A 144179-nucleotide genomic window follows, 5' to 3' on the forward strand; every position below is an offset into this window, starting at 1 on the left:
AGACTTGCAGAAAGCACACACTTTTCTTTTGTCTCAGGGGCACCAGTTGCGGGGACCTGCCCACAGGTTTTGATTTTCCGTTTCTCTAATATCCAGCACCCCGTGCTCCTTGTGTCTGTGCTCCGGGTGCGGATTTCTAGAGCTGGTTGTTTAGTAGTCCTGGGCTTCACTCCCTCCCCATTCTGACTCCTTTCTTCCCACCGGGTTCTAGGGTGGGGGAGCATTCAGGTCCTGCCTGGCAGCGGCTTGTATCTTACCCCCTTCATGTGATATTGAGTTCTCGCAGATGTAGATTTATCCTGGCTGTTGTACTGCATCCACCGCCATCTCTTTTAGGAATAGTTGTATTTATTGTATTTTCATAAATATATATGTTTTGAGGAGGAGATTTCCTCTGAACTACTCACGCTGCCATCTTCCTGTGATCCCTTCATTTTGCCCATTCTTAATCAGACTATTTTTGTTTTGTTTCATTTGCTATTAAGTCATGAGTTCCTTATATACTTTGGACTTTAAAAACCAGTCAGATATATAGTGCTCATATATTTTCTCCCATTCTGTAGGTTGCCTTTTCATATTGACAGCTGTTTCTTTTACTGTGCAGAAGAAAACTTGTATGATATCGTCTCACTTGTTTATTTTGCTTTTATTGCTTGTGCTTTGGTATCATGTCCAGAAAATCATTGACAAGTCCAACATCAATAAGCTGTTTTCTTTGTATTATTCTAGGAGTTTTATGGTTTCACATCTGCCATTTAAGTCATGAATTCATTTCAAATTAATTTTGGAGTTGTGTAAGATAGGGGTCTTATTTCATTCTTTTGCATGAAAATATCTAGTTTTCCCTACCTTTTATTGAAGATACTATCCTTTTCCCATTGCATATTCTTGGCTCCTTTTTCAAATATTGGTTGACCATAAATGCATAGGTTTATCTGTAGAAGTGACAAGTTTTAAAACAAGGTAAAGATAAAATATATATTTATTATAAATCTCTATATCACAGTTGTAAAGGGATTACTGGATGCCTATCTGACTGGAATACTGTCAGGATGCACATAGTTGTCATACTCTGGGGAAGTGTTCCTGAATCAGAGATGATTTTGTCCCTGAGTATATTTAGCCATATTTTAAGGGATGCTGCCTAAGATACAATCACATGCAGCACTCAATGCAAATATTTATTCAGACCACATACCAACAGTGAGCAGGCACATAACATTATTCTAGATCACAAATTATCCAATTTCATTGTGCATACAAATCAACAAAGTCTGTAGTTGAAATGGAAATTCTGATTCATTGGTTCTGCAGTGGGCCCAGAGCCCTACATTCCTAACAACATCCCAGGCAGTGTGGAAGCTGCAGAATTTGGTCTGTGGATCACACTTTAAGTAACAAGACTGTGTTCTTGTGTTAAAATCAGGTGTGGGTAATTTTAAGTCTTCACCAAGAAATGTCCATGTATATAATTTGAAAACTGCAGTAAAAAAACTCCTCACACATGGATAGGCCCCTGTCATACTTCAGTGTGTATATGTAGAGCATGGAAAAAATATTTTACTTAGAAATACGAAGTATAATTTAAATCTTTACTTCATTGTATCTGAGCTATTCCCTTGACTCAGAGACATGTTAAGACAATATATTTATTCACATTTGTGTTCCTTTGTTCACATACAGACATATATTTGTTAATCATTTTACTAGTCACTATGGCAGGCACTATGGACACAGATAAATAAGATAACATGATTGAGAAGAGTTACACCTGACACCACAGAAATTTGAAAGCCTATTAGAGAATTCTATGAAACATTATGTGCCAATAAATTGGACAACATAGAGTAAGTGGAAAAATTCCTAGAAAAGTATATACAGGACAGACATAGGAAAATACAGAAAATCAAAACAGACTGGTTACCCATAATGAAATTGAATTGGTAATCAAAAACTCCCAACAAACAGAAGTTCAGAACCAGATAGCTTCACAGTTGAATTATACAACTTAAATAACAGCTAATACCCATCCTTCTTAAAGTATTCCAAAAAGAATAAAAGGAGGGATTACTTCCAAACTCATTCAATGAGGCCAGCATCACTCTAATACAAAACCAGATAAAGATAATACAAAAACAATACAGACCAATATCCCTGCTAAACATAGATGCAAAAAATTATCAAGACAAATTCCGAAATACATCAAAGGGATCATCCATTATGAACAAGTAGGATACATTCAAGGATGGTACAATATTCATAAATAAATCAATGTGATGCACCACATTAACAAAAGGAAGGAAAAATATATGATTACCTCAATAGACACTAAATAAAATTCAACATCCATTCTTAATAAAGACTCTCAATAAAATGGATGTATAAGGAACATACCTGTAACAAAGATCATATATGACAAATACACAGATAACATCATATTCAATGGCAAAAGCTGAAAGCTTTTGCTCTAAGATCAGGACCAAAACAAAGATGCCCACTCTCAGAACTTTTATTCAACACAGTACTGTAGGTCCTAGCCATGACAGTCACATAAGATGAAGAGATAAATGCATCCAAATTGTTAAGGAAGACATAAAGCTGTCACTATTTCCAGATGCCATGAATCTATATATAAAACCCTAAAGACCTCACCAAAACTATTAGAACTAATAATGCATTCAGCAAAGCTACAGAATACAAAATCAATATACACAAATACATTGAATTCTTACATACAAGCAATGAGTTAGTTAGCAGAGATACCAAGAAAACATTCTATTTACAATTACTTCAAAAATAATAAAACACCTAAGAACAAACCTAAACAGGAGGTGAAATAACTGTACTCTGAAAACTGTAAGACACTGAGATTAAAGAAGACGGTATGAGAGGTGAGACAGAGGCTTCCACCTAAAACCACATATAGTACAAAAATATAATTAATACAACTAATCCTGAAAGAACAACAGGAAAGAGGACTGCACCAGACTGCATTCATCTGGAGAAAAGAGAAGACCTCATGGAACAGGGTAACATACCAAAACTGTGGACCAGCGAGACACATTCCATTTTCCCCCACACCCCAGCTCAATGGCCAGAGGAAGAGAAATGAAGCAGGGAGGGAGTGGAGTCCATGGACTGCTGAATACCTAACTCCAGAGATCTGCTCTGGGAGCACAAACATACATTTCATGGTGCTTGCATGGTACTCTCATGATTAGCAGATTGAAAAGCTAAGACAGGCAGAATTCCTGAAGAGACTGAGATTCCAGCTGCTTGTGGAATGCAGGGATCCATATCCAGCTGCTCTGGGACAAAAGAAAGGTGGGTAGTCTGAGAGACTTCCTAACAAGGAAGCACTTAGCAAGAGGGCTGCTAAAGTGGCAAGGATTGCACAGAGCTTACTGCTCAGGAGAAAGGACAGGTAGACAAAATTGTCTGGGAGTACCCTACCAAGCAGGTTGGGAGCTTTCACGATCTTCAGGTGCTCCAGCTCCCTGGCTGGCTACACAGCTCCAAGGAACCCCTCCATGATATGCAGCCTACTGTGACTTTCTTCCAGCCAGCCCCACCTGGCTTGCAAATCAACAAACCCTACCCTGGCATAGGGTGAGCCAGAGGGAAGGTGTGCCTACAGAAATTACAAACACAATGCATAGAGGCTTATACCTTTGTGATCAGCCCACAGGTTCATGCAGTGGAGACAGGCATAGCAGCTGGGAACCGGGAAACAGCTCTTTCTTCTCCCCCAGGCACCAATTCCACTCCCCTGCAACCCCCAACATTGTTTCAGGGGCTGAGAAGTTCAAGAAAATAGAGCTTCTGGGCACAAGGGGGCGCCATATACAAATATGAAATGCCAAAGGAACCTGATTCAAAGTAAAATTATCACTGCAACTCCTGAGAAAGATTTAAATGACAACAACCTCATAAATCTTCCTGAAAGGGAGTTCAAAATAAAAATCATAAAGATGCTCATGGAGGTACAGAAAGATATTCAAGTATTCAGGAATGAATTCCAGTCAGAGATCCAATTATTGAAGAGCACAATGGAGAGTATTAAAAGCAGAATAGATAGGGTAGAGGAGACGATAAATGAAATAGAAACAAGAGAAGAAGAACACAAAGAAATTGAGGCTCAGAGAGAAAAAAGGATCACTAAGAATGAAATAATATTGAGAGAACTGTTTGACCAATCCAAATGGAACAATATTCGCATTATAAGGGTACCAGAAGAAGAAGAGAGAGAAAAAAAGGTTTAAAGTGTCTTTGAGGAGTTAATTGCTGAAAACTTCCCCCATCTGGGGAAGGAGATAGTCTCTTAGGCCATGGAGGAACACAGATTTCCCAACACAAGAGACCCAAGAGAGACAACACCAAGACATATAGTTATTAAAATGGCAAAGAACAAGGATAAGGACAGACTATTAAAAGCAGCCAGAGAGAGAAATAAGATCACATACAAAGGAAAGCCCATCAGGCTAACATCAGACTTCTCAGCAGAAACCTCACAGGCCAGAAGGGAGTGGCATGACGTATTTAATGCAATGAAGCAGAAGGGCCTGGAACCAAGATTACTTTATCTGGCAAGATTATTATTTTAATTTGAAGGAGGGATTAAACTATTTCCAGATAAGCAAAAGCTGAGAGAATTTACCTCCTCCAAACCATCTCTACAGTGTATTTGGAGGGAACTGATATAGATGGAAGTGTTCCTAAGGTTTAATAGTTGTCACCACAGGCAATAAAACCACAATAAAGAAAGCAGAACAACTAATTAGTAAGCAAATGAAAAATTAAGTTAACAATCCCCAAAGTCAATCAAGGTATAGACAAAGAGTAGAGAATATGATAGATAATATATAAAGAATGGAGGAAGAAGAAAAAGGAGGAGAAAATAGAACCTTTAGATTGTGTTTGTAATTGCATATTAAGTGACTTAAGTTAGACTCTTAGATAGTAAGGAAGTTACCTTGAACCTTTGGTAACCATGAATCTAAAGCCTGCAATGCCAATCAGTGTATGTCTAATGAAAATCACCCTAAATGGACATGGACTGAATGCACCAATCACAAGACACAGAGTCACAGAATGGATAAAAAAAACAAGACCTATCTATATGCTGCCTACAAGAAACACTCTAAATCCCACACATACACACACTAAAAATGAAGGGAAGGAAAAAGATATTTCTTGAAAATAATAGGGAGAAAAAACCAGGAGTTGCAGCACTTCTATCAGACAAAATAGACTTCAAAACAAAGAAAGGCACAAGAGACAAAGAAGGATATTACATAAGGATAAATGAGTCAATCCAACAAGAAGATATAACCGTTATAAACATATATGCACCAACACAGGAGCACCCACATATGGGAAACAAATACTAACAGAATTAAAATGGGAAATAGAATGCAATGCATTCATTCTAGAAGACTTCAGCACTCCACTAGCCCTGAAGGACAGATCAACCAGACAGAAAATAAGTAAGGAAACAGAGTCACTGAACAACACATTGGAACAGATGGACCTAACAGACATCTACAGAACTCTACAACCAAAAGCAGCAAAATACACATTCTTCTAAAGTGCACATGGAATATTTTCAAGAATAGATCACATACTAGGGCACAAAAAGAGCCTTGGTAAATTCAAAAGATTGAAATCGTACCAACCAGTATCTGAGACCACAATGACGTGAAGCTAGAAATAAATTATGCAAAGAAAATGTAAAATCCTGCAAACACATGGAGGTTCACAACATGCTCCTAAATAACCAATGGATCAATGACCAAATAAAAACAGAGATCAAACAATATATGGACACAAATGACAACAATAATTCAACACTGAAAAATCTGTGAGACACAACCAAGGTTGTGCTAAGAAGAAAGTATATTGCAATACAGGCCTACCTCAAGAAAGAAGAACAATCCCATATAAGCAGCCTAAACTCACAATTAATTAAATTAGAAAAAGAACAACAAATGAGGCCCAAACTCAGTAGAAGGAGGGACATAATAAAGATTAGAGCAGAAATGAATAAAATTGAGAAGAATAAAACAATCAAAAGAATCAATGAAAGCAAAAGCTGGTTCTTTGAGAAAATAAACAAAATAGATAAACCCCTAGCCAGACTTATCAAGAAAAAAAGAGAGTCTACACACATAAACAGAATCAGAAATGAGAAAGGAAAAATCACTATGAACATCACTGAAATACAAAGAATTATTAGAGAATACTATGAAAAATTATATGCTAACAAACAGGATTACCTAGAAGAAATGGACAACTATCTAGAAAAATACAACCTTCCAAGGCTGACCAAGGAAGAAACAGAAAATCTGAACAGACCAATTATCAGCAATGAAATTGGACTGGTAATCAAAAACCTACCTAAGAACAAAACTCCTGGACCAGATGGCTTAATCACTGAATTTTATCAAACATTTAGTGAAGAAATAATACCCATTATCTTTAAAGTTTTCCAAAAAATAGAAGAGGAGGGAATACTTCTGAACTCATTCTATGAGGCAAGCATCACTCAAAAACCAAAACCAGGCAAAGGCATCACAAAAAAAGAAAATTACAGACCAATATCCCTGATGAACATAGATGAAAAAATACTCAACAAAATATTAGCAAACTGAATTAAAAAATACATCAAAAAGATCATCTATCATGATCAAGTTGGATTTATGCCAGGGACGCAAGGATGGTACAACATTCGAAAATCCATCAACATCATCCACCACATCAACAAAAAGAAGGACAAAAACCACATGATCATCTCTGTAAATGCTGAGAAAGCATTTGACAAAATTCAACATCCATCAATGATAAAAACTCTCAACAAAATGGGCATAGAGAGCAAGTACCTCAACATAATAAAGGCCATATAGGACAAACCCACATCCAACATTATGCTTAACAGTGAGAAGATGAAAGCTTTTCCTTTAAGATCAGAACAAGTCAAGGATGCCCAGTCTCCCCACTTCTATTCAGCATAGTACTGGAGCTCCAAGCCATGGCAATCAGACAACACAAAGAAATAAAAAGCATCCAGATAGTTAAGGAAGAAGATAAACTGCCCCAGTTTTCAGATAACATTATATTGTACATAAAAAACCATAAAGAATCCACTCCAAAACTACTAGATCTAATATCTGAATTCAGCAAAGTTGCAGGATACAAAATTAATACACAGAAATCTGTGGCATTCCTATACACTAACAATGAACTAGCAGAGAGAGAAATCAGGAAAACAATTCCATTCACAATTGCATCAAAAAGAATAAAATATCCAGGAATAAACCTAATGAAGGAAGTGAAAGACCTATACTCTGAAAACTACAGGACACTCATGAGAGAAATTAAAGGAGATACCAATAAACGGAAACACATCCTGTGCTCATGGATTGGAAGATTTAATACTGTTAAATGGCCCTCCTGCCTAAGGCAATCTATAGATTCAACACAATTCCTATCAAAATACCATGAGCATTATTCAATGAAGTAGGGTAAATCGTCCTAAAATTCATATGTAACCACAAAAGACCTCGAATAACCAAAGCAGTCCTGAGAAGGAAGAATAAAGCAGCGGGAATTACACTCCCCAACTTCAAGCTCTACTACAAAGCCACAGTAATCAAGACAATTTGGTACTGCCACAAGATCAGACCCATAGGCAAATGGAACAGATGAAAGAGCCCTGATATAAACCCAAGCATATATGGTCAATTAATATATGATAAAGGAGCCATGTATATACAATGGGGAAATGACATCCTCTTCAACAGTTGGTATTAGCAAAACTGGACAGCTATATGCAAGAGAATGAAACTGGATTATTATCTAACCCCATACACAAAAGTAAACTCAAAATGGATCAAAGACCTGAATGGAAGTCATGAAACCATAAAACTCTTAGAAGAAAACATAGACAAAAATCTCTTGAACATAAACATGAGCAACTTTCTCCTGAATGCATCTCCTCAGGCAAGGGAAACAAACTAAAAAATGAACAAATAGGACTACATTATGCTAAAAAGCTGCTGTACAGCAAAGGACACCATCATCAAAACAAAATGGCATCCTACAGTATGGGAGAATATATTTGTAAATGACATATTCAAGGGGTTAACATCCAAAATATATAAAGAACTTACACACCTCAACGCACAAAAAGCAAATAACCTGATTAACAAATGGGCAGAGGATATGAAGAGACAGTTCTCCAAAGAAGAAATTGAGATGGCCAACAGACACATGAAAAGATGCTCCACATCACTAATCATCAGGGAAATGCAAATTAAAACCACAATGAGATATCACCTCACACCAGTAAGGATGGCCAGCATCACAAAGACTAAGAACAACAAATGCCAGCGAGGATGTGGAGAAAGGGGAACCCTCCTACACTGCTGGTGGGAATGTAAGCTAGTTCAACCATTGTGGAAAGCAATATGGAGGTTCCTCAAAAAACTAAAAACAGAAATACCATTTGACCTCGGAATCCCACTTCTTGGAATATACCCAAAGAATACAACTTCTCAGGTTTAAAAAGACATATGCACCTCTATGTTCATCGCAGCACTTTTGACAATAGCCAAGATATGTAAGCAACCTAAGTGTCCATCAGTAGATGAATGGATAAAGAAGAGGTGGTACATATATACAATGAAATACTATTCTGCCATAAGAAAGAAAGAAATCCTACCATTTGCAACAACATGGATGGAGCTGGAGGACATTATGCTCAGTGAAATAAGCCAGGCGGAGAAAGACAAATCCCAAATGATTTCTCTCATTCGTGGAGTATAACAGTGAAGCAAAACTGAAGGAACAAATGGCATCAGACTCAGAGACTCCAAGAATGAACTAGTCATTACCAAAGGGGAGGAGTGTGGGAGGGCAGTGGGGAGGGAGGTAGAAGGGGACTGAGGGGTATTATGTTTTGTACACATGGTGTGGGGTATCACGGGGAGAACAGTGTATCACAGAAAAGGGACATAGATCGCCGGCAACTTGCTGCACTGATGGGCAGTGACTGCATTGGGATATGGGTGGGGACTTGATAATGTGGCTGAATGTAGTTACTACATAGTTTTTTCATGTGAAACCTTCATAAGAGTGTATATCAATCATACCTTAATAATAAAAAAAAAAGAAATTAGTCACAGTGATGGAAGTACAGCACAGGGTATATGTCAACAATATTGTAATTTCTTTATGCATTGATGGATGGTAACTACATTAACTGTGGTGAGCATTTTGGATGTACATAATTGCCCAATCACTAGGTTTTATATCTGGAGCCAATATAATATAGTATATCAACTATAACTTAATGAAAGTTATTTTAAGAGAAAGGAAATGGCTAACCCACAAAATATATGGCCTCAGACATGATGAAATAATCATAAACTAATTCTCATTGGCATATGCTTTTTAACCTATTCAATGTATTTTTTTCCTGTAAACACTCAGAATGGAGAAGAAACTGTGAAGTCTATGTATTGCTCACTGCTGTTGCAGGGATGTATTTGAAAGCACTCATTGCTTTTGATCTTTCTCATCAATATGGAAATAATAAAAAAATGCCCTATCTTAAAAATAAAAAGCAATGGCCAATCTTCACTGTGCATCTCCTCACAGCTAACAATCTACCTGACATCCTGAATTACAGGGACACTTGGATTTAAGTTCTGCTAGCAATTAACTGTCATAATGATATCTGATTTGCTGAATTCTAAGTTCATAATTATTTTCAGCTTACTAAATAATTACATCACTTTGTTAAACAAGCAAGCAAACAAACATAATCCTCTCTAGGCTGAGGACCAGGCTACACTGGCTCTCAGGTGACCACCAATAGTATTTGTTCTTGAATTTGCTTCTCTCTGACTCTTACCTGCCAGGTCAGCTGGGCTCTCAGACTCACCTGAAAGAGGTCCCTGAGAGCAAGGTCTCCCTGTGGAAGTCAGAATTCCTCCATGGATGGCTGATGATGGAGAATGAAGCTTTGTCCCCAGATAAGACAGCATGAAGGCCACAAGCTTTGGTGCCTCATTCAGTTATAGGATTCCAGAAGCACAACCAGGTCCTGTGTAGCCCACGGTGGTGCATGCTGAGGGACTGCAGCACATGAGGTATTTACAACTCCCTGTGCCTGTTCATTAGTCACTGCTTCAATTGTTAGTCCTGCCTCTGAGCACATCATGCCCTGTGGCACACAGGTCTGGACACAACAGGAAATTTCCTGTTGATTTTTCTATTCCCAAGACCACGTTAGAAGTCAGGCGAATCCTATTTTGACTTTCCCCACCATCAAGATGTCTAACGTTCCAGCACCTGAACACAACCACGAGTTAAAGTTTCTCCAAGGTCTAGACTGAGGAACCACATGAATTAGGTCTTTTGGTCTCAAAGCATTCATATGCCATGGACCCACATACCTTTATATCTACCAAAATTTTCCATTTCCCTCTTCAGTGATGTGGCAATCTCTATTACATTGATGTAAAACTTTGGCTCTACACTCATTGACTTCAGGACATACTTGCCAAAGCAATGAGGGTTTGCCTACACATGTTGGAAATTTGTAACTGCCAGTTAGTCCCACATTATGAAATGTTGTTAATTGTAAAAAATTGATATATGTTTTGTATTCTATACAGTAGAGTTTTTCAAAGGAGGATGTTCGTTTTTGTGGATAAATACACAGAATTGGAAATGATGAGCCATAGGACAATTGAATTTTTAATTAGTTGAGGAACATCCATACAGTTTTCCATAGTGGCTGCACCAATTTATGTTCCTGCCAAAAGTGCACAGGGGTTCCTTTTAATCCTCATGCCAATTCTTGTTATTTACTTATTTATATTAAGGTATCATTGATATACACTCTTATGAAGGTTTCACAAGAAAGATAATGTGGTTATTACATTCACCCTTATTATTAATTTCCCCTCATACCTCATTGCAGTCACTCTCCATCAGTGTAGTAACAAACTAGAGTCCCTATTTGCATTCTCTGAACTACACTGTCTTCCCCATGACCCCGCACACACCATGTGTATCAATCATGATACACCACAACCCCCTTCTCCCTCACTCCCCACCTGCCTTCTCCCACCCCTCCCCTTTGGTAACCACTAGTCCTTTCATGGAGTTGTGAGTCTGCTGCTATTTTGTTCTTCAGTTTTGCTTCGTTGTTATACTGCACAAATGAGGGAAAGCATTTGGTATTTGTCTTCCTCTGTTCAGCTTATTTCACTGACCATAATACTCTCTAGCTCCATCCAAGTTGTTGCAAATGGTAGGATTTGTTTCTTATCACTGAATAATATTCCATTGTGTATATGTACCACATCTTCTTTACACATTCATCTAATGAGGTATACTTAGGTTGCTTCCATATCTTGGCTATTGTAAATAGTGCTGAGATAAACATACGGTTACATATGTCTTTTTGAATCTGAGAAGTTGTTTTCTTTGGGTAAATTCCTAGGAGTGGAATTCCCGGGTCAAATGGTATTTGTATTTTCTGTTTTTTGAGGAACCTCCATATTCCTTTCCACAAATGGTTGAACTAGTTCGAATTCCCACCAGCAGTGTAGGAGGGTTCTCCTTTCTTTGCATCCTCACCAGCATTTATTGTTCCTAGTCTTTTCTATATTGGCCATCCTAAATGGTGTGAGGTGATATATCATTGTGGTTTTAGTTTGCATTTCCCTGATAATTAGTGATGTGGAGAATCTTTTCATGTGCCTGTTGGCCATCTGAATTTCTTCTTTGGACAAGTGTCTGTTCATATCCTCTGCCCATTTTTAAATAGGGTTACTTTCTTGTTGGGTGTTGCATGTGAGTTCTTTATATATTTTGGATGTTAACCCCTTGTTGGATATGTCATTAACAAATACATTCTTCCATAACGTAGGAGGCCTTTTTGTTCTGCCTATGGTGTCCTTCACTGTACAGAATTTTTTTAGCTTGTTGTAGTCCCATTTTTCATTTTCGCTTTTGTTTCCCTTGCCCAAGGAGATGCGTTCAGGAAAAGGTTGCCCATGTTTATATTTAAGATATTTTTGCCTAAGTTTTATTCTAAGAGTTTTATGGTTTCATGTATTACATTCAGGTCTTTGATGCATTTTGAGTTTACTTTTGCGGATGGCGTTAGACAATAATCTGGTTTCATCTCTCTATGCACCCTTATGTTTATTACAGCACTACAGCAACCACACAGAGGCTTCTGCATTCATGCAGCTAACTGGCACAGAGAGTGGGCATGGGCACAGAGTCTTGGAGGCACAAAGGAGCTCTGTTCTCATGGCAGAACTTGCTTTGCTCACCTGTGTCCACCACCAGAACTCAAGGCCAGCCCAAGGGCCGCTAAGCCCACAGCAGCTTAAGGGAATAATCCAGAGGCTACTCCCTGCTTGCAGTTTACTGGCACAGACAGAGGAGATGGGCATGGGGACCAGGAGACATGAAGGGGCCTTGTACCTACAGGAGGCACATGTGCTACTGGCCTGTGAACACCGCCAGTGCCCTAGGCCATCCCGAGGGCTGCACCACCCACAGAATAGGGGATTAACCCAGAGGCTCCTCCCTGTGTGCAGTTTACTGGTACAGGCAGTGGAGACAGGCAATGCAACGGCAAGCAGGAAAGGACTTTGTTCTCCCAGCTGACAATCATGCCACTCACCGGTGACCATTCCCATTGCTGTGAAAAGGGAAAAGAACTTTGCTCAATCCAAAATCCCTCAAACACCAGAAAGAGGGCTTGGTGAGAGAAAAATCACCAATCTTCCTGAAAAACAATTCAAAATAAAAGTCACAAGCAGAGTGATGGAGCTACAGAGAAATATTCAGGAGCTAAGTGATGAATTCAGGAGGGAGAAAACAGGAGTGAAACAAACAATGGAAGAATTTAAGAGCAGACTGGATGAAGTGGAAGAGAATGTTAATGGAATAAAAATCAGAGAACAGGAATACAGAGAAGCTGAGGCAGAGAGATATAAAAGGATCTCTAGGAATGAAAGAAATTAAGAGAACTGTGTGACCAATCAAAATGGAAGAATATTCATTTATAGGGGTCCTAGAAAAAGAAGGGAGAGAAAAAGGGATAGAAAATGTCTGAAGAAATAATTTCTGAAAACTTACCCAATCCGGGGAAGGAAATCATCTCTCATGCCATGGAAGTCCATAGATCTCCCAACACAAGAGATCCAATGAGGACAACACCAGGACATATAATTAAAATGGCAAGAGAAAAGACAAGGATGGAGAAAAGCAGCCAGAAAGAGAAAAAAGATCACCTACATCAGACATCTCAGCAGAAACCTTACAGGCTAGAAGGCAATGGCATGATATATTCAATACAATTACATAGAGGGGCTTGGACCAAGAATAGTCTATCCAGTAAGATTACCATTCATATTTGAGGGAGGAATTAAACAATACCCAGATAAGCAAAAGTTAGGGAATTTACCTCCCACAAACCATCTCTAGAGACTATTTTAAAGGGACTGCTCTAGTTGGAAGTATGCCTGAGGCTAAATAGCTGTCACAAGAGAAAATAAAACCAAAGCAAAGAAAGTAGACTAACTAAATACTAACTAATTGCAAAATAAAATCGACTATATACAAAGTGAGTCAAGAGAAACACAAAGAGTACAGAATAAAACACTTAACACATAAAGATTGGAGGAGGAAGAAATAGAAGGGAGAGAAATAAAGAATCATCAGACTGCGTTTATAATAGTGAAATAAGTGAGTTAGTTTAGACAGTTAGATAGTAAAGCAGCTGCCCTTGAACCTTTGGTAACCATGAATCCAAAGCCTGCAATGGCAGTGAGTACATATCTATTGATAGTCACCCTAAATGTAAATGGACTGAATGCACCAATCAAAAGACACAGTTACAGAATGGATAAAAAAACAAGACAATCTATACGCTGGCTACAAGAGACTCACTTCAAAACCAAAGACATGCACAGACTATAAGTGAAGGGATGGAAAATGTTATTTCATGCAAACAATAGGTCAGGTGTTGCAGAAAAAAAAGGTGTTGCAGTACTTCTATCAGAAAAAATAGACTTCAAAATAAAGAAAGTAACAAGAGACAAAGAAGGACATTACATTATGATAAAGGGGTCAGTCCAACAAGAGGACATAATTATTATAAATATCTATGAACCCAACACAGGAACACCTACATATATGAAACAAATACTAACAGACATAAAGGAGGAAGTAGAATACAATGCATTCATTTTAGGAGACCTCAACCTACCACTCATTCCAAAGGACAGATCAACCAGATAGAAAATAAGTAAGGACACAGAGACACTGAAAAACACATTATAACAGATGGATGTAATAGACATCTATACAACATTCCACCCAAAAGCAGCAGGATACACATTCCTCTCTAGTGCACATGGAACACTTTCCAGAATAGATCACATGCTAGGACACAAAAAGAGCCTCAGTAAATTCAAAAAGATTAAAATTGTGCCACCAACTTCTCTGATCACAAAGATATAAAACTAGAAATGAATTGTACAAAGAAAACAAAATGGCCCATAAACACATGGAAGGTTAACAACATGCTCCTAAATAATCAATGGATCAATGACCAAATTGAAACAGAGATCAATCAATATACAGAGACAACAGCACAATGCACCAACTTCTGTGGGACACAGTTCAAAGAGGAAAGTACATAGTAACACAGGCCTGTTTAAAGAAGGAAGAACAATCCCAAATGAATAGTCTATGTCCACAATTACTGAAACTGGAAAAAGAAGAACAAATGAGGCCCAAAGTCAGTAGAAGAGACTTAATACAGATCATAGAAGAAATAAATAAAATTTAGAAGAAAAAAACAATAGAGAAAATTAATGAAACCAAGAGCTGGTTCTTCGAGTAAATAAACAAAATAGATATACCCCTAGCCAGACTTATCAAGAAAAAAAGAGAATCTACACACATAAACAGAATCAGAAATGAGGAAGGGGAAATCACTACAGGCACCACAGAAATACAAAGAATTATTAAATAATAGTATAAAAAACTACATGCTAACAAACTGGATAACCTAGAAGAAATGGTCAACTTTCTAGAAAAATACAACCTTCAAAGACTGACCCAGGAAGAAACAGAAATTCTAAACAGACCAATTAAAATCAACCAAATTGAATCAGTAATCAAAAACTATCCAAAAACCCCTGTACCAGATGGATTCACTGATGAATTTTATCAGACATTTAGAGAAGACAGAGTACCAGTTCTCCTTAAAGTTTTCCAAAAAATAAGTAAGGACACAGAGGCACTGAAAATAGAAAAGGAGGGAATTCTTCCACACTCATTCTATGAAGCCAGCATCACTCTAATACATGAACCAGGCAAAGACACCACAAAAAAAGAAAACTACAGCTCAATATCCCTGATGAACATAGATACAAAAATACTCAAAAAAATATTAGCAAACCTAATTGAAAAATACATCAAGAGGATCATACATTATGATCAAGTGGGATTCATCCCAGGGATACAAGGATGGTGCAAAATTTGAAAATCCATCAACATTATCCACCACATCAAAAAAAGGACAAAAACCACATGACCATATCCATAGATGCAGAAAAATCAATTGACAAAATTTAAAATCATTCATGATAAAAACTCTCAACAAAATGGGTATAGAATACAAGTACCTCAACATAATAAAGGCCATATATGACAAACCCATGGCCAGTATCATACTTAAAAGCGAGAAGCTGAAAGCTTTTCCTCTAATATCAGGAAGAAGACAAGGATGCCCACTCTGCCCACTTTTATTCCACAAAGTTCTGGAGGTCATAGCCACAGCAATGAAACAACACAAGAAATAAAAGGCAACCAGATCGGCAAGGAAGAAGTCAAACTGTCAATGTTTGCAGATGAAATGATATTGTACACAAAAAAGCCATAAGACTCCACTCCAAAACTACTAGGATACCTGAATTCAGCAAAGTTGCAGGATACAAAAGTAATACACAGAAATCTGTTCCATTCCTATACACTAATGATGAACTAGCAGAAAGAGAAATCAGGAAAACAATTACATTCACTATTGCATCAAAAACAATAAACCAAAACAAAGAAGTGAAAGATCTATACCCTGAAAACTAAAGACACTCTTAAGAGAAATTAAAGAGGATGCTAAAAAATGGGAACTCATCACATGATCTTGGTTAGGAAGAAATAATGTTGTCAAAATGACAATCCTGCCTAAAGCAATCTACAGATTCAATGCAATCCCTATCAAAATACTGAAAGCATTCTTCAACAAACTGGAACAAATAGTTTTAAAATTCATATGGAACCACAAAAGACCCTGAATAACCAAAGAAACCCTGAAAAGGAAGAATAAAACATGGAGGATCTCTCTTCCCAACTTTAAACTCTACTACAAAACTATAGTAATCAAGACAATTTGGTACTGGCACAAGAACAGACCTAGAGACCAGTGTAACAGAACAGAGATCCCAGATATTAAACCAAATCAATTAATATATGATAAAGGAGCCATGGATATAAAATGGGGAAATGACAGCCTCTTCAACAGCTTGTGCTGGAAAAACTGGAAAGCTGCATGTCAGAGAATAAAACTGGATTACTGTCTAACTCCATACACAAAAGTAAACTCGAAGTGGATCAAAGACCTGTATGTAAGTCATTAAACAATAAAACTCTTAGAAGAATACATATGCAAAACTCTCTTGAATATAAACATGAGCAACTTTTCATGAATCATTCTTTACTTTATAAATCTGATTGCAATAGATTCCTATAAGTTGAAATAGATCCCATCAACACCGTTTATTATTTTTCTTCTGGCCTCTGTATTTTAAAGGTCACCTTGTAATATATGAGTCCATGCACCCTGCTCTGAGGACTGCTTTCACTCCACAAGGTGCACACATGTGCACACACACACACACACACACACACATACACACTCCATGGTGGCAACCTGGGCTGTGCTCTTACCATGCCTTTCTCACCTCCAGTCCCAGTGATTAAGCCAAGATTGGCTATAACTCAAGCTCTGTAGATCAGTAATCATTCCCATAAAGGATGTAGAAATGGAACCTGAAATTTCAATTAGTAGGCTTCTCAAGGACTAATAAAAGTAACCAGATTGGTATGCTTATTTTGTGCCCTGGATTTGAAGAAATATAACAAAACTCTTCAACAAACATAAGGAGAAAGAGAGAAGGGAAATTAAGGAGGGAGATAGAAACAGAGAAACATGAAATGGGCTGAGTTGGAAAAAAAGTCTGATAGTTCAGGGGTCCCAGAGAGACTGCAAGGAATAAAAAGCATCCTTGGTTCTGACAACATTCAACTCTTATTTTATCTCCTAACTGTTCAGCAAAATAATAATGGAACAAAAATAAATTTGGATAGAAGACAAAGTATTGCTACATTTAGGGTGTCAATCACCCACAGAATGAATTTGTCAAAAGAAAAAAATGCTGAGACAATAAACCAACACTTCACCAAAGGAAATATACACAGTTCAACAAAAGTTGGACACATTATTTATGAAGCAGTGGAAGTCATGTCATTTGTGCCTCTTCCATGTTTATTTGACCAACTGGATTTTACTTTTTATTGAGGTATAGTTGATATACAATACTATATTGGTTTTACATGATCTTATAGGGGGTAAGGAAGCTCCTTTCTCACTTTTCTTACAAGGTATCTTTTCTCAGTTTTTCCTGGATGTTGTGTTTTGATCTCTTTTTGAACACATGCAAAAAGAACACTCTAAGTCACAGTTCTGGTTTTTGCACAACATGCAAAATCCTCTCAGTGACATACTCTATAAAATTTTGCCCACACCCAGACACCCCATCTGCTAACCCAGAAGAAGTTTCTTAAGCTTTATGACTGAGGATATTGCATCATACACACATTTATGTCACTGAGCCATGACTTCTCCGTTATGATGCAACACCAAAGGAGTGAGGCTTTCATGGGCAATGTTCACAGCGCTTTTTCAAAATGGCATATGAATATAAGTGCACTTAAAAGGAAACGAATTTGGAGGAGGCGGAGCCAACATGGCGGCGTGAGTAGGACAGTGGGAATCTCCTCCCAAAAACATATATACTTTTGAAAATACAACAAACACAACTAGCCCTAAAAGAGAGACCAGAAGACGCAGGACAGTGGCCAGACTGCAGCTACACCAGCGAGAACCCAGTGACTGGTGAAAGGGGTAAGATACAAGCCCCGGCCCGGCGGGACCCGAGCGCCCCTCCCCCCAGCTCCCGGCGGGAGAACAATAGGCAGAGCGGGAGGGAGACGGAGCCCAGGACTGCCGAACACCCAGCCCCAGCCATCCGGGCCAGAGCGCAGACACAGTATATGCCCAGGGGGCCCTGGATACTGGGAGAACAGGGAGTAAGACCTCTGAGCGGGTGCTGAAGCTGATGCCCCTGTGACAAAGAAAAGCGGGGGCTTTTTGAAAGTCTTAAAGGGACAGGGACTTAACAGCTTGACGGAAAAAACCCAGGTCACAGTACAGCAGCTGGAAATTACAGGGAAAACCGGGTGCACTAACCCCCTGGGCAACAGCTCTGAGACCCCTCACGGAGGCAAACAGTCAAGCAGCCCCCCCATCCATCACCCCACCGGGCGCTGCGAAAGCAGAGAAGCAGCCTGAGACAAATTCCGCCCACAGAAAGGGAAATTTCTCCCTCCCGGCCAGGCAAGACACAAAGACCCAGTCTACACGCAATTACCCAACACAAGCCACTAGGGGTCGCAGTTGCCCCAGTAAAGAAAGGCCAGTAGTAAGTGAAAATTTTGGCCCTCCCAGCTGACAGTCAACAGCACCTTTCAACATGAAAAGGCAAAAAAATATGATCCAGACAAGACTAACCCAGACAGCTTCGGCATCTGCTACATCTTCCCCTGAGAAGGAATCTGGGGAGATAGATTTAGCCAGTCTACCTGAAAAAGAATTCAAAACAAAAGTCATAACCATGCTGATGGACTTGCAGAGAAATATGCAAGAACTAAGGAAGGAGAATTCAGAAATAAAACAAGCTCTGGAAGGACTTCAAAACAGAATGGACGAGATGCAAGAGACCATTAATGGACTAGAAAACAGAGAACAGGAACGCAGAGAAGCTGATGCAGAGAGAGATAAAAGGATCTCCAGGAATGAAAGAATTTTAAGAGAGCTGAGTGATCAATATAAAAGAAATAATATAAGAATCATAGGCATTCCAGAAGAAGTAGAGAGAGAAAAGGGGATAGAAAATGTCTTTGAAGAAATAATTGCAGAAAATTTCCCCAAACTAGGGGAAGAAATGGCCTCTCAGACCACAGAGGTACACAGAACTCCCATGACAAGGGATCCAAGGAGGGCAACACCAAGACACATAATAATTAAAATGGCAAAGATCAAAGACAAGGACAAAGTATTACAAGCAGCCAGAGAGAAAAAAAAGGTTACCTACAAAGGAAAACCCATCAGGCTATCATCAGACTTCTCAACAGAAACCCTACAGGCCAGAAGAGAATGGCATGATATACTTAATGCAATGAAACAGAAGGGCCTCGAACCAAGACTACTGTATCCAGCACGAATATCATTTAAATATGAAGGAGGGATTAAACAATTCCCAGACAAGCAAAAGTTGAGGCAATTTGCCTCCCACAAACCACCTCTACAGGGCATCCTACAGGGACTGCTCTAGATGGGAGCACTCCTAAAAAGAGCACACAACAAAACACCCAACATATGAAGAAGGGAGGAGGAGGAATAAGAAGGGAGAGAAATAAAGAATCATCAGATTGTGTTTATAATAGCTCAACAAGCGAGTTAAGTTAGACAGTAAGACAGTAAAGAAGCTAACCCTAAACCTTTGGTAACCACAAACTTAAAGCCTGCAATGGCAATAAATTCATACCTTTCAATAATCACCCTAAATGTAAATGGACTGAATGCACCAATCAAAAGACACAGAGTAATAGAATGGATAAAAAAGCAAGATCCATCCATATGCTGCTTACAAGAGACTCACCTCAAACCCAAAGACGCGCACAGACTTAAAGTCAAGGGATGGAAAAAGATATTTCAAGCAAACAACACAGAGAAGAAAGCAGGTGTTGCAATTCTGGTATCAGACAAAACAGACTTCAAAATAAAGAGAGTAACAAAAGACAAAGAAGGACATTACATAATGATAAAGGGCTCAGTCCATCAAGAGGATATAACCATTATAAATATATATGCACCCAATACAGGAGCACCAACATACCTGAAACAAATATTAACAGAACTAAAGGAGGAAATAGAATGCAATGCATTAATTCTAGGAGACTTCAACACACCACTCACTCCAAAGGACAGATCCACCAGACAGAAAATAAGTAAGGACACAGAGGCACTGAACAACACACTAGAACAGATGGACCTAATAGACATCTACAGAACTCTACATCCAAAAGCAACAGGATACACGTTCTTCTCAAGTGCACATGGAACATTCTCCAGAATAGACCACATACTAGGACACAAAAAGAGCCTCAGTAAATTCCAAAAGATTGAAATCCTACCAACCAACTTTTCAGACCACAAAGGCATTAAACTAGAAATAAACTGTTCAAAGAAAGCAAAAAGGCTCACAAACACATGGAGGCTAAACAACACGCTCCTAAATAATCAATGGATCAATGACCAAATCAAAATGGAGATCCAGCAATATATGGAAACAAATGACAACAACAACACTAAGCCCCAACTTCTGTGGGACGCAGCAAAAGCAGTCTTAAGAGGAAAGTATATAGCACTCCAAGCATATTTAAAAAAGGAAGAGCAATCCCAAATGAATGGTCTAATGTCACAACTATCAAAATTGGAAAAAGAAGAACAAATAAGGCCTAAGGTCAGCAGAAGGAGGGACATAATAAAGATCAGAGAAGAAATAAATAAAATTGAGAAGAATAAAACAATAGCAAAAATCAATGAAACCAAGAGCTGGTTCTTCGAGAAAATAAACAAAATAGATAAGCCTCTAGCCAGACTTATTAAGAGGAAAAGAGAGTCAACACAAATCAACAGTATCAGAAATGAGAAAGGAAAAATCACAACAGATCCCGCAGAAATACAAAGAATTATTAGAGACTACTATGAAAACCTATATGCTAACAAGCTGGGAAACCTAGGAGAAATGGACAACTTCCTAGAAAAATACAACCTTCCAAGACTGACCCAAAAAGAAACAGAAAATCTAAACAGACCAATTACCAGCAACGAAATTGAAGCGGTAATCAAAAAACTACCAAAGAACAAAACCCCCGGGCCAGATGGATTTACCTCGGAATTTTATCAGACATACAGGGAAGACATAATACCCATTCTCCTTAAAGTTTTCCAAAAAATAGAGGAGGAGGGGATACTCCCAAACTCATTCTATGAAGCTAACATCACCCTAATACCAAAACCAGGCAAAGACACCACCAAAAAAGAAAACTATAGACCAATATCCCTGATGAACGTAGACGCAAAAATACTCAACAAAATTTTAGCAAACCGAATTCAAAAATACATCAAAACCATCGTACACCATGACCAAGTGGGATTCATCCCAGGGATGCAAGGATGGCACAACATTCGAAAGTCCATCAATATCATCCACCACATCAACAAAAAGAAAGACAAAAACCACATGATCATCTCCATAGATGCTGAAAAAGCATTTGACAAAGTTCAACATCCATTCATGATAAAAACTCTCAGCAAAATGGGAATAGAGGGCAAGTACCTCAACATAATAAAGGCCATCTATGAAAAACCCACAGCCAACATTATATTGAATAGCGAGAAGCTGAAAGCATTTCCGCTGAGATCGGGAACTAGACAGGGATGCCCACTCTCCCCACTGTTATTTAACATTGTACTAGAGGTCCTAGCCACGGCAATCAGACAAAACAAAAAAATACAAGGAATCCAGATTGGCAAAGAAGAAGTCAAACTGTCACTATTTGCAGATGACATGATACTGTACATAAAAAACCCTAAAGACTCCACCCCAGAACTACTAGAACTGATATCGGAATACAGCAAAGTTGCAGGATACAAAATCAACACACAGAAATCTGTGGCTTTCCTATATACCAACAATGAACCAACAGAAAGAGAAATCAGGAAAACAACTCCATTCACAATTGCATCAAAAAAAATAAAATACCTAGGAATAAACCTAACCAAAGAAGTGAAAGACTTATATTCTGAAAACTACAAGTCACTCTTAAAAGAAATTAAAGGGGACACTAACAGATGGAAACGCATCCCATGCTCATGGCTAGGAAGAATTAATATCGTCAAAATGGCCATCCTGCCCAAAGCAATATACAGATTTGATGCAATCCCTATGAAACTACCAGCAACATTCTTCAATGAACTGGATCAAATAATTCAAAAATTCATATGGAACCACCAAAGACCCCGAATAGCCAAAGCAATCCTGAGAAAGAAGAATAAAGTAGGGGGGATCTCACTCCCCAACTTCAAGCTCTATTATAAAGCCATAGTAATCAAGACAATTTGGTACTGGCACAAGAACAGAGCCACAGACCAATGGAACAGACTAGAGAATCCAGACATTAACTCAGACATATATGGTCAATTAATATTTGATAAAGGAGCCATGGACATACAATGGCGAAATGACAGTCTCTTCAACAGATGGTGCTGGCAAAACTGGACAGCTACATGTAGGAGAATGAAACTGGACCATCGTCTAACCCCATATACAAAAGTAAACTCAAAATGGATCAAAGACCTGAATGTAAGTCATGAAACCATTAAACTCTTGGAAGAAAACATAGGCACAAACCTCTTAGACATAAACATGAGTGACCTCTTCTTGAACATATCTCCCCGGGCAAGGAAAACAACAGCAAAAATGAACAAGTGGGACTATATTAAGCTGAAAAGCTTCTGTACAGCAAAAGACACCATCAATAGAACAAAAAGAAACCCTACAGTATGGGAGAATATCTTTGAAAATGACACATCCGATAAAGGCTTGACGTCCAGAATATATAAAGAGCTCACACGCCTCAACAAACAAAAAACAAATAACCCAATTAAAAAATGGGCAAAGGAACTGAACAGACGGTTCTCCAAAAAAGAAATACAGATGGCCAACAGACACATGAAAAGATGCTCCACATCGCTAATTATCAGAGAAATGCAAATTAAAACTACAATGAGGTATCACCTCACACCAGTAAGGATGGCTGCCATCCAAAAGACAAACAACAACAAATGTTGGCGAGGCTGTGGAGAAAGGGGAACCCTCCTACACTGCTGGTGGGAATGTAAACTTGTTCAACCATTGTGGAAAGCAGTATGGAGGTACATCAAAATGCTCAAAACAGACTTACCATTTGACCCAGGAATTGCACTCCTAGGAATTTACCCTAAGAATGCAGCAATCAAGTATGAGAAAGATCAGTGCACCCCTATGTTTATCGCAGCACTATTTACAATAGCCAAGAATTGGAAGCAACCTAAATGTCCATCGATAAATGAATGGATAAAGAAGATGTGGTACATATACACAATGGAATACTACTCAGCCATAAGAAAAGGGCAAATCCAACCATTTGCAGCAACATGGATGGAGCTGGAGGGTATTTTGCTCAGTGAAACAAGCCAAGCAGAGAAAGAGAAATACCAAATGATTTCACTCATCTGTGGAATATAAGAACAAAGGAAAAACTGAAGGAACAAAACAGCAGCAGAATCACAGAACTCAAGAATGGACTAACAGGTACCAAAGGGAAAGGGACTGGGGAGGATGGGTGGGTAGGGAGGGAAAAGGGGGGGAGAAGTAGGGGGGTATTAAGATTAGCATCCATAGCGGGGTGGGAGAAAGGGGAGGGCTGTCAACACAGAGAAGACAAGTAGTGATTCTACAACAGGTTGCTACGCTGATGGACAGTGACTGTAAAGGAGTATATAGGGGGGACCTGGTATAGGGGAGAGCCTAGTAAACAAAGTATTCGTCATGTAAGTGTAGATTAATGATTAAAAAAAAATGCAGTTCCTATGTGGTGACCTCTAATGAGTTCTACACAATGATATAAAGACATATAAAAGTGTAGGCAAAGGGTCTGTTTGTGTTTATACAGAGGATCAAAGCCTAATTTGGCTACCCCGAAAATGAACTAAGAAACGATATGAAAGAGAACTTCCAACATCAGCACTCTCGGGAAGACTCATGCCAGAAGATGATCATCAAAAAACCCCAACAAAGATCCACGCACTGCTACAGCTGTAGATGCACTCATCCCACCAGCTCCTGGACTTGCCATGGGAATGAAGGAGATATCTAAGCTGGCCTGTGCATACAGTAAAACAACAAATTTGACTGGATCTATACTGTTGGAACTCAACCAAGAATTAGGAGAAGTGCAAATTGTAGCGCTCCAAAATCTTACAACTACAGACTATTTACTGTTAAAAGAACATATGGGATGTGAACAGTGCCCAGGAATGGGTTGTTTTAATTTGTCTGATTTTTCTCAAACTACTCAAATTCAGTTAGATAATAACCATCATATCATTGATAAGTTTTCACAAATGCCTAGGGTGCCTAACTGGTTTTCTTGGTTTCACTGGAGATGGCTGGTAATTACAGGTATGCTTTGGTTATGTAACTATACTCCTATTATGTTAATGTGTGTGCGCAATTTAAGTAGTAGCTTAAAATCTATACATGCTGAAGTTACTCTACAAGAAGATATGTCAAAGAAATAATCAATCTTCCCATGTTTTCTCCCGCCTGCTACTTCTATAGCTTTTCTTCTTTCTTCCTAATTACAACGAATTCTTAAATAGAATTCGTGCCTCATATCAAATTTACCGAGTATCATAACTCCTCCAAGTGGTAAAGATACCTCAAGACAAATGCTGGGCATAGAAGCCACAGGGCATAAATATGCAAAGAAATAAAAAGCTAACCATTTCAAACAATAAGGCTTCTCTCTCACTTACCAACTTCACATTTCCCTGTATGGCCCCGGAAGATGACTGGTTAGCCAGAGACAGGTAAGATTCCTCAAGGGAGGAACAACCTAAGACAGGCACAGTCGCAGGGGGGTCATCAGGTGAGAAATCGGGGATCAACAGAGGTGAGGCTTAGAACCTCATCCCCCCTGTTCTGAGAGAAATCTTCTGCATATGTGGATGTTTTATTGCCCTTGTCTAGCTTGGATTAACACATAGTCTACAGGCACACACCTGATCATCTACATTTGCTCTCTTACAACACTAAACTATGTTTTCTACCTTTATGTTGTATCTACCTACCACTTCAGCATCTTATTAAAAATAATAAAGAGAGAAATGTGGTATCCACATATAAATCAAGTATAAAAATCAAATGTGTATTCATATTTGAACTGACTGTTTATAGTTCATAATGCATGAGCAAAACCAAAAGTTTCTGTGATGACTGCCCTTGTACTGTTCACCAAGTAACTTATTCACTATGTAAGAATTTGTTCTCCATGTAAGAACTTGTTCGTTATGCTTCAGAAGATTGGAGACTGATGAAAATTAGGCTTGGGGTGGATTAATGATTGTGCATTGAGCATTGACTCCCCTATACAGAATTTTATTGTGGTTAACAACCATTTGATCAATAAATATGAGAGATGCCCTAACAACAACAACCAAGAAAAAGTACACACTTCCAATTGTAAAATAAATAAGCAACCGGGATGTAATGTATAGCATAAGGAATATAGTCAAAATATTGTAACAACTTGGTATGGTGATAGCTGGTACTTAGAATTATCATGTATATAAATGTTGAATCACTGTGTTGTACACCTGAAACTAATGTAATGTAATACTGTGTGTCAACTACCCTTCAATAAAAAATAATTATCTAAAAAAAAAAAAAAAAAAAAAAAAGGAAACGAATTTAAGGAAATGAGTAGTTATTACATCAAATAATGGTAGAGATATGAAACCACATAAATAGAGCGATTTCATATGACTGTATTAAACAAAAATTATTAAATTAAAATAATAATAATTTGATAACAATCAACATGGATCAATAATTCCAGGTTAAGTTTCCCAAGGCTTGGAAATAAAGGAACATGACAGAAGGATCTTTAAATTTCAAAGGAAGCAGTATCTACATTTTAATTTCACCTTATACAGAGATACATGGATTCAAATATGTTCATAGATGGGAAAGGTGATTTTCCTTCAAATGTAAATAAAAATGCCTTTTAGAATATAGGTCAAAATGATGCAATTTTAGAAATACATCTAATCATAAAATTCCACAAGTCACAATCAGGAAGACCAAAGTTGTGAAACTAAGTTAGAAACATGTACAAAGGGTGATTTATTAGTACTAAGAAGACCAAATAACATTGGTTTTCCCTTTCATTTATAGGAAGGGTTTATGAGTGAAAAATATTTAAATGGTAACTGAATGTTTCAGTAAGAAAAATAAGGAATGGAGAGAACACATATGACTGAGTGATAGATGTAACACCACACAACCAAAACACACTCACAATTCCCCAAATATGCAACTGCTGATACCTAATAGAAGTCAGTGGTCAATTCAAAGTTGATGACAAAATTCCACTTGTTTCAAAGAATGCATTCAAGGCAGGAATAAAAGCACTCTGAGGGCTCTATACATGGGTAAAGACCTTGTACAATTTATGATACAGAAACAAATGAACATGCCCACAAGTACATTCTTGTTCACAGCTCACAATATATTTGCAAAGTAAATCTATTTAATATATATATTTTTTAATTAAGGTATAATTGATACATCATCTTATGAAAGTCCCAAATGAGCAACATTGTGGTTTCAACATTCACCCATATTATCAAGTTCCACCCACATACACCACTGTAGTCACTGTCCATCAGTATAGTAAGATGCTACAGAGTCAACTTGCCTTCTCCATGCTGTACTGCCTTCCCCATGGCCTACCTGTATTAAGAGTGCTACTTACAATGCGCCTTAATCCCCTTCTCCTTCCCTCCCACCAGCCCTCCCCAACCCCTTCCCTTTGGTAACCACTAGTCCCTTTTTGGAGTCTGTGAGTCTGTGCCATTTTGTTCTTTTAGTTTTAACATATGACATTTTTATACAGATGAAATAAAACTTTGTTCAGTGAACATACAGAGTGAAAGAAATGATGTCAAATGAATCTCATGAACTGATGTTGCAAGGTGATATTTGCAAGCATTACACTGGTATGGATCTAACATCAATATAGGGACATCTTCAAATATGCCCCACCTCAAAAATAAAAAAGAAATGCCCTCACATCACTGGACATCCCTCCACACCTAATCCTTTATTTTCCTACTCTTTTTACCTGAAAAACTCCTTGGATTTGTTCTACTTTAACTGAGAGCATTTTCTTCCTCCCCTTTCTTCCTCTAACTGGGATTCTATCACATAATAGTCAACAATGATTCATGAGTTGAGTTCAATATTCATTTCTCTTTTTAGCATTTTAATAATTTGTTCGGTTAACCAAGCACACAAACAACTGTAACAATCTCTCTGTTTGGCCTAGGATGGTGGCTCTCACTGTCCTCAGGAATACATGCTTGGTTTTGATTCCCTCTGACCCTTTCTTGAATCACCTACTGGGCTCTTGGACTCACCTGGTTGGGAATCCTCAGAGGAAGATCCCTGGGTCGGAATTTGAGTCCCTCCAGGATGGCCAATGATGGAGACTGAAGCTCTTTCTCAACAAGACAGTGAGAGGGCATGAAAAATCAGTCCCAAAACCAAATTTAAAATTCTAAAGCAATAGATTATGTCCAGCCCAATATGGCACATGATGAGGGGCTACAGCAGAGAAGATATTTATAGGTCCCTGTCTGCTCATTAGGCACATTTCCCTCTTGTAACTCCAGCTTATTAAATACATTATTCCCCTATGGGACAGAAAGCAAAGTTTTCCTGGAGATTCTTGTTTCCCAAAAGACCAGGTAAAGATAAAGAATTTTTATTAATGTTTCTTCATAAACTCTGTTGGATTCAAGAATTCTAAGTTGCAGGCAACATAAACTACCCATTTTTTCCCAAACTTTGGGACAGAGCAACCTGCCTTGATTTGATAACTTTAATCTTCAAAATATTTACTTGTGGTGAAGACACAGTCCCTAATACCTACACAAAAGTGCTCTTTTTCCATTTCAACAAGGGGGATGAACTGTGTTTCTTTGGTTTAAAATTTGGCTTCATAACCCAATTGCCAAAAAATGATGGATTTCATATCTACGTCAGAAGTTATGAACTGTCGTTTAGTCCCTCATTATGAACTATTCCATGAGGAGTACATTTAGATTGTTTTGCACTACAATCTATGCTTGAAATAGGAAATAAAATAGGTTCTTCCCTGTAGTCTGCAGAAGGAACCCCAGCCTTCAAACATCTTGATTTTTACCCAACGAGACCCATTACAGGCTTCCAGCCTTCAGAACTTTAAGAGCATGTGTGTTTATTTAAAGTACTAGTGTGGTGATTTTACATTAGCACAGGAATTGAATACACACATTTATCCATTAAAATTTTGTCCAGGAAGCTGAGATCATGCTTCTCAATTATGATATTCATTTAGTATACCCTGGGTAAAGGCATTTTGCATTGTAGTCACACCTTAAGAAGAAGAAGGACTATGAAATCATCTTGGAGATATTCAGCCTCTTTGGCTGGTAGAGAATTTTCACATTGCACGAATGTAAGTGACTTTAGATTATGATGCCTCTGATGAATTAAGATAGGAAAATAATTTCAACTTTTCATTTTATGTCTACTGTTTAATTCAAATCCTTGTCCTTATATTTCTGTATTCTTTTAATTTCACATTAATTCATTCATTCTTTGCATATCTATCCTTTTCAACTTTCCAGTTTCTTTCAACATAAAATATGAAATTGTAAGTGAGTCATATTTGTGTACCCGTGTGCATATAAGTTTATTTGAAATAAAACTGTACAAATAAACATACATGTATATACCAGCAGCTTTACCTGGGAATGTTTTCTCAGACAACAAAATATGTCCACACATTTCACTTATTTATTACAACATTTGTCAGAGGTTATGTTTAATGTCTCCATTTACCTTCAGAAAAACAGAAGTTGAGGCTCAAGTTGATTAAAGTTTCAACAATTAACAAAAAAGGCAACTAAAGTTCCTTGTGCATTTTCTTGAATGATACAGAAGTGGAAACATGCAGCATGTTTTGTAATTTTGTGTTGCTTTTATTGCCCAAATTGTATGGGTTAAATAAATGCAGTTTTATAGTATGTAATTATATTGTAGTATATAGTACATTAGTTAGAAGGAAAAGAATTTATGATGCATTGACCAGGGTAAGATGTAGAGCACAGGAAGCTGATTCACACTGAGCAGTGTAGGATAAATGTAGTCTAACTGGGAAGAAAATTGAGTATCATATATGGATGTAGTAACAAAGAGGTAAATTGAAGCAATTCACAGTTGATACTTGTGGAGTAAATGGCAGAATTTCCAGAATCTCCTGCCTGGCCTTAGCCCATTTACATATTAACCAATGTGTGCTTATCACTGCAGAGCCTCCCATTGATCTGGGGAAAGGCGTGGAGAGAAAATGTCCATTCTCTCCTCCTCTCCATTCCCAGTATGGAATTGATCTGGCATTTGCCAGACACCAAGGACCCAGCCACAGAGTTCCCATCAGAAAGGGTGGTTAGGGAAGGCAGAGTGTGAGCTGTGGCCAGAGGAGTTGGATGGAGCCAGACATGGGTAGTGACTTTAAGGAATAAAAGCCTTTCTCTTAACCTACCCTTTGTTTCACTTGTTTCATAGGGGGACTCACCCTGGGCCAGGAACACCATTCCCCCAGAGCTATAATACTCCTGTTTTCTGTAAAAAAGAAGAAAAAAATCCATATAGAAATAGAGTTAACTGATCTGAGCTGATAGGATAATAGCACAGGCTTCCAAATACTGTGATCATGTACATGGAGAGGAAAAGCACAAATAGGAGTGGCTTCAGTTCTGGTCCCTCTGAAAGTCCCAGAAGAAGAAACTCTGAAATATGTGTATAATTACCTGGTTCTATGTAGTGGAGATGACTACCACACAAGAGGAAAATAACAGGACTAATTTCACACAGATTTGAATCACTCACTTATTTGAAATGCTACAAATCTGTTTTCTAGTCAGGAAATATAAAAATATTTTGTGTATACACCTGATCCCCTCTATGGGATTCCCAAACCTGCCACTACTGATAATGAATTATTTTCATTCAGCTTTTTCCTAAGGGGTCATGTATACTCCAGTTTTAATGAAAAAATCTTCATTGTTTCAGGAATATAAATTGATTGCTGTTATATTAAGCACTAAGCACACAGCATTAAGAAGTAAAGTCCCGTAGGCAAAGGGTCTGTTTGTGTTTATACAGAGGATCAAAGCCTAATTGGGCTACCCCGAAAATGAACTAAGATACGATATGAAAAAGAACTTCCAACATCTGCACCCTCTGGAAGACTCATGCCAGAAGATGATCATCAAAAAACCCCAACAAAGATCCACGCACTGCTACAGCTGTAGATGCACTCATCCCACCAGTTCCTGGACCTGCCATGGGAATGAGGAAGGAGATATCTAAGCTGGCCTGTGCATACAGTAAAACAACAAAATTGGACTGGATCTATACTGTTGGAACTCAACCAAGAATTTGGAGAAGTGCAAATTGTAGCGCTCCAAAGTCTTACAACTACAAACTATTTATTGTTAAAAGAACATATGGCATGTGAACAGTCCCCAGGAATGGGTTGTTTTAATTTGTCTGATTTCTCTCAGACTGTTCAAGTTCATTTGGACAATATCCACCATATCATAGATAAGTTTTCACAAATGCCTAAGGTGCCTAACTGGTTTTCTTGGTTTCACTGGAGATGGCTGGTAATTACAGATATGCTTTGGTTATGTAACTATACTCCTATTATGTTAATGTGTGTGTGCAATTTAAGTAGTAGCTTAAAACCTATCCATGCTGAAGTTACTCTACAAGAAGATATATCAAAGAAATAATCAATCTTCCCATGTTTTCTTCCGCCTGCTACTTCTATAGCTTTTCTTCTTCCTTCCTAATTACAACCCTTAAATAGAATTCGTGCCTCATATCAAATTTACCGAGTATCATAATTCTTCCAAGTGGTAAAGATACCTCAAGACAAATGCTGGGCATAGAAGCCACAGGGCATAAATATGCAAAGAAGTAAAAAGCTAACTTTTTCAAACAATAAGGCTTCTCTCTCACTTACCAACTTCACATTTCCCTGTATGGCCCCGGAAGATGACTGGTTAGCCAGAGACGGGTAAGATTCCTCAAGGGAGGAACAACCTAAGACAGGCACAGTCGCAGGGGGGCCATCAGGTGAGAAATTGGGGATCAACAGAGGTGAGGCTAAGAACCTCACCCCCCCGTTCTGAGAGAAATCTTCTGCATACGTGGATGTTTTATTGCCCTGGTCTAGCTTGGATTAACACATAGTCTACAGGCACACACCTGATCATCTACATGTGCTCTCTTACAACACTAAACTATGTTTTCTACCTTTATCTTGTATCTACCTACCACTTCAGCATTTTATTAAAAATAATAATAATAAAGAGAGAAATGTGGTATCCACATATAAATCAAGTATAAAAACCAAATGAGTATTCATATTTGAACTGACTGTTTAGAGTTCATAATGCATGAGCAAAACCGAAGGTTTCTGTGATGACTGCCCTTGTACTGTTCACTATGTAACTTATTCATTATGTAAGAATTTGTTCTACATGTAAAAACTTGTTTGTTATGCCTCAGAAGATTGGAGACTGACAAAAATTAGGCTTGGGGTGGAATAATGATTGTGCATTGAGCATTGACTCCCCTATACAGAATTTTATTGTCGTTAACAACCATTTGATCAATAAATATGAGATGCCCTCACAAAAAAAAAAAAAAAAAAAAAAAAAAAAGGACAGACTTCCAATTGTAAAAGAAATTAGTAACCGGGATGTAAGGTATAGCATAAGGAATATAGTCAAGATATTGTAACAGCCTGGTAGGGTGATAGCTGGAACCTAGAATTATGTATATAAATGTTCTACCACTGTGTTGTACACTTGAAACTCATGTAATGTAATACTGTGTGTCAACTACCCTTCAATAAAAAATAATTATTAAAAAAAAAAAAAAAAAAGAAGTAAAGTCCCCATAATCCAATAATAATAAGGGAATATTTAAGCAAATAATAAAATCACATAACACTTCAGAAGGTTACAGTTGTTACTGAGAAGGAACAGGGAAATGGGACAAGGATCATGTCATTGTAAAATCAACTAAGCCTGTAAAAAAAGGACCAGCTTATTCTTCAATTTAATCTACTGGCTGTTCTTTCACTTCTAGCTCCTTAACCAGCTAAGTAACTTTGTAACTAGGATGAGAGACCTTTAAAGTGTAAATGAACCTCTGTGATAAATAATGGTGAGATCTGGATCAACACAGTCACCTAAATAACCCCATTCTAAGACAACACTACAGAAAAATTATGAATCATCTGTATACATCAGGCCTTATGCCAACCCCTACCCAAAAGGCCCTGAAAGACTCCAAACCCTTAACCCTTAGTGTACCTCCCCTCTTGGTTACTCGCACTCCTATCTGAGTGTGTACTGTCTTTTCAAATCAACTTCCTTGCTGCATAAGCTTATTTCACTTGGACTCTGAAATCTTTTCCATGGCAAAGAGAGAAACTCACCAACCTCTCCTTCTAGTTGTAAATGTGTTTCTCACTTTGCTATTTCATCCAGCTTTCTAGTCTTAACAAAATGCTTCTTTCTCTCCCTGTTTTATTTCAGACCAGTAGGGAAGTGTTAGTTCTCAGAACATAATCTCACTCTATCCAGTGCTTTGGGGCTCCCCCCAAATTCTGGGGTGATAGGAATATAGTTCCCATACCATACAGATCAAGCAGACACTGGAAGTCAGGTGACACTGGCTTTAGGAGTTGGCGAGGGATTTTCCCCATGTGAAGCAGAAGTTCAATTAACTTCCCTATCTCCTGCTGATCGTTCTCGCTCTCTACTACCTGCATGGATGCTGGCATTTGTTTCTACTCTTGTTTTAATGAATGCCTTTCATTCTGGCACTTGCCAGACCTGGTCAATCAAGAATTCTCTCCCAATCAGAGTCAAGGTGCCGCCCCAAACTGGGTTAAGATTTCATTTGCTGTGCAGGGAGAGGTCTCCCAGATGCAGCTTCCAGAAACATTATGAAGGAGAGAAATGCAGGGATGAAGGTGAGAGTAGGTTATTCTATTTTTAGTTGATATTTAGGTAGGATCTAAAACAAGGTCACAAAGAACAGAAATCTCAAGAGAAAGAGGGAGATGAAAGGTATTATTGTACCTCATTTTACATAGGATAGGTTTTAATGCAACAATAGATAACTGGTAAATATCAAATTACACACAACTAAGGGGCAATTATAATAACCTGTTGTTTTTATTTTTGGTGTATTATCTTCTATTTAAGAAAACCAACCACAATCATGCTGATAATCAAATTTCAAGTAAATTTATTAACAAGTGACTATATTGAGTTTCCCTTCTAGGTACATAGGTGGGCTTGAAATGGCATACATATTTGTGCAGAAAAATTGGTTACTCTGAATTACAGGACTGGGCAGATCTCAAGCTCCCTTGTGAACTATGCTCTGATCATAAACTTGGAAGAGATTCCTGAGCATGAAGGAGATTTGAAATAGGTGATGTTAACATTATTCATTCACCATTTCTTTGGCATTTATGATAGATATTAGAGAGGCAATTTATTTCATAGAACAATATAAAGAGTCAAATTAGAATATTTTCAGAAGAAACATGAAGGAAATTCAGTAATTTTAAAAAAGCAACAACATTAAATAAACTGACCAATCCTTAATTTCAATGAATAAACCTCCCTCATGGACACCAATTTTCCATGATTCAATATATATCGGTACAGCATGAAAAAGAGACATTTTGCATACAAACATAATGGATGATTTGAAATTTTGCTTTCTCATACTTATGTTCATCTCTAACACTAATACCATGTTAGGTCAATTCATTTATTTGCATTTGTCTTTCTATATAGACTTCACTAGGGATACCATTTGGTAACCAAATTTGCCTGAGGATATGGTGGGCAATCAGGACAAGCTGAATAAAATGAAGAAGCATTTATATAGCACAGTATCATCTTTGTAGAGTAAGTGCCTGATTTTAAGGTTTTTATTGCATTTTAAGTGGTGACAGTGAGTTTTGATATCTGAGATATCCATTTCAAAGATGGCCCTGTTGAGTAAACCTTGCCAGTTGACAAGCAGGCTGGCCTCTCCTCATCACAGTTCCCTCTTACCTAGGCTGTGATTTCCTCTGCTCTATTAGTGAACATTCTTACATCTGCTTTCAGAAATTTTTAAAAGTCATTTAACTGATGTCCCCCAACTCCTGTTTTCTTGGAGTTTGTGGATTATATCCTCTCTTATCCCCTTACTATTATCTTGATATAATCTTGGGTGGAAAAAGAAAGGAACTCGTGTACTCATTTGTCCATCCTGAGCCACAATCTAAAGTATTATTGGCAGTATTAGGAAATGAGACCATATAAACATCCATCAATAGGAAATGCTTACATAAATTATGTTACATCTTTTGAATGGAATATTCCAAACTTTAAAAATAAATTACCTATATATGTGTTGATATGTAAAGATATGATATAATTTGAAAATAAATAAGGAAATAGAGCAAGCTCTACTTCTGCAATGTGATCAAAGCATAGTACTTTCTGTTTCTGAGGCTTTGACCCATGACGTCATGAGAAATTATTCATCTCCAGGACAACTGGTCTTATATAACAAGCATACCAATGAATCTTCTCAGAGCCATTTTTATATCTTTATTCCTGAGACTGTAGATGAAGGGGTTCAGCATGGGTGTGACCACAGTGTACATCACTGAAGCTATTGCACTTGAGTGTGAGCTCTGGGTAGCAGCAGAGCTAAGGTACACCCCAAGCATTGTACAATAAAATAGGGAGACAACAGAGAGATGAGATGCACATGTGGAAAATGCTTTATACTTGCCCTCAGATGATGATATTCTACATATGGAGGAAACTATCTTAGAGTAAGAATAAAGTATCCCTGCAAAGGGACCACCACCCAGCAGGACAGCTGCAAAATACATCACCAGGTTATTAAGAAAGGTGTCTGAGCAGGCAAGTTGGATCATCTCATTGAGCTCACAAAAGAAGTGTGGGATTTCCAAGTTTGTACAAAAGGAAAGACGTAACATCATTAAGCTTTGTAACAAGGAATTCAGGGTACACATGATCCAGGACACTAGAACCAGCAGTCCACAGAGCTGGGGGTTCATGATGACTGTGTAATGCAGGGGGTGACAGATGGCCACATAACGGTCATAGGCCATCACAGTGAGAAGAAAGACATCCAACACTGCAAAGAGTATAAGAAAATAAATCTGGGTGATACAGCCTTCATAGCTTATAGCTTTGCTCTCTGTCTGGATGTTCCACAGCATCTTGGGGATGGTGGTGGTGGTGAAACATATGTCTACAAAGGACAGGCTGGAGAGGAAGAAGTACATGGGTGTGTGCAGGTGGGAGTCTTTACCGATGGCCAAGATGATGAGCAGGTTCCCAAACACTGTGATCAGGTACATGGAGAGGAAAAGTCCAAATAGGAGGAGCTGCAGGGCTGGTTCCTCTGAAAATCCAAGAAGAAGAAATCCAGAAATTTGGGTATCATTTCCTAGTTCCATATGGTAGAGATGACTTCCAGGAAAGATGAGAAAAATGAGTAATTTTTACTCTAACTTGCATTGTTCATATAGTTAAAATGCTACAATTGGTATTTCAGTGAAGAAATTAATTTTAATATTTTCCACATGGTCCTATTTAAGGTGTCCCTTGAGCCACTTTTTATATGGAATTTTTGGCCCAATCATCTTTTTCCCTTGAGGGGCCATGCATTCTACAGTTTTAATGGGAAATTCTTCAGTATCCCATGAATAAAAACGAGTGCTGACTCTGTTGTAGGCACTGTGGAGGCAGTGAACATAGGCCCTAGAAGGAAAAGTCTCTACAGTTAAATGAGGGAGAAGGAGTAAATTAGCAAATAATAAAATAACATAATGCTGCAGGTGGTAACAGTTGGTGTGAAGAAAAGGAAAACAGGTATAAATAGAGAGTGATAGGGTGTTCTATTTTCCATTGCTATTTAGGCAAGGTCTGCAAATAAGAGGACTATTGAACAGAAACCTCAAGTAAGAGAAGAACAGAGATGAAAAATTAGATGGGGAAGTGTGTGCTCGACAGAGGAAATTGCCAATGCAAAGACCTTGAGGAAGGTGCTTGTTTCAAATGTTCAACTCAGAAAAGGTGAAGTCAGAATTGCAACATGATGGGCATGAGGGAGTTTGAAGAGTGGTAGTGTCAGACATGGTCAGGAGATTAGTGATCCTGAAACCTCAAGGCACATGGACTTCCTCATCCACAATACCTCTTACAGTCCTGCTGCAAATGCATTAATGAATTAAAACAAATTCTCTGTGCAGTACCTTCTCTTGATTGAGAACCGACCCCCATATTGTAAGACTCACCTTGGAATGTATGACCCTAAGTACCCCTTTCCTGAGGATGTTCACACACACACACACACTCACACACAGGCGTCTGGCACACCATGATGTCCTTAGTGTGTTATCTCCATGTGTTTCTAAGCTCTAGCCTTACTGACTAGTCTAGGAATGGACAGAAACCAAGTGGCCCAGATCAATGATCTTTGTCCTCTGGGATACAGAAGCGGTGCCCAGGATTTCCAATTCTAAGGCCTCCCATGGGCAAATACACTTGGTCTCCATATTTGGAATGTCATTTCCTGTCATGTATTTAATGAAACATAAAAATTGTGCTCAAAAATGGAGAAAGACAGAGACACAGAGAGTCAGAAGCCTGAAATGGATGAGGAAGAACACTGATCTTAGAAGCTCAGGTGGTCCCTAAGAGACTGTGTGAGGGAATTATCTTAATTAGTTCTGGCAGCCATTGAACATTGATTATGTTCCCTAGATGCCCAGAGAATATATTGAGAAAAAAATTAACTTTTCCAAAAGATAACACTAATGATGCCTTTTGGAGTCAAACAGCCTACCTCATTTATATACAAGAGTAAATGAGCAAAGGGACAAATCACCTCCTCACAAAGGAAAATACATGCTATAAGCAAAGACAGACACTTTTAATATCAAGTGCTAGGATACTTGTTTGTCCTATGCCAAGCCCAGAGTTATTTGAAACTTCATTTTTATAGGGTCTCATAGGGGATGAAGTCAGCACCCTTCTCCATTTTCTTAGGTGGCATCTTTTCTTTCTCTTTCATATTGGGTTGAACTCATTTTTGACAAATCCACTGGGCACAGTCTAGTCCTGCTTCTGGACTTTGCAATGGGCAAAGGCCTCCACAGACCTTCTATATCTTTTCCACACCATGGAAATTCTTTTTTATTCCAAAATACTTTCTTCATGTGATTGTACCAGAAGGCATTATGTTATAGAGACATCTATGACATTGTAGTCTGTCCTTGCTGTTCTAACGCATGATCCCAAACAGCAAGACTTCACCTGATTTGTTCATCTCTGTACTTGTTACAAAGGTATGTGATACATGTATACTTACATATAAACAAATCCAAGAATCTGATAAGTTAAAAATGGAAAGAATGAAGGGATAAAACACAGGTCTAAATGAGTAGTTTCAAACAACTGTCATAAGCAAATTGAATGAGGAATTAGTTACTGAAACAAGGTAAAAAATAGCAGTAAATTGGGGCAAAAAGAAGGCATTGGGAGAAGTGAGGCAAAACCTCCTCCCAAAACCACATATAAATGAAAATATAGCAAATACAACTATTCCTGGAAGAATGACACAAAGACCACAACAGACTGCCTATATCTGAGGAAAAATGTAAAGTAGCAAAGCCACAATTCAGCAGAACACAAGCTCTACCCCCACACCAACTCACAGGCCAGAGGAAGAAACAGCACAGAGGGAGTAGAAGCCCAGGACTGCTAAACACCCACACCCTGGGGATCTTTACCAGGAGCACAAATCCACAGTACATGGTTCTCTGGAGATTAGAGGAGTTAGAAAGCAAAGACAGGCACAATACTTAGAGATTGTGATTCCAGCTGCTTGTGGAGAACAGGAACACACATCTGGCCATTCTGGGATAAAATAAAAGGAAACAATTTGAAAGCCTTCCCAACAGTCAGAAGGGTGATAAGGGGCAAGTATTATGCAAAGTTTGTTTCTCAGGAGAAAAGGCAGGTGGACAAAATCATCCTGTCACACTAAGCCCAGCAGGTTGTAAACTTCCAGCATCTTCAGATGCTTCATTATGCTGGCTGGAAACACAGTGTTTAGAGCCTCAACACCTATATTCAGCCTGCCATTCCTTCCTACTGGCAGTAACCAATCCAAACATCTGCTGCCCCTTCCATCACAACAAGCCAGCCAAAGTGCAGCCCCAACTATAACAGCTATATGGGAATAAGTCAGAGGCTCCTCCCTGTTTGCTTGTCCCACTGGCCCTGGCAGTGGAGGCAGTGATGCAGTCAGGAAGTAGGAAAGATTTCCTCCTGGTAGGCACTGGCAGTGTATTTTAAAGTGACTGCTACAGATGGAAGTGTGCCTAAGTCAATATAGCTGTCACAAGAGAAAGTAAAGCCTCAGTAAAGGATGTAGACCAATTAATTACTAACCAAATGCAAAATTAAATCAGCTACCCACAAAGTCAGTCAAGGGCTACAGAGTACAGAAGATGATACCTAACATATAAAGAGTGGAGGAAGAAGAAAAAGAAGGAAGAGAAAAAAATAATCTTAAGATTGTATTTATAATAGCATAATAAACAAGTTAAGTTAGACTGTTAGGTAGAAAAGAAGCTGCATTTGAACCATTCATAACTACGAAGCCAAAACCTACAATGTCAGTAAGTACATATCTACTGATAATCACCCTAAATGTAAATGGACTGAATGCAACAATGAAAAAGACATAGAGATAGAGTATGGACAAAAAATCAAGACTAATCAATATGCTGCCTACAAGATACTCACTTCAAACCCAAAAGATATACACAGACTAGAAGTGAAGGGATGGAAAAGGATATTTCATGCAACTAATAGGGAGAAAAAAGCAGGAGTTGCAATACTTGTATCAGATAAAATTGACTTCAAAACAAAGAAAGTAACAAAAGACAAAGAAGGATATTTTATAATGAAGAAAGGGGGTCCTTCCAACAAGAGGATATAATCATTATAAATATCCATGCACTCAATATAGGAGCAACACATACGTGAAACAAATACTAACAGAATTAAGGGTAGAAATAGAATGCAATGCATTCATTTTAGGAGACTTCAACACAGCATTCACTCCAAAGGACAGGTCAACCAGACAGAAAATAAGTAAGAAGACAGAGCACTGAACAATACATTAGAACAGATGGGCCTAACAGGAATCTATAGAACACTCCACCCAAAAGCAGTAAGATGCACATGGAACATTTTCAAGATGAAATCATATTCCAGACCACAAACAGAGCCTCAGTAAATCCAAAAAAATTGAAATTGTATGAACCAGCTTCTCAGACCACAAAGGTACGAAACTAGAAATAAATTATGCAATAAAACAAAAAATCCCACAAAACATGGAGGCTGAAAAACATGCTCCTAAATAATCAATGGATCAACAATTGAATAAAAACAGATAAAGCAATATATGGAGACAATGACAGCAATAACTCAACGCTGAAAAATCTGTGGGACGTAGTGAAGGCCATGCAAAGAGGAATGTATACTGCAATACAGGTGTTCCTCAGGAAATATGAACAATCCAATATGAACAGTCTAAACTCAAAATTAATGAAACTAGAAAAAGAGGAACAAATAAGGCTCAAAGTCAGTAGAAGGAGGAACATAATAAAAATCAGAGCATAAAATAAATAAAATCGAGAAGAATAAAACAATATAATGAATCAATGAAATTAGGAGCTGGTTCTTTGAGAGAATAATCAGAGTAGATAAACCCAATGCCTGACTTATCAAGAAAAAAAGAGAGTCTAAACATATTAACAGAATCAGAGATGAGAAAGGAAAAATCACTACAAACACCACAGAAATACAAAGAATTATTGGAGAATACTATGAAAAATTACATGCTAACAAACTGGATAACCTAGAAGAAATGGACAACTTCCTAGAAAAATACAACCTTCTAAGGCTGACCCAGGAAGAAACAGAAAATCTTAACAGACCAATTGCCAGCAATGAAATTGAACTGGTAATCATAAAACTACCCAAGAACAAAACCCATGGACCAGATGGCTTCACTGCTGAATTTTATCAAACATTTAGTGAAGACCTAATACCCATTCTCCTTAAAGTTTTCCAAAAAGTAGAAGAGGAGGGAATACTTCCAACCTCATTCTATGAGGCCAGAATCACTCTAATACAAAATCCAGACAAAGACACTACAACAAAAGAAAATTACAGACTAGTATCTCTGATTAACCTAGATGTACAAATACTCAACAAAATATCAGCAAACTGAATTCAAAAATACATCAAAAATGGGGAAATGACAGTCTCTTCAACAGATGGTGCTGGCAAAACTGGACAGCTACATGTAAGAGAATGAAACTGTATCACTGTCTAATCCCATACACAAAAGTAAATTCGAAATGGATCAAAGACCTGAATGTAAGCCATGAAACCATAAAACTCTTAGAAAAAAAGATAGGCAAAATCTCTTAGACATAAACATGAGTGACTTCTTCATGAACATATCTCCCTAGGCAAGGGAAACAAAAGCAAAAATGAACAAATGGGACTATATCAAGCTGAAAAGCTTCTGTACAGCAAAGGACACCATCAATAGAACAAAAAGGTACTCTACAGTATGGGAGAATATATTCGTAAATGACAGATCCGATAAAGGCTTGACATCCAAAATATATAAAGAGCTCACACACCTCAACAAACAAAAAGCAAATAATCCAATTAAAAAATGGTCAGAGAAGCTGAATATACAGTTGTCTAAAGAAGAAATTCAGATGGCCAACAGACACATGAAAAGATGCTCCACATTGCTAATCATTAGAGAAATGCAAATTAAAACCACAATGAGATATCACCTCACACCAGTAAGGATTGCCACCACCCAAAAGACAAACAACAACAAATGTTGGCAAGGTTGTGGAGAAAGGGGAACCCTCCTACACTGCTGGTGGGAATGTAAATTAGTTCAACCATTGTGGAAAGCAGTATGGAGATTCCTCAAAATGCTCAAAATAGAAATACCATTTGACCCAGAAATTCCACTTCTAGGAATTTACCCTAAGAATGCAGCAGCCCAGTTTGAAAAAGACTGATGCACCCCTATGTTTATCGCAGCACTATTTACAATAGCCAAGAAATGGAAGCAACCTAAGTGTCCATCATTGGAATATTATTCAGCCATAAGAAGAAGACAAATCCTCCCATTTGCAACAACACGGATGGAGCTAGAGGGTATTATGCTCAGTGAAATAAGCCAGGAGGAGAGAGACAAGTACCAAATGATTTCACTCATATGTGGAGTATAAGAACAAAGAAAAACTGAAGGAACAAAACAGCTGCAGAATCACAGAACCTAAGAATGTACTAACAGTTACCAAAGGGAAAGGGACTGGGGAGGATGGGTGGGAAGAGAGGGATAAGGATGGGGGAAAAGAAAGGGAGCATTACAATTAGCATGTATAGTGGGGGGCACGGGGAGGGTTGTACAACACAGAGAAGATGAGTAGGGATTCTGTAGCATCTTACTACACTGATGGACAGTGACTGTAATGGGGTTTATTGGGGGGACTGGGTGAAGGGGGGAGCCTAGTAAACATAATGTTCTTCATGTAATTGTAGATTAATGATACCAAAATTAAAAATAAAATTAAAAAAAGATCATCCATAATGATTAAGTAAGATTTATTCCAGGGATGCAAGGATAGTACAGTATTCAATAATCCATCAACATCATCCATCTCATCAAAAAAATAAGGACAAAACCCACATGATCATCTCCATAGATGCAGAAAAAGCATTTGACAAAATTCAACATCCATTCATGATAAAAACTCTCAACAAAATGGGTATAGAGAGCAAGTGCCTCAACATAATAAAGGCCATATATGATAAACCCACAGCCAACATCATACTTAACAGTGAGAAGCTCAAAGCTTTTACTTTAAGATCAGGAACAAGATAAGAATGCCCACTCTAGCCATTTTTATTCAATATAATCCAGGAGGTCCTAGCCACAGAAATCAGAGCACATAAAGAAATAAAAGGCATCCAGATTGGTAAGGTTAAGTTAAAATGACACAGTTTGGTAAGGTGAAGCTAAAATGACATAATTTGGTAAGGTGAAGTTAAAATGACACAGTTGTACATAAACAATCCTAAAATATCCCCCTTACACTGCTAGAACTAAACACTGAATTCAGTAACGTTACACGATACAAAAGTAATTCACAGAAATATGTTGTATTTCTATGTATTAATGATGAACTAGCAGAAAGAGAAATCAGAAAAACAACTCCATTTACAATTGCATCAAAAATAATAAAATGCCTAGGAATAAACCTAAACAAGGAGGTGAAAGAACTATACCCTAAAAACTATAAAACACTCATGAGAGAAACTAAAGAAAACACCAATAAGTGGAAATACATCCTGTGCTTGTGGACAGAAAGAATTCATGTTGTTGATATGGCCATCCTTCCTAAAGAAATCTACAGATTCAGCGCAATCCTTATCAAAATACCAACAGCATTCTTCAATGAACTAGAACAAATAGTTCTTAAATTCATATGGAATTGCAGAAGACCCCAAAGAGCCAAAGCAATCCGGAGAAGGAATAGCAAAGCTATGGAGATTATGCTCCTGACTTCAAGCTCTACTACAAAGCCACAGTAATCAAAACAATTTGGTACTGAAACAAGAACAGAACCATAGATCAATGGAACAGAATAAAGAGCCCAGAATAAACCCACACATATATGTTCAAAGTAAAGGAGCCATGTATATACAATGGAGAAATGACAGCCTCTTCAGAAACTGGTGTTGTCAATATGGACAGCTACATGTCAGAGAATGAAACTGGATTATTGTCTAACTCCATACACAAAAGTAAACTTGAAATAGATCAAAGACCTGAATGTATGTCATGAAATCATAAAAGTCTAAGAAGAAAACATAGACAAAAATCTCCTGAATATAAACATGAGCAACTTTTTCCTGAACACATCTCCCCTGAGCAATGGAAACAAAAGCAATGATAAACAAGTGGGGCTACATTAAGCTAAAACACTTCTGTACAGCAAAGGACACCATCAGCAGAACAAAATGGCATCCTACAGTATTGGAGAATATATTTGTAAATGACATATCCAATAAGGGGTTAACATCCAAAATATATAAAGAGCTCCCATGCCTCAACACCCAAAGAACACATAACCCAATTAAAAATGGGCAGATTTTATCCAAAGAGACACTCTTCCAAAGAAGAAATTTAGATGGCAAACAGGCACATGAAAATATGCTCGATGTCACTAATGATCAGGGAAATGCAAATTAAAATCACAATGAGCTATCACCTCACACCAGTTAGGATGGCCAACAACCAACAGACAAAAAACATCAAGTGCTGGTAAGAATGTGGAGCAATGGAAACCCCCACAATGTTGGTGAGAATGTATGTTAGTTCAACCATTGTGGAAAGCAATATGGAGGTTCCTCAAAAAGCTAAAAATAGAAATAACATTTGACCCATTAATTAAACTCCTAGGAATTTGCCTGAAGAAAACAAGATCCCTGATTCAAAAAGACATATGCACCCCTATGTTTATCACTGAATTATTTACAATAGCAAAGATATGGAAGCAACCTAAGTGTACATCAGTAAATGAATGTATAAAGAAGATGTGGTACATATACACAATGGAATATTATTCAGTCATAAGCAGAATAAAAATCCCACCATTTGCAACAACATAGATGGAACTAGAGGGTATAATGCTCAGTGAAATAAGTCAGGTGGAGAAAAACAAGTACCAAATGATTTCACTCATTTGTTGAGTATAACAACAAAGCAAAACCGAAGGGAATGAAATAAATAGCAGCAAACTCACAGACTCCAAGAAGTGTACAGCAGTTATCAAAGTGAAGGGGTTAGGGAGGGTGCATCAGGAGTGGGGAGAAGGGGATTTAGGGGCATTCTGATTAGCACACATAATGTAGGTGGGTCATGGGGAAGGCGGTGCAGCATGGAAAAGACAAGTAGTGACTCTATAGCATCTTAGTACTCTGATGGACAGTGACTGCAAAGGGGTGTGTGAGTGGATTTGATAACATAGGTGAATGCTGTAAACAATACTTTTCATGGGAAACCTTCAAAAGAATGTATATCAATGATACCCTAATCAAAAAAACATAGTTAATGATATCAACATAAGTTAACGATATCAACAAGAATCAATAATTAAATTGTCAAAGACCTGGACATAAAAGGATGTAAAACATAATGTTCCTAGAATGATCTGGCCTGTAGCAGATCCTCATTTATTATTTGTTGAATGAATCAGGGATTATGCCTCAATATATATGGGCATTTATCATATGACAAGGTTGTATTTCAATGTATTTGTAAAAGGTAGAATCGCTAAATAATAGATAGCACAAAAGGCTATTTGGAAGAATATGACATCTTAGGACATCTTACAAAAAATCAGAGTGATTACAAATTCCGAGTAAGTCTAGCCAGTACATTTTAGATGAACAGGAAGAACACTACATAAAAAATATACAGAGGGGCAAAAGCATCTTTAAAAAGGCAATAGATTCAGAAATAAAAATAGATACTTTTAATAATATTTTTTTTAATTTATGATCAAAATTTTGCTCCACAGTTCAATTGAGAAAACCTGCAGAAATCATGTGAAATGCTGACAACTATAAAAAGATGCCCAAATAATATATGAGTGTATAATAATAATAGGTAAATTGAAATGGTTTAAAATACATTAACTTTGCTGAATCAGAGTAATAGTTTAAGAAAACAAGAAGAAATGTTTTTAAAAATTGTCAGCTTTGGAAAAAATCTTAAAGAGCTATCACACTGATTGGAGTTGGAACTTTTAAAATGATAGTAGAAGGGGGACTCTCCATTTTTTTGTCAGAGAAGGAAACTGTTTTAAGATTGGAAAACATCCTTTAAACAGCTATATTACAAATGATTTCCTTTATGCAGGATTTCTCTGGCTTGACACTACTGCTATTCTGAGCTGACACTTGTCTGTGGTGGGGTCTGTCCTGTGCATTGTAGGATGTTCAGTGCACCCAGCCTCCACCCACCCTTCCCAAGGGTGACAGCCAACATAGTCCCCAGATATTGTTCAATGCCTCCAGGGGACAAAATCACATTCAATGACAACCACAGTTTTAAGTTAATCTCTGACTTATTTTTCTAGTGTTGAAATAATAGTAACTTAATGATAAATAACATGAAAGATCAAAACTGGGGGTAGCACAGACACAGTGAAATATTATGTATCCACTGAAATAACTGAATTAATTAATCAAGCAAACAATCACAGACATCTCTTTCCTTGGGGCTGTGCAGATACAGATAAATGTTCTTGGCTTCCAATCTCTCTGACTCTCCCACATGGGGTGGACTGGGTGTTGAACTCACCTGGATGGGGGTCTTTGAGACGACGGTCTCCTTGTGGAAGTCTGAATCCCTCCCTGGATGGTAGATGATGGAGACTAAAGCTCTGTGCTCTAATGGCAGCAGGAAGGAGTGAAGCATTGGTTCCCCCAGCCAGAATTAGGACTCTGAAGAAACAAAAGAAAGCAAACCAAACCACCCCATGCCCCTTTCCATCCTAGGATGAACAAGAGGCTGGAGATGAGGAAATATTTATAGCTTCAAATAGGTGCTCATTAGGGAATTTCCCTCCTGTTTCTCAAACTTCTAAACACATAATTCCCCTGGGGAAAGCTGTTCTGCTGACCCAGGAAATTTCTCCAAATGATTTTCTCTTCCCGATGGATCAGCTTAGAAGAAAATTGAACCCAGGTTTGTTGTTTTTTTTTTTTACTCATCCTCCAAGGATTTACTATACTTCCAAATCTCTAAATCTCCTAGCACCTTAGGCAGAGTCTGTTAAGTTTTTTCTCTGAGTCTAAGACTAAGGAATATGTGGGTATGAGGTTTCTTGTATCCTCAAAGCATTGACCTGTGGTGCACACACAACCCCTGACATCTCCAGAAAATTCCTGTTCTGTTTTTCAACAAAGGCGAGAATGGGTTTCTTATGATATTAAACATTTAGCACTACACAATTTGGCTTTATGACACTTGTGCAATAACATGAATTTCATATTTATATCACAAGTTTAGACCTGTTACATAGTCCCTCATTGGAAAATGTTTGTTAATTATAAGATATATATTTAAATATTTTATGTGCTATACCTGAGTTTAGCACCTTATAGGGACTGTTTGATTTAAATTAATAAACATCTTAGCATGAGGAAGTATATTTATGAACTCTGTTCTCCCTTGCAGAAATAGGTGTCAGAGGGGTTTAGTGGTCTTCCCAAAGTTCATATCTGAGTATGAGATGGGCCTTGATTGTAATTCATTATCAAAATTAAGGTCACCAATTGAATTTTAAATCTTTTGTGTCTATTTTTCTAAATTACTTTATTTCATGTTAATTCAAAAATCATTTCTATTCTTTCTATCCTTTCCAAATGTCACATTTCCTTTCAACATAAAAGATACTATCATAAATGTGTCTGTGTGAACATAAATGGAAATATTTTCTTGAAGAAAAAATGTATAGAAATACACACACAAACATAGACACAACCTTGTGACCTGAATGATTTCTTTGGACTAAAAAATGAATTTCCATGCATTTCATTCATTCCACACAACATCCATAAGAAGCTGTGTACAGTAGCCCACATTGCCTTCCAAAATAAAGAATCTGAGCCTCAGGAAATTAAAATTTTTAACCATTAATAAAGCAGTTAAAATTTATATGCACCATCTTAAATTATAGCCATGTGGAAACATGCAGTATATACTCTTGATTTGTGTATCTCCTTTAATTTATCCAATTGCACATGCTCTATATATTTAGTGTATTTATTTTCCATGGATAAAAACCTAAGGGTAAATGGCTTAGGGCAGTAGATCACAGGTAACTGATGATTTGCATTTTTTAATTAAAGTATCATTTTATATACACTTTTATGATAGTTTCACATAAGCAGCACAGTGGCTTAAACATTCAACCATATTATTAAATCCTCACCCCCTTTACTGTGACCACTGTCTATCAGCACAGCAAGATGTTACAGAGTCATTAAGTGACCTCTCTGTGCTGTACTACCTTCCTCATGACCCCCCTATATTGTGGTTATGTATTATAGTGCCCCTTAATCCCCTTCCTTCTCTCCACTGACCCTCCCCAACCCCTCCACTTTGGTAACCACTAGTCCCTTCTCAGTGTCTGTGAGTTTGCTACTATTTTGTTCTTTCAGTTTTGCTTTGTTGTTATACTCCACAAATGAGGGAAATCATTTGGTACTTGTCTTTCTTCACTGAGCATAATAACCCTCTAGCTCCATCCATGCTGTTGCAAACGGCAGGATTTCTTTTCTTTAACGGCTGGTTAAGATTCCATTGTGTATATGTACCACATCTTCTTCATTCATTCACTGATGTACACTTAGGTTGCTTCCATATCTTGGCTACTGTAAATTATGCAGTGATAAACATAGGGGTGCATATGTCTTTTTGAATCAGGGATCTTGTTTTCTTCAGGTAAATTTGTAGGAGTGGAATTACTGGGTGAAATGATATTTCTATTTTTAGTTTTTTGAGGAACCTCCATATTGCTTTCCACAATGGTTGCACAAATTTACATTCCCACAAACAGTGTATGAGAGTTCCCCTTTCTCCACATCCTCACCAGCATTCCTTGATTCTTATCTTTTGGATAGCAGAAATTCTAACTGGTGTGAGGTGATATCTCATTGTGGTTTTAATTTGCATTTCCCTGATCATTCACCTTTTCATGTGCCTGTTAGTCATTCACACTTCTTTTTGGAGAAGTGTCTGTTCAGAAACTTCACCCATTTGTTAATTGGATTGTTTGTTTTTTTGGTGTTGAGGCATGTGATCTTTATATATATAGTATATTATAGTATCATGTCACCAGCAAATACTGGCAGTTTACTTCTTCCTTACCAATTTGGGTTTTTCTTAGCATCTATTGAGATGATTATATAGTTCCTATCCTTCAGGATGTATCACACTGAATGGTTGTGAATATTTTACCATCCTTGCATCCCTGGATTACATCCCAGTTGATTGTGATGGATGATCCTTTTGCTGTATTTTAAAATTCAGTATCTGAATATTTTGCTGAGGATTTTTGCATCTATGTCCATATGGGGTATTGGTCTGTAATTTTATTCTTTTGGGTGCAATTTCAAGCAATGGTTTCTACTAGAGGATACTTGGCAGTATCTATATTTTTGTTTGTCATCCCTAGGATGGGCAATCCAAAGATGGTGGCTCAGGACATCCCCCTGCAACAGAGAATGTGAGAAATTCTCACATTTGTGTGAAATTGTGAGACACAACACAATTGTGAGAAATTGTGATTTAAATCAATTTTGTGATTTTGAATAATAAACACTGAGTTCCAGATATATGAGGTGATATGTTAGGGTCACATAACATGCATCATAAAATCTATCCTCATACACCAAACCATTGAACAGAAAGCTGAACCAAACTCAGAAATACCCTGGCTGCATTCCTTTTGAAGGGAGGCCTATTCCTGGGAGATTGAAGAGAAAACCTTTAGGAAAATATCCATGATTTGGGGGAGAGATGCTGTGTCTAAATATGCTCTATGGATACTGACTTTGTAAATGAGAAGAGTAAAGATCCACACTTGTGGTCCTTAAGCTGGGGCACACACACACACACACACACACACACACACACACACACACACACACACACACCTTTAGTTACTTAGCCAATGTTCATCCATGTCCATCATTGACCACTGAATGTGCAGCATAGGAACCATGCTGACATCTCTGGTTTTGATTCTGGTTTCCCTAATGTAACACGATATTCAGGGTAAATGCTGGATTTTTCTTGTGCATTAAATCTCCCACTTACATTATTTCCCACTGTGTATGTCTTATCTCCACGGTTTCTCATAATTTCTCTGTGCAGGTGGAGCCTGGCATGCCTCCAGCACAGTCATCACTGGCCACAGAGAGATCTCTCTACAATGAAAACACTCATATGGTTCCCCTTCTGGAAACACTGGAGGAGGAAAGGAGAAAGAGCACAACTAAAGGAAAGCCTAAAATGGCTGTGGAATATACTCAGGAGGACAATGGGGGGAAATGGGGCAGTCATTACTGTTGAACTGAAAACCAAATACAACATATCAAGAAACAATAAGCTACAGTCATTGCTACGTTTCACAAGTCTAGGGTCTTAATGTTGGAGTGACATGGTAATGTTGACTTTTTCCCTCTAAAAAAAGTGGACACTCCTCTATTTCTTATAGTTCCTCCACTTGCAAGGATGCTCTAGTTTTCCAAGATATCATTAAAGAGATGACATTTGCTGGCTGGTTCTGTTTCCCTTGTGAACAATTGTTGGAACTGGGAGTTCTGTCCCCAGGAATGAAATGGAGAAAGAATCACTCATGAGATCTCTGGAAAATGCAGTTTTGTTCCTCTGCTATTTGTAGAACCATGTTGCCATAGATATACAATAAAAGAAGGCCCTTAGAATAGCTGAGGCTTCCAGGACTGAATTCTCACTGTGCCTCATTAAATAAATTGATATATTATTATCCTATTATCTGAGGATTGACTCTTTTTAGAAGGTAAAGACTAAAAAAGAAAGCAGCCATGCCACTTGAGGGTAATTATGCATCCCAGTGTGTCTTCTATCCAATTTCAAGTTCCTTCCCTTATATGTGGCCTGTAGAGAGCATAGAAGGTTCCCTCTATATTTAAGTGTATTTAACCTAGTATACACTTAAAACAAAGTTTGTACAAGATCTGTCCAGTTCCCTGGGCTTTGAACCAGAAATGTAAAAATCATAAGAGAAATTCTTTTTCATTGTATCTTTGTGTCATTTCTACATGTAATCTATCTAGAAATTTGTTGCTCCTTCTCCTAAAAATATTAGTAATCTCTGTCTATTACTTACCCTGTATTTTATCTTTCCATTTTATCTTATGTAAATTCAATAAAATTGTAATTTCTAAATATAGAATCCAAATATAGACTCTCTTCAAATTTTCCAATATTGTCCAATTATTATCAGACCAAACTATTCTACCAAATGGAAATGGGTCTTTAAATACTTGCCCATTCCTGGAAATTAGCTTTCTTTAGGTGTGTTCTTTATGACAATATTGTCTTGATTTATTTTAATCATATGTATTTTATCTTAGAACACTCCATAATTGATCTTTGCTCAGCTTTGAAAGTTAAGATTTTTCCTTGAACATATTCTTATAAATGATCATCAGTGTCATGATTTTTATGTTATTCCAGGGAGCATGCTGTCAAATCTTTGGAGACACATTTTAAAATGCTATATCTTCATTGTATACTGAACATTTAGTAAAATCATTGAGTACCATTTATGTCTGGAATAATTTCATTCCTGTTGCCAGTTTCATTTTTACAAATGAAAATTAGAATCATCTATGCTTGCTGCAAAAAAAAGTACCAAGGATTTTATTACATATTCCATTAAAGTTATAATTTAATTTTGAAAGAATCAACATCTTTATCATATTCAGACTCTCACTCCAATAACAGTACTTTTTTTCTCTAGATATTTCACTCTCTTTTTGGGTAAGCTTTCATGTAATATTGCAGATCATGATAATTTATTGATAACAGTGCTTTAGCATATTTTAGGTTTAATTTCACTATGGTTCCCAACATTACATATTGGATATTGCTATTATATTACAAAAGCTTCCGATTTTCCTGTATTTATAAACTGTCGTGATAATTTTGAGAATTTTATTCTTAATTTTAAGATTTTTCTTCCAAACTACTTTCTCCAAGTAATATTTACAATACCTAAAACCTAAGGACTGTGTGCGGTGTCTCATGCATGCTGGCACCTCAGCAGGAGTCGTGGCCACTCCTGCTCCATGGCTGCCTGCTCCTGCACATGTTAGAATGCCTGCGCACCTGTGCCTTCCCACACTACTCATGCCAACACCCCATCCAGGGCTGATGATGCCTGAGTACATGTCTCCCTGTGCACACATTTCTTCAGTTCTATGTTCATCTGAGGTCTAGAAAGGCAGAACTGCACCAGGGAACAGTATCTGGGAAGAGTCCAGAGGAGAAGTTAGGATGGGAGCTTTATAAGCCAGTGTTCCACCCATTCCATTAAGTTTGTGTTGGACATGAGAGCACCTGAGATCATAGTAAACACTGTCCAACTTCTCCCAATTCAGTTATTTTCCTCCCAGTATTACCAGGAGCATACAGGCATGCACAAGAAGATGTAAACTGCACAGTTGGGGTCATGAGAGACTGGGTAAGCAAAAGAAGATATCTTGTATGTGACACAGGAAAGAGGAAAAGAGTTTGGAGATGTCTCTGCCATTAAGGGAATCCATTCTCCCGACACTGAGAGCAGAAGTCAATAGCATGATGGGGATTCTCAAAGTTCTCATAGTCCTGCCTATCACAGACCATGTCCATGAGGACGAGGCCTAGGTTCTCCAGCATGCGGGGCCTTGAGTCAAACAGTTCGCCATTCTTCATGGAAGCAGACTGAGCACATAGTCCACTCCCCAGTACAGGCAGTGACTCTAGGAGAGAACTGTTTAATTCTCTGCAAACTGTCTTCTTGAAATAGTTTACATGTTTCTGCGTGGTTGGAAATTTCATTGACCTTAGTTCTCTAATAATGACCCACTGTGCTCCTGGGGCACAGGGAAAATTATTTTCACTACATGAAGTTCCTTCAGAGCACAGAGGAGCTTGGGGGCTTGGGGAATGAGGACTTGGAGTAGGACAGAATGAGGAAGAGCCACACAGCAAGTGTCAGTGTCTAAGAACTAGGCCAGTCATCATTTCATCATTGGGGTCTTCATTTGGAAGTAGGGGGGGAATAATTGCTCCACCTGAGGTGAGGATGCCTTGAGTGAATTAAACACCAGAGAGAAGAGACAAAGAGGGGAAAGTGTCTGCTGAGGTCCATCCCCACAGCCAAGGAAGCCTTCAGGTCCTACTTTTTTATGCCTAGGACTCTGGAGAGACTTTGCACTGCGGACAACCTAGTAAATGCCTTGTGATGCAGTGATAGTGCTGGCCACCAGGTTTAAGGAAGCCTCCTGTGCCAGTGGTGCCCAATGGTGAGTTGAGTTTTGTTTACACAGCTGGAGCAACTGTGGGTAAGAGTCATGCAGAGGTCATTGTAGCCATGCCCTTGCTCAAAATAACAAGAATTTCATTCTTTTTTTATGACTGAATGTAATTGCATTATATATACATCCCCAGATGGACTTTTAGTTTGTTTCGATATATTGGCCATTACAACTAACGCTGTAATGAACATGGGTGTGCATATATCTTTTCAAATTCAAATTTGTGTTCTTGCATTCTCATATAAATACCCAGAAGTGGAACTACTGGATTTTATGGCAGTTCTATTTTTAATTCTTTGAGGAACTTCCATATCATTTAACATATTGACTATACTAATTACCTTTCCCACTAATAAGGCATGACTTCACTTTTCTCTGCATCCTCTCCAACACTTGTTATTTTTGGTATTTTTGGGTAATAGGCATTCTAACAGGTGTGGGGCGATATATCATTATTGCTTTTATTTTCATTTCCTGGAGATTAGTGATTTTGAGTACCTCCTTGTGTTCCTGTTGGCCATCTGTATTCCATTGGAATAATGTCTATTCAGGTCCTCTACCCATTTTTGAAAAATTGGATTGTTTGGAGTATTTTTTCTGTTGACTTATATAGGTTCATTATATATTTAGGGTAGTTTTCCATTATCAAATATAAGATTTGTAAGTATTGTCTTCAATTTAGTAGGTTCAATTTCCATTTATTGATGGTTTCCTTAGCTATACAGATGTAGACATGCCTTTTCGGATTTTTTTGCTTTTCTTTCTTTTATTTTGGTAATCAGACCCTATAAATCATTGTCAAAAACAATGTCAAAGAGCTCACCACTTACTGTTTTCTTCAAGGAATTTTATGGTTTCAGAGATACTTTCCACTCGTTAATCCGTTTTGAGATAATTATTGTGTGTGGTATAAGATAATGGTCCAGTTTCATGCTTTTGCATATGATGATCCAGGTTTCCCAACGCCATTGACTACACAGACTACCACTTCCACACTATATGTTCTTGCCACATTTATCATAACTTAATTAACCATATATGTGCCGATTTATTTCTGGGTTCTCTATTCTTCTCAATTGATTTATGTGCTTTTGATGCCAATATCATATTGTTTAGGTTGTTGTAATTTTGAAATATAGTTTTCAATCAGGGAGCATAATGACGCCTCCTTGCCTTCTCTTTTTTCAAGATTGTTTTGGCTATTTCAGATACTTGTGGTTTCATACAATTTGTTCTTTTTCTTTTTAAAAATGATGCTTGTATTTTGATGGGGAGTGCACTGAATCTGTCAATCACTTTGGAAAGTATGGACATTTTAATGTTAATTCCTCCAATCCAGTCATTATTTTTAAAATATTATTGAAGTACAGTTGATACGCAATATTATATTGGTTTCAAATATACACAACACAGTTTTTAAAGTTATATACATTACTAAATCTCCACCCGAAGTAGTAGTTACTGGCAACATAGAAAGAAGTTACAGACCCATTGACCATATTCTCAGTGTTGTACATCTACCCTGGTGACTAATTTATATTATGATTGTCATTTTGTGCCTCTTTATCCCCTTCACCTATTTCACCACTCACCCCAAACCCTCCGCCATAGTAACAACCAGTCACTTTTCAGCATCTATGAGTCTACTGCTGTTTTGTTATTTTGATTTTGTTTTGTTTTTATATTCAATGAATAAATGAAATCATATGATATTTGTCTTTCTGTGCCTGGCATATTTTACTTAACATAATACCCTCTAGGTCCAACCACATTGCTGTAAATAGCAGGATTTCTTTTTTATGGCTAAATGATATTCCATCGTATATACATAACATGAATTCTTTATGTATTTATCTACTGATGGATACTTTTTTATGCTTCCATATCATGGATGTCATTAAAAATGTGACAGTAAACATATCAGTGCATATATCTTTTCAAATCAGATGTTTTCTATTCTTTGGGTAAATTCCTAGGGATGGAATTACTGGGTCATATGACACTTCTAATTTTTATTTTCTGAGGAACCTCCATACTGTTTTCCTAAGCAGCTGCAACAAAATGTGCTTAATAGAAGCTAAAATAATTAATTCAGAGACTAAAATTCAGTTTCCTCTCAAAAATATATGATATCTGTGTTACATTTCTATTACTGCTGTAAAAATTACCATATCCAAGGTTTAGAAAGAATAAATTTATATTATTTTTCTTTGAAGTGTGAGAGCCTGAAATGAGCTTCAGTGGGCTATGATCAAGATCTCTTTAGGGCCCAGTTACTCCTGGAGGCTCCAGGAATGAATTCATGTCCTTTCCTATTATTCCATATTCTAGTAGCCACAAGCATTCTTTGTTTCATCTTCTTTTCTGCATCTTCAAAGAGAGATGTTGAATCTTCATATATCTATGATTCCAACTGCTCAACTTATTATCTCTATCTGGTTCTTCCTCTTCCACATTCAGAAGACTATGGAGATTACACTGGCCCCCCTTTATTACAAAAATTACATATGCAAAGTTTCTAGGGATTATAATGTGGACATCTCTAAGAGACTCTAATTCTATGTATGATAAAGTCTTACAAAAGCATTTTATTTGGTGTTTATCAATAGCCCTTAAATAAAAGAAACAATTTGTTAGAGCCTCTGGAATGAGCAGATACACATTTGTTCAAAATTTTATGCAAATAATTATTTTGTGAAGACCTACAACTACCTGCCCCTCACTCTCCCACAGCACCACAGCCTTGCTACTCAAAGAATGAGCTGTAGACTGGTGCATGCAGCATCAAAATCTCCTGGAATGTGTTGGAAATGTTGAACCTCTGGGCCCACTAGCACCTGCCAAGTAAGAACCTGTGTATGTACTAGAATTCTTGGTAATGCATTGGAGAAACACTGGTCTAGAAAAGATTTCCTTACATCCTAAATTTTAGATTTAAGAGAGGATAATAATTTGCATTGAAAGTTACCTACTCATTATAGGTGCTTAACAGCATCCTTAAGACATTGAAAAATATGCCCAGGAAAAAAAAATTCATCTCCGGTTTGTAACTACTGACATAGTTTGAAAACTGGAGGCATCCTGACAGAATCCAATCAATGACAATTACTTCAAGCAGATCACAAATCTTCAATCCCCATCTCTGCAATTGGGGATGGAGTTCATAATAGTACTTCCACACAGAATGGGCTCATAAAAATTAAATCCTATAAAATGATAAACTCAAATTATAATCCATAAAATTATATAAATCCATCTAATAATTAACAAAGTCTTCATAATGTGGGACTAACTGTGGAACCATTCCTAATTCTGATATAAATATGATCCCTCATTACTTTGACAAAATATCAATAAGCCAAAGAATGTAGTGCCCAAGGTTTTATTTCATTGTAAAACACTTCTCTCCCCTTGGTAGAAGAAGTGAGTATCACTTTTCTGGATATCAGGGGTCGTGTTCCCAGCACAAGTCAATACTTTGCGAATTTAGTGTCCTAATCAAGACAGAATCCTCCATCTCAGACCTTTGAGAGACTTTAGCTAAGGGATGTGCTCAGGTTCTGAGTGATTAGACCTCTGAAATGAAGGGGAATTCATGGAGAGTGAAGAAAAAAGATTCATTTGACTTCTTTCATGGTCTCTTGTGAACACAGAATTAGTAGGAAAATTTTCCATTCTGTTTTGACCAGAAACCCACAGGGAAATTAAGTTCTCAGAGATTGGAGCAACTGTGGAAACAATACCTAATGTGCAGATATAAGGAGCACTAAATATCTCCTTTGCTGCAGTCACTCTGTTTATGCAACTCTGGGCTGCACAGGGCATGGTAGTTTCTGTTAGAGGCCTAAGTCTGGCTCAGAAACCAATGTTTGACACCTTCCTGCAGTCTTGTCTGAGGACAGAGCTTCAGTCTCCATCATCAGTCATCCAAGGAGGGGTTTTGACTTTCACACAAAGACCTTCCTCTCATAGATTCCATCCAGGTGTGTCTGTAGTAGTTGAGAAGGATTATCTGAGGTCACCAGAGACTTTAACCAGCCTAGTCAGAAACAAAAGATGGCCATGGTTTTCTGTTTTGCTTGATTAACTGGCTAATTTATAATGAATTTATATAATATGTTAAATAGAGAGGCATCCATTGTGCTCAGCAATACAAGGGTCATTGTTGAGAATTAAGTGAAGTGGAGAGAATTCCAGCTGTATGACAGTGTAGAATGAGTAGGAAGCATAAAGTGATCTCAGTGAAATGAGAAAATATCCAAGAGGTTTTATAGGCAATTAGAAGTAGGAAATTGGAGTTTTAGGTCTGGAAGAGTGTGCGATGAGGAGAGGACATTAAAAAAATTAAGGGTAGTGGGGTGGAGCCAAGATGGCGGCGTGAGTAGAGCAGCAGAAATCTCCTCCCAAAACCACATATACCTATGAAAATATAACAAAGACAACTCTTCCTAGAATAAAGACCAGAGGACACAGGACAACATCCAGACCACATCCACACTTGCGAGAACCCAGTGCCTCATAAAGGGGGTAAGATACAAGCCCCGGCCCGACTGGACCCAAGTGCCCCTCCTGCCAGCACCTGGCGGGAGAAGAATAGGCAGAGCGGGAGGGAGACGGAGCACAGGACTGTTGAACACCCAGCCCCAGCCATCCGGACCAGAGCGCAGACACAGTACATGCGCAGGGCCCTGGACACTAAGGAAATAGGGCAGCAAGAACGGTGACAGGGTACCGGAGGCCTGGCACCAGAGGACATAAGAAAAGATACCGGCCATTTTTTTTTCCTGTTTTGTTTTGGCTAGCGCTTTTTGGAAGTCTTAAAGGGATAGGGACCCCAATACTAGGGAAACAGGGCAGCATGACTGGTGAGTAGATGCCTGAGGCTGGTGCCAGAGAATAAAGGAAAACGAGCGGCCATTTTTTATTAATTTTTTTTTCTTAATTAAAAAAAATTTTTTTTTTTATCTTTGTTTTGTTTTGGCACGTGCTTTTTAGAAGTCTTAAAGGGGGAGGGCGGGACACTTAATCCAGAGGTAGGGAATCCGGGGATTTCTGGGCACCCCAATCCCTTGGGCTGCACGGAGCACAGAGGCCCCTTACGGAGATAAATAGCCTCATGGCCGCTCCCACTCCAACGCGACTCCACCACTTTGGAGTAGCTGCCCGAGCCAGGCCACGCCCACAGCAACAGCGGAGTTACTCCATAGCAGCCAGGCAGGAAGCAGAAGCCTTGTCTGCGTGCAGCTACCCAGCACAATCCACTAGAGGTCGCTGCTCTCCCAGGAGAGGAGGGCCACAAACCAACAAAAAGGGAAGTTCTTCCAGCTGTCACTCATTTCAGCTCTGCAAACTATTTCTATCACCATGAAAAGGCAAAAGTACAGGCAGACAAAGATCACAGAGACAACACCAGAGAAGGAGAGAGACCTAACCAGTCTTCCTGACAAAGAATTCAAAAGAAAAATCAGAAACATGCTGACAGAGATGCAGAGAAATATGCAAGAGATATGGGATGAAGTCCGGAGGGAGAACACAGATGCCAGAAAGGAGATTTCAGAAATGAAACAAACTCTGGAAGGGTTTATAAGCAGAATGGATAGGATGCAAGAGGCCATTGATGGAATTGAAACCAGAGAACAGGAACGCATAGAAGCTGACATAGAGAGAGATAAAAGGATCTCCAGGAATGAAACAATATTAAGAGAACTGTGTGACGAATCCAAAAGGAACAATATCCATATTATAGGGGTACCAGAAGAAGAAGAGAGAGGAAAAGGGATGGAAAGTATCTCAGAAGAAATAATTGCTGAAAACTTCAACAAACTGGGGGAGGAAACAATTGAACAGACCACGGAAATATACAGAACCCCCAACACAAAGGATCCAAGGAGGACAACACCAAGAAACAATAATTAAAATGGCAAAGATCAAGGACAAGGAAACAGTTTAAAAGGCAGCTAGAGAGAAAAAGGTCACCTATAAAGGAAAACCCATCAGGCTAACGTCAGAATTCTCAACAGAAACCCTACAGGCCGGAAGAGAATGGAATGATATATTTAATGCAATGAAACAGAAGGGCCTTGAACCAAGGATACTGTATCCAGCACGACTATCATTTAAATATGACGGTGGGACTAAATGATTCCTAGAAAAACAACAGCTGAGAGAATTTGCTTCCCACAAACCACCTCTACAGGACATCTTACAGGGACTGCTCTAGATGGGAGCACTCCTAGAAAGAGCACAGAACAAAACACCCAACATATCAAGAATGGAGGAGGAGGAATAAGAAGGGAGAGAAGAAAAGAATCTCCAGACAGTGTATATAACAGCTCAATAAGCGAGCTAAGTTAGGCAGTAAGATACTAAAGAGGCTAACCTTGAACTTTTGGTAACCACGAATTTAAAGCCTGCAATGGCAATAAGTACATATCTTTCAATAGTCACCCTAAATGTTAATGGACTGAATGCACCAAACAAAAGACACAGACGAATAGAATGGATAAAAAAGCAAGAACCATTTATGCTGCTTACAAGAAACTCACCTTACACCCAAAGACATGTACAGACTATAAGACAAGGGATGGAAAAACATATTTCAGGCAAACAACAGTGAGAAGAAAGCAGGGGTTGCAGTACTAATATGAGACAAAAAAGACATCAAAACAAAGTAAGTAACAAGAGATAAAGAAGGACACTACATAAATGATAAAGGGCTCTGTCCAACAAGAGGATATAACCATTCTAAATATATATGCACCAAACAAAGGAGCACCAGCATATGTGAAACAAATACTAACAGAACTAAAGGGGGAAATAGACTGCAATGCATTCATTCTAGGGGACTTCAACACACCACTCACCCCAAAGGAGAGATCCACCGGGCAGAAAATAAGTAAGGACACGGAAGCACTGAACAACACAGTAGAGCAGATGGACCTAATAGACATCTACAGAACTCTACATCCAAAAGCAACAGGATACACATTCTTCTCAAGTGCACAAGGAACATTTTCCAGAAAAGACCACATACTAGGCCATAAAAAGAGCCTCAGAAAAATTTAAAAGATTGAAATCCTACCAACCAACTTTTCAGACCACAAAGGGGCATAAAACTAGAAATAAATTGCACAAAGAAAGCAAAAAGGCACACAAACATATGGAGGCTTAAAACACGCTCCTAAATAATCAATGGATCAATGAGCAAATCAAAATGGAGATCCAGCAATATATGGAAACAAATGACAACAACAACACTAAGCCCCAACTTCTGTGGGACACAGCAAAAGCAGTCTTAAGAGGAAAGTATATAGTAATCCAAGCATATTTTAAAAAGGAAGAACAATCCCAAATGAATGGTCTAATGTCACAATTATCAAAATTGGAAAAAGAAGAACAAATGAGGCCTAAGGTCAGCAGAAGGAGGGACATAATAAAGATCAGAGAAGAAATAAATAAAATTGAGAAGAATAAAACAATAGCAAAAATCAATGAAACCAAGAGCTGGATCTCCGAGAAAATAAACAACAATAGATAAGCCTCTAGCCAGACTTATTAAGAGGAAAAGAGAGTCAAAACAAATCAATAGTATCAGAAACGAGAAAGGAAAAATCATGACGGACCCCACAGAAATACAAAGAATTATAAGACAATACTATGAAAACCTATATGCTAACAAGCTGGGAAACCTAGGAGAAATGGACAACCTCCTAGAAAAATACAACCTTCCAAGACTGACCCAGAAGGAAACAGAAAATCTAAACAGACCAATTACCAGCAACGAAATTGAAGCGGTAATCAAAAAACTACCAAAGAACAAAACCCCCGGGCCAGATGGATTTACCTCGGAATTTTACAGACATACAGGGAAGACATAATACCCATTCTCCTTAAACTTTTCCAAAAAATAGAGGAGGAGGGCATATTCCCAAACTCATTCTATGAAGCTAATATCACCCTAATACCAAAACCAGGCAAAGACCCCACCAAAAAAGAAAACTACAGACCAATATCCCTGATGAACGTAGATCAAAAATACTCAACAAAATATTAGCAAACCGAATTCAAAAATACATCAAAAGGATCATACACTATAACCAAGTGGGATTCATCCCAGGGATGCAAGGATGGTACAGCATTCGAAAGTCCATCAACATCATCCACCTCATCAACAAAAAGAAAGACAAAAACCACATGATCATCTCCATAGATGCTGAAAAAGCATTTGACAAGTTCAACATCCATTCATGATAAAAACTCGCAGCAAAATGGGAATAGAGGGCAAGTACCTCAACATAATAAAGGCCATCTATGATAAACCCACAGCCAACATTATTTTGAACAGCGAGAAGCTGAAAGCATTTCCTCTGAGATCGGGAACTAGACAGGGATGCCCACTCTTCCCACTGTTATTTAACATAGTACTGGAGGTCCTAGCCACGGCAATCAGAAAAAACAAAAAAATACAAGGAATCCAGATTGTCAAAGAAGAAGTTAAACTGTCACTATTTGCAGATGACATGATACTGTACATAAAAAACCCTAAAAACTCCACCCCAAAACTACTAGAACTGATATGAGAATACAGCAAAGTTGCAGGATACAAAATCAACACACAGAAATCTGTGGCTTTCCTATACACTAACAAAGAACCAACAGGAAGAGAAATCAGGAAAACAACTCCATTCACAATTGCATCAAAAAGTAAAATACCTAGGAATAAACCTAACCAAATAAGTGAAAGACTTATACTCCAAAAACTCCAAGTCTCTCTTAAGAGAAATTAAAGGGGACACTAACAGATGGAAACTCATCCCATGCTCATAGCTAGGAAGAATTACTATCATCATAATGGCCATCCTCCCCAAAGCAATATACAGATTTGATTCAATCCCTATGAAACTACCAGCAACATTCTTCAATGAACTGGAACAAATAATTCAAAAATTCATATGGAAACACCAAAGACACCGAATAGACAAAGCAATCCTGAGAAAGAAGAATTAAATAGGGGGATCTCACTCTCCAACCTCAAGCTCTACTATAAAGCCATAGTAATCATGACAATTTGGTACTAGCACAAGAACAGAGCCACAGACCAATGGAACAGACTAGAGAATCCAGACATTAACCCAGACATATATGGTCAATTAATATTTGATAAAGGAGCCATGGACATACAATGGCGAAATGACAGTCTCTTCAACAGACGGTGCGGGCAAAACTGGACAGCTACATGTAGGAGAATGAAACTGGACCGTTGTCTAACCCCATATACAAAAGTAAACTCAAAATGGATCAAAGACCTGAATGTAAGTCATGAAACCATTAAACTCTTGGAAGAAAACATAGACAAAAACCTCTTAGACATAAACATGAGTGACCTCTTCTTGAACATATCTCCCCGGGCAAGGAAAACAACAGCAAAAATGAACAAGTGGGACTATATTAAGCTGAAAAGCTTCTGTACAGCAAAAGACACCATCAATAGAACAAAAAGGATCCCTACAGTATGGGAGAATATATTTGAAAATGACACATCCGATAAAGGCTTGACGTCCAGAATATATAAAGAGCTCGCACGCTTCAACAAACAAAAAACAAATAACCCAATTAAAAAATGGGCAGAGGAACTGAACAGACAGTTCTCCAAAAAAGAAATACAGATGGCCAACAGACACATGAAAAGGTGCTCCACATCGCTAATTATCAGAGAAATGCAAATTAAAGCTACAATGAGGTTCACCTCACACCAGTAAGGATGGCTGTCATCCAAAAGACAAACAACAACAAATGTTGGCGAGGCTGTGGAGAAAGGGGAACCCTCCTACACTGCTGGTGGGAATGTAAGTTAGTTCAACCATTGTGGAAAGCAGTATGGAGGTACATCAAAATGCTCAAAACAGACATACCATTTGACCCAGGAATTACACTCCTAGGAATTTACCCTAAGAAGGCAGCAATCAAGATTGAGAAAGACCAATGCACCCCTATGTTTATCGCAGCACTAATTACAATAGCCAAGAATTGGAAGCAACCTAAATGTCCATCGATAGATGAATGGATAAAGAAGATGTGGTACATATACACAATGGAATACCTCTCAGCCATAAGAGAAGGGCAAATCCTACCATTTGCAGCAACATTGATGGAGCTGGAGGGTATTATGCTCAGTGAAACAAGCCAAGTGGAGAAAGAGAAATATCAAATGATTTCACTCATCTGTGGAATATGAGAACAAAGGAAAAACTGAAGGAACACAACAGCAGCAGAAACACAGAACTCAAGAATGAACTAACAGGTACCAAAGGGAAAGGGACTGTGGAGGATGGGTGGGTAGGGAGGGATAAGGTGGGAGGAAAAAGAAGGGGGTATTAAGATTAGCATACATGGGGGGGTGGGAGAAAGGGGAGGGCTGTACAACACAGAGAAGGCAAGTAGTGATTCTACAACATTTTGCTATGCTGATGGACAGTGACTGTAAAGGGGCTTATAGGGGGGACCTGGTATAGGGGAGAGCCTAGTAAACATAATATTCATCATGTAAGTGTAGATTAGTGATACCAAAAAAAAAAAAAAAAGGCAGTTCCTGTGCGGTAATGTCCAATGTGTTCTACACAAGGGTATAAAGGGCATATAAAAGTGTAGGCAAAGGGCCTGTATGTGTTTATACAGAGGATCAAAGCCTAATTTGGCTACCCCAAAAATCAACTAAGATACAATATGAAAAAGAACTTCCAACATCAGCACTCTCTGGAAGACTCATGCCAGAAGATGATCATCAAAAAACCCCAACAAAGATCCACGCACTGCTACAGCTGTAGATGCACTCATCCCACCAGTTCCTGGACCTGCCATGGGAATGAGGAAGGAGATATCTAAGCTGGCCTGCGCATACAGTAAAACAACAAATTTGACTGGATCTATACTGTTGGAACTCAACCAAGAATTAGGAAAAGTGCAAATTGTAAAGCTCCAAAATCTTACAACTACAGACTATTTACTGTTAAAAGAACATATGGGATGTGAACAGTCCCCAGGAATGGGTTGTTTTAATTTGTCTGGTTTCTCTCAAACTGTTCAAGTTCAGTTGGACAATATCCACCATATCATAGATAAGTTTTCACAAATGCCTAAGGTGCCTAACTGGTTTTCTTGGTTTCACTGGAGATGGCTGGTAATTACAGATATGCTTTGGTTATGTAACTGTACTCCTATTATGTTAATGTGTGTGCGCAATTTAATTAGTAGTTTAAAACCTATACATGCTGAAGTTACTCTACAAGAAGATATGTCAAAGAAATAATCAATCTTCCCATGTTTTCTTCCGCCTGCTACTTCTATAGCTTTTCTTCTTCCTTCCTAATTACAACCCTTAAATAGAATTCGTGCCTCATATCGAATTTACCGAGTATCATAATTCTTCCAAGTGGTAAAAATACCTCAAGACAAATGCTGGGCATAGAAGCCACAGGGCATTAATATGCAAAGAAGTAAAAAGCTAACCTTTTCAAACAATAAGGCTTCTCTCTCACTTACCAACTTTACATTTCCCTGTATGGCTCCGGAAGATAACTGGTTAGCCAGAGATGGGTAAGATTCCTCAAGGGAGGAACAATCTAAGACAGGCACAGTCACAGGGGGGCCATCTGGTGAGAAATTGGGGATCAACAGAGGTGAGGCTTAGAACCTCACCCCCCCTGTTCTGAGAGAAATCTTCTGCATATGTGGATGTTTTATTGCCCTTGTCTAGCTTGGATTAACACATAGTCTACAGGCACACACCTGATCATCTACATTTGCTCTCTTACAACACTAAACTATGTTTTCTACCTTTATGTTGTATCTACCTACCACTTCAGCATTTTATTAAAAACAATAATAATAAAGAGAGAAATGTGGTATTCACATATAAATCAAGGATAAAAACCAAATGAGTATTCATATTTAAACTGACTCTTTATAGTTCATAATGCATGAGCAAAACAGAAAGTTTCTTTGATGACTGCCCTTGTACTGTTCACCATGTAACTTATTCACTATGTAAGAATTTGTTCTCCATGTAAGAACTTGTTTGTTATGCCTCAGAAGATTGGAGACTGATGAAAATTAGGCTTGGGGTGGATTTATGATTGTGCATTGAGCATTGACTCCCCTATACAGAATTTTATTGTTGTTCATAAGCATTTGATCAATAAATATGAGAGATGCCCTCACAAACAAACAAAAAAAAAAGTACACACTTCCAATTGTAAAATAAATAAATAACTGGGATGTAATGTATAGCATAAGGAATATAGTCAAAATATTGTAACAACTTGGTATGGTGATAGCTGGTACCTAGAATTATCATGTATATAAATGTTGAATCACTATGTTGTACACCTGAAACTAATGTAATGTAATACTGTGTGTCAACTACCCTTCAATAAAAAAAATAATTATCTAAAAAGAAAAGATCCAGACTAATGGATGTAGATAATACTTTGCAACAGCAGTTTTGACAATTACATTTTACAGTATTACTTTTTAACATTGGATATTCACTTAAAATTTATTTGATAAGTCTAAATAGAAATATCAAAATGTTTCATTTTGTGATTATTTCATTACTGTTTCTACTACGTATATTTTGGGGTTTGTTTGCCTTTCACTTTGTCTATGGTAATTGACTGCAAGTTCTTCACTTATGTTTTTATTATGATTGCATACTTTGAAGCAAAGATTGTAGGTTTTTTCATGAATGTTGTTGTTTAGCATTTAATTATTTTGCTTACATAGATGTATTAGGGATGATGGGTGAAAATTTTGTGTGATAATTCAATAAGTGAGTCATACTGAGTCCACTCTACAATTGTGTTTTAACACAGAAATTTCTTGTGCATATTTTCAAAAATCACCTTTTATATATAATGTGTTATTGTACATCTGTTTTCCTTATTTCTACCTTTTGCATTTTGTGGTAGGAAATATTTTTTAGAACAATCATGACTCCTTTGTGGAAGACATTCTTTGTATTCAACTAATAATATCTATCTTTACATAAACATACTTTATTTCATTTACTTCTACATAGGTAGAAGTTGGAAGCTTAGATGTTGCTTCCTCCACTGCTTTTTAAAAAGTGTATTTTTGTATTTTTTATTTCCAGGTCTTGGTCAAATTAACCTTTAACTAGAGTCCCATGTTGATGTGATTAAATTATTTTGATTTTATATCTTTTTCTTCAGAAGTTAGTCTAATATTTGTATTTTATTTCATTGAATATAGTTATTGGAGTTCATTGCTCTTAACCTTGTTTATATTAACTGCCATGCTTTTTCTTTTTGAATTCTCATTTCCTTACTTTTTCCCTATAAAAATATTCACAATCATGTATCCATAAACAAGGACCTAAAAACATGAGGTCCTGCTCTTTTGGATGTTACATGATGACGGAGAAGTCCGAGTCCAGTGAAATAACTGACATGATTTCCTCAGGGATAAATCATATGAAGAATATAAATTGTCAAGGAAGCTTCAGGATTTTCTATAATATCTGGGGAGGCCTTTGCATTTTAGAGGAGAACAGAACCATGGCTAGAGTGTACTTATTGGATGTTATAAATGACATAAAATTCCTAAACCCAAAACAACAGAGGAAACAATGCCTCAAAGAAAAGAGAGAAGCACCAATACATCTGCTACTGGGCCACATAAAAAAAAGTGTCATCAATAAACAGGAATCACAATTAGACCAGGGGCTGACCTGACAATCAGAACAGGGTGAGTGGAGCAGTGAGCCTGTGGTCCCTTGAGTCGGGGGTCACAGCAGAACCCACGCTGGCTGCCTGCTCTCTCTGAGCCTGGCTCTGATTAGGCTTTTCATTCATAGTGCTTTTCCCTCAATAGGCAAGAGTTAATCTTTGTTATCTTACATTTACTACAGTAGATTCCAGATTTTTTTACTATTTCTCAGAGTAAAGCAGACCTTTCACATTTAACAGATTATGCTTGCACTCACAGAAACCAAGAAATACAAATATATGCATGCACACACAAAAGTGTGCAAATGAACACAGAAAATTATTAAATGACTTGGTAGGTATCCTTATGATGTATGATGCACCCTGGTATTTTATTTTGTGCCTTATTTATTCTAGTCTACTTAATTTTTACAACCCATAGTCTGACACCCCAATGGGTACCAATCTCAGATTATGGAAAACATTCCCCTTGCATGTACTCCATACCCATGTTTGTATTTCTATGCGTCTTTACTTTCATCATTGGCATTTTCTATAAGAAAATGTTCTCTCATTCCTTCATGCAGAATATATTGATTCAGCTACTCTTCCTAACTAACTCAGCTAACACTGGTATGGAGGGGTTGGTGAGAATATATAACATTGAAACATGTCTCAATTCAATCACAGTTTAGGAGGAAAAAAATTGGAATTAAAAAAAAATCACAAAATGATAGCACCTACATCTAAACTCATTACATGAGGAAGTGTCCTTTTCCTGTGGGAATGTAAAGGGGAGAAAGGATCCAGGCATTCTGACAAAGGAGATGGAGATTTAAAGATGGGGTGATGTGAAAACATCCAGAGAGACCTGTGGGCAAGGCTCCAGGCAGAGGGAAGCAGGTGTACAGAGACAACATTGAGGCTGCAGCATCAGGTGAAAGAAAGTCAAGTTCAGTGTTTGGGAGATCAGTGAGTGCAGACGCAGGACAGCGTGAGGATGAAGCTAGTAGAAGTTTCCCTAATGTCTAGCCTGATGTTGGAAGGTACAGACTTTGGGCTTCATTCTCTACTAGGGAGACTTTCAATGGGGCAGTCTAAATTAGGGAAGTTGATCACCCTTGGAACACAGAAATATCTGTCTGAGTTTATATGAATATTAGCTAGAGGGGTACCAGCTGAGATAGATGAGAAACAAAACATGGAATTGAAATCAGGCTGTGAGGAAAGGACAGACAGATGGTAAATAAATGAAGGCAATGGGTAGATAGAAGAAAAAATCACCCTTATCTCTTCAGCAGTGATAGGTAAGAACTAATGTTATGCTTTGAACTAACAGGAAGGAACTATGTGTTTTCCTTTGAAAGTATACTGAATAAACCTGTCCACCACTTTAGGAGGATGGATACCACTATCCCCACTTACTCAGGTAGGATATTAACCTGGTAGTTTAAAAATCTCTCCACATTCAAACAGCTAATATGTGGTAGGATCAGAGACTCAAAAGTTGGTTTTCTGATTCCAGAATCTCTTATTTACTATCATTTCAGTGTATTTCACCATTTCATCTTTCAAAATCCCTTACAATCATATGTTACATATATGCTACTGTAAATGTTGGGTTGCTTCCATGTGCTTAGCTTTTTCTAAAGGGATATTCAATCTGTAATTTGTCTTGACCATAAATAAATCACTCCTTTTTATGTAAGACGAACTGTCTTTTGCTGATTTATTAGTTATTCTGGACATCGTAGGGATATAAGTGTATTTGGTACGCTGCCAGGGCCAAGGCTGCTCTATTACTTATCACAACCTCTCAGGGACCAGCTGAGCCACTTAATCCTTTTCCCCATCTTATTCATTTTTTCCTTTCTTTATGTTTTAACTGGTTTAAATGTTTCATTAAATGCAGAATGGTCATATTAAAATGGAGCCCCATGTTCACATGCCATGGAGACTCTGCCATTGGAACTGGGTGCTATTTCCATATTCTTTAGGTATAGGTCACCTGATGTAATGGCTTGAACAGTAATATTCCTTCCCTAAATAACACAGCTGGGGCGAGAAGATCTTGGTAAGAAAATGGCCCCAGGGAGTCGTAGTGCACTGTGTGTGTTTCTGCTTTGTGGGGAACGAGCAGTTCTCCGAGCAGGAGTAGCTGGACTCATCTATTCCTGCAAGTGATCCTTAAAAGAAAGATGAAAGAACATTAATCAGTACATGTAAGTAAAAAGGGGATCCATTCTACTCATAGGTTTGCGTGATAGCAAAAGTAATGAAGTTCAAGAACAAATAGACAATGGACTGCCTGTGTCTTGAAGTTTCAGTGGCAGGGAAGCCACCTCCTTCCTCAGCATCATCTGACACCACATTCTCTCATTCTCCCTCTTGCTCCTTCTTCTCATGACACTGTCTCCATTTTGATTCTTGCATATATATCAAAAATATCTTCCTCAGGCCTTTGCACTGGCTCTTTCTCTGCAGGGCACACTTCCCCAGATAACTGCATGTGTCCCCATGTATCTTGAGGTCTCTATTCAAATATCACCTTGTTTGCAGGTCTTCCTGAACTCTCAGTGAAAAGCAACACCCCATTCACTATATTTTATACTTTTTTTCCTTAGCAACTCTCACCATCTCACATGATATGTATTTATTTGCTTATATTCCTTCACCATGATTCTATTCTAGGGATTTTGTTACTTACCATCCTATGCCATTTAACTAGAAAATGGTCAGTAGTTAACATAAAATCCTCGAATGCATGAAATCATTTCTCATTAAAACTAATATGTGACATCTTTGGGTAAAGGCTGAGCATGGAACAGGAATTCCTAGTCATAAATGTCAAAGAAGAATCTTGAATGTGTTGAGAGTCATACAAATAATACATATTGATTATTTTACTGTACTATATGATAAATTGTAGCATTTCAAATGTCAGCAATGCCCATTTGTGTGAAAATTAATTGTGATGTTTTTTCATTCCTAGTTATCAGCATCACCACATGGGAGCAGGCAATGTTACACAAATCTCAAAATTTATTCTTCTGGGATTGTCAAACGAACCAGAAATGCAGGCCCTTATATTTGGGCTTTTCCTCTCCATGTACCTGATTGCTGTGTTTGGAAACCTAATCATCATCCTCGCTGTCATATCAGACTCCCACCTCCACACCCCTATGTATTTCTTCCTCTCCAACCTGTCTTTTGTAGACATCTGTTTCACCACCACCACCATCCCAAAAATGCTAGTCACTATATGGACAGAAAGCAAAGTTATAACCTTTGCAGGCTGCATCAGCCAGATGTACCTCTACATAAACTTGGCAGTGTTAGATGACTTTCTTCTCACTGTGATGGCCTATGACTGCTTTGTGGCTGTCTGCCACCCTCTGCACTACATGGTGATCATAAGTCCCCAGCTCTGTGGGCTGCTGGTTCTGGTCTCCTGGGTCATAAGTGCCCTGCATTCCTTGTTAGAAATCTTAATGGTGTCGCAATTGTCCTTCTGTAAAGACTTGGAAATCCCACACTTCTATTGTGAAATAAAACAGGTGATCCGGTTTGCCTGTTCTAACACCTCCCTTAATGACACCGTGATGTATGCAGCAGCAATGCTACTTGCTGGGGCTCCTCTAGCTGGTATAATTTACTCTTACGTGAAGGTCATTTTTGCCATATGTGGAATCTCATCAGCTCAGGGGAAGTATAACGCATTTTCCACCTGTGCATCTCATCTCTCTGTTGTCTCCTTATATTATTGTACAAGCCTAGGGGTGTACCTCAGCTCTGCTGCTACCTACAGTTCGCATTCAAGTGCAACAGCCTCAGTGATGTACAGCTTGGTCACACCCATGCTCAACCCTATCATCTACAGTCTAAGAAACAAAGACATAAAAGGGGCTCTGAAAAGAGTCCTTTGGATGGAAGGTGTCAAAATGCAAATTGTTTTGGGGAGGAAGTGCCCAAGATTTCAGGACTCAAAGCCTCAGGACCAGAAATGACTATTCCTTAATTAGTTTCTGAAAGGAGAACTTCTTTCTATTTCCTGAAATTTCCATTTTTTTCACTTCCACTTCTTTATACAATTTAAGTAATTTGAGTTATTAAATTTTCTGTTCTTTCTCACAAACAGTTTCCCTTTGTCCTTTTTTTCCTTCCACCACACTTTTTTCAACTGTAAATCACTAAATATTTGGAAATTCCCATTTATTTCTTGGGGCAACATGGATTTTTTAAGAATAATTTTTCCATAATGACATTATCCTTATTCATTTTTTGACCCCTCACCATAGCCTCAGATACACCTCACTGTTAGCCTGGATATGAAAAGAACACTGACCCTAACCTTAAGCAATAATGCTAACTCTAACTAAAGCCATAAATCCACCCTAAACCTAACATAAACCTAATCATAAACCTAGCTCTACAGCCTAACTTCACTCTCACCAACACTTCACTGTTAGCTGTAGATAAACTTAAACCTTCTCCTAAACAACCACCTTACCCTTACTCTAACCATATCCATTATTTCCCCCTAATTCTAAACTTAAACCTCACTTTAAACCTTGATATATCTTGAGCTCTAACACTCATCCTAACCCTCAAACTGACCAGCAACTCACTTTGTTTGAAAGCTAAACTGAACTTTTACCCTAACATTAACCCCTTATCCTAATACTAATCATAATGATTTCATCACCGTAAACCTAATCCAAACCAAACCCTATCCCTCACCCCTAAACTGAGCCCCATGTCCCCAAAACCTGAATCCTGAGCCCTATCTCTAACCCCTGAACCAGAATCCCAAAGCTGAACCAAAACCTGAACTCCAAACCCTGAACACAAACACAAAATAAAATCCTGAACACAAACCCCAAACTGTATACTGAGCTGTCCCAGAGCCTGAAGCCCTCAAACCAAACAGGAACCTTGGATACTTACCCGAGAAGCCTGTCACCTCTCACCCTGACCCCTCACCAAGAGCATTAGGAGTAGAAAGGGACAGCAATGTCCTCTTCAGACCCTGGTTGCAAATGTTGAAAAACTGCCATAGAAACATTATTTAGTTCCTTGGATCTTCCTTCTAGGTTCATGGTTCTCTTGGTACTCCCACCTTTATGCATAGATGATTTCCTTAAAGGATACTGGTAAAACCAGAAAGGAAATTTTTCCTGCCAAATCTCTGTCCCTAGTAGACTGGGTTGTAACCCAGCTGATAGAGTCATTTTGGTTTTTGTTTTCATGATTGTTCTTTTCTCTTGCTTCTGCCTTGCCTATGTCTCATTTGCCAGCACCTATCCTGCATTCTGAGTGAGTCATTTCTCAGACTCAAAATCCTGTGTGGATTAGGCTTCTTGAAATCTTCAAACATTTGCTGGGATCACACAAAACCACCAGTAGTTCCAGAAAACTACTTTTACTGTCATCAATGAAGGGGAAAACTTGATTGCTTTGTACAAAAAACAGAAGCATGACATATCTTAGGCTTCATAATCCTTTTGCCAAAACAATCATTTCAGTTAGACATCAGTTGTGACATTTCTTGTAGTCACTACTTATCAAATGTTTGTCTCTGATAAAGGATAGCTTTCAAATGTGTTAAACACTAGCAACAGATCTTCAAGTCTGATCTGGATTATGGGATTGAACTCTCAGTAAAGGGCATTCTGTGGGTTTCTGTTCTGAGGAAACCCACTTTCCATGCCAAAATGGGATGTGTAAAGTGGTCTTGTGGGTAACGGATGGACATTGCTTGAATTTATGTGAGGATGCCTCCTGTTCTCCTACTCTGGGTTGTGGACCACAAGGATGGATGACTATTCCAATGGAGATACTTGGCAACGTGGGAATGCATGCTGCTCAGCACCAACAATTCACAGGGCAACAAGAAAGAGAAAACACTATCCCACCTCCAAAATTCAGTATCCAAAGGTGAGAAAAACCAAGAAGACAACCTCAGCTATATCTTCTATGTGGGGTTCATTTTGGCAGATGGTATCAAATGACTCATATTTTGATTAAAAACAATATGCCATAATTCCGGGCCAGAATAGTTTAGTCACAGTTCTCCAAATGAAAAGAGTGAGAAAAATAGACTGAATAGATCTGGAGTTAGGGAGATATTATACCATGTTTTCCAGCTGGCTGTGTAGGTGTAGGGGGCCCATGATTTAAGTCATGTAACTTGTTCCTTGATCTTGTAACATTTAAATAATTGAATTCTTGCCTGAATGGTCAAGAAGGAACCAGTCTAGCAGACATCTTGAGGCGAGCCCATTGTCTCTCATTGTGGGAATTTGACCTACAAACTGTAAGAGCATATATAGTTTTAAAGGTAGGACTATGAAAATTATTTACCCCAGTAATTTAATTCAAATAGATATTTACTCTGGAATATTTTGTTCAAAGCTATGGATATTCTGTTTCCAATTCATTCATTTAGTTTCCTGTGGTTAATGGAATTTCACAAGGAAATGTCATCTCAGTGAGAAGATCATCTATAAGTTAGCTTGAAGATAATCTTATAATAAGCTGATGCCCTGTGCCCTCAAGTCATGATTAACTCTATCCCTAAACTGAACACTTACCTTAACCATCTCCTACCCCTATGTAAAACCCTAACCCTAACCACTAACCATAATCCTAAGTGGCAGGCTTAAATCTAAGCCTGGCAGCCTTAAATCAAAACCTAACACAAACCTTAACGCTAAACTTCAACACTAACTCAAACACTAACACTCACCCTAAAACTTAACCCTTATCTGCATCCTGATACCAAACTTCTGAAACCACAAACTGCCACCCTAAGACCTGAACAAGAATCCCACAACCTAAGCAGTGCAAACCCAAACTCCAGGTCTGATTCCTAAGCAGGAAACTGACATCTGATCTCCAGCCTAAATCCTTGCATCCAAATCTAAAGACTAACCCTGTGCCCCCTCAGAACCCTGACAGCTAACTCTTGATTCCCTTTCTGAACCCTGACCTGGATCAAGGAGAAAGGATGCCAGTGTAGATGGATGGATACAGGAGTAATGGAACGTGTGCTGGCAGTACATGCATTTGGAAGTGCCTTGTCAGAGCTCTCCATACATGTGATGAACACCTGATGCTCACTGTCTGAGATGATGCATCTTCTCAGGGCTCAAGAGGGAATGTACCCTGATATAAAAAAGGGTAGCATGACTGGTATGGAGCACTTGCATGAGCACCAGTGTTGCAATAGATATATGACATAACAGTGATGACTGGGATGACTGTGACCTAGGGACAGTGAGGGAAATATGTTCCCATTTCAGTCCCTGTGGCCTCAACTTTGGGTGCAGTCCTTGGCAAGCTTGGGGCTGATTGCCCAGGTGGCTATAGAGAAAAAAGAATTCAAATCCAAGGTGCATGTTTGTGTTTTTGGCCATGGTGACTTATATGGATCATAGAGAAGCCACTTGGTTCCTGCCTAACCCTAGTGAGTGTGGATACTTCTCCTGGGCTGTTCTGTAGCCATGTTCCTAGAAAAGGCAGGTGCACAAGAGAAACAACAGGTGACCCATCTGTGAGCCCAGCACTCCTCTCTGCAAATTATGGATGAGAATGCTCAACCTGAAGCCTAAGTATCTCCCTTACCCTCACCTTAAACTTCACCCCTCATGCTCAGCTTCACCCACACCTCACTGTTAGACTGGAGGTCATCTGAAATCCTACAGTAACCCTAATCACTTAAGCTAACTCTAACTGAAGCCATTACTGCACCCTACACCTAACACTAAACTTAATTCTAACCTGGAACTAAACCCTAACCTCATCCTCACCCATGTGGGTAGACAACGAGCATCAGCTGCCTTCATAGCCTTCCTCAGCGATGCCTGAGAACAGAGCCATGACCGGACAAAAATGGTGAACGTACCCGTGGGACCTGGCATGGGTAGAGACCAGGACTACTGAGATCCCCAGCCCTAAGGCCACTGGTTGGGAAAACCCACCTCACCGGAATAGGTCACAACACACTGTGTACCTGGGAATCAGGCTCTGAGCACAGAGACCTGCCCTCTCCGACCCTACTCCCCCATAGTGCGGTTAGCTAGTGCCGCTGTGATTGGAGGCTGCCTAAGTGGTGTAGTTCCAAGAACCAGGAAGGAGCCCACTGTATAAGCTGTAAACCCACCTCAATAAATTAGACCTGTACCATGAGCCTTGTCTCTGGTGCCTGCTTTTTGGGGCATCACCATCCTCACCATTCAGGACCCCTAACCTGACAACACACACACACACACTTCACCATTAACCTTAAGACAAACTAAACACTTCTCCTAACATATCCCCTTACCCTAAGCCTAACCATAACCATAATTTCACCCTCCAACTAACCCTTAATGTAACCCTAATCCTAGATGTAGCCCTAACACTATCACAAATCCTCACCCTCTTCCTCAATTATACCTCACTGTTCTCAAAAGCAAAGTTAACTCTTACCCTAACCTAACAACCTACCTACCATATGTGGATAAAATGAGAGTTCCTGTGGCCAGGATTCTCACCTGGCCATGGTTGACTAGCTCACTGCACACCTGTGGGCAACACATGGCTGTTGACTCTATAAAAAGAACTCTGCCCAGTGCTCTGGGCATGACATGGTGGCAGAGCTGCAAGGCTGCAGGAGAGCCGAGCAGAGGCTGGAGTGGTGGCAGCACTGAGGACAGAGGCCCAGATGATGGCTGTGTGTTATGGCTGTGCAGAGAAAACCAGAGAACACCTGTGTGGACAGAGAGGCCCAGAGGCAGAGATCAGCTTGCTGCATGCAGACTCGCTCTGAGTGAATGGGATTCCAGTGACTGACCTGCCACCTGGAAATAAAGTTGGGTATAACCCTTTCACACCAAGAACATTTTGCTGTCATTTTCTTTGGTCACAACTAATCCATAGCAAACTTTCCTGGGGCTGAAACCATTGGCAAGACAATTGGCCGTAGTCAGCAGGGCTCACTGTTGACCAAGGAAAAAGACAGGCTGCCCTTATGGGAGGGGTGCTTCAGCAGGCTTCCCCTGTGAATGGGGAGACAGTGGATTGCCCCCCAATGGGTATGAGGTCTGAGGTGGCTTGCCTCCTAGAGGACTTGGCCCCACCCCAGGACTGGAGGCAAGTGGAAGTGACACCTGAGGCAGTAGGGGTGGCTCTTGGTATACTAAGCAGATCATTTAAGAAGCATAGTGCCCGGGATGTAGCGGGGACTGTGGGTTGGCTGCTTCTCACAGTCTTAAAAAGGTCTACAGAGGAAACCCAAGAATGGTGGCACAAGAACACGAGCTGCAAACTTCTGTGGATTCCATGAGGAAGGAGATGTCACTGATGCAGGAGGAGGCGGCATGAGAGCGCCAGCAGCAAGGTGCCATTGGAGATGAGATGGCAGCACTGCCAGGTCCTCTGAAGGAGGAAGAGGCCCTCAAGGAAAAAGATGAACTCCTGAGGGAAGCACAGGCAGAGGTGGCACGAGAAAATCAGCTATGAAGCACTGAGCTGAAGGTAAGAGACCTTCTGAAGACAGCTGGCATTGTTGCGAGGCACTACAGTAGAGGAGGCACTTGGGGGAGTGGAGAGAAAGGTGCCATCAGCCCCAGAAATGGAGGAGCTGGGGAAGGATGAAGGGGTGATGCCGTAGGCACTGGCCCCTCCTGTATTGAAATCCTGCCCTCTGGTTGTAAAGAAAATAAAGACCCAGCAGCTGAAAGTTCCCCAAGGAGAGGAGCAGCCCCCTCCCCAGTTCGTGGAGCACTCTATGGTCCACCCCTATACTCAGGCTGAGCCAGTGGCTGTGGGATTTAGGGGTGGATGGAATTATTCTCTCTGGATCAGAGATGGGAAAGCTGTCTTCCCTGACAATGCAACCCGCCTTGAGGCAGCAATTACAAAATGCGAGGTGACATGTACAGTAGCTGAAGCAACGAGAACCCTGAAAGAAATAAGACCTGTTACTCACAGGAGGAATTTGAGGGGCCTTGTGAGGGTTACAAAGACCCAGATGTGGGTTGATTTGATATGGGCAGGAGTAGATAGAAGGAAATTAAATGTAAATCCAAACAGGATTTTACCAGAGCTATGGCAACAATTGAAACCAGAGCAGCATTTCCAGCCATTAAGACCAAAGAGGTAGAGGTCAGAGACAGAGCCACGAGTCCCGCCTGTGTGTCTGCAAGACTTTTTGCTGGAGAGGCTGGAGAACAATGTTCAAGCTTCCTTGCACAGGGACCATGGCAGAGGACTAAGGGACATAGACTGAGAGGAGAGAATCCTGGGGGGTGGAGTGTGGATAAAATGAGAGCTCCTGTGGCCAGGATTCTCTCCTGGCCATGGTTGACTCGTTCACTGCACACCTGTGGGCAATACGTGGCTATTGACTCTATAAAAAGAGCTCCACCCAGTGCATTGGGTGCAATACCATGGCTGAGCTGCAAGGCTGCAGGAGAGCAGAGCAGAGGCTGGAGTGGTGGCAGGGCCGAGAACAGAGGCCCAGAGGATGGCTATGCAGACAGAGGGGCCCAGAGGCAGAGACCGGCTTGCTGCGTACAGACTCACTCTGAGTGAATGGGATTCTAGTGACTGATCTGCCACCTGGAAATAAAGTTGGGTATAACCCTTTCACCCCAAGAACATTTTGCTATCATTTTCTTTGGTCACATTGAATCCATAGTGAACTTGCCTGGGGCTGAAACCCATTGGCAAGTCACCATAACTCTAACATAATGATATCTTTTTGTAATACTTAACTTAAAGCAACCCTAACCATTAACCCTAACCTGATCTTGAAATGCCAAACACATGAAGCTGAACATTAACCAATGAAACAACCCAGAGGTGAACCCTAACCTAAACTCAAAATCCCGAATCCTAACACAAAGCCTTAGCCTTGAAGATGAACTAAAACCTGAACCCTCACCACTCTGAGACTGAAACTGTCAGGCTGAACTAGAACACTGGAACCTTATCTAAATCCTAACACTTCCTGCTGAAGCGTAACTGTGGACTCTCACCCTCACCCACACCTCAAGCCTTAGGTAATGAAGCAAACAAGCATGTCCTCTTCAGACTCTGGTTGCATCTGCTGAAGGACTGCAGCAGAACCATTGTTTAGTTCCTTGGATCTGTCCTTTAGGTGCATGCCTCTCTTGGTAGTCCCACATTTATGCACACATGATTTCCTTCTGGGATTCTAGTAAAATCAGAAAAGAAATGTTTCCTACTGAGTCCCTGTTATTTGTATAATGTGCTGTAAGCCAGCTGAATGGAAGCATTTTGGGATTTGTTTTCATGTTTCTTCTTTTCTCTCGCTTCTCCTGCCTTTAATAGTTCTCAATTGCCAGCACCAATCTGAAAAGCTGTGCCTTCTCAGAAACAAACATTTGATGAGGAGGAACTTAAGGACATTTGCCAACTGATATCACATGGAAATGGCTCTTTTGACAAAAGGAACATGAAGTCTAAGGAGTCTCAGACCTCTGCTTTCAAAACAAAGCAACAAAGTTTTCAATTTCATTGCTTACAGGAAAAGTAGCCTTCTGGAATGACCACCAGTTGTGTGTCCACCCCAAGTGAGTGTTTGAAGGTTGCAAGAAACCTAAACAACACAGGTTTCTCAGTCTTAGAAAAGATTCACAGGATGAAGATCAGGTGCTTGCAGTTGAGACCTATGCAAGGCAAGTGAATCAAGGCAAAAAAAAACCCAAAAGACTCCATTCAATGAGCTTAAGCCCAGTCTACAAGAAACATAGATTCAGCAGGAAACATTTCCTTTCTGTTTTTACCAGTATCCTGCAAGGAAATCATATGTGCATAAAGGTGTGACTACCAAGGAAACCATGCACCTAAAGGGCAGATCCCAAGGAACCAAACAATCGTTCTGCTGCAGTCCTTGAGCATATGCAAATGAAGTCTGAAGAGGACATGGTTGTTCCTTTCCTTTCCGTAAGCTCCTGGTGAGGTGTCAGGGTGAGAGTCGACAGTTAGGCTTCACAGGTAAGGGTTAGGGTTTGTGTAAGTGTTCATGGTTCCAGTTCATTGTGACGGCTTTAGGTTCAGTTTGAAGTCTGTGTTTAACTGATAGTCTTTGTGTTATGGTACAGGGTTTGTGGTTTAGGTCTGTCTTGCCAATGGTTTTCAGCTCCAGGCAAGTTCACTATGGATTCAATGTGACAAGAGAAAATGACAGCAAAACATTCTTGGGGTGAAAGGGTTATACACAACTTTATTTCCAGGTGGCAGGTCAGTCACTAGAATCCCATTCACTCAGAGTGAGTCTGCATGCAGCAAGCTGGTCTCTGCCTCTGGGCCCCTCTGTCCACACAGCTGTCCTCTGGGCCTCTGTACTCGGTGCTGCCACCACTCCAGCCTCCTCTCTGTTCTCCTGCAGCCTTGCAGTCCTACCACCATGTTGCCCAGAGCACTGCACAGAGCTCTTTTTATAGAGTCTACAGCCATCTATTGCCCACAGGTGTGCAGTGAGCTAGTGAATCACGGCCAGGTGAGAATACTGGCTACAGGAACTCTCATTTTATCCACAAGGTCCATGTTCAACTCTGGAGTTCTGGTTCAGGGGTTATATTTCAAGTTCTGGCGTTTGGGATTTTGGATCCTGTGTCCAAGTTAGAGGTCAGGGTTATGGTTGGGGTTGGTCTAGGTTTACAGTGAAGATATGGTTATTGTTAGAGTTAGGGTACTTGGTCTGGGTTAAGATAAGATTACAGATTCATTGAGGAATGGGTCAAGGTGATGGTGAGGGTGTGTTAGTGAACATCTAGGTCTAGGATTAGGGTAGGTTAAGGTTTAGCTTTATGGTGAAACTATGGCTATGGTTTGAGTTAGGTTAAGGAATTAAGATAGAAGAAGGGTTAAGTGTGTCTATCAGTTAACATATAGTGTGGGTGACCTTAGGTTAGGGTTTTGGTCTAGGTTTAGGGTTAGGTTTAGGGGTAAACTTAGGGTGGATTTATGGCCTCAGTTAAAGTTAGCATAACAGATTTGTGTTACATTCAGTTTACCTCCAGGCTAACGGTGATGTGTGGGTAAGGGTGGGGTGTGTGGTGAGGTTTATTTTGAGTGTGAGGGGAATGTTTGGTTTATGATGCAGGTTGAGCATATTCATCCCAATTTAACTAAGAGGAATTCTGGTCTCAGAAATGGGTCACCTGGTGTTCCTCGCATGCCTCTGCATTTTGTATGACCATGGATACAGGACTGCCCTGGACAAGTACCAACACTCACTATGGCTGAGGACGATCCTATTGACTTTGTTTATGAGTCATATGGGTCACCACACCCCAAAGCACAAACATGCATTTGGATCTGGGTCCCTTTTCTATATAGTTGCAAGGGTGCTGAGTCCCCAACCTCATTGAGAGCCTACCTCGCAGCTGAGGCCCCGAGCGCTGAAGGGGGAACGTGTTGTACTCAGCAGGCAGTATTTTTCTCTAGAAAATAGTCATTATACTTGCCACTGTGACATCATATATTCAGGGTGGACTCATGAAAGTCCACCACACCAGAATACCTTCCCATTGGAGGCATCCACGGCAGAGCCCTGAGAAGCTGCATCCTCTCAGACAGCAAACATCATGGGTCCAGGATCATGTAGAGAGAGCTCTCAAATTGCACTTCCAAATGTGTGAACCATGAGAACACGTTCCACACCTCTTGCATCAGTGTGACCACACAGGCATCCAATCCCCATGGCCCATGTCAGGGATCCCAGTGTGAGTCAAGGGTTATCTGTCATGTTTCTGGAGGGTGCAGGGTTAGGCTATGGATTTGGGTTCAGGAGTTTACGGTGGGTTTCCGGTGATGGTTTCATCCTTAGGCATAAGATCTGCTCTTTGGGTTCATTGTAGTGGTTAGGCTCCTGTTTTGTGTTTGGAGCTTAGGGGTTCAGGATCATGTATCTTTCTCAGGGATCAGGGTATGTGGTTGTGTGTTCAGGGTTTTGATGTCAGTGCTGGTAAGGATTAAGGTTTAGTTTTGAGTGTTAGGATTAGTGTTACTGTAGAAGTTAAGGTGATCTTCTCACTGAGGTGAAATTTCAAACTTCCCTTAACCATACAAACATCAGTGACTGAACTGGAAAACAGGATACCCATACCTTTGAACAAAACATTCCAGGCTAAATCTCTACGTGATAATTCAATTGATGGGGCAATCAATTTTCATAGTTTGGCTTCAAAGTTATATATGCTCTTACAGATTAGTATGACCTAAGCCTAGGGTGAGTAGCAATGGGCCCACATCAATATATCTAAAAGACTGGGTTCCTTCTCAATCATTCAGGCAAAAATATAGTTGCTTTAACACTCACAGTTCTAGGACCAAGCTCTATGACTTAATCCATAGACCCCCTACACCTTCACAACAAGCAGGAAAACATGGTGGAATATCTACCAAACTCCAGATATATTTAAGTCTATTTTCCCTATTCTTCCCATTTGGCTGGTGAATTGTGAAGACACTAGTCATGCCTGGAAAATCATGGCAAATTTTCTAAATCAAATGATGATCCACTTACTGTCTGCCACACGAACACCACTTGGAATTGGAATTTAAGCTGTATTTGTCTGCAATGGGTTTTCTCACCTTGTGACACTGAATTTTGGAGGCAGATTGTCTTTTCTGTTGCTTGTTGCCCTATGCATTGTACATGCTGAGCTGCACTCATTCTGACATTGCCGAATATCCCCAAAGGCAATGTCATCCATCGTTGAGTTCCACCAACAAGGATTTGGAGAAAGGGGGCATTCTGACATAACTGCAAGCAATACCACAGCCCTTACCTAGATGAGAATTCTTGATGGACAAGTACACCCTTTGAGATGCATTTTTGGCATAAAAATGGGTTTCTACAAAGAAGTAACTCATGGAATGCCCTTTTCTAAATATTCAATGTCACAATCCAGACCAGATGTGAAGTTCTGTTGCTAGTGTGTAACATATTTTAAGATGTCCCTTGTCAGGTAAAAGTATTTGATAAAGTGGTTAAAGGACATCTCCCAACTGACATCCCACTAAAACAGCTCTTTTGTCTGATCATGAGATCTAAGAAGTGTCATGCCCCACTTTCAGTACAAAGCAACAAAGTTCTCCCCTTTGTTGATGACAGGAAATGTAATTTTCTGTAACAAACGGGTTTTTTTTCTACTCAAAGTCAATGTTTGGTGATGGCAAGAAGCCTAATCAACACAGGTTCCCTATCTGAGGAAAGATTCACTCAGGATGCAGATCAGGTGCTGGCATATGGGACCTGTGCAAGGCAGCAGAAGCAAGAGAAAATAAAGAAACACCAAACAAAACCCAAAATGACTCCATGCAGCTGGTTAGAGCCCAAAATACTAGGAACAAAGATTTGGTGGGGAACCTTTCCTTTTAGTTTTTACCCATATCCAAGAAAGAAATCATGTGTGCATAAATGTGAGACTACCAAGACAGCCATGTACCTACAGGCCATATCCAAGCAACAAAATAATGTTTCTGTTACAGTCTTAATAGCCATGATTGTTTCTTTGAATTCCTAAGGTTCCAGGTGAGGGGTCAGGATGAGAGTCGATGGTTGGTTTCATGGGAAGGGTTAGGGCTTTGATAAGTGTCATGGATTCCAGTTCAGTTTGAAGGCTTGAGGTTCAGTGGGAGGTGCCACAGTTCAGGCTGTGGTTCATGTTCAAGGGTTAGACTTTGATATTGAGGTTTAGGTTCAACTCTGGGGTCTATTTCTGGGTTAGAGTTCATGTTCTGAGCTACGGGATATTGCATCTGGTGTCCATGTTAGAGGAAAGGGGTAGGTTTGGATTTTGGTTTGGTTTATGGTACAGATATAATTATGAATGCAGTTATGGTAGGGTGAGAGTTAACACAGGGCTTCCACTTAGCTTTCAACCATCATTGAGGTTTGGATCTGTGTGATGGTGAGGATGAGTCCTTCGTTTCCAATATGTCTGGGTTTAGGGTTAGCTTAAGGGTTATCTTGAGAGAGGTTATAGTTATCTTTAGAATTAAGGTAAGGGGTTAAGTTAGGAAAAGGGCTAAGATTTTCTATCAGTTAACAATGAAGAGTGGGTGACCATGGTGTTATGGTATTGGGCTAGTGTTAGTGTTAAGTTTAGGGCTAGGTGTAGGGTAATGTTATGGCATTGGTTAGAGTGAACCTCAGTGTTTAGGGTTAGGGTCAGTATTCAGTTTACCTCAAGGTTAACAGTGATGTGGATGTGAGTGTGAAGGTGAGGATTAGGGTACAAGTTGAGCATACTTAGCCCCATTTTGCTGGGGGGAATGCTGGTCTCAGAGATGGGTCTCCTGGTGTTCCTCCCACAACCTTGCCCTTTGCAGGAACATGGCTGCAGGACAGTTCTGGAGAAAGACTAGCACTCACGATGGCCGGGGAGGATCTGAATGGCTTTCCCTGTGAGCCGTATGGGTCACCACAGCCCAAAGCACACACAGGTGACTTGGATCTGGTTTACAGTTTCTCCATGGCTGCCAGTGTGTGGAGCACCCATTTCACCACTGGCTGCCTCCACAGCCGAAGCAGAAGGCTCTGAAGTTGGAATATGCTCTGCTCACCGGCAGCCTTTCTCTCAAGGAATCAGTCATCACCGTTGGCATTGTGATGCCCTGTACTTAAGGCAACACTGCTACTCATGCAAGTCCTCCATACCAGAAGTACGCATCCACTGCAGAGCCCTAAGAGACTGAGGTTGCTGGAGAGGATAACTAGTTCTGCCTTCAGGACCTGGGGCCTCACCTGTGGGTGCAGTCCTTGGCAATGTGCACCTGACAGTGCTGTTGAGTGTAGAGCAACTGGAACCCTAATCCAAGGAGCCTGCTCCTGCTTAGTGTCACAGTGACCTATATGGGCCACAGAGAAGCAGCTCAGTAATTGCCAGACCCTACTGAGTGTGTTCTCCTCCTGGGCTGTCCTGTACATATATTGCTAGAAAAACAGGGGCACAGGAAGAACTCCAGCAGACCCACCTCTGAGCCCAGTGTTCCCCGCTGCATAATAGGATGAGAATGCTCAACCTGATACCTAAACATGTCCCTTACACTCATCCTAAACCCTGAGCCCTCACCCTCCTTCCTTCCCTCACCCACACCTCACTGTTAGGCTGGAGCTAAACTGAAGGCTAAATGTACCCATAACCCCTTATGCTGCTTAAAAGAAGTCGTGCCTTCACCATACAACTAACCTTAAACCTAACCTTTACTTGGGCCCTAACCATAATCTCATTCACCCACAATTCACTGTTCACAGAAGGACAGATAACACTTCTACTAGCCTATTCCCTAACCCTAACCCTAAACATAGCCATAACTTCTCCTCCAACTAACCCTTATTGTAACTCTAATTCTAGACACAGCCCAAACTCTAACACGTATCCTCAGCCTCACCCTCACCCACACATCACTGTTCATTGAAAGCTGTATGAACGCTTATCATCACACTAAACCCTTACCCTAACTCTAACCATAATGATATCTTCACCATAAATCTAACACAAACACAAACCTAATTCTTACCTCAAACCTGGAAACCACTTTCCATAATACTGAACTCCAGAACCTGAACTATAACTCTTAAATGAAAACTCTAGATATACACCAGACCCTGAACCCGAAACCCTGAACACCAACACTAAGCCTAACATTGAACATGAACCCTGATCCCTCCCAGTGAAGCCAAAGACCTCAAACCAAAGTGGAACCCTGGACATGTTATGAAACCTGTCCCTTACCCCAGTAACATAGCAGTCAACTCTCACCCTCACCCCTCACCTGGACATTAGGAATAGAAAGAAATAACCATGTCCTCTGCAGACTCAAGTTTTGTATACTGAAGGATTGCAGAAGACTGATTATTAGGGTCTGTGGGTCTGCCCTTGAAGCACATGGTTCTCTTGGTAGTCCCACCTTATGCAACATGATTTCCTTGTGGGATAGTGGTTAAAACAGAAAGGAAATATTTTATGTCAAATCTCTGTTCTTAGTAGACTGGGCTCCAGATATCTGAATGGAGGTATTTTGGTTTTGTTTATGTACAGTCTTTTCTATTGCTTCTCCTGCCATGCATAGGTCTCAATTGCCAGAACCTGATCTGTATTTTGAGTGAATCTTTTCTCAGACTGAGAAATCTGTGTTGATTAGGCTCCTTGCATCTTCAAATATTGATGGAGGAGACACAAACAACCAGTTATTTCATAAAATTGCTTTTCCTGTCATCAAAGAACTGGCAAAGTTTTTTGCATTGTGCTCAGTGTGGTGGCATGACACTCCTTAGGATCCAAGTTTCTTTTTCCAAAACAGCTTTTCTTTGTGGGATATCATATGGGAGCTCTCCTGTAGGCAATACTCATCAAATATTTGTTTCTGATGAGGGACAGCTTTAAAATGTATCACACACTAGCAACAGATATTCAAATCCAATCTGGATTATAAGATTTAATTTATAGAGAAGTGCATTCTTTGTATTGCACTCTAAAAAAACTCAATTTCCATGCAAGAAAGGGATCTAGAAGGTGGACTTGTCCCCCAAGAGTTGTCATCTGAGTAAGTGACAGGGCATTGTTTGCAGTTATGCCAGGAAGTCTTCTGTTCTCCAGATCCAGGTTGTGGAACTCAAGCATGGTTTATTTTGCCTCTGGGTGTATTTTGCAATGATGGAATCCATGTAGCTCCCCATCTACAATACAGAGCAACATGCCACAGAAAAGAGTGTCCTTCCTCCACAATTCAGTGTCAGAATATTACAAAGGCAACTGAAGACAAACAGCTGAAATTTATAGGTGGGGTTTATTGTGGAAGGTATTACCAAGTGACTCATCATTTGATTTCAGAAGACTTGCCATTATTTTCCAGGCAAGACTAGGGTCCTCGCAATTCTCCATTTAATGGAAAGAATGTGAAAAATAGATCAAATGAGATCTGGAAGTATGGACATATTCCACCATGTTCTCCTGCTGTCGCTGAAGGTGGAGGTGTCCATGATTCAATTCATGTAGCTTGGTTCTAGAAATGGGAATGTTAAAGCAATTGAATTATTGCCTGGATAATTAAGGAGGAACCCAGTCCAGCAGACACCTTGAAGCTAGCCCCTTGTCAGTCATTGTAGGCTTAGGCCCTACTGAACTTTAAGAGCATACATACTTTGGAATCCAGAACTATGAAAATTGTTTATTAGCAAATTAATTCTCACATCAAGATTTCTCCAAGAAAATTTTTCAAAGTCATGGATATTCTATTTCTAAATTCAGTCATTTTAGTTTCCTATGTTTAAGGGAAGTTCACTTTAAAATTTCATCTCAGTGAGGTCACCTATAATTTAACTTGGAGATAATTTTCCCCATTAGATGATTCCACTTGCTCTAAAGATATGTTTAACTCTATCCCTAAGTCTAATCCCTACACTAACCAAAAAACAAACCCTCACACAGACATCACAGTAACTGGAACCCTAACAATTAATCCTGTCCCTAAAGCTAACAATATAACTCAGATGTAACCATAATAATAACACTAACTTTAACCCTAAACACTATCTCTAATCCTAACATCAACCCTAAACCTTAAAACTTGTCCTCAACATGTCTCCAAACTCTTGAAACTACAAACACCACCATAAGGCCTGAAGAAGAACCCCAAACCTGTACCCTGAAGCCCTGAACACAAACTCAAAACTTACCTACTACAACAGAACCCAAACACCAGGTATGACAACTAAACATGAAAAGGACATATGAAACATAACATATTCCAGAAACCAAGTGGAAAATCTTACCCTACATGTCCTCAGACCCTTACAGCTACCACTAGACTCTCACCATCATCCCTGAAAAGGACTGATGGGTATGGATCTCTGTGTGGCTGAATGTATTCAGGAGGTGTGGAACACGTGCTGGGAGTTCATGCATTTGGATGTACCTTCACAAATATCTCAATACATGAGCCTGACCCTCTGATATTCACTATCTGAGATGACACAGTTCTCAGGGATAAGCAGTGGATGAATCCAATGAGAAGAACTTCTGGTCTGGAACACTTGCATGAGCAGCAGCGTTATGATAGATCCATGACATCAGAGTGGTGACTGTAATGATGGTTTCATAGAAACAGAGGATTCCTGTTGAACAAGGAAGATTACCTCTTTAGGGCCTGGGGCCTCAGGTGTGGATGCAGTCCTTGGTGAGATGCAAGCTGATCCCACTGTTGGCTATAGAGGAAATGGAACCCATGTCCAAGATGCCTGGGTTTGCTTTGTGCCACGGTGATCCATATGGTTCATAGGGAAAGCCATTCAGTTCTTGCTCATCACTAGAAAGTGTGGGTTTTGCCCCTGGGCTGTTCTGTATCCACTTTCCTAGAAACACAGGGGTGCAGGAGGAATGCCAGGTGACCCAATGTGGAGTCCAGCATCCCTGTCAGCAAATTTGGAATGATAATTCTCATCCTGAAGCCTAAACCCCTCAGTTACCCTCAACCTAATCCTCTCCCCTCATCCTCAGCCTCACCCACACCTCACTGTTAGCCTGGAGCTAAACTGAATGCTGACCCTAAACCTAAGCCTCATCCCTCATGCTAACTATTAAGTGAGGCCATAACTTCACCTTGCACCTAACCCTAAACTTAACTGTAACCCACACTCAAATCCTAAACCTTACAGTCACCCACACTTCAGTGTTAGCCTAAAAGCAAACTGAAGCCTTTTCCTAACCTAAAATCTTAACCTAACCCTAACTATAATAATGACTTCACCCTAAAGCTCACCCTTAAACTAACGTGATCACAGTCATAGCCCAAATGCTAACACTCATCCTCCCCCTCACCCTGACCAATAACTTGCTCTTGGTTGAAAGCTAAATTGAACATTTACTCTCACACTAAAGCCTTACCCTGAATTAAACCATGATGATAACTTCACTATAAAACTAACCCTAAATCTAACACATCACTACTTCTAACCTGGGCTCCTGATCTGAAATCCCAACCCCCTGAATTCGAACTCTAACCACTGAACCAGAACCCCAAATTGGAACCAGAAATGAAGCCCAGAGAAGACAAACACAAAAACTAACCCTTGAACTCAAATCTCAAAGTGAATCCTGAAGCCTCCCTCTGAATCTAAAGCTCCCAACCTAAGGGGAACTCTGGATATTCATCCAAACTCTAACCCTAACCCCTGAATCCGAACCATCTACTCCCACCCTTACCCCTCACCTGGGGCCTTAGGAATCATGAGAAACAACAATGTCCTCTTCAGAGCCTGGTTTCATATGCTGAGGTACTGCAGCAGAACCATTATTTATTTCCTTGGATCTGCCCTTTTGGTTCACATCTCTCTTGGTTGTCCCACCCTTATGCACACAAGATTTCCTTGCAGAATCCGGCTAAACAAAAAGGAATTTCCTATCTTGCATAGTTCTCAACTGACAGTACCTGATTTTCATCTCAAGTGAATATTTTCTCAGAGTGAGAAATTTTTGTTGATTTGTCTTCTTGCAATATTCAAACATTAACTTGGGTAGGCAAGCAACTGGTAACTACAGAAAACTACATTTCCTCTTGTCAACATAGGGGAAAACTTTGTTGCTTTGTATTGAAAGTGGGGCAGTGACACTACCAGGATTCATGATCCTTTTGGGAAAACAGCCAACTCAGTGGGATATCACTTTGGAGCTGTCCTTTAGTCCCTCCTTATCAAATGTTTGTTCCTGAAAAGGGACACCTTTAAAATGTGTTTCACACTAACAACAGAGCTTCATATCTGATCTTGAGTACAGAACTGAACTTTTAGAAAAGTACATTCTGTGAGTTGCTGCTGTGGGGGAAACAGTTTTCCATGTCAAAAGGAGGTGTGCAATGTGGACTTTTGCATTAAGAGATCTCATTTGTGTAAGTGATGGGGCATTGCTTGAAGTTATATAAGGATTACTCCTATTCTCCAACTTTGGGTTGGTGGAATTCCAGCACAAATAATTTTGCATCTGCTAATATTTGACAATATCCAAATGTATGCTGCTCACCATCTACAAAGCACAGGGCAATAAGGAACAGAAAAGACTATCCTGCCACCAAAATTCACTGTGAGAAGGTTAGAAAACCTACTGTAGGCAAACTCAGCTCAAACATCTTATTGGGATTCAATGTAGCAGGCGGTATCAACTGGTTCATTGTTTGTTTAAAGATTTGCCATGATGTTCAAGGAGCTACTAGTGTCCTCAAAATTCTCCTGCCAAGTGGAAAGAATGGTCAAAATAGACCAAAACAGATCTTCACTCAGTGAGATATTCCCTCATGTTCTTCTGCTGGCTGTGAAGGTGTAGGGGTCCATGATTCAAGTCATGTAGCTTGGTCCTAGAACTCTGAATGTTAAAGAAACTGAATTCTTTCCTGGATGATTGAGAAGGAAACCAGCCTAGAAGAAATCTTGCTGTGAGCCCATTGTCACTCACTGTAGGCTTAGGGCTGACTAAACTAACAGTATATATAGTGTTAAATCCAGGACTATGAAAATTGGTTACCACAGCAACTGAATTCTCTCAGGTAGATTTATCCTGGAATAGTTTGTTCAAAGACATATATATATATATATATATATATAATGTTTCCAATTCAGTCATTTGTTTTCCTATGGTTAAAGGAATTTGACCTAAAATTTCATCTCAGATCATATATAAATTAGCTTAGAAACAGTCTTTCCCATTTACTGATTCCTCTCACTCTATAGCTATACCTGACTCTAATGCTAAGTCTAACATTTATCCTAAACTATAACTCTAACCCTCACACACACCTCACTGTAACTCAAACCCTAACCCATAAACCTAAACCAAATGCGATCCTTAAACCTCTGTCCTAACACTAAGTGTAACACTAATCATAATTCGAACCTTTAACCCAACCTTAACCCTTAAATGCAAGCGGAATTTGAAACCCTCATTCTGAAACCCTGAACCCACAATGCTCCACTGTAACCTCAGAATCAGAAAGTCAGTTGTGAGCCCCAAAACCCTGAACACATACACAACACCTAATATTGCTACCAATCCCAAACCCCAATCCAAAATGTAAGCATGAAACTGACACCTGAAGCAACCAGTAAAACACTGGATCCCAATCTGAAGCCTAAGCCTGCAAACCCAGAAACCTGATGCTAACTCTTTACCCTCACCCTGATCCCTGGACTGGACCAGATAAATCAATGCCTGTGTGGCTGAATGAATGCAGGAGATTAACACATTGGGAAGTTCCATGGCAGAGCTCTCCTTGCATGTGATTGAATACCTGAAGTTCACTGTGGGAAATGATGCAGCTTCACAGGGATCTGCAGAGGATGCATCCAGAGGGGAGCAATCTTGGTAGGGAGGACTTGTATGAGTGCCAGTGTTACCATAGTTCTGTGACATCACAGTGGTGACTATGATGATGGAATCCTAGAGATTGAGACTGCCTGGTGAGGAGAGCAGGATGGCACTTCCAGGCCTGGGGCCTCAGCTGCAGGGGTGGTCATCAGCAAGGTGGGGGCTGCTCACCCTGGTGACTTTAGAAAAAATTGAAAAGAGAGCCAAGGGGCCTGTTAGTACTTTGGACACCGGTGACCCACATGCTTCATAGAGAAAGCAATTCACTTCTTGCCTGACCCTAGCAAGCACAGGTCCTGCTCATGGGTGGCTCTGTGGCCTCATCGTTAGAAAATGCAGGGGTGCCTATGAACACCAGGTGATTCAACTTTTTCCAGCATTCCCCTTGGCAAAATGTAGATGATAACGTTCAACCTGTAGCCTAAACCTCACCTTACCATGGCCCTAAATTCTAACCTTCAATCCAAAACCTTAACCCTTAAATGCAAGTGGAAATTGAAACCCTCATTCTGAAACCCTGAACCCACAATGCTGCACTGTAATCTCATAATCAGAGAGTCAATTGTGAGCCCCAAAACCCTGAACACATACACAACACCTAATATTGCTACCGATCCCAAACCCTAATCCAAACTTCACCCCTCACCCTCAGCCTCACCTGCACCTCACTGTTAAAAAGGAGCTAAGCTGAATCCTGACCCTAACCTTATCCCCATATTCTAACTCTAACTGAAGCCATAACTTCACCCTACACCTAATCCTAAACATTATCCTAACTGTTCCAATAAACACTAACCTCACTCTCATGCAAACTTCACTGTTATCTGAAAGACAAACTTAACCCTTCTCCTACCTTAACCCCGTATTCTAACTCTAACCATAACCATAACTTCACTATAAAGGTAATGCTTAACCTAATCTTAATTCTAGATGTAGCACTAACCCTAACTCTTACCCTTACCCTCACCCTGACCAACACCACATGTTGGTCAAAAGGTAAACTGAACCCTTATGCTAATCCTCACCCATTACCCTGACTCTAACAAAAACAATATCTTCACTTTAAACTTAACCCTAAACCAACCCCAACATTTACCCCTAACATGCCTGAGTTCAACCCAAACCGGAACCCCATACCAGAAACCCATTTACAAAATCTAAAACTTGATCACTGGATAATTTTTCAGCCACTAAACCTTACCCTGGATGCCTAACCTCTGACTCTCACCATGAACCCTCAAGTGGAGCATTAAAAATTGAAATAAACAACAGTGTCCAATTGAGACCCCAGATGCATATGCTGAAAGACTGCAGCAGAACCATTGTGCAGTTCTTTGTATCTGTCCTTTAGGTGAATGGCTCTCTTGGTTGTCCCACCTTTATGCACACATTGTTTCCTTGCAGGATACTGGTAAAAACAGAAAGGAAATGTTTCAAAGAATCTCTGTTTCTAGTAGTCTTGGCTCTAAGACAGTTGAAAGAAGTTGTTTTTGCTTTTGTTTTCATGTTTCTTCTATTATCTTGCTTCTCCTGCCTTCTATAGGTCTCAATTGCCAGTAACTGATATGCATCATGAGTGAATCTTTACTCAGACTGAGAAAACTAAAATCATAAGGATTCTTGCAATCTTTGGAAACTGACTTAAGCCAGACAAAAAACCACTGGTCATTCTAGAAACTACTTACTTTTCCTGTCATCAACAAAAGGGAAAACAGGTTGCTTTAAACCAAAAGTTGGGGCATGACACTCCCTACAACTAATAATCCTTTGTACCAAAACAGCCATTTCAATGGTATATCAGTTGGGAGCTGTCCTGTAGTCCATCATCATAAAATCTTTGTTTCTGACAAGGGACAGCTTTGAAATGTGTTACATTCTAGCAACAGATGTTTGCATATGATCTGCAATATGGGATTGAACATTTTGAAAAGTGCCTACTGTGAGTTGCTTCTCTGGGCAAACCCATTATTCATGCCAAAAATGGGTCTGGAAGTGGACTTGCCAAACAAGAGTTCTATCAGGGTAAGGGATGGAGCATTGCTTGCAGATATTTCAGGATGCCTGTTGTTCTCAAAATCTGGGGTGGTGGAACTCAAGCACAGATTATTTCTCAATATATCTGAGGATATTTCTCAATGTTGAAATACATGCTTCTCAGCATATACAATGCAAACAGCAACCAGAAACAAAAAAGACTATCATGTCCCCAAAATTCAGTGTCAGAAGCTCAGGAAATCCACTGCAGACAAACTCAGCTCAAACTTCCAGGCGTGCTTCATTGTGGCAGATGATGCCAATGGCTCATTGTTTTATTTACAAAGATTTGGTACAATTTTCTAGGTGGGACCAGTATCTTCATAATTCCCCGCCCAAATGGGAAAAACTGAGCAAAACAGACAAAAATAGATCAGGAGTTAGAGAGATATTCCATCATGTTTTCCTGCCATTAATTATAAAGGGTCCATGATTCAAGTCATGTAGCCTGGTTCTAGAACTGGGAATGTTAAAGCAAGTGAATTATTCCATGGATGATTGAGAAGGAACTCTTTGAAGGCTTAGGACCTTCTAAATTGTAAGAGCATACATAGTTTTGAAGCCAGGATGATAAAAATTGATTACCCCAGCACTGACTTCTCACCCAGAGATATAAACCGGAATACTTTTCTAAGATATGGAAATTCTGTTTCCAAATTCAGTCATTTAGTTTCCTATGCTTAAGGGAAGTTCACTTTGAAATTTCATCTCGGTGAGAAGATCTACTATAAGTTAGCTTGGAGATAGTCTTCCCCATTAACTGATTTTATTTGCTCCAAATCTATCCCTAAGCCTATGACTTACCCAAAACCAAAAATATAACCCTAAGTCAAACAGCAGTGTAACCTGACACCAAACCCAAGAAAAAACCCTAATCTTACCCTAAATCTCAGTTCTAACAGTAAGCCTAACACAAACTCTAATCCTTAAACTGAACACTAAGTCTAACCCTACACATCAACCAAAAATCTTAACTCTTACCAGCACCCTCACACTAACCAGTGAATCCACAAACCCCAACCTAAGCCCTGAACAAGAAAACATATTCTGGATTTGAACCACTGAACACAAACTCAAAACCTAACCAAACTCCAGTTCTGACTCCTAAGCTTGTAAGCAATACATGAACCCCACACTAAGACCCTGAACCAAACTCCACAGCTGAACCCTCAGCCATATGGAGCACTGAGAGCTAACGGTTGACTCTCTCCTTGATGCCTGACCTTGACCCATCTGAATGGATCCCCAACTGGCTGCATGGATGCAGTAGCTGTGGAACACGTGCTGGTGGCTCATGCATTGTGTTGTGCCATGGCAGAGCTCCCCACACATGTGACTGAAACCCTGATGTTCACTGTCTGACATGTTTCGGTTTTTCAGGGCTCCACAGTAGATGTGTCCGATGGAAAGCACTTATTGTGTGGAGGACTTGCATGAGCACCAGTGTTCTCACAGATCCACGGTGTCACAGTGGTGACTGAATCGACTGTAGCTTAAATAGAGATGCTGGCTTGTAAGGAGAGCAGATTCCACTTTCAGGGCCTGGGACCTCAGTAGAAGGTGTGGTACTCAGTGAGGTGGAAGTTGTTAACCCTAGCCACTGTGGGGAAAATAGAACCCAGACACAAGGCATATATGTATCTCAAGGAGAAAGGCATTCAGTTCTGTGCCCACCCTAGTGAGTGTGGGTCTTGCTCATGGGTTGTCCTGTAACCACATCCCTTTGAAAGGCAGGGGCACAGGTGGGAAACTTTAGCCAAGGGTTTGCCTTCACAATTTGGGGATTGGCAAGCACAATGTGCAGCTAAAACCTCACCCTCATCCTCAACCTTATCTTCTCCCATAACTGAACAACCTCAGCATCACCCACACTTCACTGTTAGGCTGGAGGTAAACTAAACACTGACCATTACCCTTTATGCTAACTGAAGCCATAACTTCACTGTACACAAAACCTTTAACCTAACCTAAACCCTAGTCCTAAATGCTAACATCATCCTCAATGACATTTCACTGTTAACCAAAAGATGAACTTAAACAGTCTATTAACCTAACCCCTTACTTTAAATGTAACCAAACTGTAACTTCACCTACAGTGCACACATAAAGCAAATCTAATCTAAGACCCAGCCCTAACACTATACCCCTCCTCACCCTCACCCACAGATCACTGTTGATAAAAGCTAAACAGAACCACTAATCTAAACCTATCCCATTACCCTAACTCTAACCATAACAATATCTTCATCTTGTACCTAACTCTATGCCCAACACTAACCCATTTTCCTAACCTGGATGCTGGACCCTGAAATCCCAAACACATGAATCTGAACTCTAACCTATGAACCAGAATGCCAGAGATTAATGAGATCCTGAACATAAAACTCTGAACCCAAACCCAAACTTAACTCATGAACACGAACCCTAACACAAACCTTGGCCCCTCACAATGAACCTGAACCATTCAAATTGAAGTGGCACCCTTTACTCTTATGGGAACCCTACCCCTTACCTGGAAGCCTAGCTGTCGACTCTCACCCAGACCCCTCACCTGGAGACTTAGGAATCGAAAGAAACCACCTTGTCCTCTTTAGAGCCCAGTAGCATATGCTGAATGGCTGTATCACCACCATTATTTACTTCCTTGGATATGCCCCTAAGGTGAATGGCTCTCTTGGTTATCCCACTCTGACGTACACATGCTTTCCTTGTGGGATCCTGGCAAAAATGGAAAGGTAATTTTTCCTGCCAAAACTCTGTTTCTAGCAGATTAGGCTCTAAGCTGGCTGAATGGAGTCATTTTGGGTTTTGTTTTTGTTTCTCCCTTTCTCTTGTTTCTCCTGCCTTGCATAGATCTCAATGCTAACACCTGATCTACATCCTGAGTGAGTCTTTTCTCAGACTGAGAAACCTGTGTTCATTAGGCTTCTTGCAATCTTCAAACACACAGGGTAGACACGCAACCATCAGTCTTTCCAGAAACCTACTATTTTTGTAGTCAACAAAGTGGAAAACTTTGTTGATTTCTTCAAAAGTGGGGGTACAACATTCCTTAGACATTATGTTCCTTTTGCCTAAACAGTCATTTCAGTGTTATATAAGTTGGGGGATGTCCTTTAGTCCCCTTTCATCAAATGATTTTTCCTGAAGAGGCACAACTTTAAAATGTTTACACACTACCAAAAGATCTTGGCATGTGATCTGATTATGGGATTGAACTTATAGAAAAGTGAATTCTGTAAACTGGTACCCTGAGGAAGCCAATTTTCCATATCAAAAATGGGTCTGGACAGTGGACTTGTCCATCAAGGGTTCTCACTTGGGTAACAACGCAGAATTGTTTGCAGTTATGCCAGGATGCCTCCTGTTCTCAAACTCTGGGGCTGCAGATCTCAAGTATAAAATGATTTTGCCTCTGGTGATATTTGGCAATGTCAGATGCATGTTGTGCAACATCTACAATGCACAATGAAGCAAGCAACAGAATCAACTATTGTGCCTCAAAAATTCAGTGTCAGAGGTGAGAAAACCCACTGCAAACTCATCTCAAAAATCCAGATGGAGTTCAAAATTTCAGATGGAGTTCAAAAGGTGGTATCAAGTGGCTCATCATTTGATTTAAGAAGTTTTGCCATAATATTCAAGGTGGAACAAGAGTCCTCACAATTCTCCAGCCAAATATAAAGAATGTACAAAACAGACCAATATAGATATTTTGTTAGGGATATATTACCCCATATCCTCCTGCTGGCTGTGAAGGTGTAGGGGATCCTAGACTCAAGTAGTGTGGCTTGGTCCTAGAACTGGGAATGAAAAGCAACTGAATTACTGCCTGGATGACTGAGAAGGAACCCTTCTAGCAGACTTCTTGATATGAGCCCCCTGTCACTCCTTGTAGGCTTAGGACCAATTGTTATGTAAGAGCACATTTGCTTTTGAAACCAATAATATGAAAATAAATTGCCCCAGCAATTAAATTCTCACATAAAAATTTGTCCTTGAATATTTCGTTCAGCAGAATGTGTATTCTTTCCCAATTCACTCAGTTTTCTATGTTTGAGGCAAGTTCATGCTGAAATTTCACCTCAGTGACAGGATCATATATAAGTTAGCTTGGAGATAGCCTTCCATGTTATCTGATTCCCATCACTGTAAAGCTATGCCTACTTCTATTCCTAAGACTAACAGTTACCCAAAAGCATAACACTTACCCTCTCACACACGTCACTGTAATCCTAGCTCTAACCCATACCCTACCAGTAAATCTATCCTTAAACCTCAGCTCTAACACTAAGCCTAACACTAACTCAAAAATCTAAAGCTCACCACTAACTCTAATCCTAACCCTCAACCACAAATTTAATCCCTTATGCACACCATGAACACCAACCCCTGAACACGCAAACCCACACCTTGGCCTTGTACAAGAAGCCCTATCCTGAACCTCAAAACCCTGAACAGAAACCACAAACCTAACCACCTTAAGTGAACCCAAAGCCCATGGCTGACTCTAAAGCAGGAAACCAACAGCTGAACCGCCACCATAAACACCTGAAATGAAATCCAAACCTAACCTGTGCCTCCAGGAACCCTGACAGATACCATTGACTCTCATATGATCCCTGATGCACACCCAGAGGAACAGATGTCTGTGTGACTGTGTGGATGCAGGAGGTGTGGAATGTGTGCCTGCAGTTCATGCATTTGGACGTGTCATGCCATATCTCTCCATACGTGTGATTGAACCCCTGCTATTTGCTCACTGTGATGATGCAGCTTCTCAAGGCTCTTCAGTAGATACATCCAATGGGAAGGACATCTGAAATGGAGGACTTACATGAACACCAAAGTTGTGGTATATCCATGATGTCACAGTGGCAACTGTGATGATTGTTTCCTAGACACAGAAGCTGCCTGGTGAGGACAGCAGGACCCCCTTCAGGGCCTGGAGACTCAGATGTTGGTCTGGTCCTTGGCAAGATTGGGGTTGATCTCCCAGGTGGCTGTAGAGAAAGTGGCACCCAGAACCAAGGCATCCATTTGCACTTTGGCCACAGTGACCCATACAGCTCATAGAGAAAGGACTTTGATCAATCCTAGTGAGTGTGTGTTATGCTCCTGGGATGTCCTCTAGCTTCCTTCCTAGAAAAGATACGGGTGTTCGAGGTGACCCATATCTGACCTCAGCACTACCCTCGGGAAAATAAGGATCAGAATGCTCAACTTAGAGCCTAAAATTCACCCTCACACTCAGCCTAACCTTCAACCCATATCACTCATCCTCATCCTCACCCACACCTCACTCTTAGCCTGGGGCTACCATGAAAACTGATCATAACACTTATGCTAACTCTAACATAGTCATAACTTCACTATATACTTTACGCTAAACCTAACCTTAATGCTGGCCCTAAACCATAACCTCACCATTACCTCCACCTCACTGTTAACAGAAAGACAAACATAATCCTTATCCTAACCTAACCATCACCATACCTTCACCCCAACCCTAACTCAAATCTAAAGCCAATCCTGGACATAACCCTGAACATAACACTCATCCCCACCCTCACCCTCACTCACAATCCACTGTACACTGAAAGCTAAACTGAAACTTCACCCTAACCCTAAGCCCCGATCTAACTTTAAGTGTAATGTTATCAACCCAGTGAACTTAACCCAAACAAAACCTTAAACCTTACCCCTGACTGGACCCCAGATTCCAATATCCTAAACTTATGTGCCAGATTTATAACCCCAGAACCAGAACTCTGGAGTTAAACCGAAATGTGAACCCAAAATTCTGAACACAAACACAAAGAGTACATTGAATATGAACCCCAAGCCCAGTCCTGAACCCTTATGCTGAACCCAACCTGCATAACTGGACACTTATCTGAACCCTAACCCTTACCCCTGAACATTAACCACTGACTTTCACCCTAATCCTTTGCATGTAGCATAAGGTATGTCTACTTCTGACCCCAGTTGCATATGCTGAAGGAGTGCAGCAGAAACATTTTTTAGTTTCTTGTATATGCCCTTTAATTGTTAGGTTTTGTCTAAACAGATACTCAGTTCTTTTTCTTTACAAGGTTTGTAAATGCACATCCTTCACTCTTCCTGACTGTCCTGTACTTGGCAATAGACTCAGGTGCTCAACAAGTAGATGGCAGCTTGGATACACAATGGTCCCAGTGAAAGGAAAAACATGGGATACTATATGGCAAAGTTGGAAACATCTGAAACTGTCCAGAGGGATCCCATAGACAATGGTTGGTGCTGTTGGGAGTTTATAGCACAGAGCATATTCTCGAGGTGGCTCTCACCAAGGCAATAATCATGGCTCCCATTGCTGAGCAGAATGTGGGGGTAAATTCCATTGTGTGGGCGCTGGACATCAGCTCTCTGGAGTATAAAGGGCACCCTGGCCATGGTTTCTCTTCCTCTCTGAAAATTCATGTTCTGCTGGTGAGTTGGTTTTAAATAGAAATAAAGATGATGAGTGATATGTTTGCCTAGAATGAAGAAGGGTGGAGGTGAGCAGTGTGGGAGAATCTGAAAATGATTGACAAGCACAATCAGGAATATGACCTAGGTAACCACAGCTTTGCAGTGGCAATGAATGCCTTTGGTGACATGATGAGTGTGGCATCGATTGCTGAACTTTGGGTGCTTCCTCTCCTCAGTAGTTTAACAAAAAAATCTGTCTTACTTTTCTCATGTTCTACTTACTTTTGATTAAAGACCAATGAAGAATTCAGGTGGGTGATGGTTGGCATTATAAAGCAAAAGCAGAAGCAGGGGAACGTGTTCCCAGAGCTTTCCCTTGCTGAGATCACCCCAGCTGTGGACTGGAGGGAGAAAGGCTGTGTAAGTCCTCTGAAGGATCAGGTAGGACAGTACTGAGCAGGTCTGCCTCCAAGAATAAAGCCAAAAATGAACTTGCCTTGGTGCACTGTGAAACAGTCTACAGTTCACTAAATTTTAGAAAGTGTTTCAGATAAAAGAGTTGTTGTGATAGTCTATTTCTTTAGTAAACTAGAAGTTTTTTTCTTTTTGTTTCCAGGTCATTGTGCTTCTGGTTAGGCATTTGGTGCAGCTGGTGTCCTTGAAGGACAAGTATTCAGGAAAACTGGCAGACTTGTTCCACTGAGTGAGCAGAATCATGCGGAATGCTTTGGACCTCAAGGCAATAAGGGCTAAAGAGGTGGGCTAATGGATTATGCATTCCAGTATGTTCTTGGCAAGGGAGGTGTGGACTTGGAGTTATTTTATCCATATCATACAAAGGTAAGTAAAGCGGCTTGCCTTATTATCATTCAACCTCTATGCAGAAATATAGACAGAAAAGTTGGAAAACCACATGACACACAGCAAGATTGATTTTTTGTTATGTAGAATTCAAACCAGAATTTTTTGGTGGTGTGTTTTTAACAGAGCTGTTCACTCTGTACCCATAATATTTGCCCCTAATGTTTCCATTTGACATCACTTAAACTATATTCCCATTATTTTATTACATTATAAGTGTACTTAATGGGCTGCACCAAACCACTGGCATAGCTTATTTTACTTTTAATTTTTACCAATTCTTAGAATTTTGAAGTTTTCCAAAGTATCTTACTACTATAATTAAATTAGGAAAGAACCCATTAACACAAATCTTTCTTTCTGCTGACATCCTAAGAGTACAATGACAACATCTCAGTGAGTGGTTTCATATGCCACTTAAGTTGTTTACAGAAAAGATTGTTCCAATTTACATTTGCATGTGTTAGATGAGGGCCTATATCCAGCCTTCATTAAAAATAATGTTTTTAAATTTTACCTGGATTTATGTCATTAACTGAATTTTGAGATGTTTTCCTTACTGTGGTTGATAGTCTGGGTTACTGCCACATGGGACTTGGAGGTCCTCACACAACATTCACTGTTACTTCCAGGCATTTATTATGGTCCACATTGCAATAGTAAAAACTTGAATCATGGCATTCTGCTGGCTGGCTATGGTCTGAAGGAGCAGAATCAGATGATAATAAATATTGGATTGTCAGTAACACAAAAAATGTCAAAAATTCTTCCATTTGAAACTGAAAGGGAACACTTTTTGGAGTCAATATTTAGCTACAGAGCTTCAAATCCTGAGCACAATTTGGAAATCCCAAATTCTTTATCCTATTTAAGGTGAACACTTATGTATTAATATTGGATTATAAGGTTGACTTACTGATCTCATTTGCTAGTGTATTTAGATTGTTTCATTGTATTTCCAAATGTGGAAAAGTTTCCTAATTCTGAAAAACATGTGTCCCCAAGAGTTTCATTTCCTGTCTCTAAATCTGCAGTTATGTGAAAGGTTTGGGAGATAAGAATGATATGTGGGTTTAGGACTCAAACTTGAACAAGAACTGCCTGATTCTTTCTGAAACTATCTTGGCCTCTGTTGCACTGTTAAATCTCATATGTTACTGATAATAAAGATAAATGTGTTCGAGTCTTTGAATAAATAGGAAACCCCCTCCTATTTCAGATGTGGTACAGGCTGGGGTATGAATGGCTGTGTAAACATGGCCAGGGACTGGAAAAACCACTGTTGAATTGACTCCCTGGCCAGCTACCCACTTCTGTGAGATGGCAGTGATAAAGGCGATTCTTTGAGAGCAGAACATCCATTGGAGGAATTTTATCTTAAAATTGAGCAGATCTTATTAAGTGTAACAAAACACTTGAATCATTGATATCTGTGTGTGGTTTGAATTCTGTGAAATTCTTCACAGGTAAAATGTTATCCTTTCTCTAATTATCTCTATAACCAGCTTTTTTTTAATAACCTAAAGTTTCATGTTTTAAAAGAATGGTAAAATTTCATCTCTTAAAATATTTTCGTATGCATAAGTTGGAATTTTTCTGGTTTTAATCATAAACTTTTTGTATAGTCAAAATATAAGAGGTCCATAAAGACATAAATGAATGTCCTAGTGGTCCACTAGGCACATGGATGAGTGGCCTCTCATTGTAAATATGCAGATCTTACACGAGCTGCACTTTATCTCTGCTTGAACCCCACATTTGAATGTAGCAAAATATGATAAACTGACTAACAGACAAAGTACATTATTTAATAAGGAAAAAAATCACATTTTAAAAAACTGAACACACATACCTATGATTTCTAAACTGGAAAAGGACTTTAGAAATCATGATAATTTGAGCCAAGATGTTCATAACCAGACGAGGTTAAGGACAAATGTCACAGAGCTAGTTTCTGGTGTGTCTTCCCCAACTGCCAGTGGAGATCACGTGGCTATTTTGCAGTTAAGGAAGGACTAGACACAGTGTGTTGCCAAGAGTGCTTGCGTTGGATCTGCAAGGGGAAAGGTCAGCTCCCAGATTTGAAGATAACCTTCAAAAGAGAGCTCTCATCTCAGAGTGGCGAGATAGGTGAGAGCACCCACATTATAATCTGAGTCCTAATTTACACCCAGCTTCCTAATCCCTCCATTTATTTTAAAAAACTGTCTACATGCTGCATTCTAAAGAGGCAAATATACCCATCTGTTCTTTGTGTGCTTAAAATCCTCATGCTCCCTGTTAAGGGTGTGTAAAGTGTAGGTGGAAGTATTTAGTTAATGTTGCCCATAAGTCCTCATGGGGCCATGACATGGAGAACAACTGGGGTCTCACCCACAAGAACTCCAGCAGCTCCAGTTGAGTCCATCTGTGATGGACCACATGCCCCATAGGACCCGCAATGGGATCTTCACCCATAGGTACACAAATCCAACTGTGTAGCCTAAAATGACAAATATTGGGTTTGGAGTGAAATTGTGTGGTCTGTGATACGTATGTCAGGTGTGACCATAGGAAGATTTGGAGGCTCCAAGATGAACCCATTCTGCTGTTTGGACCCTGTATTGAAAGTGCTTGAATTGATGTAGTAACCACAGTATCACAGACCTCCCTGTGTGGAAGAGACCTTCCCAAACTCAGCGGAAGCTGGTGCTGCCCAGAGAGGGAGGTGCTGAGAACACGGGAGGAGGAGAGCGTGAAAGGGTCACAGAGGGGCAGGTAACTAAGCCTGGAGAAAGGGGGCATTTGAGCAGAGACTGGTGGGTTGAATGGTGAAGAGAGGAACTAGACATAGGGAAGTAAGAAGTGATGGGGCTGAGGTCTGTGGTTCACAGTGGGAGTCAAGGGCACAGGAAAGCCCTGGACAGGTTAATGAGGGCTGTTGTGGCACTGTTCCTGGCAAAGGGCTAGAACCTGGAAGTGTGCCTGAAATTTGGGTCCCAGCACGTCTGAGATGCCTGATCCCCTGGAAAGTGTCTTTGCAGGATCCTATGCAGGCTTGTGGGGCATAAATCTCCACAGTTCCATCAGATCTCAGATGTCTTTGGGTGTTGGGGACAGGGCTGAATTCCCATAGCATGAAGCCTGCACTGAAGGGAACATCCTCAGACAGTGGGCCAGGAGCCCCCAGGATACTAAAGCAATTTATGATATTGCCTCAGTCCCAGGGAAACCTCTTCTGTCCCATGGGGTTTGGAGTAGCTCACAGGGACAGCAAGGCTCCAAGGGAAGGACAGAGTCCATGTGGTGATGGGGAGGGCAAGGCCACTTAACACAAGATCCGCTTGAGGGAAAATGGCCTGTAGCAATCTTTGGAAGATGCATCTCCCACAGTTGTCTGAATGCCCAATAATAAGATACCTCCATGACTGTCATCTAGCTTCACCTTGGGAGGCTCACTCCAACTACTCTATGGAATCCCTGATGTTTAGCTCAAGACTCTGAGAAAATGTCTATTTTCTGTTGGGAATGGAAGTGTGAAGACCTCTTAGATGTGTAAACAATTAGGCTTATAATAGATATTTCTGTAACTTTAAAATACATGTATATGGTTTAAACTTGGGAAAGTTCCAGACTTCATCTATCACAAAATTATTTTCCAAAGAAGCCAGAAACATGAAATAAGTAAAACAGAACAATACTGGCTACTATGAAACTCTTATATATAGTATAAAAATCAGTTTCCTATTTTCCATAGAGTTTCATACTTTCTATCATATTTAAAGTGAATAGGAAGGAAATCATTCAGAATATTTGAAGAGGAATGAGGTTCTTAGAGGGTGTACTTATAACCCTCCTGAGTATGTCTTTTGAGAAGAAAAGATTCTGAATGGTTAGGGGAACTCCATTCAGAACAGCATGTGTATTTCAATCATTATCAACAAACTTTAACTATGAACCATGATCTATTCAACCCCTTTCTGTTCTTTCAACATTTTATTCAGGAAGAAGACATTAATGATAATAAGGAAAAATTTCTGTATTTCCCTATAGAAATTTAAAATAGTTTTTTTTTTATTGTCTCACAGTTTATTATAGAAATTTTAAATCATACTAAAACGTGGAGGGAATACAGTATAATGAAACTGAAGACCAATCACTAATTTTTAACAAATATCACCATTTTCAATTCTTGTTTCATCCATCTCCCAGTTACATTTTTAAGGGAAATACCATATGATATCATTTCACTTACAAATACTTCAGCAATTATCTCCCACAGAAAAGGACTTTGTAAACAAAAAACAAAACACACATAATACCATTATTATGCCAAGCAAAAGTAATACCATTTCTTTCATTAGTTCATTCAATACACAGAACACATTCAAATATCTCTAATTTGCTGACAAAATGCCTTTTTTACAATTGTTTTGTTTGAATCAAGATTCATGGAAGGCCCACTGCATCTGATTAATGTATTTCTCAAATCTCTCTGCCTCTGTCTTTCATTGATATACAATTCAGACACCACACAATTCACCATTTTCAGGTGTATGATTTAGTGGCCTTCAGTAGGTTCAAAAATTTTTGCAACCATTACCACTAATTCCCTAATTTTTTTATATTTGTATAAGGTATAATTGATATAAAATCTTATGAAGGTTTCACATAAGCAATCTTGTGGTTACAACATTCACCCATATCATCATGTAACCCCCAGACCCCACTGCAGTCACTGTCCATCAGCATAGTAAGATGCTATAGTCACTACTTGTCTTCTCCATGCTGCACAGTCTTGCCTTTCCCATGGGCACCTACATTATGTGTGCTAATCATAATTCCCATTAATCCCCTTCTCCCTCCCTCCTTCCCTCCCTACCTTTGGTAACTGATAGCCATTTCTTTGGAGTCTGTGACTCTGCTGCCATCCTGTTCCTTCAGTTTTGTTTTGTTGTTATACTCCACAAATGAGTGAAATCATTTGGAACGTGTCTTTCTCCACCTGATTTATGTCACTGGGAATAATATCCTCCAGCTCCATCCATGTTGTTACAAATGGTAGGATTTGTTTCTTTCTTATGGATCAATAGTATTCCATTGGGCATATATACCACATGTTTTTTATCCATTCATCTACTGAGGGACACTTAGGTTGCTTCCATTTCTTGGCTATTGTAAATAGGGCTGCAATAAACATGGGGTGCATATGTCTCTTTCAAACTGGGCTGCTGCATTCTTAGGGTAAATTCCTAGAAGTGGACGTCCTGGATCAAATTGTATTTGTATTTTGAGTTGTTTGAGGAACCACCCTACAAAACAAATGAACAAATAGAAATAGACTCATAAACACAGAAAATGGATAGTTGGCTACCATGGAAGCAGTGGGCCTGGGTGAAACTGGTTAAGGGGCCAAAGAAGTACAAATGTCAAATTATAAAATAGTTTTGTCATGGAGATTGAAGTATAACATAGGGAATATAGCTCATAATACTGTAACACCTTTGTATGGTGACACATGGTAACCACACTGACCATGGTGAGCATTCAGTAATGTATGTAAGTGATGAATCACTAAGTTGTTCATCTGAAGGCAATATAATATTGTATATAACTATTTTTCAATTGAAAAATTAAAATTAAAACAAATTTTTAGAATGAGTTTGCATTCAGTTAAAGAATTTACTTAAACCTTAAGTTCATCATTATGTCATAGTATATCCTAATCCTAGTTTTGATAAATTTCTATAGTAAATGATTTTTATTAACTATATAACAATCTGATACGAGAGGGGCGGAAGATGGCGGCATGAGTAGAGCAGCGGAAATCTCCTCCCAAAACAACATATATCTATGAAAATATAACAAAGACAACCCTTCCTAGAATAAAGACCAGAGGACACAGGACAATATCCAGACCACATCCGCACCTGAGAGAACCCAGCGCCTCGCGAAGGGGGTAAGATACAAGCCCCTGCCCGGCGGGAGCCGAGCGCCCCTCCCCCCAGCTCCCGGCGGGAGAAGAGCAGGCAGAGCGGGAGGGAGACGGAGCCCAGGACTGCCAAACACCCAGCCCCAGCCATCCGGGCCAGAGTGCAGGGCCCTCGATACTAGGAAAACAGGGCAGCAAGAACAGTGAGCGGGCATTGGAGGCCGGGTGTCGGAGGACATAAGAAAAGCGCGCGACCATTTTTTTTTTTTTTTATGCTTTTTTGCTGTTTAGTTTTGGCGAGCGCTTTTTGGAAGTCTTAAAGGGATAGGGACCACAATACTAGGGAAACAGGGCAGCAAGACCAGTGACCAGAGGCCTGAGGCTGGCACCCTATAATAAAGAAAAACGAGCGACCACGTTTTTTTTTTTAATTAAAAAAAAATTTTTTTTTTTAAATTTTTTTTCTTTTTTTTTTTTTTGGTGGTCGTTCTTTTGTTTTGGCAGGTGCTTTTTGGAAGTCTTAAAGGGGCAGGGCGGGACACTTAATCCAGAGGTAGGGAATCCGGGGATCTCTGGGCACCCTAACCCCTGGGCTGCAGGGAGAAGGGAGGCCCCTTACAGAGATAAATAGCCTCCCAGCCGCTCCTGCTCCAACGCAACTCCACCACTTTGGAGTAGCTGCCCGAGCCAGGCCACGCCCACAGCAACAGCGGAGATTAACTCCATAGAAGCCGGGCAGGAAGCAGAAACCTTGTCTGGGCGCAGCTGCGCAGCACAAGCCACTAGAGGTCGCTGTTCTCCCAGGAGAGGAGGGCCACAAACCAACAAGAAAGGAAGTCATTCCAGCCGTCACTCGTCCCAGCTCTGCAAACTATTCCTATCACCATGAAAAGGCAAAGCTACAGGCAGACAAAGATCACAGAGACAACACCAGAGAAAGAGACAGACCTAACCAGTCTTCCTGAAAAAGAATTCAAAAGAAAAATCATAAACATGCTGACAGAGATGCAGAGAAATACGCAAGAGATATGGGATGAAGTACGGAGGGAGATCACAGAAGCCAGAAAGGAGATCGCAACATTGAAACAAACTCTGGAAGGGTTTATAAGCAGAATGGATAGAATGCAAGAGGCCATTGATGGAATTGAAATCAGAGAACAGGAACGCATAGAAGCTGACATAGAGAGAGACAAAAGGATCTCCAGGAATGAAACAATGTTAAGAGAACTGTGTGACCGATCCAAAAGGAACAATATCCGTATTATAGGGGTCCCAGAAGAAGAAGAGAGAGGAAAAGAGATGGAAAGTATCTTAGAAGAAATAATTGCTGAAAACTTCCCCAAACTGGGTGAGGAAATAATCGAACAGACCACAGAAATACACAGAACCCCCAACAGAAAGGATCCAAGAAGGACAACACAGAGACACATAATAATTAAAATGGCAAAGATCAAGGACAAGGAAAGAGTGTTAAAGGCAGCTAGAGAGAAAAAGGTCACCTATAAAGGGAAACCCATCAGGCTAACATCAGATTTCTCGACAGAAACCCTACAGGCCAGAAGAGAATGGCATGATATATTCAATACAATGAAACAGAAGGGCCTTGACCAAGGATACTGTATCCAGCACGACTATCATTCAAATATGACGGTGGGATTAAACAATTCCCAGACAAACAAAAGCTGAGGGAATTTGCTTTCCACAAACCACCTCTACAGAACATCTTACAGGGACTGCTCTAGATGGGAGCACTCCTAGAAAGAGCACAGAACAAAACACACAACATATGAAGAATCGAGGAGGAGGAATAAGAAGGGAGAGAAGAAAAGAATCTCCAGACAGTGTATATAACAGCTCAATAAGCGAGCTAAGTTAGTCAGTAAGGTACTCAAGAGGCTAACCTTGAACCTTTGGTAACAACGAATTTAAAGCCTGCAATGGAAATAAGAACATATCTTTCAATAGTCACCCTAAATGTTAATGGTTTGAATGCACCAATCAAAAGAGACAGAGTAACAGAATGGATAAAAAAGCAAGACCCATCTATATGCTGCTTACAAGAAACTCACCTCAAACCCAAAGACATGTACAGACTAAAAGTCAAGGGATGGAAAAACATATTTCAAGCAAACAACAGTGAGAAGAAAGCAGGGGTTGCAGTACTAATATCAGACAAAATAGACTTCAAAACAAAGAAAGTAACAAGAGATAAAGAAGGACACTACATAATGATAAAGGGCTCAGTCAAACAAGAGGATATAACCATTCTAAATATATATGCACCCAACACAGGAGCACCAGCATATGTGAAACAAATACTAACAGAACTAAAGGGGGATATAGACTGCAATGCATTCATTCTAGGAGACTTCAACACACCACTCACCCCAAAGGACAGATCCACTGGGCAGAAAATAAGTAAGGACATGGAAGCACTGAACAACACAGTAGAGCAGATGGACCTAATAGACATCTATAGAACTCTACATCCAAAAGCAACAGGATATACATTCTTCTCAAGTGCACATGGAACATTCTCCAGAATAGACCACATACTAGGCCACAAAAAGAGCCTCAGAAAATTCTAAAAGATTGAAATCCTACCAACCAACTTTTCAGACCACAAAGGCATAAAACTAGAAATAAACTGTACAAAGAAAGCAAAGAGGCTCACAAACACATGGAGGCTTAACAACACGCTCCTAAATAATCAATGGATCAATGACCAAATCAAAATGGAGATCCAGCAATATATGGAAACAAATGACAATAACAACACTAAGCCCCAACTTCTGTGGGACACAGCAAAAGCAGTCTTAAGAGGAAAGAATATAGCAATCCAAGCATATTTAAAAAAGGAAGAGCAATCCCAAATGAATGGTCTAATGTCACAATTATCGAAATTGGAAAAAGAAGAATAGATGAGGCCTAAGGTCAGCAGAAGGAGGGACATAATAAAGATCAGAGAAGAAATAAATAAAATTGAGAAGAATAAAACAATAGCAAAAATCAATGAAACCAAGAGCTGGTTCTTCAAGAAAATAAACAAAATAGATAAACCTCTAGCCAGACTTATAAAGAAGAAAAGAGAGTCAACACAAATCAACAGTATCAGAAACGAGAAAGGAAAAATCACGACGGACCCCACAGAAATACAAAGCATTATTAGAGAATACTATGAAAACCTATATGCTAACAAGCTGGGAAACCTAGGAGAAATGGACAACTTCCTAGAAAAATACAACCTTCCAAGATTGACCCAGAAAGAAACAGAAAATCTAAACAGACCAATTACCAGCAACGAAATTGAAATGGTAATCAAAAAACTACAAAGAACAAAACCCCCGGGCCAGATGGATTTACCTCAGAATTTTATCAGACATACAGGGAAGACATAATACCCATTCTCCTTAAAGTTTTCCAAAAAATAGAGGAGGAGGGCATACTCCCAAACTCATTCTATGAAGCTAACATCACCCTAATACCAAAACCAGGCAAAGACCCCACCAAAAAAGAAAACTACAGACCAATATCCCTGATGAACGTAGATGCAAAAATACTCAAAAAAATATTAGCAAACCGAATTCAAAAATACATCAAAAGGATCATACACCATGCCCAAGTGGGATTCATCCCAGGGATGCAAGGATGGTACAACATTCGAAAGTCCATCAACATCATCCACCTCATCAACAAAAAGAAAGACAAAAACCACATGATCATCTCCATAGATGCTGAAAAAGCATTTGACAAAGTTCAACATCCATTCATGATAAAAACTCTCAGCAAAATGGGAATAGAGGGCAAGTACCTCAACATAATAAAGGCCATCTATGATAAACACACAGCCAACATTATTTTGAACAGCGAGAAGCTGAAAGTATTTCCTCTGAGATCGGGAACCAGACAGAGATGCCCACTCTCTCCACTGTTATTTAACATAGTATTGGAGGTCCTAGCCACGGGAATCAGACAAAACAAAGAAATACAGGGAATCCAGACTGGTAAAGAAGAAGTTAAACTGTCACTATTTGCAGATGACATGATACTGTACATAAAAAACCCTAAAGACTCCACACCAAAACTACTAGAACTGATATGAGAATACAGCAAAGTTGCAGGATACAAAATCAACACACAGAAATCTGTGGCTTTCCTATATACTAACAATGAACCAACAGAAAGAGAAATCAGGAAAACAACTCCATTCACAATTGCATCAAAAAAAATAAAATACCTAGGAATAAACCTAACGAAAGAAGTGAAAGACTTATACTCTGAAAACTACAAGTCACTCTTAAGAGAAATTAAGAGGGACACTAACAGGTGGAAACTCATCCCATGCTTGTGGCTAGGAAGAATTAATATCGTCAAAATGGCCATCCTGCCGAAAGCAATATACAGATTTGATGCAATCCCTATCAAACTACCAGCAACATTCTTCAATGAACTGGAACAAATAATTCAAAAATTCATATGGAAACACCAAAGACCCTGAATAGCCAAAGCAATCCTGAGAAAGAAGAATTAAGTAGGGGGAATCTCACTCCCCAACTTCACGCTCTACTATAAAGCCATAGTAATCAAGACAATTTGGTAGTGGCACAAGAGCAGAGCCACAGATCAATGGAACAGACTAGAGAACCAGACATTAACCCAGACATATATGGTCAATTAATATTTGATAAAGGAGCCATGGACATAGAATGGCGAAATGACAATCTCTTCAACAGGTGGTGCTGGCAAAACTGGACAGCTACATGTAGGAGAATGAAACTGGACCATTGTCTAACCCCATATACAAAAGTAAACTCAAAATGGATCAAATACCTGAATGTAAGTCATGAAACCATTAAACTCTTGGAAGAAAACATAGGCAAAAACCTCTTAGACATAAACATGAGTGACCTCTTCTTGAACATATCTCCCCGGGCAAGGAAAACAACAGCAAAAATGAGTAAGTGGGACTATATTAAGCTGAAAAGCTTCTGTACAGCAAAAGACACCATCAATAGAACAAAAAGGATCCCTACAGTATGGGAGAATATATTTGAAAATGACACATCCGATAAAGGCTTAATGTCCAGAATATATAAAGAGCTCACACGCCTCAACAAACAAAAAGCAAATAATCCAATTAAAAAATGGGCAGAGGAACTGAACAGACAGTTCTCCAAAAAAGAAATACAGATGGCCAACAGACACATGAAAAGATGCTCCACATCGCTAATTATCAGAGAAATGCAAATTAAAACTACAATGAGGTATCACCTCACACCAGTAAGGATGGCTGCCATCCAAAAGACAAACAACAACAAATGTTGGTGAGGCTGTGGAGAAAGGGGAACCCTCCTACACTGCTGGTGGGAATGTAAGTTAGTTCAACCATTGTGGAAAGCAGTATGGAGGTACATCAAAATGCTCAAAACAGACTTACCATTTGACCCAGGAATTGCACTCCTAGGAATTTACCCTAAGAATGCAGCAATCAAGTATGAGAAAGATCAGTGCACCCCTATGTTTATCGCAGCATTATTTACAATAGCCAAGAATTGGAAGCAACCTAAATGTCCATCGATAGATGAAAGGATAAAGAAGATGTGGTATTTATACACAATAGAATACTATTCAGCCATAAGAAAAGGGCAAATCCAATCATTTGCAGCAACATTGATGGAGCTGGAGGGTATTATGCTCAGTGAAACAAGCCAAGCGGAGAAAGAGAAATACCAAATGATTTCACTTATCTGTGGAGTATAAGAACAAAGGAAAAACTGAAGGAACAAAACAGCAGCAGAATCACAGATCTCAAGAATGGACTAACAGTTACCAAAGGGAAAGGGACTGGGGAGGATGGGTGGGTGGGGAGGGATAAGGGGGGGTATAAGTGGGGGGGTATTAAGATTAACATGCATGGGGGGGTAGGAGAAAAGGGAGGGCTGTACAACACAGAGAAGTCAAGTAGTGATTCTACAACATTTTGCTATGCTGATGGACAGTGACTGTAAAGGGGTTTATAGGGAAGACCTGGTATAGGGGAGAGCCTAGTAAACATAATATTCGTCATGTAAGTGTAGATTAGTGATACCAAAAACAAAACAAAACAAAACAAAACAAAAATGGCAGTTCCTGTGTGGTAACCTCTAATGAGTTCTACACAAGGGTATAAAGGGCATATAAAAGTGTAGGCAAAGGGTCTGTTTGCATTTATACAGAATATCAAAGCCTAATTGGGCTACCCCAAAAATGAACTAAGATACGATATGAAAGAGAACTTCCAACATCAGCACTCTCTGCAAGACTCATGCCAGAAGATGATCATCAGAAAACCCCAACAAAGATCCACGCACTGCTACAGCTCCTGGACTTGCCATGGGAATGAAGGAGATATCTAAGCTGGCCTGTGCATACAGTAAAACAACAAATTTGACTGGATCTATACTGTTGGAACTCAACCAAGAATTAGGAGAAGTGCAAATTGTAGCGCTCCAAAATCTTACAACTACAGACTATTTACTGTTAAAAGAACATAAGGGATGTGAACATTCCCCAGGAATTGGTTGTTTTAATTTGTCTGATTTCTCTCAGACTGTTCAAGTTCAGTTGGACAATATCCACCATATCATAGATAAGTTTTCACAAATGCCTAAGGTGCCTAACTGGTTTTCTTGGTTTCACTGGAGATGGCTGGTAATTACAGATATGCTTTGGTTATGTAACTATACTCCTATTATGTTAATGTGTGTGCACAATTTAAGTAGTAGCTTAAAACCTATACATGCTGAAGTTACTCTACAAGAAGATATGTCAAAGAAATAATCAATCTTCCCATGTTTTCTTCCGCCTGCTACTTCTATAGCTTTTCTTCTTCCTTCCTAATTACAACCCTTAAGTAGAATTCGTGCCTCATATCGAATTTACCGAGTATCATAATTTTTCCAAGTGGTAAAGATACCTCAAGACAAATGCTGGGCATAGAAGCTACAGGGCATAAATATGCAAAGAAATAAAAAGCTAACCATTTCAAACAATAAGGCTTCTCTCTCACTTACCAACTTTACATTTCCCTGTATGGCCCCGGAAGATGACTGGTTAGCCAGAGATGGGTAAGATTCCTCAATGGAGGAACAACCTAAGACAGGCACAGTCGCAGGGGTGTCATCAGATGAGAAATTGGGGATCAGCAGAGGTGAGGCTTAGAATCTCACCCCCCTGTTCTGAGAGAAATCTTCTGCATATGTGGATGTTTTATTGCCCTTGTCTAGCTTGGATTAACACATAGTCTACAGGCACACACATGATCATCTACATTTGCTCTCTTACAACACTAAACTATGTTTTCTACCTTTATCTTGTATCTACCTACCACTTCAGCATTTTATTAAAAATAATAATAATAAAGAGAAATGTGGTATCCACATATAAATCAAGTATAAAAACCAAATGAGTATTCATATTTGAACTGACTGTTTATAGTTCATAATGCATGAGCAAAACCAAAAGTTTCTGTGATGACTGCCTTTGTACTGTTCACTATGTAACTTATTCATTATGTAAGAATTTGTTCTCCATTTAAGAACTTGTTTGTTATGCCTCAGAAGATTGGAGACTGACGAAAATTAGGCTTGGGGTGGATTAATGATTGTGCATTGAGCATTGACTCCCCTATACAGAATTTTATTGTCGTTAACAACCATTTGATCAATAAATATGAGAGATGCCCTCACAAAAAAAAAAAAAAAAAAGGACAGACTTCCAATGGTAAAACAAATAAGTAACCGGGATGTAATGTATAGCATAAGGAATATAGTCAACATATTGTAACAGCTTGGTAGGGTGATAGCTGTAACCTAGAATTATGTATATAAATGTTTTATCACTGTGTTGTACACTTGAAACTAATGTAATGTAATACTGTGCATCAACTACCCTTCAATAAAAAATAATTATCTAAAAATAATAATAATAATAATAATTATCTAAAAAAAAACAAAAACAATCTGATGGATATACAAAACTGAATCACAGAATTTAGAAGACAAGACCATCATGTTGGATAATATCTTTAAGCCTTCTTCAACTCTGGTAAAGTACAATGATTTACTTTTTTTGCATCTGGATTATTTTCTTATAAATCCACCATCTTCCTTATTCATGAAACAAAGAACATTGATGTAGAACATAGCAGAATCACAAACATGTCAAGACTCATTCATTCCATTCAACCACAAAATGGATCTTGTTAGGAATTTTTACCTCTCAGAGATTCCATGGAAAATTTCCTGCTATTTGTAAGCAGGGTCCAAATAATGAGAGCCGTAACCACATCATGAGACTGAAGCCAACCAACACTAAACCCCATTTATCAACAGACACAGGTCTGTGGAAAATTTCAAATCTTTCCTATGTGTGGCCAAGGCATCCATCCTCTGTTTTCATTATACCACAGATCTGGAAGAGATGGTCTAATACCGCCCTCTGGGACATAAAAACAAATGTATTTGGTCTTTGTCCATGTTCCTGGCACAGGGCTCTTAATCCCTTGACATTTCCTGAGTGATAGGAATGTCTTTTGTAATTTTGAACAAGCCCCTTTCTATCAGACCTGGGTTTTGCTAATGAAGTAACTTATGGTGGGGGTCCCCCAGATAACCTCAAGAGGGGGGCTGGTCACCAGAAGGACCAAGTAATAAGGGCTGGAACTGTCAGCCCCATCCAGACCTCTGTCTGGTGAACACACTGAGGTGCTGGGAGGGTAATGCACCAGGAGAGGCACCACGCTCTGTGCCCTGCCCCCATATCGTGCCCTCTTCTATGGGGCTGTTCCTGAGTTGTATCCATTAAAATCAACCAGTAAATGTAAGTAGAGTGGTTACCTGCATTCTGTCAGCCATTCTAGAAAATTACTGAACCTGAGGAGAGGCTTGTGAGAGCTCCCCCCACCCCAGCCAACTTAGAGCTGGTCAGTCAGAAGCACAGGTGGCTCAGGACTTACCGGTGGGAGCTGAAGTGGAAGCAGTCCTGAAGGACTGAACCCCTAAATATGTGCAATCTGATGCTAACTCAGGCAGTTAGTGTCAGAATTGGACTTAATTGTTGACACCCACTTGGTGTCTGGAGAACTGATTGTTGCTGTTGGAAAACGGCCCAGACTTCCTCTAGGGGCTTCATTTCTGCTCTATCTGTGCTCTAGACAGAAACAGTACACAGGAGACGTTGCCTGAATGGACACACAGATTAGAGAAGAGGCACACAGGAGAAGCTGAGGCTCGTGTGTGGTGTGCAGCTAGGAAAAGCTCTGTTTGTTACGAAGTTTCGGCATGAAGAATGACAATGTTTATGTGACCCAAGAAGAAAAATCTCAAGAAGTAAAAAGAAACAGCAAAACAGTGACTTACATAGGCCATGACTTCAGATTCACAAAAACTAGTGACTACTCCTAAGGCTTCTTTTCCTGAAGAAGTGAAGTTCTGAGAAGCCTGAATTGAGGGAGAAAAAATGAGGCAATGAGACCAGGTTTGCCTCAAAGGTAACAAAATGATATAAATTAATAATAGTCTCTTGTCTATTCTTGCTTGCAAATACTTCCTCCCCACTTCCCTCACCTCCCCCTGCCCTCACCCCTCACCACCCAACACACTCTAGCACACTGAGGGACCTGGACAGAACAGGGGGGCTGTCCTGTGTTAGAACATCAAGTGTTTCCCTATGTGACATCACGCACCCTGCCCTGTACTTTGGTACCCACGGTGAGGGAGAAGTGAATACATGACTCCTGCAGAGTTAAACAAAAACCCGCTATGTGATGCATGTCCTAAGCATATTGATATCTAATCTTCAGAATAGCTGTGCAGTATCAATAGTACATGATTTCAAACATCAGGAAACAGAACCAAATTCTGCAGTTAGTAAGTGACACAGTGGAGTTCTGAATTCATAATTTTCTAACTGCAGTGCCACTTTTTTCAAGTCTGCTCCTGACCCTGATACCCAGGATTTCTTACTATAACAGAGAGGTGAATCCTGAGCCTGAATAATAACACTAGTACTCTACCCAAAGATATTTAACATTGTTACTAATTAAGCAAATGAGTGTTAAAGCAATAAATGACATTTAACATTTACTACACCTGCAGATTAAATTCTTATTACCAGAATTTAATAAAGCCAGCCAGGTAATCTCATTTCAAGAACCTGTCTGAAGAAAAGAAAAATTACGTATAAACCCTATCCACAGAAAGATATATGCAGACGGGTACAGACTTACTTTCATTTATTATTTATGTTTAAATGAAAGATAGCTGATAGACAGTATTACACTGGTTTTAGTTACATGAAGTAGTGATACAATTGTAAGCATTACTAAATGCTTACCTCCATAAGTTTAGCTGCCACCTGTCAAGAAAGGAATATATTACAATACTATTAACTGCATTTCTTATTCTTCACTGCCCAATAACTAATTTATTTTATAATTGAATGCTTGTTCCTCTTCACCCCTCACGCATATTTCACCCATCCTTCACCCTCACCCCAGTGGTGATCACCAGTCTGTTCTTTGTGCTTACTTTTGTTTTGCTTGTTTATTTGGTTTGCTTTTTAGACTTCATGTATAAATGAAATCATATGGTATTTGTCTTTCAGGCAAACTTATCTTGGAAAGGAAAAAGCTGGAAAGAACGTAAATTGCCTTCAATAACGAACCAGGTAAATAAATTGCAGTGTATCTATAAAATAGAAAATGTAGCTGTTCAGAACGATCATACAGATTGGGAGTCAGCAAACTTTTCCTGCAGAGGACCAGATAATAACTATTTTAGGCTTCTTTCTCTCTTCATTAGGCTTTTTGTCTCTTCATTTCAATATAAAACTCATTTTCCAAATTATTTGCTAGATGAAATTACATAAGTTTCTTCCCAACCAAATCCTGATGGCACCTTGATCTCAGGTTATGCTGTGCCATTTACATAGCTGTTTCGATGTAAATTTTTTTAAATTGAACAAAATTAAAAATTCAGTTCCTCAAACTTCCCACATATTGTGCTCAATAGCCATATGTGGCCAGTGGCTACAGTACTGGTCAGAACAGATATGGAATCCAGAAACCAATTTTGCAGAAAGTTGTATTCTACAGCGCTGCTTCAAAACTTTACACAAATGTTACCCTCATTTTACAGTTGAGGAAACTTAAGTTAGTGATACCACTATTACATAGAGCTCCACACATTCATACCCATTCTCACAATACTATGTTCACACACCACTCTTCCCACATTCTCTCCTGTGGGTGAATTCTCAGTGAAATACTCATTTAATAATTCCACAGTACTACATTAATCTATTCTAAATTCAGAATCATGGAAAGAAAAAACGTTTTCTTACAAATTATTAAATGCTCAGTCGCAGCGTCTGATTAATCCCAGACGTCACCCTTAAAGCTGTTGTCACCCCGTCCCCGACACAGTCTCACACACAATCCCAAAGGTTTATGTTTCCGCCTGGGCCCCAGTGCCCGCGGCAGTCTGGACGATCCCGGCTCTGGACTCCGGCGCTCCGATTCCGAGGCGCTCCGGGTTAATTCCCAGCGAGGTTGGCCGTGCGGGCGCGGAGAGGGCGAAATCAGCCCCGCCCCTCGGGCCCCCTCGCGCTGCCGGGCCCCCTCGCGCTGCCGGGGTGAGTGCGCCCTCTGCCCCTCTGTCCAGCGGCGACCTCGGCCCCGCGCCTGGGTTCCGCGCAGGCGCCAGCGGGGAGACGCACCCATAAACGGTCGGCCGCGCTGCGCGTGCGCTTCGCCTCTGTGACGGCGGGGCGGGCTCACCTGCCTTCTGACGCCTCTGGCTGCGGGGACTCTGCGCGCCCGTGAACTCACCCCCGTGGGACAGGGACAGAGTCCCGCTAGCTGAGAACCACGCGGTTCCAGCTGCTGCTGTTGCTTCACCTCAGTGTTCAGAGAACGAGGCTTTGTGCAGAGACCTCCATGATGACGATTTACACCTGGAAGTGCGGCCAGAGGGAGTAAGACCCCAGAGTAACAGGCCCCCTTCAGCCACTGAGAGCCCCATGGTGTGGGGTGGAGGGGAATGAACTGACATTGCTGTCGGTGATGGTCCTAAATTGTTTTGTGGCCCTGGGAAAGGCTTGATATCATATGATTCTTTTTCTCTAAATCTACTTTTTCCAACAAAGGCACACGGAAAGAATATTTCACATCTAAAATGCTTGCCTACAATAAATCGCTCTTTCCTTTCTTCCCTCCAGTTTCTTAGTTTTCAAGATGTTCTTATGTCCTGCAACATCTCTAAGAATGAACGAGCCATTCAGTGACTTGTCCGTGGGCATTGCTCTCCCCGTGAATTATGGCACTTCACCAATGGGCTCACTAGTCTAACTCCACCCCCGACCACATTGCAACTCTGCTTTCTACCCAATGACAAATCAGCCCTTCCTAGTCTAAGATTTTTGATGAAAGATAACTATAACTTCTGGAAGAAATGTGAAGTCTTTTATTTTAACTTTGCCATGGAAAGTTTCAAGGAGGAAGAAATAATATCAACTCCAATGTGCCTCACCGAGCTATAATTCCAAACTTTTCCAAATATCCTTATATCTCTCCTTCCCCATATTCTGTAGAATTTAAAAAATTATTTTATCCCTGTGTATGCATATGTAACCAAAACGGGCATCATATTTTTAAATAACCACTATGATGCTACCCCAATTTAAAATTAAACAATAATTCCATAATACCATATACATAGTACTTATTAAAATTTTTCTAATCCTTCAGAAGATAATTTGAAGATACATTTTTACAATTGATTTGTTCATATCATGATCCAGATAAAGTCCACACCGTGCATTTGTTTGCCCAACCTCTTAAATTTCCTTAATCTATAACAGTTTCCCTATTTTTTGCTTTTGTTTTATTTTAACTGGTGCCAGTGGTTTGCAGGAAAACTAGGTAATTGTCCTGTAGAGTATGCTCCATTCTTCTGTTGCCTGAGTGTCCCCTTGTGGTGTCAGATGATTTGTCCCCTACACCTTGTATTTGGGTAAACGGGCAGTTAGATTTAGATGCTTGATCAGATTCAGACCGTATTTTCCTAAATCACATTTTCAAGCCAAGATAATCCATAGATGGTGCTGTGTACTTTCTATTACATCATATCGTGAGGCTTTTAAAGTCCAGTGTCCTACTTCTGGTGATGCCATACTGATCAGTATTCAGTTGCAGTCCATTTAATCCTTCCTTTAAAAAGTCCTCCCTTCCCTTTTCACCTAAAGCATTCTCACGAGTGGAAGCAGGGATATTACCCCCAAGGGGCTGAAACTTGATTTTTGGTAGTGAGGGGACAAAGCTCTTGTTTGTGGCCCTCCAAGGATCACAGTACATAAACATGTAATACATTCATGGTATTAAAATGTCATGGGTAAGGAGTAGCACTGAGGGAAAAAGGAATCTCAAAAGACTCTTTGGGAACTACTAATGAAATAAAAGTTAAGAAACAAAAGACCTAAAGTTTATATGACATCCATTTATGATTGATACTGAAACTTTTTATTTATTAAAGGTTACATATAGTGATTTTTAAAAATTCTGTCAATTCCTTCTGTATTTCTTAACTGGAGTTCTGTAAATAAGAACTTCTCTTCATCAACTATTCATAAAATTCAGTTCATATGGGAGAGAGAGACAGTATCCCTCCCTGGAGCAAAGGTCAAGCAGGCTTACTGCCCATTAGAAAAGATAGAGCTTTCCTAAGTCCATGGTCCCTGCCCTGTAGTGCAGCCCATGGCATGCACGTGGGCATCTCCCTGGGTCCATTCATGCCACCTTCATTGGCTGGAGAACCCTATGCAGCGAGGCTGATACTCATGCTGCTTGCCATGAAAAGAATAATAAAGTCCTTGTTCTCTTTAAAAAAATTCAGTTCATATAGGAAAGGCAGGATAATCTACTTTATTCTTAATATGTATATATTAGTTTTCAGAGAAATGAGGTGATGCTCTACAACCTCAAGAAGAGTCCCGAAAGTGAGTGCTCGTTTTCAGTACCATGAGACTCACGGTTTTTTTAAGAGAGATTTGGTTGTTTCAGAGCATTGTAATCACTATTATTTTTTATCTCAAACTGCCCTCTCTTCAGCCAATGGGAGCCCTTTCTGGTCAGCATCTATGTCTTTTCGACGTGATTCTATTAGAATCCAGAACTTATTTGCTTTCTAGCACAAGTTTGTCTAAGGAGTTCTGACTCCTCTTGAGGGCCCGGCATATGGAGACCACAGGCTGTATATTAGTATTCATTGTCACAGGGCTGTCATTTTTCTCTAGACCTTTTCATTTGACAAACCTAATAAATACTAATTTTTGATGTATAAACCATAAATCATGATTTCAAAATTGTGCTTCCTCTCAGCCCAAGATAATGGGGTTTTTTTGTTATTTTATTTTATACTTGTACCTCTCCTTTTATACTGTCTTGATTGCCAACATTAATATAATTCATTTGTTTTACCCTAAAATATACTTAAAATGGTCTCAAAAGAACAATAACACTATTACTGCTCTCAGGATAGGGAATGTATTTTAAATTTCTTCTGGTTATCATATTTTATATGTTTAAGGTTCATGTATTATACTTGGTTATGTCTCCTTAGTGTTTTAAGAATAGTTTCATAACACTGATTTTTTTTAAAACTTTATTTTTGTATAATACTATACTTACACAGAGAAGTTGCCCCCTAAAATAGAACTTTCATATGCCCTTAAAAATTTGTCAATTATTAATATTTTTCACTTTTGTTTACTCTTTCTCACTATATACATTTTTTTTTCTGAACCATTTGGTAGTCATTTCCAGATGTCATGTTCTTTTATCCATAAATATATCAGCGTGTTTTCTAAATACAAGGACTATCACTGTAGTACATTTAATAAAATCATGCTCCAAAAACCCCTCAAACCCTCAGTGTGAGCATCTCTCACCCTATCCTTGCCACCCTGTAGCAACTCATGGCTGGGCGGAGTTGAGGGGACAGAGACAGCCAACGACACAGCTGAAGGAGGATGCACACAGCTCCGCACAGCCACTCTCACAGCTGGTGGAACAACTAACCTCTCATGTGGTGAGACACATAATCATGCAGTCCCGCAGGCACATCACCACACGCACATACACACACACGGGTACTGTGGCCTGAGGCTCCCGACACCGCAGGTGCCCGTCAGGGGGCACAGGCACACCTCACTTTCAGCTCCCCCAGCGTCCTGTCCGGGCGCCGCCTGTGATGTCACAAACCCACAGGCCGCTCCGCATCTGCTGTAGCGCTGCTCCACTCATTCAAGCACAACACTGACCACCTGGAAGGAAGGGGTGTTTCACCCAGATGCTTCAGGGAACTGCAGTCCAGTATGCAAATGATGAGAGAGAGCCGGCACCCCAGCCCCCTAATTCCTCTGTAAATCACTTTGACCAGCTGTAGTCACCGCCGTGCTACGCCGCCACCTGGCGTTTCAGCACAGAGTTTATTTCCGCTGCAGGGTCCTCTGGGACCTGTAGTGTGGCCCAGACTTCCGGAGGGCGGAGGGGGGTGATTACATTTCCCTGTGTTAAGACCCGATCCCATAGCTACTTTCAGAGTGGCAGAGTCCGGAAGCACTTGTCGGTGGAGGAGAGGGTAAAGTAGAGGAATCCCGGGGCCATAACTGTTACTGGCTGAGTATGATGCTGTTTGTCCCAGGATCGTCTCAGAGGCGGCGAAGAATGATGGTAGCAGACAAAGGTATAGAGCAACCAGCAAACCTCTTTTAATTAAAGAAAAGAGAAAGCACCTGCCACCTAGGAGGAGCTCCAAGGAAGGATGCCGAGAGTCCTGTCGGGCCTGAGGTTTATAAGGCCTGATGGGTAGAAGTCGCATCCTCATGCTAACAAATAGAGAACTGAACTGACAACATCAGAACCCATTCTTGATTGGCTGAAAGTACAATGCTTCATTTGCATGTACTGAGGGTGTAGCCAATCAGAGCTAAGCTGTAGGTACTTTTTGAATGGCGGAGTGTGAGGGGTTTTATTTTGTTTTATTTATTTATTTGTTTGATTATTTATTTTGAAACTTGCAAGGGTCTTTAAACTTACAAGGTCTCTGAAGCTTCATGAAACTTACACCCTAGGGTCCCTGAACTCTATCTGCCTCCATCCTTCTATTACCTGCCTCCCCAAGAGCAAACAGGCCTGTGGGGGAGGAAGGCATTAGGGAGAGTGACTTTTTCCTGCTACTGTGAGTGCATTTGCTTTAGTTTGTGACTTTGGGGTATGGTTGTGCTGCTGTAACTGACAGTTTTATTGGTTTTTTTAATTAAAGGAAAAAAAGTGTTGAGTTTTTAATGCAACATGCAAAAAAGGGCGCTACTTATTACAGTAAAGTTGGATAAATTTTCATAAATTGCTCAAACCCACTTAAGGCCCACCCCAGAAGTCTACTGGTCTCCTGTGGAGGTATTCATCATCTGGCTTACAACAACATAGACTTCTTTTGCCTGATTCTGAACTTTACATGAATGTTGTATGTACCTTTTTTTAAATATACTTTTTGTATATACTATTACATAATCATATATACCATTTTCCCCTTTGGTCTTGTCAGGCAGGAAAATAGATATGGGTGGGGTGGAAATAGAAAAATGCCAAGAAGTCCACTAAAGAAGACCCTAAATTAATCAGTTAAAGCTCAAAAAGCCAAGAGCAACTTGGCCTGGAATGTTTGAATATTTCCTAGATAAAGGAAGGTACCTCAGTGTAGCCCATGTCTTTCTTGTGTTAATCATGTAGGCCCAGCTTACTTTCTTTACCTTTACCTATATGCTGATTTTTCTTCTCCGGGCCCTAATTAAGTACTTTGCAACCTAGGCAACTTACTTAGCATGCAGGCCCAGCCATAAACAACACAGTAAAAAGCAGGAAAGATTCCATCTTAAAGATTGTATTTTACTACTCAGGAAGTTAAAAATGTAAGATTCTTAACTTACTCTTCAGCAAACAGACAATAGCTCAGCCCACCTTGGGGGCTGTGCAGGCAGCCTGTTTGATCTTCTCCCAGACCTAGTTGCCAGTATCCCAGGGACAAATCAGAGCAGTAACTTCCCTGCGTTGAGTTAATTCTAAGTATTCAAAGACCACTTAACAAGTCTGCAACCCCAGCACTTAGTCACGTTCCTAAGAATCCTTAAAAGGGGGAACCCACAACCTCTCAGGGCGCTCCACTCTCTGAGGTCACGCACGCTTAGAGTGTCACTAACTTTTCTCAACCTTTCAGGGTGCTCCTCTCTCAGGTTGCCCACACTTTCTAAGTGTGTAACCTTTTAATCTTAAACTCTTTGTCTCCAACCTTTCAGGGCTCTCCTCTCTCTCTGAGGTTGCCTGCACTTCTTTCTCCCTAAGTAACTTTAAATAAAACTTTTACTCTGCTTCACTACAGTGTCTCTGCCCTTCAGTTATTTGTTGGGGCGGTGACCAAGACTGAGAAAAATACACAACACTTCCCCAACAGTCTGACTTTTCACCAAATATTCTGTTTCTGAGATTAATTGATAAAGCTCATTTACTGTTGATGACATTTGTCTTTTCAGCTTGGGTCTACTAGGATTAGTGTTCTATGAACATTTCTGGTTTTTGCTGTGTACATGTGTGCATCTCAGTTGCACCTACACGTAGCAGAACTGCTGGATCACAGATTATACATATGTTTAGCATCAGTAGATACTGCCAGTTTTCCAAAGTTTTTTCCAATCGCAATTCCACCAAATATGTTTTATACTTCCAGCTGCTCTATGTCCTAACACACTTAATAATCTGACTTTTATTTTTTAACTTTTTTTGTGGGCATGTGTGATTTTACTTTTAATTTCCCCAATGTGTTTGTTTGACTTCTATAATGGGAGAATGCCCAGGCAGCTTTAGCATTTATCATGGACAAACAGGAAGACCAGGAGGACCTAGATATCCTTGCAGAGGTCTGAGCTTTCTGTATTGGTACTGATCCCATGTTTTCAATGTTGCCTCTTTCTATATCCTACTTCCTTTAAGAACAAATAGTACTAGAGTCAAGATCTGCCTCTCACTAAGAGGAACTCAAGGCCACATGCCCTGGTCAAGGTATGTTGGGGACATGACAATGACCAAGATTGCAAAGCACTTAATGCTTCCTGGACATTGTGGTGCCGGGAAGTGCCCTTGAGCACAGGTTACTTTGAGGAATCTGAAAATTACATTGGAAATAATTTTCAGATTGGACAGTGGATTGGTATAACTTGATAGATGGGTTCTTTTGGGCCAATACCTACCTACACAAGTTTTTGTAACTGATCCTGCTAAATGTATTGTGGGAGTAGGTGTGTTGATTATAGGTAATAGTTCTCTTGATCATAAGGAATGTTCTCAATGGGGAAATATCATGATTGGAACTCTGATGGTGACTGTGGGTAAAACTGTAACTTTTCCAGAATATCTCACCTGGCTTTGGTACATCTGCATATCAACAGGCATTCAGAGGTGGAAAGAAATACAACTTTTGTGCATTTGCATCTTTCCTCAAGGGTGGAGTTCATCTCCGTATCAGTGGGTAATTACCTGGGCAGCTGGAGGGCTTATCTGTACCTGAGAGGTGAGGCCGCTGCTTGGGCAGGAGAGACAGAGAGAGAGAGAGAGAGATGAGAGAGAAAGAGAGAGAGAGAGAAAGAGAGAGAGAGGCCAGACTTCAGTTTTGTAAGCAATAAATGGGTTTTAAACTTTATTTCTCCCTTTGACTAATTTTGGTTTTTAGAGGTATTTTGCCCCGGGATTTCCTCTACCCAGACTTACAGTGACACAAGTACAGGACCTGGATCCTACTAGACCTCCCCAGTTTAGTCATGTAGTTACTGTAAAGAAGTATATGGGACACTAGGGCAGGGGGCAGGGGAATAGAAGAGGTCAGATGACATGATACTGATCACAGATGTGACAGAGGCAGAGGTGCTTAGACAAACTGTCACATGACAGCCCTGGTAGACAGTAGAAAAAGCCAGTGTGGTTAGGCAGCTCACTGGGGACTACTACAAGCTCCGTGTAGTAGGCATCCCTCTTGCACACGCAGTTCCAGATTTAACAATTACAAAGTCCATAACGCAGACTGAAGGTGTCTGTTTTACAGTGGAGGACACTGCTAATGCCTTCTTGGAATCTGGCTGCATCCTAAAGATCAGAGTCAGTTTTCCTTCACAAGATTCTAATTATCTTCATTATGTTTCCACAGGATACTTAAAGTCTTAACAATTTATCACTAGTGTTTATTTAGGTTGAGACCTGGAAAAAGCTTTCCTGATACTATTATACTGATGGCATTACTCTAATTGGAAGGGCTAAAGACAGCATACAGGCCACTTTCATAAGATGAGTCAGTATCTTAAACCAGGGCTGGAAGATTAACATACCAACTAGATACAGAGGCTAACTACTCAAGTAAGTGTCTTAGGAATCATGTGGGCTAATGCCCAGAGTAAAAGCACTGAGCATATTAATGACAAACTATTGGCCTTAAAACTTCCAGCAAAGAAAAAATGAGGCACGACATCCCCTAGGTTTGTTCGGATGTTGGAGGAACTTCGTATCTTAGATGCAGATCCTGCTGAACTCGTTATATAAGATCACTGAAAAAGGTCACTGACTAACAGGCCCTAGAAACTACCCAGCGAGCTGTACAGACCACCTTTTCACTCTGATCAGTCAGCCCTAGCAAACCTTTTGGGCTGCAAGTGTCAGCAACTGGCAATTTTACAGACTAGAACCTGTGGCAAAAAGATGTGACTGTTAGGCTAGGCAGTGGTATCGCTGGCGTTTTGGACATAGCACATGCCTGAAACCATCAACCAATATGTTGGTTTTCTGGGACTGCTATAACAATGTACCACAAACCAGGTGGCTTAGAACAACAGAAATTTATTGTCTCAGCTGTTCTAAAGGCAAAGATCCAAAATCAAGGAGTCAGCTGGACCATACTCTCTCTGAAGGCCCAAGAGGAGGATTCTTCCTTGCCTTTCATAAAGTATAGAAATATTACTCAACTTTTTTTATAGGGAACAATCAACTAGGTTTTCCCAAATAGACTTGAGAACTAAAATTACAGATTTATTTAGGACATTTCACAAGTATTCATAATTGGCACCAGAAGTTTTATTTTGCCCTTTAAGTTTAAAATCAAGATTGTGTAACACTCATAGTATTAAATGCCAAGCTTCCATATTTACATATGCTATGAGGAGCTCCTTAAAGTTTGGCAATTTTGTTTATAAAAATCAGGCAATTTCTTTAGAAATGTCTGTTTTACTTAGTGTTTATTTTGAACTACTGAGTGTTCATAGCTTGACTCAGTTCTGGATATTTCTGTTTCTGAAGAATATACATTTTACTTTTTCAAAGTCATTAGCAAAAAGGGTATCTATGTTACCCATAAAACCTCTAATTTGTGGTAATATCCATTTCTTAGTCTAATGCTTACATTTTTTCCTTTTTTCACCAGAAGTTCCTTTCAGGAAATACTGTTTGCATTATTCATCCATTTAGACTTTTCATTACAGGTTTCCCCATCTTTCCAAAAGTCCACGGTCCACCACTTCACTTTAAGGAAAGACCTGCATTAGTACTTGTTTTTACTAACAGAAAGAAATCCAAACAGTATTTTTGCTGTTAGAAGAAAATCCATTACCATAACTCATGAAGCACAAGGTGAACTTTCAGAAAATGGGGGCTACTCTTTATGCCAATTCAACTTACAAAAGGCTTCACAGGAAAGCTCTACTTTCAGATAGCATGGGAAACCTGTGCTCTATTTCAGTTATTTTTGCCTGCATTTTTATAAATACATTTCATTGTCTTTAGATATTTCTGGGGTTTTCTTTGTTTCTTGAAATCATATACTTATTTTTAAATATTTTAGTATTCTAATGCATGAATGCAGAACAGTAAATTTTCTTCAATTTTCATCAGGCACTATTTTCCATATAGACTACCCACTGTTATTTATTTCCAGAGAAATTGTCACTTGTGTTGATTTCCTCCTAATCAAAGGGTAATTTAGATGAGAATTCAATCTGAATTCAGATATTTTGGCTACCCAGTATGTTCTCTTATCAGTCAGATAATGTGTTCCATAATATTATTATTTGAAATAACCTCTTCTCATTATTCTGTGACAGTTGTGGTCTTATACACATGTATATACACATTCACTATGGTATGCATGTTTTTATTCAGCATAAATATTGAGTTCTGCAGGAAGTCCTCACTACATTTTAACCTCTTTATTTTGATTGTAAGTTTTCTCCAATAGGAATTATCTCTTATTGGGTAAATACCATTATGTAAATAAAATAGATGAAAATAATAGTGGCTAACATTTACTGAACATATCACCAGTTACATACATGGATTCATCTCATGTAATCTTTATTATACTCCTATGTCAGTTATTATAGCACCTCCATTTTGCCATACTTGAAGTGTAATATATTAATATTGAAAGCATTTTGTTTCTACAGATTAATACATTATACATACACATAACTGTATATGTATGCAGTTGTACATATATATATGTATATATATATATATATATATATATATATACATTTAAAAGGACTTCTGAATGAAACTTCCAACAGTGGTAAAGTTAGGGGAGAAATGAGGGTATGAGATAGTGAAAGAGGAGTTTAGTTTATCTGTTATGTTTAAACATTTTTAAAGTATAAGGCACCCATGGATTATTTCAGAAATAAAAGTGAAAGTAGACAAATATGCAAAGTGCACAAACAGGACGTTGGAAGGAGCCTTGTTTATAAAGGCAAATTTAGAAGGCAATCATATTTTGTCAAAAGACTAGTAAAGTAATGGTAGAGCCACACAGATAAACACTACCCCCATTCAAATAAGAATAATTATATAATTTTTACTGACTTAGAAGTAACTGTTCTTGATGAATTGTTATAGAAAAGGTAGTCTATGAAATGTGATACTTTCTTCAAAAACCTTCTGAAAGGATTTTTGGTAATTTGAGAGTGGTTATTGTAATGGTTGTGTTTCTGGGCAGCTGAACCTGGGGAGATCTCTCCCTATGCACTGGGTGAAAACTCAACCTGGATGGGGGAGGGTTCTTGCCTGTGTTCAGGAAAGAATTCTTGAACAGGTCAGAGGAGTGTGGGTGAGGAAGGAATTCATTACAGTGAGAGTAGCAGCAAATGGCAGTAACCATGCAAGGCAGTGGAGAGGGCAAGGAAGATCAGAGGGAAGAAATGGAACTTCAGTGAACTCCTGCTTGGCACAGGGCAGATTCCTTGCCAACTCCTGAAGCCAGGATCACACGGCATCTGCTTGAATCTACACAACATGGGAACTAAGCCAGGATTTGGGGGAACCACAGAGCACCAAATGGAGTGAGATTATGTTCTGAGAACTTCCCAGAGGCAAAGAGACTTTCAGGCAGCCTATTAAAGAGCATGATTGTAAAAGGCAGAGTCCTGGCAATGCTGGGTTGGCAGGATAATGCAGGCCTCACAGTTCCCAAAACAATGTGGGTCAAACAGCAGTCCTTTACCCTGCTTCCACACTGTCCACTCTTTCCACTTCACCCAGACACAATGACAGGGATGGCAGGGAGTGGACAAGTCCACCCCATCCCCAGGCTCCAGCTGCAGCAGAGTGGCCTCTGGGCAGCAGGGTGTACCTGCAGATGCTGACACAAATGCCCTCCCCCCTGCACTGCCTTATTTATGTGCAATCCCGGGTCCCCCACAACACCTGTGGAGCAGAACTGCAGTGAGACCTCAGACATACCCTGAACCATAGACATGCCTAAATTCAGGCCCCAAATCAAAGACCGTAGGGTACTGCTGTCCTCAAGGAGCACAGCCCATCACTCTTCCCCAGAGGCCTCCACATGTCAATCACTCTCCAGATTGCACAGGCTTGACTTGGTGAAAACATCCCAACTCGCAAAGACCCCAACGAGAAACACAGAGTTCTACTGGATGTGGGGTAAATGGCAGAGTTTCCTGAATCTCCTGCATGGTCTTAGTGCATTTACATACCAATGGATGTTTCAGGGCCACTGGTAGATCTGGGGCAAGGGTCAGAGAGAAAATGGCCATTCTGACCTCCCCTCCAGTCCTTGTACCTAATTGTTCTGATGCCAGTCAGTCACGTGACCCTGCCCATGGAGTTCCTGTCAGAGGGGTGGGCAAGGAGAGAGAGCCCGAGCCCTAGCCAGAGCAAACAGTCAGAGCCAGGCCTGGCCTGGCTAGTGATCCTGACCACGCTGTGAGCAATAAAACCTTTTCTCCCAACCTACTCCTCCCCATATCCTCTGTTGGTTTCACCAGATTCATAGGGGAATTTGTTCTGGGAAGACAACCCCCTTACTCCCAGAGCTACATTTGGCACAGAATAGGCAGGGTCCAGTTAACCTGAAATCTGTCCTCATGGGTGCAATGTTTCAGCAGGCTTCCCTCTAGATGATGGGCAAATACCCTCGGGCCCCTCTATGGGTGCTGGGGAGTGTGGGTAAAACTGCAATATTTCCAGAATCTCTCACCTGTCTTTAGTGCATCTCTATACAATAGGTGTTTCTAAGGGGTGGCAAGAGGTGGTTCATCTCCATATAAATAGGTAATTTCAAGGACAAGAGAGGGCTTACATGGACCAGAGAGGTTGGGTGGGGGTTTCTTCTTCGCAGCGAGGTCGAGAGTGATGCAGGATGACTACTTGAAAGAAATAAACAGGTTTCTCCCACTTTATCTCTCCCTTTAACTGATTTTGGTTTCAAATGTATTTTGCCCCAGGATTTCCCCCCCACCAGAGTTACAGTGAGACACCTGCGGTCCCCCATATAGGTGGTGTGAATTTGGTCTGGGATTCTAACCTCCTAGAGGAATGGGCACCTCCCCAGAATTGGAGAATGTGGGGACACCAGAGGTTATAAGAGTTTTCACTCCACAAAATAAGGGACTCCTTAGGTAAACTGAGTGGCCACGGGGAAGCAGGAAATGTGTGGTTGTTGTTTCTCACAGCACTGGAAAGTGTTACCAAGCAGAGAAGCACACTTCAGTGTCAATTGGCAGAACAGGAAGATGAGTTGTGGGATTTTCTGTAAAGGGAACAAAAGCTATTGAACCTAGCCGCGGCAATCAGACAAAACAAAGAAATACAAGGCATCTGGATTGGTAAAGAACAAGTCAAACTGTCACTATTTGCAGATGATATGATATTGTACATAAAAATCCCTAAAGACTCCACTCCAAAACTACTAGAATTAATATCTGAATTCAGCAAAGTTGCAGGATACGAAATCAACAAAATATTAGCAAAATGAATTCACAAATACATTGAAAAGATCATATAACAATTAAGTGGGCTTTATTCCAGGGATGCAAGGATGGTACAATATTCAAAAATCCATCAACATTATACACCATGTCAACAAAAAGGAGGATAAAAATCACATGATGGATTATCTCCATAGATCGTGAAAAAGCATTTGACAAAATTCAACATCTATTCCTGATAAAAACTCTTAACAAAATGAGTATAGAGGGCAAGTACCTCAATATAATGAAGGCCATATATGACAAACCCAAAACCAACATCATACTTAACAGAAAAAAGCTGAAAAAGCTTTTCCTCTAAGATCGGGAACAAGACAAGGATAACCACTCTCCCCACTTTTGTTCAACATAGTACTGGAGGTGCTAGTCACAGCAATCAGAAAACAAAGAAATAAAGGGCATCCAGATAAGTAAGGAAGAAGTTAAAGTGTCACTGTTTGCGGACGACATATTGTACATAAAAACCCTAAAGAATCCACCCCAAAGGTACTAGAGCTAATAAGTGAACTTAGCAAAGTTGAATTTTACAAAATCAATACACAGAAATCTGTTGCATTCCTATATACTTACAATGAACGAGGAGAAAGAGAAATCATGAAAACAATTCCATTCACAATTGCATCAAAAAGAATAAAATACCTAGGAATAAACCACAACAAGGATGTGAAAGACTTATACCCTGAAAAGTACAAGACACTCATGAGAGAAATTAAAGAAGACACCAATATATGGAAATAATGTCCCATGCTCATGGATAGGAAGAATTAATATTGTCAAAATGGTCACCCTGCCTAAAGCAATCTGCACATTCAATGCAATCTCTATCAAAATACCAACATTCTTCAACAAACAAGAACAAATAGTTCTAAAATTCATATGGATGCACAAAAGACAACGAATAGCCAAAGTAGGCCTAAGAAGGAAGAATAAAGCTGGGGGATTATGCTCCCCAATGTCAAGTTCTACTACAAAACCACAGTAATCAAGACAATTTGGTACTGGCACAAGAACAGACCCACAGGCCAATGGAAAAGACTAAAGAGCCCAGATATTAACCCAAGCATATATGGTCAATTAATTTATGATAAAGGAGTCATGGATATACAATGTGGAAATGATAGCCTGTTCAACTGGCATTGGCAAAACTGAACAGCTACACACAAGAGAATGAAATTGGATTATTGTCTAACTATACACAAAAGTATACTCAATATGCATCAAAGACCTGAATGTAAGTCACGAAACCATAAAACTCTTAGAAGAAAACACAGGGAAAAGTCTCTTGAATATAAACATGATCAACTTTTCCCTGAACGTATTTCCTCGGTCAAGGGAAACAAAAGCCAAAATGAACAAATGGGACTACATCATGCTAAAAAAGCTTCTGTACAGCAAAGGACACCATCAGTAGGATAAAAAGGCATCCTCCAGTATGGGAGAATATATTCATAAATGACATATCCAACAAGGGGTTAACATTCAAAGTATATAAAGAACTCACATGCATTAATACCCAAAAACAAATAACCCTATTAAAAAGTGGGTGGAGGATATGAACAGACACTTCTCCAAACAAGAAATTCAGATTGCCAATAGGCACAGGAAAAGATGGTCCACATTGCTAATTATCAGGGAACTGCCAATTAAAAACACAATGAAATATCATGTCACACCAGGTAGAATGGCCAATATTGAAAAGACATGGAACAAGAAATGCTGGTAAGGATGCAGAGACAGGGGAACCCTCCTACACTGTTGGTGTAATTGTAAATTAGCTCAACCATTGTGAAAAGCAATATGGAGGTTCCTCTGAAAACTATAAATAGAAATACCATTTGCCCAGGAATTCCACTCCTAGGAATTTACCCTAAGAATGTAGGATCCCAGTTTCAAAAAGATGTATACACCCCTATATTCATTGCAGCACTTTTTACAATAGCCAAGATATGGAAGTAACCTAAGTGTTCATCAGTACATGAATGGATAAAGAAGTGGTACATATGCACAATGGAATATTATTCTGTCCTCAGAAGAAAACAAATCCTACAATGCAACAACATGCATGGAGCTAGAGGGTATTATGGTCAGTGAAATAAGCCAAGCAGAGAAAGACAAGTACCAAATAATTTCACTCATCTATGGAGCATTAAAAAAAATGAAAAACTGAGGGAACAAAACAGAAGCAGATTCACAGAACCCAAGAATGGACTAACACTTACCCAAGGGAAAGGGACAGGGCAGGATGGGTGGGAAGGGAGGAAGAGGGGGAATAAGGAGCATTATGATTAGCACATATAACGTGGTTGGGGGGCATGGGGAGGGAAGTACAGCACAGGGAATACAAATAGTGACTCTATAGAATCTTACTACATTGATGGAAAGTGATTCTAATGGGGTATGTGGGGGGAAGGTGATGATGGGAGGAACCTAGTAGCCACAATGGTGCCCATGTCGTTTTATATTAATGATACCAAAATAAAAAATTAATTAATTAAAAATAAAAATAAAAGACATGAAACAACAAATGCTGGTGAGGATGTGGAGAAAGGGGAACCCTCCTACACTGCTGGTGGGAATGTAAATTAGTTCAACCATTGTGGAAAGCAGTATGGAAGTTTCTCAAAATGCTCAAAATAGACATACCATTTGACCCAGGAGTTCCACTCCTAGGAATTTACCCTAAGAATGCAGAACTCCAGTTTGAAAAAGACAGATGCACCCCTATGTTTATCACAGCACTATTTACAATAGCAAAGAATTGGAGGCAACCTAAGTGTCCATCAGTAGATGAATGGATAAAGAAGATGTGGTACATATACACAATAGAATATTATTCAGCCATAAGAAGAAAACAAATCCTACCATTTGCAACAACATGGATGGAGCTAGAGGGTATTATGCTCAGTGAAATAAGCCAAGCGGAGAAAGAGAAATACCAAATGATTTCACTCATCTGTGGAGTATAAGAACAAAGGAAGAACTGAAGGAACAAAACAGCAGCAGAATCACAGAACCCAAGAACAGACTAACAGGTACCAAAGGGAAAGGGACTGGGGAGGGTGGGTGGGTAGGGAGGGATAAGGGGTGGAAGAAGAAAGGGGGTATAATGATTAGCATGCATAATGTGGGGGGTGGGAGAAAGGGGAGAGCTGTGCAACACAGAGAAGACAAGTAGTGATTCTACAACATTTTGCTATGCTGATGGACAGTGACTGTAATGGGGTTTGTGGGGGGGACCTGGTATAGGGGAGAGCCTAGTAAACATAATATTCTTCATGTAACTGTAGATTAATGATAACAAAAAAAAGAGAAAGAAAAGGGGGATTACTCCCTGATAGGATAAACCTAACTGCAAATCAATGATTAATGCATGCTTTACATATCCTTAATTTTGATCTTTTAAAGGGTGTCAGATGATCAGCTATGGAAACACATTTTTCTGATAATATTCCTTTCTCTTAAAAAAAAAAGCAGTTCCTGTGTGGTGATCTCCAATAGGTTCTTCACAATGGTATAAAGGTCATATCAAAGTGTGGGCAAAGGGTTTGTTTGTGTTTATATGGAAGATCAAAGCCTAATTTGGCTACCCAGAGAACGAATTAAAATACGATATGAAGAAGAACTTCCAACATCAACATCCTCTGGAAGAGTCATTCCAGAATATGATCATCAAAAAACTTCAACAAAGATCCTGGCACTGCTGCAGTTGTAGCTGCAGTCATCCCACCGGTTCCTGGACTTGCCATTGGAATGAAAAAGGAGATATCTAAGCTGGCCTGTGCATACAGTTAAACAACAAATTTGACTGGATCTATACTGTCGGAACTCAACCAAGAATTAGGAGAAGTGCAAGTTGCAGTGCTCAAAAATCGTGAGACTATAGACTATCTACTGTTAAAAAAACACATGGGACGTGAACAGTTCCCAGGAATGTGCTGTTTTAATTTGTCTGATTTTTCTCAAACTATTCAAATTCAGTTAGACAATATCCATTATATCATTGATAAGTTTTCACAAATGCCTAGGGTACTTAACTGGTTTTCTTGGTTTCACTGGATATGGCTGGTAATTGTCAGTCTGCTTTTGTTATGTAGCTGTATTCCTATTATGTTAATGTGTGTATGCAATTTAATTAGTAGTTTAAAACCTATACATGCTTATGTTCCTCTACAAGAAGATATGTCAAAGAAATAATCAATCTTCCCATGTTTTCTTCCATCTGCTACTTCTATAGCTTTTCTTATTCCTTCCTAATTACAACCCTTAAGTAGAATTCATGCCTCATACCGAAAATTACTGAGTATCACAATTCTTCCAAGTGGTGAAGATACCTCAAGACAAATGCTGGGCATAGAAGCCACAGGGCATAAATCTGCAAAGAAGTAAAAAGCTAACCTTTTCAAAGAATATTGCTTCTCTCTCACTTACCAACTTTACATTTCCTTGTATGGCCCCGGAAGATGACTGGTTAGCCAGAGATGGGTAAGATTCCTCAAGGGAGGAACAATCTAAGACAGGCACAGTGGCAGGGGGGCCATCAGGTGAGAAATTGGGGATCAACAGAGGTGAGGCTTAGAACTTCAACCCCCTGTTTTGAGAGAAATCTTCTGCATCCGTGGATGTTTTGTTGCCCTTGTCTAGCTTGGATTAAAACTTAGTCTAGAGGCACACACCTGATCATCTACATTTCCCCTCTTACAGCACTAAATTATGTTTTGTACCTTTATCTTGCATCTACCTACCACTTCAGCATTTTATTAAAATAATAATAATAATAATAATAATAATAAGGGAGAAATGTGGGATTCACATATAAATCAAGTATAAAATCAAATGAATAATCAAAAAAAGGATGCCCATGTTTTAGTTAATACAACTATTACATATTTGAAATATGTAATGCATAACAATTTAAAAGGTATTAAAATATTCAAATAAAAATATAACATTACTTATATGTATCCCAGTCATAGAAGAGTCAGTGTTCACCTTAGAGTCCCATGCTCATCTTAAGTCAGCCCTTGATTTGGTGTGTATCATTCCAGAGCAGTTATTTTCACATGCAAATATGCATTTGCTCTCTCACTCACTCTATATACTTGCACATACGTATTACATGCATAGGTAATTTCAAGTACATTTACATTTTATATACATACATAAGACATATTTTTTTCTTCACACGTTAAGAAATTTGTGTTTCCAAGTCAGTACATAAGGAGTTTCATCATTTCCAACAGCTGCCTAAGGCCAAAGTATGGCTGAACCCTAGTTTAAGAAACAAGTCTTCTAATGTATGTTAAGGAATTTCACTTATTTTTTTAAGAGCAATTCTCTAATACTCCTACATAAACATCAGTTTGCTTATTTGTAGGTTTACCTGCAAGTTAATTCTAAAAAGTGGGTTAGCTATATGAATTTCAACTTGTGATGTTGACAAATTTCTCCTTAGTGCAACTACACAATTTCACATATTCACACCAATGTATACGTGTGTTTCTTCAGCCAACACAACTAATTTTGGCTCTCAATTCTTCTTACTCCACTTTCTCCCAACTTGAGAAATCTTCTAAGAATCTTTTTCTCTGAGTCAAGTTCAATGAGGGTTCCACACCTGCAATCTTAGCTTCACTTGTCTTACAAATAGGATAATGGTGTAATAATATTCCTCTTGGATTTGTAAACTCAGAAGAATGAAATTTCAATCACAGACATGTTTTTAGATTATTTTTGGGTAGCTCAATTTCAGACTGCATATAAACTAGGCTTAGAACAGGATCTAATTCAAGCTTTATAAAAATCCTATGCAGTGTGGACACAGAAAACTCCTGAGATCGCAGTATAAGTGGGTAAGGTGTTTTTTTGGCCTCCCCTTCACTCCCTTGGAGATGGAGGAAATTCCCCCTAGAATTCTAGAGATGTGTGAGCACATGATATCTAGACCCTGGATAAATGAGGTTGGCGGCAGATTATCAGTCACACATTCTTACATCTTGAAGAGGTTACCATATGCCACAGGGCGGTTACACTCTGGAGGAGAGTAAACCAGCAGGGGCTGTTGGAGGCAGGCTTTGTAGCAACAAGATGATGAAGTGCCCCTTGATTTCCATGGGACAATGTGATTGGCTTCCTTGAATAATTTTACAGGCTGGTAGCGAACTGTGAAACCCATTAGGTTGAGGACTGGGTGGGGTGCAGCTGGTCCAGCTGATATCAAACTAACTTGGGAGCCTTCCCTGCTGGGTGGGGGCATGTCTGGTTACAGCCAGGAAATAGGATAGACCTTTGGGACCCTGTGAAGCTAAGATATTAAGATATTAAAAATATTAAAGATAATAATACATGAAATTTTACAATACAGGAGAAAGAAGGAAACAAAATGAAAGAAGTAAGGAACATATGTTTCCTAATTTCATTTTAAATTATTATCTCAAAATTTGGAAATATAAAACAAAGAGACATAAGATTCAAAACATACTTGTACAATAAAAACCAATATGAATATTTTAGTATGTGATTTTCCAATTTTTTTGTGGTAAAATAGAAATATAAAATTGACCATCTTATCCATTTTTAGAGCACAGATCTCTGAAATTGACCAGACTTTCAGTTGGAAGTTACATGCCTTCAGGATACTTCAGAGTTCCCAAATCATTACATCAGATTCTGCCAGTTAAGTTGTTACTCAGGTGGACAGAGATTCACGGTGTTTTCTCTGCACTGTCTTCCTAGAATAGTATGTGTGTTGTAAGGATTTTTTGGTGTGTATTTTAAAGCACAACTTATTATGTAGTATCTCCTGCTTTGCCCTTAGTATCATAGTAAGACAAATATTCCCACTACCAAACAAAAACAAAATTAAAGATTTAATGGCTAAATAATTAAAGGCATTTCTTTATTTATTTAACCATCCTAATCTTTTGGGCATTTACTTGTTTCCAATTTTATGTGGTTATAAATAATGCTGATACTCATATGTATTCATACCAAGAGACTTTCCTGTATGTTTTGAACTACTTTCTTATGGTACATTAATAAGAGAAAATAATCTGAAAAAAATAATATTTATGACCCCTATGTTTATCGCAGCACTATTTACAATAACAAAGAATTGGAGGCAACCTAAGTGTCCATCAGTAGATGAATGGATAAAGAAGATGTGGTACTTGTACACAATGGAATATTATTCAATGATAAGGAGAAAACAAATCCTACCATTTGCCACAACATGGATGGAGCTAGAGGGTATTATGCTCAGTGAAATAAGCCAAGTGGAGAAAGACAAGTATCAAATGATTTCACTCATCTGTGGAGTATAAGAACAAATAAAAAACTGAGGGAACAGAACAGCAGAAGAATCACATAACCCAAGAATGGACTAACAGCTACCAAAGGGAAAGGGACTGGGGAGGATGGGTGGGAAGGGAGGGATAAGGGTTGGGGGGAGAGAAAGGGGGCATTATGATTAGCATGTACAATGTGGGGGGGCATGGGAAGGGCTGTGCAACACGGAGAAAACAAGTAGTGATTCTACAGCATCTTAGTATGCTGATGGACAGTGATTGTAATGGGTTTGTTGGGGGGACTTGGTGAAGGGGGAAGCCTAGTAAACATAATGTTCCTCATGTAACTGTAGATTGATTATTCAAAAATTGAAAAAACAATTTTTATGAGTCCCAATTAAAGTTTCCACTAGAACTATAAAAATTCTGAGTTCAAAGTGTTACCAAAACTACTATTTCTTTTAAGAATAATTTTGGAGAGCAAGTCTTGAAATGCAGTCACAAAGGGAATCATTGCAGGAAAGAAGGGCTTGAGTTATTTCTTACATAGATTTCAAGAACTCTGCTCAAAGCCAGAGAGAAGCACACTCTTATTTTATACCAATTTTATTTTTTCCTTTTACCCCTTTTACTAGTTTAAGGATAAAGAAAAAGTTTTTCCTTTTGTATATACCATGTATGTATGTATGTACAACGTATGTATTGTGTATAATGTATTTATTATGCATACAGCAATGCATAATAGACATTCTCCAAAAAGACACTCATGGAATTGCTGCATCTATGTGATTTTCTTTTGTGGGAGGGGAATATATCATGTGGTCATGTTAAACACTGAGATACTAGATCTCATCAAAATTACATTCAGCTAGTTGAGAACCAGGTAACAGTTTGAGATACAGGGGCCCCAGTGATTGCTGGAATTGGAAAAAACCACTGGGACCAAAAGGGGATACTAGGTAAGTTCTGTAACATTTTCTATTCTGTAGAAGAATGAACAAGACAACAGACAGAAGAATCTTAAATTGATTTCAAGATATTTTCCCAACACAAGCTTTCACCACAGGGTAATGTCACAAGCACAGAAATTCCTAATACTCCTTACATTATTTTGAAAAAATATTACTTCTTTTTCAGGAGCCAGAATCAGATATGTGGAACTATAGATGCAGAAGTAGTTAACAAAAGCTTTTATGCACTTAAGAATTCAGTAAGATTTACAGCTGCAAGGAAACTCAGTTTTCTTGTGAATGTGTCCACACCTACTAGAAATACATATGTTTTCTTTGATTGAAAAATTTCAATAGATCTTCCAGGATATTTTAAGTAAGTAAGGGAAACAATAATTGGTGTTGATAGAAACAAAAGAAAAAACCTCAGAAGCAGTTTGCACAGGTGTCATATCCCTCTGGTGTGCCACTTGCCCTGTTCTCACCTCAAGTGCAGAGCTCTCATTGTGACCTCACACAGCACTGTCTTCTGTATGCAGTTGACATCTTCTATGTTTATTGCTGTTGAAGGGAGATCTCCACGTCAACAGCAAGATCAGCTGATGCATGTGGAGCACTTGGCCACTGAGGAACCAGGACTCAGACAGTCCTCTTTGATAATCATGACCTTAGGATGAATAGAGAGAAGTCCTGTTTTCCTACTTGGCCAAGTTGGAATATCCTTCAATATTACAATGTATTATTCAATGCATTACATGTCTGTAAGCATATGCATAAGGCTTTTGCTTCCAACTTTTGGCATTGTATGGAAAGAATGGACAGCTTTGAGAGCCACAGGAGATACCAGGAAGTTGTTCACAAGTTATGAAATAATACCCTCTGCCTTCCTTCAAGGATTTAGTTTTATCAGGTAACATCATTATCTCCCATATTCTGGCACCTACAGACATTCCTGTAATTCATTGTATGAATAATTGAGTTTCTTCTAACCTTCTTATATATTTTTTAAATGATTAGAGGAAAAACCATAAAGGATTACTTCTGGGCAAGAGGGAAACCCTCTTTGAAGAATGTTCTAGATTTCCTACATGAAATACAAAGAATCACTCTTCCACCTGGACTTCACATTTTGTTTGAAAAGAGGTCCCTTATTAAATACTGTTCTTGAAAACAAAAAGACACAATGTCAGCAGTAGATGGAATAAGGGAACTATTGTGAAATGAGAAGAAATACAAAGTAGGAAAAGCTAGGGCTTTGAATCACTTGGCTTACTATTGTGGTGACAATGAAGAATATGGGGTGTTTTAGTTATTTCAAGCTGCTATAACAGAATACCACAGACTGGCTGGCTTATAAACAAGAGAATTTCTCAGCAAATCTTGGAAGTCCAAGATTTGCTGTCTCAGGAGAATAACTAGTTCATAGATGGCCACATTCTTGCTGTGCTCTCTGGGGTCTCTTTTACAGGGCACTAATCCCATTCACAAGGTATCTAACATCATGATCTGATCAACTGTCAAAGGCCTACATTCTAAATTTCAAGATACCATTTCCAAAGTATGTATACTTATTTTAAGCCTGCTGCTTCACCACTAATTCTTCATCAGTTAATCCAGACCAAATCATTATGATTAACAATGGTATATTTGTCATCATACAGCCAAATTAACCTGATGCTTACTGTTAGATTTTTAATTTTTGGTTATCAAAAGTATGTGTTGAATATCCTTGTGCATAAATTTATGTATTTCTATAGATATTTTCTAAAATTGATTGCTCGTAGAATTTGAGGTGAAACAATCAGACCTTTACTAAAAGTGCCTATATCATGCCAAATACTGCAGTCATAGTATTTGTGGTTACACAAAACCTAACATGATGTAGTTGCTACTTTACTGTGCTGTGTTATGTAGTAAGTTAACCTCTCAGTAGGAATAAGCATATTAAGGATTGAGGGCTACTAGATTCAGGAGACATAACTAGGGATTTGATACGACAGTGATGTTATTCTAATTACAGCCACCATGTTCAGATTGTAATTAAATTAAGTTTAACTAATTAGATTGTGATGAAAGGAAGGAATTTATGCTATATGGTTATATCTTACGTTTTTATTCTAATGATGTTAGATGCAAAGTAGGATAATTGAACAATTCAATGCCTAGATATCACTTTGAAAATAAACAGTAGTAAGATATTCTTGGAAGAAAAATTGAATATAGGTTCATATTGCAATATGTAATTACTATTAATTTTGTTATGTGTGATTATATGGCACTTAGGATAATTAGGAAATTGTCTTTTTTTAAAGATGAAACTCATGTTTGTAACAGTCAAATCATATTGCAAAAGGTATAGGAAATGTAATGCTAATATGACAATATATTAATATATATTGCATGTACTGTTATGGTAATTTTATATGTTTAAAATTTTTCATATTTAAAAGTATGGGCAAAATGGATGGCCTTTTGTTAGCTTCCAATAAATTTTGAAATGTGGACAAGGAATGTAAATTACTTGGCATTTAAATTTTTTACACTTTCTAAATTCATAAATACAAATATAATTCCAGGATTAAGTGTTTGATTCACTTTTAAGAGATCTGAATGAAGATGCTTTCATGGTTTTTACATTCAAATAGAGTTTGTCCAGAAAGAATTTAAATACAAAAAGGGTAGTTACATGAAACTTTTCTTAATCCAGAGTCTTTATCTCTATATAAGGAAATACCTCAGTCCATTCTTCCTCCTGAGTGGAGAAAAACCCAGCTCTTCCCTTCTGTGTTTGTCTCCTGTGTGTCTCAATTACTTCTCAAAAGAACACTCATAACTACCACTGGTCACCAAATATTTGGAGATTTTTGCCCACAAGAAATTCTCTGCAACACCAGCTGGGTGTCCTACAACATAACTCAATTCTAACTTTATCTACCTGGAGATAGTGTCAGATCCCACAAGTTAAAAGGGCTCAGTTCCACAAGACTACTCCCACCCTACTTAATTTGCCAATAACAAACAGTAAGACATCAGGTCACCCACAACTTGTTTGTTTTGACTACAATTAGAGAGTTCCCAGACTCCCTCCTCAGTTTTGATTAATTTGCTTGAGTGCCTGACAGAAGTCAGGGAAACTTCAGCTTACCAGTTTATTAAATGATACGACAAAGGATATAAATTAATAGCTAGATGAAGAGATACATAGGGTAAGATCTGGGCAGGTCCAGATTGCAGGAGCATCTGTTCCCATTCAGCTGGGATGCATCACCTCCCAGTATGTGGATCTGTGCACCAATCTGGAAGCTCTCCAACCCCCTATTATTGGGAATTTATAGTGGCTTCCTCAGGTAGACATGATGAATTTTAGCTCCATTTTTAGCCCCTCTTGCCTCTCTACAGAAGTGGTGGGTGGGGCTGGAAATTCCAAGCTTCTAGTCATGGTGTGATCATTTTGGTTAACAGCTCCCATCCAGAAGCCAATCCAGAGCCCACCCCGATTCCCTTAAATAGGACAAAATATGTTCCTAGTGCTCTTATCACTTGGGAATTTATAGACATATTTGGAGCCCTATGACAGCAACTGGGGCAGAGATCAAGAATATGTGTGTGTGTGTATACATATGTATCTTATAATTTCACAATCTCATAAGAGTCCACTAAAAACACAAATAATGATAAAATTAGAAGTGGTATCTAAAGTTTACTGAGCAAAGACTATATGCCAAAGTTTCCAGTTTTCTACATGAACAAAGTCATTTAATTCAAACAGCACTATAACATAGGTCCTGTAATCACCATTTACATATGTCCCCCAGAGAGGATAAATATCTTGCCCAATGGCACACAGGCTATAAGCATGGAAAGACAATCATGATGTTTAAGGTACATACAATGGGTAAAGGTTCTCCCACACCTGCAATTCAGTTATGAAGTTACTGAATTTTAATAATGACTGAGTGGTCCTGGAAGGCTTTTATACATAAACCATAAAGAATAATGGTTTCATGCAGTCTCTTAATTTCCCTCTAGTATAAATATTCTGATAATCCATAAATAGAGTGTTGGGGAAGGCAGTCTAATGCAGGCAGTCTTCTGACTCCCATGTAGGCACAAAATAGTTTTAAAAACTATTAGAACTAGATTGGCTTAAAGTGGACGTGTGAGAGGTGAGACAGAAACCTCCTTCTAAAACCACATATAATATGAAAATAGAGCAAATACAACTAATCCTGAAAGAGCAACAAGAAAGAAGGCTATGACAGATGGCCTAAATCTGGGTAAAAGAGAAGATCTCATGGAAAAGGGTAAAGTACCAATGATCCGGTAGGACTCATGCCCTTCCACCACTCCAGCTCACCAGTGGGAGGAAGACAAATGGAGCGGGGAGGGGGTGGAGGCCTATGACTGCTGAACACCTAGCCCTGGATATCTGCTCTGGCAGCACGAACCTGGAGATTAGTGGGGTTGGAAAGCTAAGACAGATGGAATACTTGGAGACACTGAGATTCCAGCCATTTGTGGAGAATAGGTACCCACAACTGGCCGCTCTCGGACAAAAGCAAGGAGGGCAATCTGAGAGACTTCCCAACAGCAAGAGGGCTGCTAAAGGAGCAAGGATTTCACAGAGCTTGCTGCTTAGGTGAAAGGACAGGTGGATGAATTTGTCATGGTGCACTCACCCCAGCAGGTTGGGAACTTTCAGGAACTTCAGGTGCTCCATACCCCTGGCTGGCAATGAAGCTGCAAAGGCCCCCACTGCAATATGCAGCCTGCCACTCCTTCCTCTTGGCCACCACCAACTTCCAAATCGACTGCCTCCGCCATTGCACCAGGTCAGCCAGAGGGCAGCACCGCCTAAGGCAGCTACAAGTACACAGCATAGAGGCTCCTCCCTGTGCCTGCAGCCCACTGTACCTGGTAGTGGAGGCAGACACTGCAGCTGGGAAACAGTAAAAGGCTCTTTTATCCCAGCAGGAAACAGTGCTGCTTGCCTACGATCCCAGCCATTGCTCCAGGGGCTGAGCAGATCCAGAAAGTAGAGCCGCTGGGCATTATACAGCACCACATACAAATATAAAACGTGAAAAGAAACTGGTTCAACCCCAAATCCACAAACACTAGGAAGAGGACCAAGAGAAACTGAACTCACCAATCTTCCTGAAAGATTTCAAAATAAAAATCATAAAACATGCTCACAACCCTACACAAAAATATTCAAGACCTCAGGGAGGAATTCAAAAATAAGAAACTTTGAAAAATACAGTATCCAAAATGAAACATACAATGGAGGAATTTAAAAGCAGATTTGATGAAGTAGAGGGGATGGTAAATGAAACAGAAATTAGAGAAGCAAGAAACAAAGAGAAACAAAGAAGCTGAGGAAGAGAAAGAAAAAAGGATCTCTAGGAATTAAAGAATATTGAGAGAACTGTGTGACCAATCCAAACAAACCAATATTCACTTCATAGGGGTACCAGAGGAAGAGAGAGAAAAAGAGATAGAAAGTGTGTTTGAGGAGGTAATTGCTGAAAACTTCCCCAATCTGGGGAAGGAGATAGCCTTTCAGGCCATGTATATGCACAGATCTCCCAACACAAGGGACCCAAGGAAGACACAACAAGACATATAATAAAATGGCAAAGATCAAGGATGAGGAAAGAATATTTCAAGCAGCCAGACAGAGAAAAAAGATCACATACAAAGGAAAACCCATGAGGCTATCATGAGACTTCTCAACAGAAACCTTAAAGGCCAGAAAGCAGTGGCATGATACATTTAATACAATGAAACAGAAGGGCTTCAAACAAAGAATATTCTACCCAGCAAGATTATCATTTAAATTTGGAGGGATTAAAAGATTTTCAGATAAGTACAAGTTGAAAAAAATTACACCCCCAAAGTGTCCATACAGTGTATTTTGAAGGGACTGCTATAGATAGAAGTGTTCCTAAGACTAAACAGCTGTCACCAGAGAAAATAAAACCACATTTAAAAAAGTAGACCAATTAATTACTAAGCAAATGCAAAATTAAACCAAGTACCCCCAAAGTCAGTCAAGGGATAGAGAAAGAGTACAGAATATGATACCTAATATATAAAGAATGGAGGAGGAAGAAAAAGGAGGGAAAAAAAGAACCTTTAGATTGTGTTTGTAATAATGTACTAAGTGAGTTAAGTTAGACTGTTAGGTAGCAAAGAAGTTACCCTTGAACCTTTGGTAACCACAAATCTAAAGCCTGCAATGGCAGTAAGTAAATATCTATTGTTAATCACCATAAATGTAAATGGTCTGAATGCACCAATCAAAAGAAATAGAGTCACCGAATGGATTAAAAAACAAGACCCACCAATATGCTGGCTACAAGAGATTCACTTCAAACCCAAAGACAAACACAGACTAAAAGTGAAGGGATGGAAA

General features: G+C 39.5%; 1 protein-coding gene across 1 annotated transcript; it reads right to left on the reverse strand.

The window, feature by feature from the left end:
• Nucleotides 1–35025: 35025 nt before the first annotated feature.
• Nucleotides 35026–35973, reverse strand: LOC118909813 (olfactory receptor-like protein OLF4). Its single transcript, XM_036880536.2, has one exon. The coding sequence runs from the start codon at nt 35956–35958 to the stop codon at nt 35026–35028; it is 933 nt and encodes a 310-aa protein (XP_036736431.1). The 5' UTR covers nt 35959–35973.
• Between the last annotated feature and the right edge of the window lie 108206 nt (nt 35974–144179).

This window comes from Manis pentadactyla, chromosome 12 (assembly GCF_030020395.1).
Source record: "Manis pentadactyla isolate mManPen7 chromosome 12, mManPen7.hap1, whole genome shotgun sequence".
NCBI lineage: Eukaryota > Metazoa > Chordata > Mammalia > Pholidota > Manidae > Manis > Manis pentadactyla.

Bases quoted from the DNA above. Each gene is read 5' to 3' on its own strand.
- LOC118909813 (XM_036880536.2), bottom strand. From the start codon at position 35,958: ATGGAACTAGGAAATGATACCCAAATTTCTGGATTTCTTCTTCTTGGA.